This window comes from Eumetopias jubatus, unplaced genomic scaffold (assembly GCF_037043125.1).
Source record: "Eumetopias jubatus isolate StellerSeaLion01/CBP00866 unplaced genomic scaffold, mEumJub1_p1.0 scaffold_17, whole genome shotgun sequence".
Classification (NCBI taxonomy): Eukaryota; Metazoa; Chordata; class Mammalia; order Carnivora; family Otariidae; genus Eumetopias; species Eumetopias jubatus.
Window position 1 is genome coordinate 11,442,839 of NW_028274823.1, and position 144,179 is coordinate 11,587,017.

General features: G+C 45.3%; 1 protein-coding gene across 1 annotated transcript; it reads right to left on the minus strand.

The window, feature by feature from the left end:
* Nucleotides 1-8,515: 8,515 nt before the first annotated feature.
* PLPP4 (phospholipid phosphatase 4) lies at nt 8,516-118,771 on the minus strand. Its single transcript, XM_088019840.1, has 3 exons — nt 118,716-118,771; nt 74,853-74,961; nt 8,516-8,641 (listed from the first exon to the last, which is right to left on the minus strand). Exons 1-3 carry the CDS (start codon nt 118,769-118,771, stop codon nt 8,516-8,518), a joined length of 291 nt encoding a protein of 96 aa, XP_087875966.1.
* Nucleotides 118,772-144,179: the final 25,408 nt, after the last annotated feature.

Sequence of the window (144,179 nt, forward strand, 5' to 3'; positions counted from 1 at the left end):
GAGGGAAAAATAAAATAAGACAAGGCATAATTAACAGGATTAAATCGAGTTCCTTAAAAGGAGAAGCTCTTCACAGGGCCTGTGGCCAGCAGCCTATAAAAACGTGCCAGGACTCAAGGTCGACTCGAGGTCGGAGAGTTGCACTGTTGTTTTGTTCTCTAACCCCAGGGAACAGCCCCATGGGGCATGATTTTTTATTAAGAGTCTGAAATGATCCATGACATCTGCATTTGAGCCACTGACTTACTGAACAGACCAAAGAGCAAAACCTACAAATAATGTCCTTCGGCTGGCAATTTTCTGGGGTACGGCATCTCATCAGGTGCACCACTGACCACAGGACATCGAATTGTCCTGAGCAAATGTTCTCCAGGCTTACTGATGGGGCAGCATCCGAGGGCAAGGCAAGTCCTGCCCATGCTGTTTTCCATTGAACGGAAAGAGAGGAACGTGGTATCACAGGTCCACCAGCGTTCATCAGAAATAACAAGGGAAGTGCAAGGTCCAGGCAAGCCACCTTCTCAGCAAAGTCATGTGGGGCTTTGTTTATTACAAAGGTGGAGAACAAGATCCAAAAAATGACTTACTTTATGAGGGAGACAGTCATCAGGTGCCTCAAGTGGGTTATTGTTATTTTGATGAAATCCTACACACAGCCTGTCGGGCCTGTGCTGACAGAAGAGCAGGCAGGAGACAGGCGGGCCTTTATTAAGGGAAAAAAAGCTTGGGATTGACTTTACCCTAAATATGGCAGCATGGGACTGGAGGGTTCAAAAGGGGAATAAATGGATCTCTTGTCCCTGAAGCACAAGATACTGGAGTCTCCTTACTCAGCATCAATGCCATTCCATTCCACCCACGTCTGTGTTCCACACGCGTATCAGGTGCCCAGCGTGACGTCTGGCTCTAGGGCACAAGGCTGAACAAAACAGACCTCACAGTCCTCAGGGGCCAGAAGGACACTAACTAATGACAGCCTTATCAGTGAGCCACAGCCGTGATACTCGCCACGAAGGAGAAGCGTGGGCCTGAGAGACCACCCGGTGGAGTAGCATGGGCTAGTCCAGTCAGACCAGGCGAGTTTCACGGAGGACGTGCCCCCCAGGCCAGCCATGCAGGATAAGCAGGCGTGAGCCAGGGGAAGTGGGAAGTGGAGACGGGGGGACACCTGCAGTCTTCCAGGAAAGACTTCCTCTTCCAGAGGAAAGAAGGAAGGGGCTTGGCAAATTTGGGAAGCAGAAGGAAGGACCATCTTTTACCAGAGGGCTTGTGTCTTTATAATTCTATAGGACAGGAGCTGACCACCAGGTAGTCCAGGTACCCTCAAGCTCTGTGGAAGCCTCAGCATGGACCAGGGACCCTGCTGGCTTTCGGGGAGACTGTCTCTGTGCACTTCTTCGCCCATACCTACCACTCAGTGCTGATTTCCCCCTTAACAGCCTTCCTCATCTTCATTTTCTAGACCCCAGCAGTTATTACTCAGTAAATGTCTGGTGAATTGAGATGCACTAAAGCATCAACACCACCAACCACAAAAAGACCCATATTGTGTGATCCCATGTATACGCGGTGCCCAGAATAAGGAGATCCGTGGAGAAAGAAAGAAGGATTAGTGGTTGCCAGGGGCTGGGGTCGGAGTTTCTTTTTGGGGTGAAGAAAATTTCCTGGAATTAGTGATAATGGTTGGCACAACTCTGAATATACTAAAAGCCACTGAATTGTGCACCTTAAAAGGGATGAATTCTGAGTTACGAATTATACCTCAACAAAGTAGGGGGGGGGAAACAACACTAGATGGGCTCCAATGGTAGTAGAAAGAGGGACAGACTTTGAATCAGGCAACCTGAATTTGAATCTTATTTATAAAATGGGCAGGACCCCCACCCCCTTCTCAAAGGACAGGAGAGGATCTCACCGGGTCTGGAACACGGAAGTGCCGGTACCTACTGGCCATGCTCACCTGCTCTGGTACAAACAAGCACATCTTCTGGAGGTGTGCCGTCAAGTCCCCTGGGGGAATACATCCCTCTCTGTCACCATGGCAACATCCAATATCACTGAGCTGGCCTAACTTGGGAATCTGTATGCCTTGGGCTCTACGACCCAGGACACTATGGGCAAACTCAAAAATCCCACGATTGTTTCTGTTCCTTTCATTCTACTACTAGTGAAGCTTTCTGTTTTTGTAACTTTGAGTTTCTGTGAAAGAACTTCCACAGCACGGAGGATACACGACCTATCTGGTGTACTGGGAGCTGGAAGGGTGGCTGCCAAGTCTGTCTTCTCCAACACCACCCATCCAGGGGACAATATGCCTAGGGCACAGGCGTGAGAGAGACAATGACTGAATGAATGTTTAAAGTCTAATTTTTTTTGGTTCATTTTTAAAGGGAAAGAACTTGCAGAGGAAAGGTTAATTTTAATAACCCTCCCCCCAAAATTTTAATAAAACCAGTGTGAAGAAAAAGATGATACTAATAAGAAAGAAACATGATTTAGTAAGACTCATTCATTCATTCATTCACTCATTCAACACATTTACTGGGCACTGTTAGGAGTTGAATTGTGTCCCCCTCACCCTGCAAAAAAGATAAGTTGAAGTCCTAACCCCAGTACTTCAGAATGTGGCCTCCTTTGGATACAGAGTCTGTACGGGGGGTCATCAAGTCAAAATGAGGTCATGAGGGTGGGCTCTCATCTCATCTGACTAGAGACACACCCACAGAGGGACAACGATGTGAAGAAACACAAGGAAAACACTGGAGGCAGAGATTGGAATGATGGTGCCATAAGCCAAGGAACATCTGGGGCGACTAGAAGCTGGAAGAGGCCCAGGAGGATCTTTTCCTCACAGGTGTCAGAGGAAGTGTGGCCCTTCTCACACCTTGATTTCGGACTTCTAGCCTCCAGGACTGTGAGACAATTTCTATTGTTCTAAGCCACTGGGTCTGTGAAACTTTGTTACAGAGCCTGAGGGAACTAACACAAGTACCTACGATGTGCCCTGCCAACAAGAGATGAAAATCCCTGCCCGCACGGAGATCGGACTCTAGTGCAGAGCTCCCCAACTACGAACCACACGCACTATTTCGTTCCATATTGTCCACAGCTGTTTCCACATTACTACAGCCAAATCCGGGAGTCACAACAGAGACTGCCCAGCCCCCACAAAGCCTAAGATATTTACTGTCTGACCCTTTACAGAAAAAGTTTGCAGACTTCTGTTCTAGTGGATAAGGACAGACAGTAATCAATACACCATAAACCCCTCGGTCCGTTAGATGCTGATGCATGAGCAAGATGAGGGCGGTGGGGAGCGCGGAAGAAGGGCTGCACTTCCAAGAGTGGTCATCACAAGACCTCTGGGTCCTCACCCAGAAGGGAACACTTGAGCCAAAGTCAGGAGGGGGAAGGGAATGAGGCACACCTACAGAGGGAATCAGATTCTCGAAATATTTTGAACAGAGAGGGACGCTCTGTTAATATGCGCCATGTGCCACAGTAAAGTGTGGCATCCCCACAGGAGGGCTGGGGCTCCCCACAGGAGGGCAAGAGAAATCAGAGAAAATGAGAGAAGGATGGGAGTGAGGTGAAGCCAGGGGGTCATCAGTGAGCCTTGTGAGCAGCCAATACCCACCTTCCCTGGGAACTTAGCAACAGGGGAAGACCAGGGCTAACCTAGAGGCAGAGAGGGCAGAGGGCCTGACTCATGCGCTCTTTGGCCTGGCCCAAAGTGCCGCCCAGTGGGTTCTAAGGGAGGAGGCAGGTGACAGGGGTGCTGCAGGCAGCCCCAGCCCTCCTGGGGGGATGCCTAAGGTAGGAAGGCAGAGGTGGGTGGACTCATAAGTCATCGAGGCTGGGAGGCTCCCAGACCCTGAGCAACATTGGGCAGCTGATGATGAATGTGAATACAGACCCTGCCACAGAGGGCAGCCAACAGTGGAGGGAAAATGAGTTGAAATCAGTTCACTCCAGACCAAGAATATCCGTGGGAGAATATCAGTGTTTCTGTTTTACTCAAAGCTGGTGGGATTCGGGTAGGAACAGTAATATAGTTCCAAGGGCTCCTTTTCAACTCACTTTGCTCAGAAAATCTAGAGACTGCTTCTGACAGCCCAGGAAAAACCTGGTTAACAGAGTGTGTCCCTCAACTGTGTGTGTGTGAGTGTGTGTGTGAGTGTGTGTGTGTGTGTGTGTGTGTGTGTGTGTGTGTGTGTGTGTGTAGAGGGGCAGGGGGAGCAGCCTCTTCCTGGCTCTTTACTGTGGCACATGAACCATCAGCAAAGTGTCCCCCGCCGCCAACCACCTCATCTGCAGGGCTGATAATCTCCTGAAGTCTGGTAACTACATGAAAATTCATTTCAAATCACAAACCCTTTCACAGCCCAGTCAGGGAAACATGATGAAGGCAGTGGCAGCCCCCTTGAACACTTCAGCCCAGTCAAATATGGCATCTGTCACTGCCACGGATGCTTTCTAACCTTGAGCTGGGTGGGAATGAAGGACCGTTTCCTCCCTTGAGACCCATTTTTCTGTATTACATTCAAAGGGAGATGCTCTTTCTTAGAGAGAAAACCCACAAAAGCACCCAGAGCTGCTTAAAATGACATTATGATTATAGAAACCAGCATTGGTTGGAAGACTACCTCCAAAGGTAGAGTCACATGAGGAAAGCCTGGATCCACACACAGGAATTTGAGGGGCAGAACGACCTCACGATTATGTCCACTCATACAACAAACAATACATTCCGGCCACTCCCGTAATTCTTCACTGACTAGAAATCATAAACACTAAAGTCTATGAGTTGAGGGAGACGTGAATTCAGTAAGAACATTTTTCTCCACATACGCTTTTCTTAGATGGGAAATTCCACAAGTTTTAACTCTTGAAAACACATGGCTAATCACGAAGGGCAACCTCTTTGTGAGGTGCTGGGCTTGGCAGTTAGCATCACCCATGAAACTCTGTAGCTTTCACTTGACCTGAAAGCGGGCATGTCACAAAGACGTGGAGACTCTCAGCCACATACAGACTCAGGACCCATCTAGCTGGCTTTATTTCTGCAGAAGTCCTGCTAAATATTTCACATGCTCCCTCCTGCCATGGCCTGTGCCTTCCATTTTCTTCACTTAATAAAACAACAGGCTTGTCTGTTTGGAGTGGAGCTAGGAAGGCAGAAAAGACAAGAAGGGTTTGATAACAGAAAATAACCATGATAATGGAAAGAGGGAGGCATTTGGGATTATGGGCTATTTATTGGATAAAAATATACAATTGAGTAATTGGATGTACTTCTCTATTAGACACAGTTGTGTAAGTCAAAACTGAAATGGAGTCATAGAAATCTCATAATATTAATGTTGTTAACTAAAGTCTACAATGAGAGGGATTTGGGTTTTGCTGATGCCCATGGGGCTCTGCATGGATTCTCATCAGGACAGGTGGCGTCTGCCCATGGTCATTGGACAGCTCAGTCTGTGAAGAAAAACAACTTATTTATCTCTATCAGGCAATCTGCCTCAAACACTCACCCACACTGTCCATCCCTCCTCTAAGCTGGAAACCTTGGAGGCCTCCCTGACTACTCCCTTAATGAGTGAGTGTTCAATGAATAAAATTTCCCACTCATTGAACACTGCTCCTTCTTAACATGTAATAAGGGGGAAAAAAGATGGCGCTGAGGTACACCTCAGATCAGGTTTTCTAAGCCTCAGCAGTATCCATCCGGGGCTGGGTAGGTCTTTGTCGTGAGGGAGTCGCTGTCTTGTACACTGTAAGAGGTTTAGGAGCATCCCTGGCTTCTCCCCACCAGGTTCCAGGAGCAACCACCAATACCACCACCCCTCAGTTGTACAAACCAAAAAGATATGTGCAGATAGTGCCAAATGTCCCCTGGAGGTACAGTCACCCCCTGTTGAGACCACTGGTGTAGACAGTGACGGATGGTCTCATAAAAGGAAATTCGGGTAAAATGAGCCAGACTCCTTTCAGGGCCCATTAAAGAGTCCAAGGAGAAGGCGCACTCCTCTCCTGGCTGATTCTGGCGATATAAACGGAATAGATGACACAGGTGAACTGGTACTTGGCCATGTCAAAGACCTATAACACCCCATGTACACTCAGTTTTGCCTGTGAGAGTCGACCACATCTCAAGTCTGGCCCTAAACATCACTGAACATCAAGTCTCTTGCTTTGCTTTCCTATCACCCCACAGAGCATTCATATTCTCCCTCTACTGCTCCAAGTTCCTTTCTGTGCCCGCTGGATAAGACGGGGCTGTAGCCCCGCTGCCAGCAGGCCTTCAGTGCACCAGCTGCGTCATGCGTCTGCCACCTCCATAAAGCCTGAGACTGTGACTCTTCATCCTTTCGTGATGTACCAGCCACAGCAAGGTAATGAGTAAAAAACCCATCAGGGCCAAAAGTATTTAAGAGAGGCCAATCTCACGTCTGAGCGTTTCAGGACAAGATCACTACACAAAGGCTCCTCCTGCCTTCCAAGATAAAGCAACACTCTACTCAAATATGAAACCCTTCATCATTTCTCAAATCCCAAGTGACTGAATAAAAGTGCAAACCAGGGACTCACAGCTTACAAACAGACCACGGTCCAAAAACACGTCTGCCTCTAAATCAGTTGTTTGGGAAATACAACCCATCCTTCTCTAGAAACAATGCACAAAGCAACAACAATACTAGTTTGCATTTGTGTAATATATTTTCATTTACAAAGTACATTCAGATCCGTTATTTCATTCAGTCTATAAAACAGCGTATGAAATATTGGGGGATTATTGTTCCCAAGTTCAGAAGAAGAATCTACAGCTCACAAGGGATAAATGAAAAGCAGTTCATAAAACACCAGCCAGCTCGTAATATTCTTCATGGGGAAATGCCCTCATCATCTGGGCGATAATGATTCTGCTGGAAAATAGTCCCAGGTGCGGTGGGTATGCCTTGGTGCTGCTGGCTCAGCAACTCTGCCCCTGCTTCCCTCCCATGATGGAGCTTTGTGTTATCCAGAACTTCATCCAAGTCACTGATAAAAGTAGATCACAAGGGAGGGCACAGGGCTCAGCATTATGGCTTCTAGTGACTGCCCCCATTAGGAGGGCCTCAAGACCCTGATCAGCACTGACGTATCCACCTGGCCAGACCACGCATCAGTCTCTCTTTCCCCTGAACCTCTGGCTCTAAGCTCAAAGCTCCTGCTCGAAAGGAGCTCATAAAGCCCAGAGCATGAGCTCCAAGAGGCCAGGGTGGAGCTGAGGCCAGGGAAGGAGGAGGAGAAGCTGGAGAAGTACCAGGAGGAGCAGGAGGCCCCAGAAAAGACGGGGAGAATATGTCCCCAGCTAGGAGCACCCCTCACCTCTGGCCTCATCTGCTATGTCACTACCACTGGAATAAACAGCTGGGAAGAGGTGAGAAGTGTGCAGGATCATAAGGCAGCTGGCTGCAGGGACAGAAAAGTGGGGAGGAGGGGAACTGCATGGGGGCAGCAGGAAACAGGCAAGCAAGAGGAGGGGCAGGCCACGGGCTGATCGTGGAAAGCCATTCGGATCCCAGGAAACTGGATTTGGGCACATGTAATTCAGTCTGTTTGCTTAAAGGTGACACACTGGAGCTCTTCCCCAAAGCTGCTCAGACTTCATCAGAAATAACCAACTTACATGTTAATGCAGACTCCTGGCCACCACTCCAGACCCACCCCCGGAGCTGGCCTCCTATCTCAGGGTGGCCTGGTCAAGGTGATCTGAGGATCGCCCTGAGCAAAACATGGCCCTACATCCTGCGCTCCTGGCAGTCTCATGTCCCATGGGCATCACCCCTCTGCTCCCTGTTTGCTGGGGCAGGTGCTGTTTGACATTCAGGTAGGCCGTGACCGCAGCTTATCTGCCGGAGGACATGGCATGGTGTAGTGTTATTCCAGTCCCTCATTTGTTGTGTGCTGTTTTCACTTTTCTCAGATACTCCAGGAGTCATACATACAGGTAAGCCTCACAACAGCCTCCTAGCAGCTGCTCAGAAGAATGCTGCTGGCATTGATCCCTGGGCTGCCCCCGTCCTTTGGAAGCGCATCTGTGGTGATAAATATGTCTTTGTGTGACGGATGTGAGATGTGCAAGCAGCCAAACACCACTTGGCACCAAGTCTGAAGACTGAGGCAAATGATCTAGCAGGGAAATCGCAGTTGGGACTGAGGCCAAGGGTCTGCCTTCCTGCTGGGACCTGAGCACAGAGGAGGAGGAGGAGGGGCTTCGATTCTACCCCCAGTAAGGGCAGTATGGGGGTCAGAGCTCACACGAACAGGCTTGTTTTCTTTAAAATGGTATCTGCTGTTATTTCAGCCTACTCTGGTGTGAAGGTGGGCACCTGGTTCTCCCTGAATAGGCATCTTTCTATACCCATCCCTGCAGGAGAGTGTCAGACTACCGTGAGGACTAGGCAGGCCCTGGGCTGGGACTCACCTTGCCAGTGGTGCTTGTAGTCACACATACGGGACAGGGCAATCATCATGGCGCAGTACAGGGGCAAGATGGCGGCACAGAGCCGCCAACTCTTCCCCCGCCCGCTCTCGGTGAAGCAGTGCAGCTTGCCCGCCAAGTAGAACGTCGTGAAGCCGAGGCCAGAAAAGGCAACTGCCAAAGAGAAACAGCAGGTGTTACGCTAGCAGGTGGTAAGTGGCAGGGACACAGCACATCCTGGGCATCCTGTCTACCATCTTGCACACCCCAGGGCCAAGGCATATGGGCACCAGGTACCGTCTAGGCAAGAATGACCTTCCAGGCTGTGTGTGATCAAAATGTATTCTATTTCTTTCCTTCCTTCCTTCCTTCCTTCCTTCCTTCCTTCCTTCCCTCCTTCCTTCCTTCCCTCCTTCCCTCCTTCCCTCCTTCCCTCCCTTCCACAATGATTTAATGGGTATCTACTGTGTGCTACACAGGCACTATTCTAGGTGGGGAATAACAAAGTGCATCCGATGCAGTCTCTTTCTCAAGGGGCTCAAGGTCTGGTTGAAAGAGACATAGCCATGTGTAGAGAGGATTTTAATATAATGTGTTGGGTTCTATAAGAAAAAAAGTGTGTATAGAACATAAGACTGTGATGACTGCTGAGATGTGAAGAGTGAGGGAAAGGAAGAGATTCGGGGCTTGGGGGCGCGCAGTAAGATGGGTCCAGCACAACTATGGAGGAATGAGTTTGATGGAGAGGTTGGCAGTGACAGATGCCTTGTTTTCTCCTCCTAAAAATTGTGGTTATTGATCTTTAGAATTGCAGAGACAACTCATGACTATGCTAAATCCATTGTCAAAATTGTGGAGGTTGGGTATAGCATATGTAATTCCCAGACTTCTCACGCAGTCAAGTTTAAACACAGTTGGAGGGCGCCTGGGTGGCTCAGTTGGTTAAGCGACTGCCTTCGGCTCAGGTCATGATCCTGGAGTCCCGGGATCAAGTCCCGCATTGGGCTCCCTGCTCAGCAGGGAGTCTGCTTCTCCTTCTGACCCTCTTCCCTCTCGTGCTCTCTATCTCTCATTCTCTCTCTCTCAAATAAATAAATAAAATCTTTATAAATAAATAAATAAATAAATAAATGAAACACAGTTGGAACTCAGTGAGATTTAAAGCAGATCTTCTGCGGGTTTAGAATGGTCTGCAACCCTGGCTACCCATGGAGTAGGAAGGTTTTTCAAAACCTGAAAAACCTAGGAAGCTTTACAAAATCCTGGTAGCTAGGTCTCGCTGCCGTACATTCTGCTGGTGCTGGTCTACTGGTCTGGAGTGTGTGTGTGTGAGTGTGAGTGTGTGAGAGTGTATGCATGTGGGAGCGAGAGTGTTTGTGTGCATGTGTGTGTGTGAGTGTATGTATAAGTGTGAGTGTGCATATGTGAATGTGTATAACTATGTATATGTGTATATGTATGAGTGTGTGTGTATAGATCTGTGTGTGCATGTATGCATGAGCGTGTGCGTGTGAGTGTGTATGAGTATGTATATGTGTGTATATGTATGTGAGTGTGTATGTGTGTGTAGGTATGAGTGTGCATGTGTGCATGTACGTGAGTACATGTGTGCATGTATGCATGAGTGTGTGCGTGTGTATGTACGTGTGAGTGTGTGTATGAGTATGTATGTGTGTGTGCACATATGTATACATGAGTGTGTGAGTGTGCATGCGTATACTCCCCGAGTGATTCTAACACCAGCTGGGACTGAGCTTCCGTCACTCGTTGAAGCCACAGCCCCTGCCTTCTCTAGACACCAGCCTAACCAAAGCTTTCCTCTTGGTGAGAAAATACCCCTGAGGGGCAGACTCCTTGGTAACCCGCCCACACAGGGGCTTGGTAAAACCGGTCTTACAAATACTCCGGATGCCAATCCACCGGCGACTCCACTCGGAGTGACTGCCTGAGCCCACCCAGCAGCCTCAGCATCCCCGAGTTAGTTACAGATGCAGAAAGTCAGGCCTGCCCGGACCTGCTGAGTTAGATTCTGCATTTTGCAAGGTCCACGAGAGACCTGTGTGCACTCTCCAGTCTGAGGGCCTGGCCTAAAACACAATCATCCTCTTTGCAAGACTCTCTAAGAGTCTACCTTGGGAAATAATCCAAAAACATGGAGAGCTCTAGAAGATATTCTGGTTGAGTTATTTATAATCAAAGAACAATGCAAGATGATGAATGCAGAGGCACAGAGTAGCAAACTGTGATATTTCCATTCAGGGGACTATGACACACCCATCACAATCACAGTGCTCACACAGTGCTATGGACAATCCTCACAGTACCATGTTAAGGGAAAAAAGCAGAACCTCAAATTGTAGGTTCAAGATAATCATGGCTATAGCACATAAAAATGAATAAACTGCAGCTTTATCAAATTATCTGATAATGTGTCTTTTTTTTTTTTTTTTTTTTTTAGAGAGAGATACAGAGAGAGCAAGTAGGGGTGGGGAGGGACAAGGGGGAGGGAGAGAGAAATCTTAAGCAGGCTCCACGCCCAGAGTGGAGCTGGATGCCGGGTTGGATCCCACGACCCTGAGATCCTGACCGGAGCCTAAATCAAGAGTCAGATGCTTAACCGACAGAGCCACCCAGGTGCCCCAATAATGTGTCTTCTTAAAAGAGATCCCCCAGGTACAAACATAAGCTTTTGTCAAAGTAGAAAGCTTTCAACAACCAAGTTAAAGAAGGTAAGAGGGTGTTTGTTTGTTTTTTCCCTTTTTAACAGAAGACTAAATCAGGTTTATCTCAGGAATAAAAACGAAGCACTTAAACATTTTTGAATAATGATTAGCACCTAAATAAACAGCAAAGCAGTGCCAATACATATTAAATATTCTGTTTAAAATAAGAATATGTAAGGAGCTTCATTGTTCAGGGCTGTTCTACATTTTTGCTATGATGGAAGGTTTTTAAGTGATTTACGGGCATTTGAAAGTGGCCCCATTTGGCCACCATCGTAGCAAGCACAATGGGTTCTTAATTTCCTGTCCTGACCCACGTTGCTCGGCTTCTTCTCTTCATTTACATCCTCCCCTGAGGTAGCAGAATGGGAGGGGGAGGCTGGACAGTTGGCTCTGGTGGGTACTGGCCTCATCCTGAATTCTTATGGAGGAGTAACGGAATTCGTTCAAACCAGACAGCTTAGCAAGTCTATCTGGCTAATTATACTGAATGTGGGAGCATAAAAGAACTGTCCTGGGGCTGTGTAGGGTTATGGATGAAAGTCTCCAAGATTTCAATCAGAGAAGCAGCCCTAAGTGTTGCCAAACTGGCATCTCGGCGGGGGGGGGGGGGGGGGAAGAACAATAAAAACAAAAGGAAGTCAATGAGTACAGGGTGAACGAGGAGCAGGGATTTGTCTGTGCCCCCATAAAAAAAAATTGGTTCGGACACTTTAACACAGACAGGTCCCAGCTCAAGCAGCCAATGCCACCTGAGCCTCGAGGCACAAGACAGGCAAGGGAAGGGGCCGCTGAACACTCTCCAAGGTCAAGACCTGGGGTGGGTAGCTCAAGGCCAGACCCTCAGACTGCACTAGATCACCTCCTTGTCCCCCCTTGGAACTCGAATTTGCCCAGCTTTGGCAGCAGCAGGCTGACACTCATTCTTTGGAGAGCAGGTAAAATGTACTCTCTGTCATGCCCTGGGACCCACACTGCAGCCCTCCAAAGTGGGGGAATGTCTGTTTCTCTGAAGAGGAGCTGGGAATCAAAAAGGCATTTAAAGGCTGGGTTCACCAGTTTAGATCCTGCGGGCATCCAGCAGCAGCTGCTGTCCTGCATATTCTATTGGGCCTTTGGGCAATGTTTTTAAAGCCGCACTGTGCGCCTTTACTTTTCTAGGTGACATGACAGGCTCCAAATTCATGCTAACCCTTATGCTTGTCACTTTCTCAGTGACATTTATACAGCTGTTGAGCCAGCAGAACGTCCTCTGGCAAAGGGCTTCTGAGGCTCTGCCTTGTGGCCTGGACACCACGGGCACCTTGCATTCCTGCTTTCCCGAATACTGTCCGAAGTAGAACTAGGCTCTGCCAAACCGCACTGAATTTCTACGATCCTACATTTTGTTCTTCCACCTCCTCCCGTGAGGCTGGGCACTGGGGACCAGGATGTAACCTCCTGGGGGCCGTCCAGCTCTCAGATCCTGGGGCTCACCGAGGCTCAGATCCCATTCAACTGGGAGAAAAAGAAAGCAGGGAAGTTTTCTGTTGTTGTTTTTTTAAACTTTATTTTATTATGTTAGTCACCATACAATACATCACCAGTTTTTGATGCAGTGATCCATGATTCACTGTTTTCATACAACCCCCAGTGCTCCAAGCAGTACGTGCCTTCCTTAATACCCATCACCAGGCTAACCCAGCCCCCCGCCCCCCCACCCTCTGAAACCCTCAGTTTGTTTCTCAGAGTCCATAGTCTCTCATGGTTCATCTCTCCTTCCGATTCCCCCCCCCTTCACTTTTCCCTTCCTTCTCCTAATGTCCTCCATGCTCTTCCTTATGTTCCACAAATAAGTGAAACCATATGATAATTGACTTTCTCTGCTTGACTTTTTAAAAAATTTTTTTATAGTTATGTTAATCACCATACATTACAAAGAAAGGCTTTCCAAGGCTAGCCAAGCAACACCCTATTCTCTTCTCAAAGAAACATGCACTGGAGACCCTGCAGAGCTGAAAAACCTTTTATGCTCATGTGGAACAGGTGAGACCCTGTTCATTCTGTCTGCCTCTTCCCTTAGACACAGCCCCCGCTTCCAGCATGATTAAGAAATGGAACTGAGAGCAGAGCAGTCAAGACAGTGGACATTTCAGAAGATGGAGATCATAAAATAGGGGAAATGTGTTCATACTTTGCTAACATCATGAAAAACAGAAATATGATTAGAACACTCCCAAGCCAGTAGGCAAGAGGATGCCAAGATTCTACCTGTCCCTAGGGATCTGAACTCGTTTATTTGCTCTCCAGAGTTTGAAACACACACAAGCTCTCTCACAGTGATCTATGGGGAAGAGCATATGCCCCTTGCTTTCAGAGCCTGTATGTAGCAGGTTTTCTGAGCTAGAAACAGCTGATTGTAAATATTTATATGTTGATCTGGCTGTGAAGAGCAAAGATGTTCTTGGAGCCTGTAAACTAGGAAGCAGACGAAGGAGAATGATTTTCCCACCCTGTTTCTGGCACTTTCAATGCTCACTTCTGGCTCTGTCGTCAATGAGAGGGGATAAGCAAAGCATCCCAGTCCAAGCTGCTGGCCCAGGATGTGACACGAGGCACCTCCCCTGTGCAGGGCTCTCTGCCTGCTGGGGATTTTGAAAGGGAATCATTGGTTCTTCTCTCTTCATAGATGAATTGCCACAGGTTTACAACGCTCTCTTTGCAAAGGAAGTTCTAATTATGGAGCTAGCTTAGGTGAAATAATGTGGTTTGCTTCCCCCCCACCCCTCATTGACTTTTAAAGCAAGCAGAAGACCTTTGGACCCCAATGATTGCCAGAAATAAGAAAACTGGAATGCACACACACAAAGCTTTCAAAATAAAATGAGGTAAGAATCAGGGGGACAGATCCTGTTTTGCGTGTTGTGTTTTTCACTTTTGCTAATTTTAATGAATTTCTCCAGACAAAGTGATCATTCCTGGCACCAAAAATGGAATCGTACCCTGATGAGGTAATCTGTACAAATTTCCCATTTGATGATGCTCAAACAGCAGTATTTTCTTCTCCAAGAGCGAGAAGAGCAATACCAGATGACTGAATAAATCTTAATACCACAGGGGGTTTTAAGAATGTCAGTGTATCTCTACAAGACCATCCAAAACCAGGACGTGGGAACGAGCATGTGTGGTCAGTACAGGACACTCCTTACAAGGACAGTGCTCCCAGCAGTCAGAGATCCAGGTTCTCATCATGGCTCTGTCATTAACTGAATAACATGACCTTGGGCAAGTCACTTTCCCTCTCTGGGCCACAGTTTGTTCCGTAAAATGACAGACTGAACCATGGGGGCCACCAAGTCATGCCCACAGGGATCAGGCAGATAGGGAACAGGAGTAAAGTAACTGGATATTAAGAGACACCTTTTTGCAGCAGAAAACCCTCCTGGTCTATCTTCTATTGCTCCACTGTTGCTAGACACTCAGATAAACACTTCGCCTTCTGAAAAGAATCAATGGCTCACTTGTGATGGTAAATGACAACTAACACCTGGCTGCTTCACTATGGGGCGATAACTGGGAGTGGTGAGGACTGGGGAGCACCTGCCTGTTTAAAGATGCAGCCTTGCTGTGCACAACGCACCTGCTGTTTAAAGATGCAGCTGGTGTCTGCCCTATAGAAACGTGGGCTCTGTGTTCCCGGAAGTTTTGATCTTCTGGCAAAGGAGGGATATCCTGATGTGTGTGGTAAATGTCTCCATTTTAACATATTAACAACTCATCCAAAATTAATACAGTGCAGACCAAACGAACCTCACCTGTGGGCCAACAGGGCTGGATCTGCGAACTGCCAATGTGACAGGTCACCTGACCCCTGTCTTCCAGTGCTGACTGGTTAAATCACCCTCTATGCCTGAGCTGAAAAGTATACAAGTCAACTTGTCCCTGCTCTCCACACTAGAGCAAAGAAGAACTTGAGCTTGGGGTGATTTTGTTTAAACCAACCGCAACAGCAAATTAAGTGACGTAGGAGATTTGGGGACTAAGGAATCCATTCAACAGCAGGGACTACAGACGGTCCCTGACTTACAAGGGTGCTACTTACTTTTTTTTCTTTTTTTTACTTTATAATGGTGTGAAAGCAATGTGCATTCAGTAGAAACCGTACTTTGATTTCTGAATTTTGTCCTTTTCCCATGGATGTGACATGCGATATGATCCTCTCTCGTGATGCTCAGTGGCACCAGCCGCAGCATAGAGTCAGTCCTGCGATCCCCAGGGCAAACAACCGACACACTTATAGCCGTTCTGTTCTTCACTTTCAGTACAGTGTTCAATAAGTCACAAGAGAAGTCAACACTTGATTATAAAATAAGCTTTGTGGCTTTGTGTTAGATGATTTTGCCCAGCTGTAGACTAATGTCAGTGTTATGAGCAGTTCAAGGGGGGGCCAGGCTAAGCTATGGAGTGCAGTAGATTAGGTGTGTTAAATGCATTTTCAACTTATGATATTTTCAACTTACCATGGGTTTGTCAGGCTATAACCCCATCATAAGTTGAGGAAAATCTGTACTGTGTGCTGTTGGAGAGTGTGGGCTTTCGAGGCAAACCCGTGTGGTCTCAGCTCTGCCACTTAACTCCCGTATAAGCTTACCTCTTGGGGTCTCAGTTTCCTTATTTGTGCAATAGGGTTAGTAGCACTTGCCTTACAAAGTTATCTCACAAATCAGTTAATGAGGAATTGTAAAATGCTTAGTGTAGTGCTTGGAGCCAACTGACCACTTGTCTAACCCATAGCCTTGGTTCTGTAAAGTTCCATTCTGCAAGAAGGGCCTTCACAAAGTCTACTCTTGCAATCTGTGGCTCTTTAGTTATATAACTGCATGCTCGCTCTGAGAGAATTCTAGAGCTAGGTATCAGGCTGTTATAATTCCGTAGCCCCCAAGGCTCTCAGCAGATATAAAATGATCTTAGCCAGCAAAATGAACAAACTTCAAGACTCAGTGAGATAAGTCAGTGGATGTATCTTTCTGAACCTGCTTTGTAGGATGCCTGAAGCTCTCAGATGAGAGGGTCAGAGAGCCAGGAGGCCGTCCCGGTGCTAAGTGACCCATCACATAGCTTTTCTCCTACGACTCCCCAGAAACTAGCTTCATTGTGTCAGAACCTACTTTGATGTCTCTGTGGCCCTAAATGCCTTAATGTGACTAGTTTCTCCTTCATAGTTTCGATGTCATATTTCCTTAATTCACAGCTCAGCCTAGCCAAGATGCTCGCTCTGTTTTCTATGATAAGCTAGATTCATTAATATTCTAAGATATTGGTTAAGAGATTTTACTTTAAAAAAAGAAAAGGATGAGGGGCGCCTGGGTGGCTCAGTTGTTAAGCGTCTGCCTTCAGCTCAGGTCATGATCCCAGGGTCCTGGGATCGAGCCCCACATCGGGCTCCCTGCTCGAAGGGAAGCCTGCTTCTCCCTCTCCCACTCCCCCTGCTTGTGTTCCTGCTCTCACTATCTCTCTCTCTGTCAATAAAATCCTTAAAAAAAAAAAAAAAGATGAAAGTAGATCGCTACAAATCCTAGTGAGAATGTGGATCCACAGTGCATCCGTAGCCTAAAGCCATTCAACGGAATTTAAGGAATGACAGCTATTTATTCTGCACAAACTTATCAAGAGAAGATCATTAACATTTGATTTAACTACCCAATCAGTGTTACAATTTCAAGGGTCAGTTTTGATGAAAACTACAGAACAGACTCAGTATCCCCAGTGATTTTTAAAATAGCCTGCCTTCTCCCCAGTTTAGGAGCAATGAGATTGTTTTTGCTCAGATGTAGGAGGCAAAAAGTCTATCTTTGCTGGAAGAAAGAGAATTGTCAAAATCCTTGAAATCTTTTGAATCATATCAATGATTTTTCTAAAATTTCTTTTAAGTACAAGAGTTCATCACAATCAATATAATTCAACAACCCCAAAAGTATCAATTGATTCAACTAGATAATTTAGGGGACAGGATTTAGGTCCTGATTTATCTTGGTAAGCATCTATACATACTTCCCTTTCTTTGCTTGTCTAAGCAGGCAGACCTAGATCCCACTAGACTGTAACATCCATGAGGGCTGGACTTATGCTACCTCCTTCACACTTGGATCTATCTGTACAGTCCTACACTCTACTGGCCCCAGTAAATACGTGCTGAATGAAGAGAGGACTTAGCACAAAGGTACATTATTGTCATACATTCCTTCATTCACTCCCTCAACACCTATTTATCAATGGCCTCAAGGAACCATGGACTTTGCTGGACCATAGTGATGGGAAGATGCATAAGACCCAGTTCTTGCCCTGGAGGAGTTTTGTTTGGGAGAGAAAAACTGGGAAAAACAAGGGAAGCTCCATGGAGGAAATAAAATTGGAGCCTGGAGGACAGACAGAAGGAAGGGGCTGTAAAACCACCTCAGTTACCTGGGATCCAGGGGCTAAAGTCATTCAACCCTACTGTTGAACTGCCTCTGATTCTAGGCATGGTCACAGTGGCTATAAGCCTCAGGAAGAATGACTTACTCCAGTACCATCAGCCTTAAGATCTAATAAGAATTGGTGTGCTGGTGAGAAACTGAAAGCCATCTGTTACAAAGGAGATTAGGTAGATCCTAAGCAGCTTGGGGAAGGCAGGCTGAGCCTGGGACTGTTGAAGCCAGCACCACCTGACTATCTGCTCCAGAGGGATGGAGACAACCATCTTGACACACTACAGGAAGCCAGGTGGCCAGTTAGACCTGGTAGCTACAACTCCAGAGATGTGACATGAATTGAGAACCTACAGCTAGTCAGAGATGGAGTGAGGATTTAAGCACAGGTGAGAAGTGCTCTGTAGCACAGCTGGGTGGACCTAGGTATGCGTCCTGACCCCACCACCTGTTATCTATGTGACTTAGGGCAAGGTGCTTAACTTCTTAAAACCCAGGCTTGCCATCTGTAAAATGGACAAGCCAGCAGCTGTCCAACAGAGTGATTGGGAGAACCAATCACAGAGTATCCATGATATGCCGGACAAAGTAAGTGCCTGGCAGGCCTTAGGCTCTCAGTGATGGTCTGACCCCTCTTCCTTCTACTCATGCTCTTTCTCAAAATGATGCTGCCTCCCAAAGTGAATCTGCAAGTATGGAAGAGAAAACGAAGCAGATGCACGTACCAAGATAACAAGGATGTGAACTCTGTGGCACCAGGATGGCTCCATGACCAAGAAGGTGTCTGCATCCTCTGCCATTATATGCACCCCACCAAGAACAGTGCCACACAAGTCGTGGGTGCTCGATAAATACAAGTGAATGAACATATTAAAGAAAGGAAGGAATGGTAGGATAATATGGAAGCTAGACCGGGGGCTCTATGGGAGCACAGTGACGCGATCCCTCCTCTGCCTAGCTGACTCCTGCTCACACTTAGGTCTCAGTTTAAATGTCACCTCCTCAAGGCAGTGTAACGGGCTCTTACTATGCCTTCTACCTACCCGTCATAACACTTAACACCACTCTTTTTATTTATGTGATTGCCTAGCATCTACCTCCCTTCTACTGGATTCTAAAGGACGGGGGCAGAGGCTGTGTTCCCCATGCCCGCACACACTAGGTGCTCAATAAATGTGCATAGTAAATAAATGGCTGCAGATCTGACAAGCAGGGAAGGTTTCACAAAAGGAGGAGGCAGGGGGGTACCCAAAGATGGAGAAGGGGTGGAGTCAGACACTGGCTCAGAATAACATATGGGAGGGAGACAGGCTGGGACATTCATTCAATTCCTCCTTAGCACATCCCATCCTCCAGATATATAGTCAGTCAGTCTCTCTCTCTCTCTCTCCGTCTCTCTCTCTCTCACACACACACACCTCCTACAAGGTTCTTCCTATAAGGATGACCCCAGAATCCTTCTGGAGCTTTCCGAACAGAAGCCCCTCTGTTCCCCAGGGACTGACAGCCACCCCCCCCACCCCCCAATATCTGGGCTAGATTCCAGGGAACAACGAGAGACACTCGCAGCATTCTCAGAAGAGGTGAGCTATGGAAAGGGAGCAACACAAGATTCCAAGGGTCTGAAGGACAGACAAGTGGAGTGGAGTTTCATTAAAGTAGAAAGGAAGGAAAGAGGAGACGGAGCTGACTTGAGCAGATTCCAAGAATGTTCCGTCAGGACAGCAAGACCATCAGGCGTGGAGTGTCTCCACCCACCAGGCACTGTGCTAGAAGCTTTCATTACCTGGCCTTGCTTCATCCCTAGAACAACACAGTGACATAGCTATCGAGCCCATTTTATGGATGAGAAATGGAGGCCCAGAGAGGTCAAATTACTGACGGAAGGTTAACACAGACCTTAAAAATGGTGAATTATTTCTATTTTTTTTATTTTTATTTTTTATTTTTTTTTTTTAAGATTTTATTTATTTATTCATGAGAGACAGAGGGAGAGAGAGAGACAAGCAGAGGGAGAAGCAGGCTCCCAAGGAGCAGGGAGCCCGATGCGGGACTCAATCCCATGACCCTGGGATCATGACCTGAGCCGAAGGCAGATGCTTAACTGTCTGAGCCACCCAGGCGCCCTGGTGAATTATTTCTAAATGGAGCAAGAAATCACAATTTTCTTAGCATAACTGCAGTTATGGCCCTGCTAACTGCCTATCTGTTTTGATACCCCCAGGAGGCACGTGCCCTTCAGGGTCACCACTGAAGCCTGAGGACCCAGCACACTGCCTGGCAAGAAAAGTAACCAATATATGGTAACCAAATGAACATATAAATGGTAGAGACCATTTATTCATTTCACAAACACAACTGGACTCAATATTAAGTACTCTGGCAACAGGCCAAGGTCCTTGGGGACAGAAAAACATTATGACCGTAAAAGGTCATGTCCTTCATCTCCTATTTCTAGGCAGGGTGATACTTAAGCTTCCTGAGCCAGACGAGATCGCCATCTCATGATAGCAATGAGAGTATTGCCTTGTTTAAGGATGAGCAATGGGGAAAAGGAAAAGGAACCAAAAAACTCATAATTAGTCTGAAAGCAAACGTCAGAGGCAGGAAACACAAACAGTAGAGGCGGAGGACTGTAAGCTCCTTGTGTAACCCCGGTCCCACATCTTCAAATAGGATTCTGTTCTGAAAAAAAGAACCCACAACCAACTCAGGCACAATGCACAAAAAAGTGCAGGGGGAGTTCCAGTGGCCGGGAAGAAAGGGACTTGGCAGGAAGAAGGTGGCAGTCTTTTTGTCAGTCCTTGGAGGCACGATCCCGGGAAAAGGCGAAGCATCAGCGGAGGAGGATTAAGGATTTTTAAATGACAGAAGCCACTCTGGCTCCCCCTACATACCCCACACCGCTTGATGACAAAGTCTTGTTAGGAATCATAAATGGTACTCCACTCCTTACCCTGGAGAGAGCTATGAACAGTCACCAAGATGGGAAGTGGTTTTGGATACCAGAGCATCCTGATCTATAGAAGGTCTAAGTTGCCAAGACAACTTTTGCTTTTTTCCCTTGTGATTATACGCCATAATGATCTGAAACATAAAAATATGCCCTCAAAATGGAGAAATTACCTTCTTCCACAACATCATTAGGGAAGCTGACAGAAGCATGGGCCAGCTTCAGATCAAGATAACATTTTAATGAAAAATAATTTTATTTTGCCTCCAAAGGCCTTAGCGGAACATAAATTTGATGGTGAAATTTCAGTAGCAATGCACATGTTGGAGAAACAACTAAAAAGGCAGTAGCCATGAATATGCCCTGTGTGTTCATCCGATCAGCCTCTATGTGGGGTGTATGAACTTTAGGAGAAGCCTTTGAAGTCTTAACGATGGCTACTGCCCCGCTATCTGCCAATGACGTGACCTTTTGTGAGTTGTTATACTACCCGCGGTATGATTTGTTAGGGAAAAAACACCCTTCTAACCCGCCCCTAGCACTAGCCCTGATCGGGGATCTCAACTCACATAGGAGGAGAACATGTGAGATGACAGACAACCGTATATATTGGTCTTTGCCCCTGGTTCCTGGCACAGAGCTCCTAAAGCCCTTATAAATTCCCAAGTGATAAGCCCTAGGAGCATCTCTTATTCTAATGTGGTGACTCTGGGTGGGTTCCTGGATAGGGGCTGGTCACCAGAAAGACCAAGTCATGACTAGATGCTTGGGACTTTCAGCCCCACCTGCCATTCTCCAGCGAGGAAAGGGGGGCTGGAAAGAGAGTCAATAATCGATAAGGCCTATATGATGAAGCCTCCACACAAATCCCCAAACTACGGGGTTCAGAGAGCTTCCAGGCTGGTGAACATAGCAGGAGGATGACCCCAACTCCATGGAGACAGAAGCCTCTGTGCCTTATCTCTGATCTCAGAAGACCTTCCTTAAAACAACATCCAAGTCACAACTTCCTCTACACAACAAACTGAAATGCACCTGCTGGGCTCTTTTAAATCCTTTACTCCAAGACAGCACAAAATAGAACAAAAATAGAACTCTTCCAGGCATTACAGGATTTGGGTTCTGGGTCAGAGTGGTGTCCCCCACCAGCAGTCTTACCTAGTTGCCAAATGCGGACAAAGAACTGCCTCACCCGAGTCTCAAAAACACAATTTTTGTGAAAGTACTTGGTAAACAGAAATTCCACGTACAAATGAAAGGTGGTGTTAAAAATTCTGGGGAAACCGATGAGAAACATTGCAGCCAGCCTTGGACCCAGATCTGTCTGCTTCTCAGCCCGACATGAGTCTCCTTTCCCAGCACAGAAAGAGCTAACACTTCCCCAACCCAGGATTTCATTTCCCAGAGCATGGCTGCCTATAGATCCTGACTAAAATAACTAAATGTTGAGTAAGATACAAAAGCAAGCAAGCAATCTTTTCAGCTTATCACTGAGTTGACACAAAGAGACAAATTCATGAAAGCAAGGTTCCTCAAAATGAAAGGAAAGCACAGGTCTTAGATACAAGGCCACAGCAAAGTCAGACTGCGCCCTGAGTGTGTTCACAGAAACCCGCAGACCTAGAGCCCCTGCTTTGACGTCATCATGAGGCACAGTCTCAGGCTTATCCGAGGTGGAGCATCTAACAGGAGACCCCTGAATAACCCTTATTCGGAGTAAAGAGGGAGGAAACAATAAGGAGACTTGTCTGTCTCCATCTTTGTGCTGTGCGGAGAGACCTCACAACTGTACCACGCCTCTCACAGGTTTTTGCTGTCCAATTTGTGTTTCTCATATGGTCCCCACAAAACCCTACGTGGAGAACGAATTCTGGATGGCCCTGGAGCAGGTAGTACTCTCTGGAAGAATTTGTCTTCAACCCAGACATCAAAATATTCCCCAAAACAACATTCTAGGAAAAGATTAAAAGCCCAAGGGGCGCCTGGGCGCCTCAGTTGGTAGAGCGTCCGACCCTTGGTTTCAGCTCAGGTCCTGATCTCATGGTCTTGAGACTGAGCCCTGCATGGGGCTCCCCACTCAGTGGGAGTCTGCTTGAGATTCTCTCTCTCCCTTTCCCCAACCTGCCCCTGCTCTCTATTAAAAAAATAAAATCTTAAAAAAAAAAAAAAAGCCCAGAGTAAGAAAGCTCAAAACACAGAAGATTTCAGGGCATATATAGGAAAAACAGACTCATAACAACTTCAGATATTATAAGGCACAGAAGATAAAATAATTATTTGTAATGTGTTTAAGGAAATTATAGGGAAGCATGAAAATAAGGACAAAGAACATGCACTATAAAAAATAACAAAGCAGATTTTTTAAAGGACCAAACAGAATTCTAAAAATAAAAAAATAGAGTAATTGAACTTAGAAACTTGATAGATTAAATAAGCATGTGAGACAACACTGAATAGGGAATTAGGTTGGACGACAGATTCAAAATTTTTCCAGAATGCAGTTAGAAGGCAGGGGTGGAGAGGGGTGGGTGGGCAGAATATGCAGGAGAAGTTATGTGACGTGGATAATATGTTGAGAAAGTCTGACTGGAGTCCCAGAGTAGAGGAGAAGTTGATAGAGAATATGGAGGAGCAATGTTCAAACAGACAATGGCTGGAGCATCTGAGAATGCTGACAGATACAAACCTGAGAGCCCAGTGAATCTCACACAAGATATGTGAAAGGAAACCCACAACAAGACACATGATAATAAAACTCTGACACTCAAGAAAAGCAAGATGCTAAAAGCGCCCAGGTTGGAAACACACAGTATTAACAAAAGAGCAGCAGTAAGACTTACAACTGACTTCAAAAATGCCAAAAAAAATTGGAGCAAGAGATCAGCAAAATACTATCTTCCAAGTTCAGGGAGACAGTAACTGTCAAATGAGAACTCCATAGTTAGCAAAGCCATCTTCCATACTATCTTCCAAGTTCAGGGAGACAGTAACTGTCAAATTAGCACTCCATAGTTAGCAAAGCCATCTTCTAAGAATGAGGTCAAACAAAGGAAATTTAGAAAAATCAAAACAAACTGGGCATTTACCAAAAAAGAATATCAAAGAAGGAAATTTAAAGGCTCTATTTGAAGTAGAGGGTGGACGGGCTGAAGTGGAAAAGGGATGGTAAGCAGAGCTGTTAGGACGCACACGGGTTACACACACACAGGTTGTACATGGGTTACACACGCACGAGTTGTACGCGGGTTACACGTGTATGGGTTGTACACAGGTTACACACACAGGGTGTCGGTGGTTCTGTTGGAGGAGAGAGAAAGAATCAAGCTAGAATGAAAACACCAAAGATCTACCAGGTAAGTGAGAATGCATCTATCAGAGAGAAAGCATTCAGTGTCTTCATATTAAATGTTCAGAAGGGAAACACAAAGATATTAAATGACTCGAGACTTGGTTAACTATGTGTGTTAAACTAGAGGACTGATAGAACTTCTAAAAGAGAAGAGGCAAATAATGAAATTATAACATAAACATTGTACAGGAAGGAAAGAGAAAACACTATGTAATGAAAGATATAAATAAACCCTAACATATGAGTAATGACAACAACTGTAATTAAAATTAGCTCCCCAGCTAAAAGTTAAAGAAATACATACATAAAACACAGAGCACACAGAATAGAAAAAGATATAAGCAAATATTAACCAAGAGAAAGCTGATTTCGTTAGTAAAGTCAGATATTGTTTATTGTAAAAATGGTATTAGAAATAAAGACAGTCATGACTTAATTATAAAGGCAGTAGAAGGTATAACAGGAAGTATGACAATTCTAAACTATGTTTACACAGCACTTCAAAATATATGAACCAAAATGAACAAAATTACAAGACCACAGAACTATCACATCTACTATGAGGGTGGAACATTTTAATGCACATTTTTCTAATTGATGAATTAAGCATAAACAGAAAAATTTGACACATAAGATTTGGACAGCACAAAAAACTTGTCTAGTGGATATATGTACAGCTTTAGCTCCTGCAATTTTAAAATTCACATTATTTTTTAATCCCATATGAAATATTCATGAAAATAGACCATATGCTAAGCCACAAAGCTAGCCTCAAGGTCAAAGGATTGGTAATTTTTACATCCCATAATCTGATCACAATGCAATTAAACTATAAATCATTTAAAAAGTATAACAAGAAAGATATATGTTTAGGATTTTTTTTTAAAAAGCTCTTCTAACCGACTTACGAGTCACAGAAAAAAATGAAAATCAGAAAATCTTCAAAAGTAATTTTAAAGAAAACTATGTATTAAAACTTACAGAATGTAGCTCAAGCAACATTTATGGGAAAACTTACAGCCTAAATTGCTTTAGTTAGAAAAAGAAGAAAGAACAGCATTATTGAGCAATAAGTTAAAAATAAGAGAGCAGAATAAATTGAAAGTTCAAAGTGGGAAAATACTAAAGATAGCAGCAGGAATAATGAAGAGTAAAGCAAACACATAGCATAGAGGCTCATAGGAAAAGAGAGCATATCGAAAAGAGTAACAGATTTTTTTTCTTTAAATTTTTATTGTTATGTTAATCACCATACATTACATCATTAGTTTTTGATGTAGTGATCCATGATTCATTGTTTGTGCATAACACCCAGTGCTCCACGCAGAACGTGCCCTCTTTAATACCCATCACCAGGCTAACCCATCCCCCCACCCCCCTCCCCTCTAGAACCCTCAGTTTGTTTTTCAGATTAAACTCTGGCAAGATAAACAAGAAAAAAACTTCTGGATAGAGGGAGAAAGAAGGCGCATATAGCCAATATAAAAATGAGTAATGCAGGTATTAATTTGAGAACCAGTGGATATTATGAAATACTTTGTATCAATACAGTTGAAAGTTTATGTGAAAGGACTAAGCTCTAAAAATACATACAAATTACCAAAAATATCTCAAGAAAAAGCAACTAAAACACAAGAGCTTTATAACTTTAAACTGATTCAGTATTTTAAATTCTAGGACCAAATATTTTATGGGCATACCTGCCAGACATCCCAAAAGGAAATAAATCATCTTACACAGACTCTTTACAAAGAATTAAAAAATGAGGGAACACTCATTTTATGAAGCTTAACTGTGCTATTTAAATCTTATATATTTTCCCACTTATGTTTGATCTGTCAGTCACTGAAATAAATAATAAGGTTTCCAACCATTTTGGTGGATTTTGTAGGTCTTGTCTTTCTTTTTTATACTTCTGTTTGGTTTTGATAACAGTGATTACAAAACCAGACAATTGTGGTACCAGAAATTAGAATTATTGGCCAACATCACTCAAAACATATTTACAAATGTCTTCAACAGAATATTATCAACCAAATCTTGCATTAAGGAAAAAGGGGAACACAGCTAAACCAAACTGGTTTAATTACAGGAATCAACATTTGTTTCATATTTTAATAATTAATGACTATAAATCACCACATTAACACACTAAAGGGAAAAAACTCCAACTTGTAGATGCACGAAATTCAAAATTCATCCTTACAAATTATAAATAAAAGGAACCTGATAAAAAATGTCTACCAAAAAGTCATATTTAATGGTAAAATGTTTAAAACATCCCCTTTACATCAGTAATGGGACATGAATGCTTGCTATCCCCACTTCTAGAACACTGTAGGGAGGTCCTAGCTAGTGAATATGAGAGAATGAAATAAAAAAGTTTAAAAATTGGAAAGGAAAAAATAAAACAGTCATTATTTGTAGGTAAATAGATTTTCTTTGTAGAAAACCCAAAATAATTTACAGATAAATAGTCAGAATTAACTAGGGGAGTTTAGCAAAATTTCTGCATTAAAAAAAATCAATATACCAAAGTCAGTTATATTCCTGGATACCAGAAAACAACCAGACAGAAAACATAATTTAAAAAATAAAATTTACAGTAGCAATATGAATATAATTTATAGTATCTAAAATTAATGTGCTAAATAATGTGGAAATAAAACCACTAATAGACGTCAGGACCTAAAAAGACAATTATACCATGCATTTACATAGGGAGGTATCACATCTCCCCAAATTGAACCACAGATTCAATAAAATGTCAATCAAAATCTCAATTAGGATTTTCATGGAAACTGACCAGCTGATTCTAAAATGCATATGGAAGAGCAAAGGGCTGAGAAACACTACGGAAGATGAACAAGGTCCTCTGATTCTAATGAAGAATATGCACTAAGGTGTTAAAGCTGACGACTTCTGGGCAGTAGTGACTTTCTATAGTATGCATGTGCTACTTCTGTAATAACAAAACAATTATTAAAATGAATGAATAAATAAAAGAATGAATACACAAATTAAATGTGGGAGGCAAAACCAAACAAATAAACAGAAAGATAATAAAGAAGACAGGCACAGAGAGAAAGAAAAGGTTTGCTGCACAAATAACCAACAAAGAGCTAATATCCAGAATATTTTTTCAAAAACCCTGTAAGTCAGTGAAATAAAAGCAGGCAACGTAATTGAAAAATAGGCAAAAGATAGGAATAGTAATGTCCTATGAAGCGGAAATCTAAATTCCATTAAGCTTAGGAGAAGATGGTCCAGCACAGTAATTATCAGGAAGATACACATGGTAACCCCAGGGCTGCCATCAGACCCCCCCAGACAAGCAAAAACTACACTCTGATAGCGCCAAGCGCTCACAAGCCTGTGGGCAGGAGGAACTCTCATAACTTGCTGGTGAGACTGTAAGAACAGTTTGGCATTGTTTCTTAAAGTTGAAGATGAGCAAATGCCCCGAAATCTGCCAGGAATACATTTGAGAATTATTTTTGCAAGAAGTGCACCAGTAGTTCATAGCAACACCGTTCATAACTGCTACAACCTGGAGATGACCCGAGTGTCCATTAACAGAATGATTTTTTTCGAAAACTGGGATATTCATGTCCTGGAATATTACACAGCAATGAAAATGAGTTAACTTCTACCATATGCATTAATAAATAGAAGGATCTCAAAAACAATGGTAAGCAAAAGAAACAAATCAAAAAATATATTCTATATGACTCCATTTATGTAAAGTTCAAAAATAGGCAAAACTAAGCAATATTTTGTTTAGGAATGTGTGTGTGTATGTGTAAGACTACCTACAAAAACAAATAACTTATTTAAAAAAATTCAAGATAATGGCAAAAGTGGGAAGAGAACAGTAAGGCACCATGAAGGGTCATACCAGATTTCTAAGAGTATATTTAAATTCTATTTGTCTTAATCTAAGTAACGGGTACATGAGGGTCTGTTTTCTGTTACGATTTAAAATTTATTAATACTACTATTTAACTTATTATTATTACTGTTATAACTATTATTATTTAATTTAATATTATTATTATGTAAACCCTACAGATATATTTTATATGTGACTTTGTACATATTTGATTGTTAACTAACCGTCCCTATAAAACAATAGCAGGGTACTAAGAAAATGATCTAGTCTGGGAACAAGTGCAGATTAGATAGAGCCGGCCACCAAACTGTCTGTCCTGTATTGTGGACTATTCAGCCATTCATTTGGTCATCAAGCAAGTCAGGCCATTTAAAAAAGGGACACCAGGTTCAAGTCCCCCAGCCCTGGTCTCCTTTTACTTACTGTGAAGCTTACCTATGAAGGCTCCATCATCACAGGGCAGGCACTGTGCATTCCAGGGTCTGGGTGCCAGACTGAGCCACACACCAGTGAACCCAAAGTACTGGATTTGGTTTTAGGACATGCTAAGTATCATCATTATGGAGACTTTAAATTACAATTTTACGACGACCATGATTTGCTTAACCAGAAAACAAGCAATGCTCCTGAAGAAAAAGCAACAAAGGAAGTCTACCCAAATATCACCTCATTATTCAAGTGCAACGAACTCCAGCTAATACTTAATTACAAGAGGCGTTTGGAGGCTGCAAGTAGAGTAAGACAAGGCATTCTCCCGAGGCACCTGATTGATTTCTCAGATTATAAAATTCAAGCCACTGAGAATTCTGAAAACATCGATTTAGGAAGAGAGAGCCCAGGGAGCACTCAAGGCTTGTAATGAGAATAAATACAGAATAAATAAAACTGGCCAGGTTGCCTGTTACAGATTTTACACTAGGACGTTGTTCAAGCTTCATTGCTACTTTATTTTTCTAGTATAACTATTAGGGGTGCAAAGACAGACCTCATCCCTTTTTCTCTTGTACATTGCAACTCTGTGCCATTTGTTATGATGTTTTGCATGATCTACACAGGTTCAGAAATATGTTAAATCAGGGCTTGGATTGTTTATTTTCTTTAAAAATTATTAGCAATGAAGCATGCCTCACAAACATGAACATTAAATACTTTTCTTACAAAGTTTTCGAGGAAGAAAGCAGCTACTTTGTGCATACGTGACCAGTTGGAGATTTTCTCAACTAACATCTTAAAGTGAATTATAAGATACCTACATAATGCGAAGTAACACCTATGTGCCTGGGTTTGAATACTAGCTTTTATTTACTATTTATGGGACCTCGGACAAGATACTGAATCCTCTGGGTCTCACCTGCAAAACGGGATTTTAAGAATATCTACCATATCTACCATATAGGGTTTTCCTGAGGATTGAACAAGACAATGCATTTAGAACAATTTTGTGCATGCCCAGAATACAGTAAATTCTCAAGAAACATTAGCTGTACACAGTCAAGAGAAAGCCTCTATGTTTAGTTCAATATGCTCCACAGGAGACTGAACTTTCCCTATGTCCCTTCTATTGTAAACGGCAAACTTAAATTTTATACTCATGTCCATACCATTTGACATCCTACCCATGAAATCTGAACACAACCTGTACCCACAAACAGGTTCTTGGCCCCACTGCAATTTCCAAGATGAGAAAGAGAAAAATTACTCCCCAGGACACTGAAAGCCCTTCCCTATGAGATTGAAAATGACCTCCAGGAAACTTTTCAAAAACATGGAAAACAGGAAGGGTGCCAGAAGTCTGATGACAAGGAAACATCTTAATTTTTTTTAAAGATTTATTTATTTAAGGGGGGGGTAGGGAGCATGTGTGAACAAGGAGAGGGGCAGAGGGGGAGGGAGAGAGAATCTCAAGCAGACTCCACGCTGAGCGTGGAGCCTGATGCAGGGCTTGATCCTAGGACCCTGAGATCATGACCGGAGCCGAAACCAAGAGTCAGATGCTTAACTGACTTTACCACCCAGGTGCCCTGGAAATATCTTAATGTTTTAAAAAAAAGGCTTAAAGAGAAAATTGGAATTCTGGAAATGAAAGCCCAAAACATCTGTTATGGGTCTCTGACAATATTCACAGAAAAGAGTGTGACCTCCTGACAGAGCTCACCGTTTTCCTAAGGCAGGGAGGAGAGGGAGTTAGTTACACGAGCCACCAGTCTACAGAAAAAAAACAGATCAGGGTGATACCCAAGCCTACAGTTTGGTCTCAGAGTACACACAGCCAGGAGTCTCCTGGAAGAATCCTTCCTACACTGTCTTAACTTCTTTACTGGACTGAGTTCCTTGAGAGCAGATGCTGTCTTATTCACCTCTGCAGCTTCAACACATAATTTAGTGCCTAGAACTCAGGAAGCAATCAATAAACGTCAGTTGGGTGAATGAATGTCATTCTCCTCAAGGTCACCACTGAAAGTGATAGACAGAAGACCCAAATTACATTCATTCACTCATTCAAACAAACAGACATGAAGCTAGTCAGACCTCCCAAATCCCATGCTTTCTGCCTTGCACAATGACACTCTCAGTGAGTCTAAATTTTAATGAGGTATATTTGCCAAAACCTCACCTGAGAATTTTAACAGACTGAGCAAAAGGCTGGGGGTGGGGGGCGTTGTGAAGTGCTATTTTGGTAACTGACGAAAAAGCTAGGTTTTCCTTTTTCTCTCTAGAAGCAAAAATAAGGGCTTTGCTATTTGGGTCCTGCTTCTTTCAGTGTTTCAGGTTTATTTCTCCCTTACTGGTACTATTCTCCATTCCCTTCCACCCCTACTTCCCAAATTTGGCACTCAGTTTAACTAACAGCCTCTGGGAGATTATCAGCCCTCTCAAAACTTCCTAAAGGCAGGCAAGGAGTCCTATGCTGCCCAGAGTAGGTGGACAGAGTCAGCTGCCATGGATCCAGGGGTGAATAGGTGGGGACATGGAGGGGAATGGCTAAGTCTAGAGAGCAGCTCAAGTCATGGCACTGATCCTGTTAGATCTGTCCCTCTACCTCTATGTGATTCTGTAAGAGTTTCAGACCTCCACGGGCATGAGAAGCTCTGAACTCATTCTCAGGGATAGGCAATCTCGCTGACAGCAAAAAGTTACTTAAAGTGAATCTATGAGGTGCCTGGGTGGCTCAGTCTTTAAGCATCTGCCTTCAGCTCAGGCCATGATCCCAGGGTCATGGGATCGAGCCCCGCATCGGGCTCCCTGCTCAACAGGAAGCCTGCTTCTCCCTCTCCCACTCCCCCTGCTTGTGTTCCCTCTCTCACTGTCTCTCTCTCTGTCAAATAAATAAAAACTTAAAAAAAAAAATAAAGTGAATCTATTCACAACAGAAAGCAACCTTTCACATTAAATAGTGCAAAAGAGCTTTTATTGAGGTTCCAGCTCAAAAAAATTGAACTATAACTTATGAAAACCTTATTTTATCTTCTATTTAACATGATATGGTTACAATTGCAACTAAGCTAATTTCTAGAACAAAGAATAAATCAAGTTTTGGTTGTCTTTGACAAAATGTAGAAAATAAGAGTGTGCAGCAATACTATTCATTGTGCCCTCAAAATCACTAAGAGGATCTTTTTATTAACAGAAATATCAGTAGTATTCATTACTTTCCCTCAATTACATCTTATAATCCTTTGATGCTCAAATCTGTCTCTTCTGAAACAACTCTACTGGCCTCATCCTACTGGATTTCTTTTTAATTGCTAAACTGATCTCTTTGGCCCAGCAGCCTGGCAACATCACTTTCACTGACTTCATGAAATCTTGAATCTTTCTCAAGATGGGCAGTTTCCCTTGATCACCAACTTGTAATGTGCTGACACTGTACTGTCCTATTAAAACATCCAATAGCCACCGAGAACCGAGCAGGGGTGGCAGGTTCCCACCAAGAGCAGGAATAGATGTTTGAGAGCAGATTAATTTTAGAGGTGGTTGATTTATTACTATACATTTCCTTTCATGGCACATTGTATCTTCCCCATGAAATCTCTTAACTGCAAAGACTCAAACAACAATAATTTGGATGTTGAGAACCCCGATGTCCATGCTCCTCTCAAATGGAGTGGGCTCAGTCTATACGGTACCAATCACCACAGGACGAGAATTTGGGGGGCGGGGTCCAAGCTTCTTTTATTGCAGCTTTCAACGGCTTTTTCCTGCATCGATTCCAGCAGCTGACATCCTTATCACTCAGCTCCTTGAAAGAGGAGAAATCAGCATAGCTGAGATACCTTTCCAATCACTGATCTGAGCCTACAGCTTTGGGGAAATGAGGCCCAGAGGTGAAAGCTTGTTTGTTTTCTACAGTGCCAAAGTAGGTCATGGATTCAGTCTGTTCCGTTTAAAAAAGAAGAAGAAGAAGAAGAAGAAGAAGGCACCACTTGTCAATTCAGTCAAATGGTCCATCTGGTCCACCAGCCAGACTGTTTTCCTGGGAATGAGCATAAAGGTATGTGCATGTGGGATACAGGGAATGATAAAGTTCCTGAGTCTTCCCAAGACACTCTTTGATGGCCAGTGGTGCTAGAACAAGGACGCAAAATGTCAAAACCCTGCAATCCAATCAGATTGCGACTTTCTACCCAGAGGAGGGAGGATGACATGGTGCCCTGATTTTAGCTTCAGTGCTTTAGCCATTAGAGACTTTAGACATTAAAGATCTTCAATCAAAGGTCATTGAAGAGGAGGCAGCTGAATATCTGAATTTAGAGAAAAATGACTTTATTCCCTATGAGGACATAAGTTTTTGTTGATGAATAAGAATCCAGATTTAGAGAAATGTGTGGACTCCACATGACACACATTTACTAGAAGTAACAATCACCATCACCACCTGGGGTTATGAGGTTGAAAGTTTTATCATGAAGCTATTCAACAAATAGTTATTTAATTCCTGCTACATGCTTGATCAGGTGTCATGCTCAGCTCTGGGTAATAACGAGGCCGACTTGGTTCCTGGTCTTATGGAATCTAGAGATAAAAATAATTATGAACTTTGAATGTGTGAGGAAAGGAACAAATAGGCTTTTGATAGAGAGGATGACTGATGGGGTCAGGGGAGTCACCACTTTGTATAAATCTGGGAGATGAGACAGAGCTAGATATGCAAAGAGCATCAGAGAGTGTGTCCATGGTAGGGAACAGCAGTGGAGTCCTGAAAGGCAGAGAGCTTGATACAACCAGGAACTGTCAGATCGGTGTAGCTGGAGTAGATCATGGCTTGAGATAAGGCTAGAGGGTTAGGCAGGAGCTAGATTCGATTTTTTTTTTTTTTTACCCTGAGAGGGAGAGAGCTTGGCAGGGAGGAGCAGAAGGAGAAGGAGCGAAAGAATCCCAAGTAGCTGAGCATGGAGACCAATGCAGGGCTCAATCCCATCACCCTGAGATCAAGACCTGAGCTGAAATCAAGCCAACTGAGCCACCCAGGCCCCCAGGGGCTAGGTTTTTATAGGGTTTTGTGGCACATAGCTATTCTAAGACTTTTAAAGAAAAAGAGTAAGCACAAATCAATTGGTTGCTGTGTGACTGGCTGGGAGATGAGCAAACGTAGAAGGAGGACAGTAAGAGCCCACAGGTCTGAATCACTTTACCAGTGGACAACACTGACCTCAGGTTACCCGATTATTTCTAAATGTCATTTCAAATACCACTTAAATGTAACCACAATTGATAGCTTGCTGGATTTTTCAAGTTAAAATAAATGCTATGTGAAAGGTTTCATCAATGATCAAGCTGTTCCTAAGTATTCTTGAGATTCACTAATATGTGGATAGTACATCTTGCATATCTGAAAATTTTTGCTTTTGGTTTAGCTTTTTTTTTTATTGAGATAAAATTTACACACAGTGAACTGTATAGATCAATCCTGAAAAACACAGATACTCATATAAGGAAAATCCCCAAAAAGATATTACAACCATTTAGAGTCAGCTCTCCAGTCTATGATGCTCTACTCAGAACAAACCACTCTGATTTCTACTCCATAGACTAGTTTGAACTGTTCTTGAACTTCACATAAACAGAATACTACAATATGTACTTTTCTGTGTCCAGCTTCCTTATCTCAATGTAGAGTTTCTGAGATCCACCTATATTGCTATACCCATCAGTAGTTTGCTCCTTTTCAGATAACTTGCATTGTTTCTGGTTTGGGCTGATTAAGAATAAAACTGCTGCAACAATCTAAGTCCTTTCATGGGCATGTGTTTTTATTCCTCTTGGGTAAACACATTAGAATGGACCTGCTGAGTCACGCGGTAAGAATATGATTAATTTTATAAAAAACTGACTACCAATTTACAAAGTGGTTATACCAATTTCTACCAGCAATATATGAGAGTTCTACTTGCACCCTCAACATCAACATTTGGTGTTGCCGGTCCTTCTAAACTTAACCATTAGGTAATGGCTAAGAAGTGGTATCTCATTGTGGTTTCAATTTACATTTCCCTAATAAGTGATGATTGAGCACCTTTTCACATGCTTACTGACCATTTATTTATACGCCTTTCTTTATGCAGTCTCTGTTCCAGCCATTTGCCTGCGTTTTTATGAGGTTATCTTTTTATTATTGATCTATAGGAGCTCCTTATATATTCTGGATATGAGTGCACAAATCCTTTGTAGGATATATGAATGGCAAGTATATTCTTCCTTTTTTTTTTTTGAATTGCAAGTATTTTCTATCAGTCTGTCACTTTTTCTTTTCCTAATGATGTCTTCTGAAGACCACAACTTTTAAATTTTGGTGAAGTTCAATTTGTTATTCTTTTTCTTTTTATTTTTTTAAAGATTTTATCTATTTATTCGACAGAGAGAGAAAGAGTGAGTACAAGCAGGGGGCAGGAGAGGGAGAAGCAGGCTTCCCGCTGAGCAGGGAGCCCTATGTGGGGCTTGATCCCAAGACCCTGGGATCATGACCTGAGCTGAAGGCAGACACCTAACCAAGTGAGCCACCCAGGTGCCCCTGTCATTGTTTTTATTATTGGTGCTTTTGTGTTCCTTCTAAGAAATTTTTGACTATCCCAAAATAACAAAGATATTCTTCTACATTATCTTCTAGATGATTTATAGATTTAACTTATAGTATATGATTCACTTTAATTTTTACATATCGTATGAGCTAGGGGTCAAGGTTAATTTATTTCTCATATTTTATTCAAGCTTTCTAGTACCACTGATTTTAATCTTTCCTTTCACCACTAAATTACCTTGGCATCTTTGTCAAAAATAAACTGACCATATATGTGTAGATCTATTTCTTGGCTCTATATGCTCTATTAATCTATTTATCTATCCTTAAGCCATACTAGCTTAATTACTGCAGAGTTATATGAAATCCTGAAATCAAGTTCTATCAGTACTTCAAATTTTTTTCTTCTTTCTCAAAATTGTTTGGCTATTTTAGGTCCTTTGAATTTTTTGGTAAATTTTATAAACAGCTTTCAATTCCTACAAAACAAATTTAAATAGGATTGTTATGAACCCTATGGTTTAATTTAGGAAAAAACAACATAACAGATTTTTAACTTTTTGTTAAGTTTATTCTTAGGTTTTCATAAGTTGATGCTACTATAAATGGTACTTTTAAAATCTGCACTTTCTAATTGTTTCTTGCTATTATATAGAAATAAAGTTGATTTTTATATTGGCCTTGTACCTATGATCTTTAGAAATTGCTTATTAACTGTTTTATAGATTTCCTAAGATTTTCTAAATAAATAATCATGTCATCTGCAAATAAAAATAACTACTTCTTCCTTGCTTTTTATTTTTTTTCTTGTTTAAATGCACTGATTAGAACTCCCACCCAACTTTTAACAGATACAGTGATAATGGGCAATCTTTTATGATATTCACAATCCAAAGGGGAAAGTATTCAGTCTTTTCACCATTAGGTATAAAGTTAACAGTTGGTTTTTCATAGATGTCTTTTATCAAACTAAAGAAGTTCCATTTTCTTCCTAGTTCAATGCGAGCTTTTACCATGAAAGTGTTTCTTCTACATCTATTGACATGATCATATGGTTTTCTCCAATATTTTGTTAATTTGATGAATTGTTAACAATCGATTTTTAATTTTTAAATCAACTTTACATTCCTAGGATAAACTCCAATTCTTTTGTATGTATTTCTGGACTTAACTTGCTAATTTATTAAAGGCTGTGTGTCTATATTCATGAGAGATATTGGCCTATAATTTTCTTCTCTGTAATATCTCTGTCAAATGTTGTTATCAGGATTATTCTATAATCTTATTTGTATAGTCTCACAGAACTAGTTGGGAAGTGTTCTATCTTTTTGAAAGTTTTGTGTAAGATTGATATTACTTTTAAATGTTTGACTGCAGAAACCGGTGAAACCACCCGAGTCTAGAGATTTCTTTGTACAAAGACTTTTAATTACAAATTGTTTTTCTATTTCATCTCTGTCAGTTCTGGTGAGCTGTGGTTTGCAAGGAATTTGACCATTCCACATGCATTGTTGAATTGTTGGCATGAAACTGTTTACAAATGCCCTTATTGTCTTTTTAATGTATTCAGGTTATTTAAGAGGAGCTCTATTTTCTTTCCTGATATTGGTCATTTGTGTGTTCTGTTATCCCTTGATCAGTCTTGCTAGGAGTTTATCAATTCTATAAATCTTAATAAATAACAAGAAGGGCAAGTCTGGTGGAATTGAAAGTCCTTTACCTTGAGGTTTTGGTATTCCAAACAACTTTTCATCCCCATGAAAATCAATCCCCAAAATCTAACACCAAATCATCTTGGTCCGCAGGCAGTCATTATCCCTAAGAAATTCAACAGCATGTGACTAAACCACGTGAAAAAATTAGCACATTGTGAAAGGTGAATGATCTAATAATCCTCACCATAATATGAAATATTATTATATCTATTTCAAAGATGAGAAAACCAAAGCTTAGAGAACTTAGCAACTGCCTAAGTCACAAAAGCTATTTTGGATTCACACTCATGTCCTGCTGATTCTAACACCTGTGAACTTCCCACTTCAACCGTGAAATTGCCATGAGTGAATGATTCAGGATCATATTACCAGCACTTGAGCAGCCTGCCTTTGGAAAGGTATTGTCCCCATGGAACTGGGATAAATGTAGATGGAAAAAGGAACATAAGAAGAAAAGGTGTCCCTCAGTTTTTTCACATGGCCAAGAAGGGTCACATCATACTGAACAAAACGCTATTATTGGTGGAAATTACAGAAGGAACACTTTGGCCAAGTCTAAATGATTGTAGTCTAAATGATTTTTTTAAAGTATAATTTTCAACTTTTACTTCAAAAGTTACAATTGATGAAGAAGGGAAATGTCACTTGCAAGCTTGTGACGTGCTAGGTTTGATCAAAATAATGCCATTTCTGTTGTTTTAATAATAGGTCCTCATAGAGTTATGCTTTGCCTTCTCATTTGTAGACATTTCTTTGAAAGACATTTATTTTCTCTCAGTTAAAAAAGACTAGGGATTAACTAAACACTAATTTCAGTACTTGTTCTTACTGAGTGCCCGTTTTAGAAAATAGAGAAAAATAATTTTCCTTTCCATTATCTTTGCTCATCACTCCTAAAGATTGTTTTTAAAAAAAGCCATTATTTCAGGAACATCCATTTTAGGAAAAATCATACTGTCTAGCATCCCTGAACTCCAGCAGGAAACTGGATATACATGTTAGACCTATTCCTTGTAAACTTCTGCTATTCATTTCATCTGTTATTCAATGCACAGAACAATCAGAGAATGGCGCTTCTGAATTCTTCTTTACATCTGAATTTACAATGGGCAATGGTTTTCTAGTGAACTCTCTAGCATTATCCATACCACCACTCTGCAAGAGAAACAAGGTAGATGATAAGGAGAAGTGAATGAGGGACTTCATCATCACAGGTGGCTTGCAGGAAGAGTTGGGAAAATGAGTCCAGCCTTGAAAGATGGGTAGGTAGGGTGAACATTCACTTTCTCAACACTACTCTGTACCAGGCAGGGGGGGCTCTGGGGAAGAGCTAGGAGGGCATTTCCTGGAGGGGAAGACAGTGAGCCACAGGCTAGGGCAGTGACTGTGGGGGCTTGAGGCTGCTTGGTTGGCAGGGTGTGTGCTGGAGAGGAGAGGAACGTGCTCTCCCCAAAGTGGGTAGGAGAGCATGGCGGTTAATTTTGTGTGTCAGCTTGATTGAATCACAGGGTACCTAGATATTTGGCTAAACATGATTTGTGAGTATGTCTGTGAGAGTGCTTCTGAACTAGCCCTCCCCAGTGTGGGTGGGCATCACCCAATCTGAGGGCCAGAACCGAATAGAACAAAATAGAACAAATAGGTAGAGAAAAAGAACAGTAAGTGGAGGAAGAGGGGATTCACCCTCTCTCTGCCTGACAGCTTGAGTAAGGACGTCCGTTTTCTCCTTCCCTGGGACTAGGCTGCCCGTCGTCAGTACTCCTGGTTCGCAGGCCTTCCAACTCAGACTAGATTGTACGTGGCCAGCTTTCCTGCGTCTGCAGCGTGCAGACGGCAGATCATGGGACTCCTCAGACCCCATAATCACGTAAGCCAGTTCTCATTATATAGACACACTCTTGGTTCTGTCTCTCTGGAGAACCCTGAGTAATAGAGAGAGGAAACTGAAGTTGGTTCAAGCATGGTTTGGGAAAATCCCCAGATGAGAATTCCCCAAGGAATTCTTACAGAAACTGGTGAGTGACTGTGGGTGACAACAGGTCCCCATGTTCTCGAGGCGTTGCCACGAGGAGCATTTAGGGCTTCTGGTGCCAGCATGGGGGAGGGGAACAGAAGAGGAAGGAAGGCCAGGCTGTGCATTCAGGGGCTGGGGCAGGGGCAGCATCTGGGCTCATATTTCGTTCTTGGGCAGGAGTTAGAAATGAAACACTGGAGAACGGCCACGCCTTATCCAGCCGCCTTTATGCCACACTGCCACTTCCGGGGCAGAGGGAGGGGAAGAGACAACATCCGGGGACCCACTCCTGGGTCTCATGGGCCTCGCAAGCTCCGGCCCTTCCCACCACGGGAACTGCTAGGGGACCACAGGCCGACCTCACAGGCAGGGCACCCCGTGGCCGACAGCTGTGAGGGTGCCAGGGTCACCATCCTCGCAAGCTCCGCCTCAGCATCTACACGCAGAGACAGCGCTGCTTGAACAGGAAGGATCTGAAAGTTGATGGTGCTCCAGACATGGACTCCAGTCTGCTGGGTGTCCCTGGGGCCTCCGGGCTTCTGCGACTCTGTGGCATTCTCACTCCGCTTGTGGCAGGCATCCTTGGGGCTAGTGGGTCCCACTCACAACTGTCCCCAGCAAGGAGGCCCAGCCCTGCCGCTCACACCCACACTTGTCCAGTGTCCCGGAGATGCTGGAAGCTGTGGCAGGCACACGGTCCTCATCACCTCCTCTTCCGTTCATACGATCCCAGTGACAGAATTCCTGTAGCAGACTCGCTTAAGATAAAGTATGCAGACTGCCTCTAGGAGAAGAAAAACTCCATCCAAGTGGGATTGCACACGTGTGGGAGAATTTTTGACGACTTTGGAAAATGAGGTCATCATTTAGCGACAAGCAGGTGTCTGATTGTTCCAAATGACCGGGACAAGGAGGAAGCGGCATCAGAGGTCATGTGACAGAGGGTTTTGTGGTGGCTGTCACCACATGGAAAGCTTTTACCAGTCAACTTCTTGGCAGCAGCTGAAGAATGCATGGGCGTGCTGGATGCATGAAAGGAACTGAGCATACTTTCACAAAATCACTTTTTGCTGAGGTTCACACAGGTCCCCATGTTGGCCAAAGTCCTTCAGTGGCACCTTCTTTTCTGGGGCAGGCAGCCAGCTCCTTTGCCATGAACTCACGCCACCATGCCCATGCTGCTCCGAAGCCTGCCCCCCAAACAGACTGAGGGAAGCTCAGTGAACAGTGCTTTTCATGTGGCCTTTCAGTTCTGAGGACAACCAGCCTAGCTGTACCCAGAGGCTTCCTTTGCATCTCTAGCAATTACCTTGATAAATTATGTTATTCACTTAGCGAATGGACTGTTAATTCTATTAATGGGCTTTCGCCACATCTAGTGAGCAACACAGTGGAGGAAACAGTGAGCAATGACTGTCAACTCCACTGTCTAAGGTGAGGCTGTGACTCAGGCAGTTTGTGTCTGGGCCCATGCCGGCGGACACACAGACAGACTCACTCTGGGTATCCCCACCTCTGTGACCTTTCTAGGTGCGGGTACAACTGTTAACAGATGTTCTTTGAAATAAACCTCCAGCAGGCCTCCCCACCTCTAAGCCTGGCAGACAAGGGCACCACGCTATGCCACGTCCAGAAGCCCAGCTCAAGAGAGGCTCTCTGAAGCACACGCTGGTTTTCAAGAATAATCCAAAAATGGCACGCCACAATGCTTAAATGCAGACCATAACCAGGGAATCATTTTTTTTTTTTTTTGATGTTTTACTTTTCCTTTCAAAAGTTGTAAGACGCTGAGTTTTTGAAGCATTTAGATCTATACTTAGGATCAAGTTAATACTGTAGGTGTAAACTAAGAACGAACACAAAAGGAATTATGTTGACTGAATTTATCACACAGCTCTCACAGCAAAAACACACGCCATGAAAGAAATCAGTCCTGACGTAATAATCAAACAAGTACCTTTTGATGGGGAAATAAACTTGGGGGATGCCTTCGCAACCTGCTGTCATGCTGTCTTAGGAACAAACACATTCAAATGGACACCTGGTGTAGGGACAGGAGATTGTTTCTCTCTTGTTCTACCATCTGCCAAAGGGGACAGAGACCAGACTTCTCCGATCTTCCCCGGAATCAGAGCTCAAGGGGAAGTAGCAATAAATGATTTCATTTCATTCCCCCCACCAAACACACCTGAAAAGGTGGGAATTGGGACTCTGCTTACAGATAATCCAACTGAGATGCACAGTCATAAGTGATTTGTGTGAGACTGCATCACTGTGGTGATGGGAGCCAGGCCAAACTCCGGTCTGTCGGAGTTTGAAGATAATCCTTCTCTCTCTACCATAGTCGATATGGAAATGCTGGACACAAAAGTATTTATTTTTGTGGAGCAATCCAATGATTACAAAAACAAATATACCAGGCTAGATCTTAAAATGGCATTCTTTTGACATCCAACAATATGTAGCTATGGACATATGGAGAAAGAAGAAATAAACAAATACTCATGGTATTTAGAGCGGAAATCCAAAAGTCATAAAACGATCCACGCGCCCTGGCCCTCTCCTCCACACGCACCGTGACGAGGGATGGGGAGGTTCAGGGTCTTTCTGGTAAGAAATGTTCTCACCCTCTCTTCTCTGTTCTTGCCCCACCCTTCCCTTAGAGTTAACTGTCCCAGATGCCTCTGATCATGTAAGAGACACCACTTTAATTACCAGGTATTATATATGTTTCCTACTAGCATATATCAGGAGTGTAATTAAGTGGCTTTGTTTAACATCCAATGCTATCCATCGGGGCTACCAAGAAGGGCTGTTCAGGGTGCTCACAGTCCCAGAGCGCCCCGCCGACGAGGGCAGGCTCCTCTCTGCTCTCTATGCCCTGTACCTGCTGTTGCATCTGCTGGAAGAGACACCTTCTCCGAACCGGCACAAATACTCTGTGGGCTCACAGAGGCCCTGCCCTGTGAACTCTGCCACAACCGGGACTGGGTCTGTCTGACCCACCACCATCTCTTCCCACACCCCGCACAGGAGGTGTCCCATCAGTGTGTGAACTAAATGACTGACTCACTAAAGAAATGAGTGGGGCACCTGGGTGGCTCAGTTGGTTAAGTGACTGCCTTCGGCTCAGGTCATGATCCTGGAGTCCCAGGATCGAGTCCCACATCGGGCTCCCTGCTCGGCAGGGAGTCTGCTTCTCCCTCTGACCCTCTTCCCTCTCGTGCTCTCTATCTCTCATTCTCTCTCTCTCAAATAAATAAATAAAATCTTAAAAAAAAAAAAAAGAAATGAGTGAATACTTTTTAAAGCATTTAGAGAGTATTGGAAGTTTTACCTGAGATGTGGTGATGAAGTCCCAATCGTGAGTTAGATGGCAGCACCTCACTTGTTAATAGCAGCCATGAGAGCAGGCTCAACAGCAGGAGGAGACAACCCCCGGGGGCAAGGCACCAAGCCACGGGAAGAGCCGGGGAGAAACGGGCAGCTGCTTGTGAGGCTTCCCTGCTCTAGCCAGAGTCAGCAAATGCCCGTCACTTGTCTTTTCCAGAAGGAAATAAACAGAAGCTTGTTTGATTTGTGAGGTGTGGTAAATAATACCCAGGCAAAATATTCTACCATTTGAACAAAAGGCCGTATTAGTAAAGGACAAAAATATGATCCGTATTTTTTTACAAGGTTACTAATCACCAGGGGATGCGGAGAGGCTCAGGTGGGGGCTCTCAAGAATATTCTCTTTGGGGACACTTGGGGGGCTCAGTTGGTTAAGCATCTGCCTTTGGCTCAGATCACAATCTCAGGATCCTGGGCTCCCTGCTCAGCGGGGAGTCTGCTTCTCCCTCTCCCTCTACCTGCAGCTCCCCCTACTTGTGCGTGCTATTAAATAAATAAATGAAATCTTAAAAAAAGAACACTCCTTCCTTCTTTCCTTCCTTCCTTCCTTCTCTTCTTCCTTTCTTCTTGATGAAATATTGCAGAGCTCCTCATAACTCAAAAACTAAGGGAAATAATTCTAAGGAAAAGAACAAGCTGTAGCCTGAAACCAAGTCCATTTACTGGTGGAAATAAGCACAAAGAGGCTCCCAAAAACTTTTAATCTCTGAATGTCTGATTAAAAAAAAAAAATGACTCATGAGTGTCAAAGCTCTGGACTAAAGAAGCTAGCTTGTCTCCCCCCCTCAACACACACACAAGTCCCCAGGTCCCTCTCACGCTTCCAGACACAAGGGACCCTAACTCACCGTGTCACTGTGGTCTTTCCAGTCATTAGGAAGATTCCCAGCTCTGCTGGAGGAGGCGCAAAGGGGCCCAGCATTCACAAAGCACTGACTATGAGCCTGGCACTACGCAAGGTGTTTCCCACCTTTAGCCCTTTCAATTCTCACAAGAATTTCTCTGGCCGGGATCTTAAACCCTCTTATAAAGCTGATGACACCGAGGCAGAGCCACAGAGCTTTATAAGCCAAAGTAAGCTATGCCACCCTATCCCACCCATATTCCTTCATTGTTCCAAGAGTAAAGGGGAAAACTGAGCAATAAAGGGTTTGCTGCTAGACTTCCCTGCTAGGGAGCAGGACAGCTGAACACATTACCTTAACAACTCAGGTCTCTCTCACCCTAAACAAAAAAAGTGTGGGGTGTTCTGGGAACTCAGCCCTGATGGTGAATTTGGGGTCCTGCTCACACACTGATAGCATATTTGTAGCTTCAGTTAAAGCTTTATTCAGCTAAGACAACAAATCAATTAGTTCAATAAATATTTGGGGCGCCTATACTGAGCCATTCACTGTGCTGGGCCCTGGGAACACATCAGTGCTGGAGATGATCAAGATCCCTGCCCTCATGGAGCAGAAGCAGAGAAAAACAAGCAAACCACCAGGATGATTACAGATACAACTAAGTGCTACAGCAAAAAACAATGGCGGGAGCATCTGGGCTGTTCAGGATGGCCGCTTTCCTAAGGCCACACAGAGGCTGAAACTCAAGGAAGTCGTAGGAGTTAGCCAAGGTAATGTATTGGTTTGGGTTCCCTCAGGATGAGACCCTGAGATAGATTCAAGGGCAAACAGCCTATTAGGAACATGATTCAAAACAACACCAGTGGGGAAATAAGACACAGATAGGAAGGAAGCCAGTGAGACATGGTATCAAACACGTTATCACTCTGGGAGGCAAGAGCTCAACACCACTAGGGCTCTAGGAAACAGGGTAAAATACACCCTTCAGACCTGGTCTACCTACAGGGCAAGGGAGCCGGGATATCTATACGCCAGCCCATGAGTCAGTGGCTGAGGGCTGCTCGAGGGGATGGGCATGTGTTCCTTCCCTGCACACCCAGTCTGCTATAAGCACAGAGAAGCAGGGGCTGGTAGCTGGAAACTGGTGAGTGCTGGAGGAATGTGGGCAGGCTTCGGACAGCATTTGAGAAGTGAGAGCAGGGCAAGTGCAAATGCCAAGAATGGAAAGAATGTCTCATGTGGAGGGAGCTGTCAAAAGTTGGGCTCTGGGGGTGCCTGGGGGGCTCAGCTGGTTGAGTGTTTGACCTCTGATTTGGCTTGGGTCATAACCTCAGGGTCACGAGATCAAGCCCGGTGTCGGGGTCTGTGCTCAGTGGAGAGTGTGCTTGAGATGCTCTCTCTCCCCCTCTGCCCCTCCCCTCAATCACGTGCGCGCACTCTCTCTCAAATAAATAAATAAATATATATATATATTTCTTTTTTAAAAAGTTAGGCTCCGAAGTCAGACACTGTGGGTATAAATGCCAGCTCTGTGATTTGCTGGCTGTGTGCTGTGGAGGCCAATCATTATCCCCCTCAGCCTCAGTTTCCTCATCTGGACAAGTGGGCTAATAAGAGTGCTGCCCTCACAGGTATGTTGTGGGGATTCAATGGGATAAGTCCTTTAAAAAAGCCGTTAACGTAGACCCTGACACATTTTCCATGTTCAATAAACGACAGCTGCTCGCAGGGCCATCCAAAGGACAGAGTGGCCGGCACGCAGGAAGCAAGGTTGGGTGAGGGTGCAGGACAAGAGGTTGAAGAGGCAACCAGAGGGGCCAGAGTTTCATCTGGGACTGGATGAGCCTTCCAGTGCACAGGAAGCCCCGGAAGAGTTTTAAGCTCTGGGGTGTCCTGACATCCTCATTCTAGAATGTCATACTCTTCAAAGGCTTGAAATGCTTTTTCTGCTTCCAGATCCCCAGAGCTGAATCTACTCCTGGCATAGAAGGAAGGTGCTATTTAGCACTAATTAGCAGACTCCAGAGACTGACGGGAGCAAAGGAGCGCTGGTTTGAATCATCTGAAGATTGCACAGACTTGGCTGTAGAATGATCTGTTTCATTTTCCTTCGGCAGACTTAACTTCCTAATTAAGTTGGCTCCAGCTAACATTCAAATGACTTTGCATTTCCCAGGAATATGCCAACAGAGGTGGGAGAGGCAGCCTCCAGACCCACCAGGAGACATAGGAAGGAAGTCTGGAATGAAAAGTTTGTTCTGGAGACCCCCATGGGAATAACTTACGTACTTTTATAAGTTCTACCCAAAAGGGAAAAGGAAATACACTGGTGGTAAGGATAGGCATGCTAGATGTGAATCTGAGAGGACACAAAGAAAAAGCCTGGTGGTTCTGAGCCCAAAAGGTAATGTTTCTATGGTAGAGCCCCATCTGAGGAAGGGTATCCACTCAGAAATGGGGGGGGGGATTGTGGAACACTGTTGGCTCATGATCAATTGGTTGATAAATTTCTTTCCTATTTCTTTCCCTTTTTCTTTGTCTCTTCCCATCCATACATACATATCCCAAAAGATGTCTAGTACATGTGATCATTTGAATTTCTATTTTTGGAACACAGCTACCATCTTGAATGATCTCTGGACCCATATTTAGAAGACTGTGTTAAGAGTCAATGGTTTGATATAAAGATAAAAGGAGCCCACACAAAATGTGTCTATCGAACAATTCCTTTTTAATTCAAGTCTATTCCATCACCAAGGGCTAAGAACAAGACATCTATTATAAAATTCTTTTCCCAATTGATGGACCCAAGAGCCTTGTACCCACAAGAAGTCATTACATAATATGGGAAGAGGTAGGGTGAGGAACAGAGGACATTTCCTAATGATAAAAGAGTCAAAATACCAAGAATACACAACAATCATAAATGTGTATGTGCCTATAAACAGATCTCTAAAATATATGAAGCAAAACCCAGTAAAACTAAAAGGAGAAACAGATGACTCGACAGTCCTAGTTGAAGACCATCATACCCTACTCTTAGTAATTGACAGAACACGGAGACAAAGAGAATAAAAGCAAGGATCAAAAATTTTTGAATGACACCATGGTAACTTAATGGACACATATAGAATGACACAACCAACAAGTGCATAAATACATTTTCAGGTGTGCATGGAAAGTCCATTGAGATAAAATATTCAGTAGGGAATAAAACAAATCCCAATAAATTTCAAAATACTCGACATACTTGTTTTCTGTTCACAATAAAATGAAGTTAAAGATTCAAAACATTAAAATAGCTAGAAAAGCCATTTGGAAAGTGAAAAGCTCACTTCTAAATAAGAAGGTCTAAGACAGAGTCCAAGATCAAAGAAGAAATGACAAGGGTAGTTAGAAAATATTTTGAAGAGCAATAAAAAATACAATACACCAAATTTTGTGGGGTACTGCTAACACAGGGCTTAAGGGAAATCTATAGCCGTAAATGCTTAAGTTAGAAAGGAAAAGTCTTAAACAATGACAATTTAAATTTCCAACTTAGGAAACTAGAAAATTATGAGCAAATAAACACAAATTAAAAATAAGGAAATAATACAAATAAGAGCCAAAAATCAATGAGGCAAAAAAGAGACAAAAATAGAGAAAATAAACAAACACAAAAGTTGTTTTTTGGAAGGATTAGTAAAATTGATAAACCCCAAGTACAATTAATCAAGAAAAAAGTAGAGAAAATACAAATTACTAGAACAGAAATGGAAGAGGGCCGTCAGCACTGCTCCTACAGACATCAAAAAAGTCAAGGGCAGAATATTATAAACAACTTTATCCTAATACATCCGACAACCTAGATGAAAGGTACAAATTCCTTAAAAATATGATCAAAACTGACATAAGGTAATTCCACTTCTAGTATGGCAATGTGAGGAGCTATGTGGACCCACTCCTAAGCAAAACGGGAAAATTATTTAAAAAAAAATTTTTTTCTAAGTCTCTGGATGGTCCCAAGAACATACAAAAAATAAACATTTATTCAAGAAAATGCACTAAAACTCCGTAAGAATGATGAGAATCTGTGGCATTTGAACCCGACCCATTCCCTCCTTCCTCACTTGAAGCCTAGTATGATGGAAAACTCCGCTCCAGGAGGGAACAGCCCAGAACACAGGGCCCCCTCCTCCTCTTCCCTCAGCAATAAAAAGAAATTACTGATACTCATGACAACATGAAGAACTTCAAGATTATATAAAATTATATTGAGCAATATAAAATTATATTGAGCACAAGCTGCCAAACACGAAAAGGACATACTGTATGATTCCAATTATATGAAGTTTATTTTTTTTTTAAGACTTATTTATTTGTCAGAGAAAAAGAGAGAGACAGAGAGACAGAGCATAAGCAGGAGGAGCGGCAGGTAAAGGGAGAAGCAGGCTCAGGGAGCCCAAGGTGGGGCTTGATCCCGGGACCCTGGGATCGTGACCCGAGCCGAAGGCAGACGCTTAACCGACTGAGCCACCCAGGCGCCCCTGAAATTTAAAAACTACAACAAAAACACAAAACCTGAACCGTGGCTATCCCTGAGGGAATGAGGATTGACTGAAAAGGGACAAAAACAAACCTTCTGGGTTTATGGAAATATCCTATACTGAGACAGGAATAGGGGTTATGAGTCGAGTTTCTGAGGGAGAGTATTTTGAATTAATTGAACGGTGCCCATTTCTCAACATATCCTATTTAGTCAGACCGGGAATTTGGAGAGTGGACAAATTTAACATGTGACTGATCGACTACTACCACATATTTACCTAACTCACCAAGACAAGGCTTTCTCAGCCTGGACACCACTGACATTTGGGGCAAGCTAAGTCTGTGTCGTGGGGCCGTCCTGTGTGCGCAGGATGCTTAGAAGCGCTGGTGGTCTCTGTGTACTCGATGCTCTTGGTCCACCCCCTGACTTGTGACAAACCCGGCTTTCTTCAGACATCGCTAAATGTCCCCCGGTGGGCAAAACTGTCCAGCTGAGAACTACCACCCCAAACCATGCATCCTCAACCAGGACAGCACTGCTCCCCACCAAGCGGATGAAAACTGACTCTTGGGAAGATGAACAAGTCTTAGGGATTATCATTGCTGGTGGCCCTCAGAAAAGGGCGACGGTACCTACACAGATAGACAGTATATTGGTGGCATTAAACTTTCACAGTAGAATGGAGCAATTAGGGGAGGAAATGTCTAAAACAAGGAGGAAGAGTGATAATGGAAGAGAGATTAAGAAACACCCTCCTACGAAGAGGTCTAGGATTCTACTGACAGCAATCATTCCCTCCCTGCATTTGGCATCCCCAGAGAAAGGCTTTTCACTGCGCCAGGGAGTCTTCCTTTGCCTGAGAAAGATGTGGCAAACAAGCACAGTTGCTTCCCAAGAACCTTCGAAATTGCCTTCGGAGCCTGAGATGTAGGAGGGTACAAATGTAGGGGAAAAGCCATGAGGGGCTCTTGCCGGATCTGACGCTGTCCCTCGACATGCTGGTGAGACTGAAAACTTTCCTTTAAGTTCTAACAGAAACCACACAAGTTGAGCTGACCTCTGACAAATGACCACCGGTTGGTCCTGGCCAGACCAATGACCTCAGCACCCATGCCATTTTATAGCATTTTTAAAAGAAGAAGGTGGCATTTTTCAAGTTTCTCATCTACCAAAACCCACCCAGCAAAACCTCTGGATAGCAATTTCAATTAACTCAATAATGTAAAAGAAATGAATCTTACAATTTCCTGTTTTCCTTTTCCTGTTACTTTATGCAAAAGCTTGCCTAACACTAGAAGAACCAGCTGGTTTATAATATTGAATATTCACGCTTCACAGAGTCACACCTGGCCGTTAGCATACATGGTTATCCTGTGATCATTTCTCAATCCGCACTTAAAAAGCATTTAGATTTTTTCAGTAAAAGCAAACTCCCAGGCATTCAGCCTACAAACACACTTTAGTGGGCACACTCTGCTCTCAAGGACTCTGTCATCAGAGTAACGTTGAGGCGGATCGAGAACCTTCTGATGTGCGGCATCTCTGCAACTAAAGTATTAGAGCATTTCGGTGGTGTTTCTGATTTTAAAATGATAGAAGAAGGAAAAAAGTGTGACAGCTAATTTTACATGTCATCGTGGATAGGCCCTGGTGCCCAGCTGTTCTGTCAACATCAGTCTAGATATTGCTGGGAAGGTATTTTGAGAGGTGATGAACGTTTCCAATCAGTTGACTTTAAGGAGCTCACTCACCCTCCCCAGTGAGGCTGGGCCTCGCCCAATCAGTTGAAGGCTTTAAGAGCAAAGACAGAGGTTTCCCAAATAAAATTCTACCTCAAGACTGCAACATGGAAATCCTGCCTGACTTGCCAGCCTGCTGGCTGGCTCTGCCCATTTCAAATTCAAGACTACAGCACTGCCTGTTACCTGAGCTTCCAGCCTGTGGGCTGACCCTACACATCTCCAACTTGCCAGCCCCACAACCATGCAAACCAATTCCTTAAAATAACTGCTCCCTCTTCCTTCTTCCCTCTGCCCCCCCTACACTCTCTCTCTCTCTCTCTCTCTCTCTCTCTCTCTCTCTCTCTGCTGGTTCTGATTCTCTGGAGAACCATGACTGATGCAAACAGGAACATACATTCTATCTTAAATGGAGCTAGAAGCACCTCAAGTCCACACCACAACGTATGCCAACAAAAGCAGGTGGTAGAGAGGATACCTCCCACAGCCAGGAAAGGCGAGCCTATAGCCTGCAGATGGTGGTGCTGATGAGAAGTCCCTTATTCACCACCAAGGGCCTGCAAAGCTCTGGGTACTGCAGGAGGCAAGAGGAAGATGGGGGATGGAAACAAGGAACAGGTGGGGAGTCCTTATTATGAGCAGTTAAACTCTCCGCCCTATCCCACAAACCAGGAAAGGAACTGCCAACTCCCTGACTCCTGAAGAAGATAGAAGGTTTAACGATTTGAGGCTCTGCACTTAGGAAAAGCAGGCAAGTAGGGAACAGGGCTGAGCAACCAGACTGAGAACTGAGGGTGAAGGGTCAGTCTGCAAGGTGACCTGTAAGAACCCCAGCCCCTCAGCCTGGCTTCCGGAATGCCAGGCTCAGGTACACCTCGCAACAGCCTGGGGAGTCTCCTCTGGGGAAAGGAAGAGCCTCAAAGTAAAGGCCAGGTGCTAACACTCAGGGTCAACCAGTGAAAACCCAGCTCGCTCCCCATTCATCCTTCAGTGAAGCTTAATTAATGAGCTCTGCCCAATTACCTTCAGTGCTTCCAGCTAAATAAGAATCCCAGGAAGGCACAAAACTGTGAAACTTCAGATGGCCAGAGATGGAGAGAAGATTCTAAGAGGTTCCAGAGAGAGAAAGAAAAATAAAACCAAGGAAAGGAATGCTACAAGGCTTCTCTCAAACACACTATAAACGAGAATCCTGTACCGAAATGATTTTTCTACCTAGAATTCTGCATCCAGCTAAAGAATTGAAAACAGACACTTCAAACATTAAGTATCTCAAAACATTGTAGCTCATACACCCTCTCCTGGGAAATGACAGGAGAAAGTGCTTTTCCTCCCAAAGCTTTTCCTGTCCCCTGCTTGGAATTCCTAGTCCCCAGGTTCCAGACCACTGTGGTAATGCACCTGGTATTCACCCTTGCCCTAAAGAGGACTTGCCCACGTCTGACCATCCTGTACCCTCCCGGAGTACCAACCCCGTACCTACAAAACGGTAAGGCCTCAAGAAGAATCTGTTAGATCATCATCAGCCAGATACACCTTTTAAATCTTGTCTGCCATTTAAAGAGTGTATCCCACAAGTATTGATTATCCTATAAATGCCCCCTTTTTAAAATATAATGGAGTTGTTTAAAAATGAAACATCTGCGTGTACAATTAAAGTGCACTGGTCTTGCTTTAGTAATGCTTTTTTTTCAGACTTAAAATGCTTCAGAGCAGTTTGGTTCACAGCAAAATTTTTTTTTTTAAAGATTATTTATTTGACAAAGAGAGACACAGCGAGAGAGGGAACACAAGCAGGGGGAGTGGGAGAGGGAGAAGCAGGCTTCCCACGGAGCAGGGAGCCCGATGCGGGGCTCGATCCCAGGACCCCGGGATCATGCCCTGAGCCGAAGGCAGATGCTTAACAACTGAGCCACCCAGGCACCCCTGGTTCACAGCAAAATTAAGAAGGTACAAATATTGTTAAAATGTCTATGCTACCCAAAGCAATCTGCACGTCAGTGCAATCCCTTTCAAATACCATCAGTATTTTTCACAGGGCAGGAACAAACAATCCTAAAATTTGTATGGAACCAGAAAAGACCCTGAATAGCTAAAGGAATATTGAAAAAGGAAACCAAACCTGGAGGCATCACAATTCTGGACTTCAAGCTCTATTACCATACTGTCTATCATCAAGACAGTATGGTAAGGGCACAAAAACAGACACATAGATCAGTGGAACAGAACAGAGAACCCAGAAATGGCCCCTCAACTCTATGGTCAACTGATCTTCGACAAATCAGGAAAGAATATCCAATGGAAAAAAGACAGCCTCTTCAACAAATGGTGTTGGGAAAATTGGACAGCCACATGCAGAAGAATGAAACTGGACCATTCCTTTACACCATACACAAAAATAAACTCAAAATGGATGAAAGACCTAAATATGAGACAGGAATCCATCAAAATCCTAGAGGAGAACACAGGCAGCAACCTCTGTGACCTCAGCCACAGCATCTTCTTGCTAGACACGTCTCCAAAGGCAAGGAAAACAAAAGCAAAAATGAACTATTGGGACTTCATCAGGATAAAAGCTTTTGCACAGCAGATGAAACAGTCAACAAAACTAAAAGGCAACCTATGGAATGGGAGAAGATATTTGCAAATGTCTTACCAGATAAAGGGCTAGTATCCAAAATCTATAAAGAACTCATCAAACTCAACACCCAAAAAAAAACAAAAAATCCAGTCAAGAAATGGGCAGACGACATGAACAAACATTTCTCCAAAGAAGACACACAAATGGCCAACAGACACATGAAAAGATGCTCAACATCACTTGGCATCAGGGAAATACAAAGCAAAACCACAATGAGATACCACCTCACACCAGCCAGAATGGCTAAAATGAACAAGTCAGGAAACGACAGATGTTGGCGGGGATGTGGAGAAAGGGGAACCCTCCTACACTGTTGGTGGGAATGCAAGCTGGTGCAGCCACTCTGGAAAACAGTATGGAGGTTCCTCAAAAAGTTAAAAATAGAGCTACCCTACAATCCAGCAATTGCACTACTAGGTATTTATCCAAAGGATACAAAAATAGTGATTCGAAGGGGCACCTGCACCCCAATGTTTATAGCCGCAATGTCCACACTAGCCGAATTGTGGCAAGAGCCCAAATGTCCATCGACAGATGAATGGATAAAGAAGATGTGGTATATATACACAATGGAATATCACTCAGCCATCTGAAAGAATGAAATCTTGCCATGTGCAAGGACGTGGATGGAACTAGAGGGTATTAGGCTAAGTGAAATAAGTCAGTCAGAGAAAGACAAATACCATACGATTTCACTCATATGTGGAATTTAAGAAACAAAACAGATAAACATAGTGGAAGGGAAGGAAAAATAAAATAAGATAAAAAACAGAGAGGGAAGTAAACCATAAGAGACTCTCAACCATAGGAAACAAACTGAGGGTTGTTGGAGAGGCGGTGGGTGGGGGGATGGGGTAACTGGGCGATGGGCATTAGAAGGGCACTTAATATAATGAGTACTGGGTGTTATATGCAACTGATGAATCCATACATTCTACCCCTGAAACTAATAATATACTCTATGTTAACTAAATTGAATTTAAATAAAAAATAATAAAGAAAAAAAGAAAGAAGGTAGAGACTTCTCATACACCCCCACACATGTGCACAGCCTCCCTCATTATCAACAACCCCCATCATCTGCTGCGACTGATGAACCTACACTGACACATCATCATCTCCCAAAGCCCATAGTTTACTCTTACCGCTGTGTATTCTATGGCTTTCGACAAATATATAATGACATGTATCCACCATTCTGGTATCATACAGAGTAGTTTCACTGCCCTGAAAATCTTCTGTGCTCTGCATATTTATCCCGCCCCCAGCCCCAACCACCATGCTAATGCTTTTCAATACTATTTGTTTGAGCATAAGCAACATGTTTCCAGTTTTGTGGACCATGTCTCCCTTGCACTACACAATTCTGCCATTAGAATGTGAAAGCCTCCACAGACAATACATAAACAAATGGGCATCTCACTGTTCCAACGAAACTTTATTTACAAAAACAAGCAGGCACCGGATTTGGCCCATGGGTTGTTTGCTGATCCATGAACAACAATATCATTTTATGCATCCTCCCCATTTTCACAAGAAAGAAGTTTCTTAATAGCTTGACTTGGCATTAATAATTTGTTTTTTTCTGTTTTTCTCTCTGAAAGCTATCCTCTTTCTGGAATGTGAAACAATATCCAATCAAAAGCCAAGACTGCAATGAGAAACAATTCCCTTTTTGGAATATCCCTGCTTTAAAGCTCTACTGCCTTTCTCTGCTTTAAATCCCAAGTTTCTGGGGGCACCAGGCTCAGTGGGTTAGGCTGCCGACTCTTGGTTTCAGCTCAGATCATGATCTCAGCGTCATGGGATTGAGCCCAGCGTTGTGCTCCATACTCAGCAGGGAGTCTGCTTGTGGATTCTCTCCCTTTCCATCTGCACTTCTCCCCACTAGCATGCATGCATGTGCGCTCTCTCTCTCTCTCTCTAAAATAAATGGATAAATAAATATTTAAAATAAAAAAAAAAATAAATCCCAAATTTCCAAGAGGAAACCACTTGCTCTTTGAAAGTGTGACTCTGTTTTTTCCCACAGGAGAGGCTTGGGCTGCCTTACGGAGCCAGTCCCACAAGATGGCTACTGTGGGACATGCCTTTGGAGGGCTGGATGCCACGTGAGCACTTCAGCAGAGTGCTGTTTGACGGCTTATGGTCAACTAAGCACAAGACCTTTTGTCTCCAAAAGAAACCAATGTTTTTTCTTAGGTTCAAAGAAAATCAACTGTTCTGCAGGATGGTATGGTATGTGGACGTCAACTACCTTCCAGTCACCGATTATCTATAAACAGAGCTGAAGCAAAGCTGTGATTATCTAGCATGAGGAATTCGTCTTAGGAGATCCCGTGGCCCAGAATGCCTGTGTGCACTCCCTCCCGTGCAGCCTACAAAGGGAGAAGGAGTGTGTGTATCACACTGGGGGTCCACTAAGCTCATCCCTCCGAGGTCCAGCACCTCCTCCAAGAGTCATGCCAACCACTTCCTGTTAGCCACAATAAGGAATCCAAAGAACAGCACTGATGGTTTTTCTAAGTGGCTGTGGCAGCTCCTTGTAAGGCAGTCACTGACCTGTCACAACAAAGAAAGAGAACAGATAAAAATACTGTCATCAAAGCCTAGAGGCTGGGTAGGGTCCCGTGTCTGCCAAGTAGTAAAAATCTGTAACTTTTTTTTTTTTAAAGATTTTATTTATTTGAGAGAGAGAATGAGAGAGAGAGAGAGAGCGAGCACATGAGAGGGGGGAGGGGCAGAGGGAGAAGCAGACTCCCTGCTGAGCAGGGAGCCCGATGCGGGACTCAATCCCGGGACTCCAGGATCATGACCTGAGCTGAAGGCAGTCGCTTAACCAACTGAGCCACCCAGGCGCCCCCAAAATCTGTAACTTTTTAAGCAGTGTCTTTTTTTTTTCTTTTTTAAGTATTTTATTTATTTATTTGTCAGAGCGAGAGAGAGCACAAGCAGGGGAAGTGACAGGCAGAGGGAGAAGCAGGCTTCCCGCCAAGCAGGGAGCCTGATGCAGGACTTGATCCCAGGACCCTGGGATCATGACCTGAGCCAAAGGCAGCTGCTTAACTGGCTGAGCCACCCGGGTGCCCCATATTTTAAGCAGTGTCTTAAGCAAAAGATAGTCATAGCCTCTGTCAAAAAGCTGGTCTGGCACAGATGGGACATCAGCCATGCACTTGACAGGGCAGCTGGTGGGCAGCCCTGTCAGAAAATGCATCTGACAGGGAAGGTGTGCTTCTCAAAGAAACACTTCTGTGGGTCTTGGCCTCTACTCTCTAGGACCGGCAGTCTTCTGGGCTGAGTTACTCACACGACAGCTATTTCCTGTCCAATGTCAAATGCAACACTGGATATGAAATTGTGCTGGCAGGCCTCAGTCAACCACCCAAAAGCCAGGGGGCAGGGTTTCACTTCTTTCTGCTTTGAGCTTTGGAAGCCCCTTCAAGCTTGGCACTGAGTCTTTGGGAGGACAGAACATGCCCTAAACAAGAGAGAACTTGAGGGACCCTACAAGGACAGAGCTGGAGAGCAGATGGGAGCCAACCCCCGGTACATGCTATTTCGGGGACCTCTCAACAGTGTCAGCACAGGAATGCCAGACCATGAAACGGAGCTCAGGAGAGCAGGCATTCCTCCAGCAGGCACCTGCGACTCCTCCTTAAAATGAGACTTCAGAGAGCACAAACACACCCAGAGGGGAGGTGATTCCAAATGCATATCCTGCCTCGAGTGGCCTCGGAGAACCCTGGGCCCTCCACCTTCCTGCAGTGCCTGGCCCCTTGCCATGTGAACCTCAGTGGGCATTCTGACAAAGCACACTCAAGTAAGCATTTTCCCTCAACTCCCTCAAGCCTCTAAAGCCAAAGGCTTTCCGCTCGCTGGTAAGTGTTCGGTCTAAGCCTCTATATCCTTTTCCCAGGGCAGCTGTAACAAATGACCACCAGCCTGGTGAGAACAACGGCAATGTAGTCCCTCGCATTCAGGAACCCAGAAGACTGAAATCAACGTGTGGGCAGGGTCATGCGCCCTTTGAAGGCTCCAGGAGAGGATCCTTCCTTGCCCCTTCCAGCATGTGGTGGCCCCAGGTTCCTTGGCTTGTGGCTGCACCACTCCGATCTCCACCCCTTCTTCACGTGGTTTTCTCACCTGTTCTCTGCATCTCAAATAGTCCTATGTCTTTCTCTAACGGGGACATCTGTAATCCGAGATAATCTCATCTTGAGATCCTTAATTCAATTACATCTGCAAAGACGATTCTCCAAATAAGGTCACGTTCACAGGTTCCGTGGGCTAGGACTCGGACATATCTTTTGGGGGAACATTATTCAACCCCCTATAGTCTCCAACAAACCAGACAAGAATATGAGTTATTTATTTAAATGAACATGGGCTACTTCATTGTATTTCATCACGGTAAGCCCTGAGACGCTATCGAGTTAGAGGCTGGTATGAAGGTCAACTAAGTGTCCTTGAACAAGTTACGGAGTCTGTCTGAGCTTCACTGTCCTTACGTGTAAAATGGGGACAACCTGACCTGGCGAGGCCATCGTACAGATTAACAGTAATTCACATAGAGCACCTGGCACCCCAATATCTTATTGCGAGGGCTCCAGTCTCTAAGGGCTCTGAGCAAAATATTCAACAAACACTGCAGGAAAAGGCATCCAGAGACCTTGATCCAGCCGCTATCAGGGAATGTCTTACATACTTAGAAAAAACAGAAAAGATCAAAGTAACAGGCCTGCCAACGGCTGATAATGTCACACCTGTGAGAAATCAAGGACTTTGGGTCACAAGAATGGCCTCTCCCAAATGGCCGCCTGTGGTTACGGTTTTCCAATGATCCCAGTGTCACCAACCTAAATATACAGTGTCCCACTGCCTCCAGAGTCCCCAGGACACAAGCTGTGTCTTAGTTACCTCTGTGTTCCCAACACCTAGCACTGTGCCTGGCACCTCGGTCATTCAGTAAACATTGACAGAATGAACCGGAATACTCTGGAACCTCAGCTCTGGTTACAGACAATAATATGGACAAGTACTGTGGATTTAAAGCACCATATTAAGTACTTCACATATACATTGAGTGGATTAAATGAGATAATGCCCTACACATGCTGTCATGGCAGTTGTTCCAAATGTCAGCGACCATCATCACTTATTTTAACCCTCACCTCCAACCAGGAATGGAGGCAGCATCGTTCCCACTGTACAGAGCAGGTGCTGAGGCAAGAGCAGGTAAGTCACAGAGCTAAGACCTGGCAGAGCCAGGGTGTGTCACTACAAAGACCTGTGTTCTCTCCACTACACCACCCTGCACCTGATTCATATTATTTAGTCTTGGCTTTGAGGTTGGTCCCAGCCTGCATATCTATAACCAGACTATATACTGAGGCATGTGCGTATGTGTGTGTGTGTGTGTGTGTGTGTGTGTGTGTGTGTGTGTATGTACGTGCATATATATGCTCTGTACTGGTACACACACACGATACCATCACTGAAGGAATGAACTGGCGAGAACACAGAGCTGAAAAGCAAGGTCCCAGGGAACATGGTAAATTCCCTTGCACTGTTAAGCTCCTGAATCATACTGCCAAAGGGTAAAGTGTCACACGTCACGCTCCGCTGAGCTCAGAGAAGCAACATGTACAATGTCTTGTAAACTCTAGAGCCTCGTCTGCAGGTTTCTTACTTACTGCCGAATTCTTGTTTCTAAGCCTACGGGGAAGAAGAGTGAACTGTGCTCAACATTCATGTCCCAGTACCTTCCTCTCCACTGGAACTCCCAACAAAAGTGGTAAGGAAACATGACCGGGAATTAAAGAGAGTCCCAGCCACCGAACTTACAGGAGGAATGGATGCTGGGGAAGCTTTTGCGGCCCTCAGACACCAGATCTGGGTCCCCCGTGCAGTGCATTTCTGAGTTCATCACTCCATCTGGAAAGCAGCGGTAAAAGAAATCGGGGCGAGGTCTACAAAAGACACCATGGACATTTTCAATATAAAATGCTGCCATCACAGAGGAATCCCCAGCTGACCCCCACCGTTCCCTGCTGCCCCGAGCTCCTTCTCCTGCCATCAATACCGGTGCTGGGTACCACTGGGGACCTGGGGTCCCCAGGTCCTGGGGACCACTCCAGACATGGTGGTCTTGGGGAAAGCTCAGGTTTTGGGGTCAGAAAGCTCTGAGTTGGAATTCCCACTCTGCCATTTATTAATTTTCTAACCTTGGGAAGGTGACACAGCCTCCCCCAGCCTCAGCTTCCACATCTGTAAGAGGGGACATGAATACCCACCCAAAGGGGAGGTCGTGAGGGCTGGATGGGAGGACTGATAGGAGGCACCTAAGCACAGCGCAGGGAGAGTAGAAGTAGTTCCTGCCTCCATCGACAGCTCCCACTCAGAGGCTGCTTCCAGAACCCCAGACTCCAGGCTCCTCATGTCCCTACATCTTGAATTTGGATGGTCAATTGTCCCTCCTCGAATAGCAGGTCTCACCTAACCTCACTGAGAGAGAGGACCCAACAGCTCAGCTCCATGACGCAGAGCGCAGGGCCATCCAGGCTGGCCTCCCTGGCCTGGGTCTGGGGAGACAGACCTCACGGGACATGGGTGGAAGCTGGCCCCAGGCTGCGGGCCACACTGGCACTTATGGAGCCCTTACTGGGTACCTCACATAGTGCCAAGCGCTGCATGTGCATCGGATCATATGATTCTTATGCCAACCCCAGGATTTCCTTCATTTGACAGGTGCAAAAATGAAGGTTTAGAAAGATTACACTCCTGCCCAAGGTCACATCCCACCAATAAGTGGCAAAGGCAAGCCTAAACCCCAGTGATTGGATTCCTGCACCGACACACTTCACCCCGTGTTTTTCTGCCTCCCTCTGGTGAGGATTCTCACACAGAGGGGTGATGGACAATCCCTTCCCATTAATTCAACTAATATTTACTGAAGGCCAGCCATGCGCAAGGCTTTGCTAGTGCTATAAACACAGGGCCCCTTTTCTGCACATACTGGGTCACACTGGCACCCTGGTCTTTCCAGCTCTGGGATCTAGGCCCAATAATAATCTGTCAATATCTGTAAGAAATTAATAATCAGTATCAATAATTGATACTGATTGATACCAGAATACAATTGATACCAGAGTACACTTCTGGTGTACTCTCTCCCCTCTACTTGGCTCGTGTTTCTCCAAGTGTGGTTATTCACCTACTGAACCAGAACCTCAGAGCAGACAAGGCCTGGGAACCAGCATTTTATCGGGGCCCCACAGCAACTCTTAACGCAGAAAGCTGAGAGAACACCACCACGCCACATCATGTGCTGCCCAATTTGTATCCACCTTCTGCCCCCTGGGTGCCTGGCCAGCACGCTCCACCAGGTAGATAATCAGTAAATGCCGAGCTTCTGAGAGGGGAGCTAACCTGTCCAAGGGCAACAGCCAAAGTCAGGCCTCAAATCCAGGTCTTTTGACTGTTCATCTCTATATGGAAACTAGCTCACTTCTGGAGCAGTTGAGGGAGAAGGCAAGATAAATGGAGAACAGAAACTGTGTCCCCAGGGGGCAACAGAAATATGCCATAAGCCAAAGCTCAAATGCCAATCCACAGATGACCGTGAGAGTCTAAGTCACCATTTGTTTCTTTCTGGAACTTACCTTCCCACTATTAACTTAATAGTGTTTGTGCAGACGCCATTCAGAGCAAGAGCCAAGGACACCGCTACAAAACAAAACCAACAGACAGAAAAATAACCAGCGGGCTCCCAAACCACAGTCATCATTATCATCATCCTCGTCACTGTTACATCATCATACTATTCGATTATGACCATAGACATATGAGTCAATAGTTTAAAAGACAGAGGGAAGTCTGAGTGGCTAGAGTAAAATATAATTAAGGCAAGACTTTGCAGAGTGGCTCATAACATCCCAAGCTCCTATGACATGAAATTTTTCTCTCCTCCTTGACTAAAATTTTTAATATTGGAAAGGAACCCATCCATTATGTTTTGGCCTGATATGAACAGATTTAATATTATAGCATATAGAGACTCTTTTACCGGTAGCAAGAAACATAACTTTTTTGTTTCTGGCAACGTTCTCAAACGTAATTCTAATCCGAGCAGCTCGTGGAATCCTTCCTCAGAGTAGGACGTTCCCACTGGGTGATTATCTCTGTGTTGACCCATCACCTGCTGACAAACTCCATTTGTTATCAAACAAATCACTTTCTGAGAAGGTAAGCAGTCCCAACACCTCCCTGGGTTTTGAGAAGGTTTGCCTGGGGGTGTGCTTTTTGCCACCTGAGGCAGTAGGAACTTCTGGAATACATTATTTACAAATATACAGCATGGGGACTTTCTCTAAGCAGCTTGGAAGGACTTTAGTGGATAAAGTACAGATCATTCAAAGGGTACCTCACAGGTCTCTCCTATGTTTATCAAGACTGCACAAAAGCCGAGTCAATGTGATGGAAGGTCAAATGCCTTGCATAAGCAATAAAAACCTATTGATGCCCCGCTCCAACGTTTTGTTGACTGACAAAGCACGTGAGCTACCCTTTCCCTTTGGCAACCATTAACTGTTCAATAGTAGCTGAGATTTATGTAAGAAAATAGCGGTGGAGGGACATTTCCGGGAAGGAGCTGCCTAGAGCAATGCATGGTCATCAAGGGAGACAAATGTGTTCTCTGAGCAGAAAGTAGACCACAATGGCCAACACAGTCACCAAGGGCACTGGCCAGAGACTGATACAAAACCGATCTGCTTTTAACAAGTCATGGGAAGCAGACAGAATGGGAAGGACCAGTTCAAATGAATACCTTTGTCAAAGGGAAACTAATCACCTAAGCTGGAGATGGGCCACAGAGGGCCGTATCTGAGTGAGGCAAGAGGACGGATGGGCCCCGGGGGTGGACAGAGCGGAGCAGGAGTCGGAGCATTAACACACCAAGCAGCCAACTGGATGGATAAATTGTGTAGGAATTCAGAGAGATCTTAGGATTCTTCTGATTCCATTCTGCACGCACAGACCCTTCCTTCTAAAATGCTGGCTTCCCTTCTCTCTTGCCAGCTCAGAGCACCACTGAGAGGTCTCCTTTGTAGAGAAGAGGAGAAAATGCCCTGGGCTATCTTCACTGCTGTATTCTCCCCAGAGCCAAGACAATTAACAGGCTGTGAGATCAGCCTTCGGGACTGGGGTACTGCGGTCTTTTCCTGGGAACACAACTGTGTTTTCCCAGCTGGGCCAGCCTCCTTCTGATCCTGGTCCTAGCATGGCCTTAGCACAGAGGCAGTCTCTGCGAACAAGCATCACCAGCAGATCTCCAAATGCCCTTGGGGAACTTCACAGACCGCTACATCAATCCAGAACACCAGACACGACCCCAGCCTCAGCACCGGCTTGGCTTTATTGTAGCCAAGAGCAGGTCTTTGAAAAGTTTCAAGTAGCTGAGCTAGAAAATGTGTGGATGCGATGTAACTGCCAATAGCTGGCAACTTCACTCTCTGATCCAAAAGCCTGAAGGAGACAGAAAACAGTGGGGCTCTGGAGTGACGATATTTAGGGTGAAAGTAAACTGAACTGATTATTTTCCTCTGAATAGTATAGCCCCTAGGGACCACTGTGGGAGCCTCTCACCAACACCAGAGGGTAGGCTGCGCCCAGATCAGAGGCATGAAAGGCTGGCTGAGCAGGAAATGAATGGCCCCAATCAGGAATGCTTGTTGATTAACAATAACCCAGCGGGTCTGTTTCGTAAGAGCTGTGTTTACAACATCCCAGAGCACTGCGGCTTTCAGAGAATGGACAAAATGACAAACCAGACTGTGTCCAACAAAGAAATTCAAAGTAATGTGTCCTGTGAGTTAGCCCGCAAGTGGCCTCTACTGAGAACACTACTGCTCATCTGCATCCCAGAGGGGTAGAGGGCTTTTGTTGTTACTTTGGTTGTTGTTGAGAATTCAGCGCTGCGGTAGTTCCACAACAAGGGACTCTATTAGACCAACTGGCTGTTCTGCAGCCGAAACCCCTAAAAGCTAGATGCTGCATAGGGGCAAACCTCACCTGTCTTGTTCCACAGCAGATGTGCGAAGGTGGCCACTGTGGACACGCAGATAAGAGGAGGTCTTGGGGTTTCAGGTCTGCTAAAGAAGGGACCTGAGCACTAAACCCCTCTGAGAAAGTCCTGAACTCCAGATAACATTGGAAATGCTACACCTGGTTTTCTGTCCTTGGTTTTTAAAGATCAGTCCCCCACCCCCTACTTCCAAGGCTTCCTAAAAGAAGTGATTTAAAAAATAAACAAAAACAAAAAAGCTGTGTACAACAGGAGGCTTCCCCGGGCAGGCTCTCATCTATTTAGGCAAACAGAACATCCAATAACTCCACCTTCTCTGTTAACATATAGAAGGCAGGGTATGGTGTGCAATTTTGAAATGTCACTCCAAGGGAGATTTAGCAGAAAATGAAAAGGTCTAGAGAAGTAACTTGCTGCCACAACAACACACAACTCCAAAAGCTGGCAGTAAATTATAACCATAACCATGAGAGACAGCTCTTACCCACACTCATATCATCTAGGGACTCTGTGCCAGGGGAGCAACTAGAATAAAAAGAGAGGCAAAGGGATTTCCAGGTCAGCTGAGAGGGCTGCCAGCAGGACGTTTCAGGGACCACAGGGATATTTAGCCCAACACTGACCTGGCTGCTCAAGCTACATGGGGAGGGCACCTATGCTCTCCTTGGAAAACTGGACCTTTCTGCCACTTCAGCTAAGGGGACTGAGACCATGTGATCGCCAAATCCCCAAACCACAGATAAGTAGCCTGGGTACGTACCTGACCCAAGGCTGGGCACCTACAGGCTGACCAGAGACTCATGACTTTTGTGTCCAGGTGTGAAAATGAGTCGAGCCAGAGGGTTTGCCTGGGAAGTCTGGTCCACAAGATGCTGAGCAACTTGGAGGTGGGCACTGGAGCTGATGGCCCTACAGGTGTGGGACAGGAGCGCCTACCACTGCAAGCCCAAGCCTTATAGAAACCAAAGGTATGAGGCAGCAGAAATAACGGCCACACTGGAGGATTAGGCAGGATGTGTGAGGGGAAGAGGGAAGGCACATTACGGAGAGGAGTGTATCTCCACCCCCGATGGCCCGGTTCCCAATTCCAGCCCCCATGATGCTCCTCTGTCCTTTCTCCCCCTATTCTTGGATATTTGTGAGATTGCTGATACAGCCCTGTAACTAAACCCCTAATTTATATGAGCTAATTGGAGAGAGATTCTGTTCTGTTTAATTAGAGACCAACCAAAGCCTGGTTATATAAGAAATGTTCCCCGTCCCGCTTCAGAGCACAAAGCCCCCTTCGCTGCTCTGCATACCCCAGATGTTGACCTTACCCTCACTCCTGCACCAAGAGAAGAGAAGACCATATTTTGCTACATTTCATTTCCTCCAAGCCCAATAATTTACAAACATACCCTTGAAGGTGGGAAATCTCATCTTTCCAGATATGATAATCTAACTGAATGAATGGTAAGTCCATACAAAATACCAAAAGTGGTTTGTGTGAGGGTTTGGATGGTTTTTATTGAGGTGTCAAAAAATAAACATAATTCAGTTCTCCTAATGATCAAAAAGCTGAAAACCTGACTATTAGGTAGTTTATTTTGGTTATGAAGCAAGCCAATTAGCTTTGCTTTCTCTTAATACTGTCATTTACTCAGTTTTTTAACTAATATGAAGATCATAAAAATGGATTTAGTCTTAAAAATGTCAAACTCATGTCACATGCAGCTAATGGCTTAGCTTGGGGAGAATTTATAACAATGGTGCTATAATCAACGGCAAAGATTGTGGCATTCTTTATACAGTAACGGTTGCTTAACCGCCAAAATCCTCCCCCCCACCGCCCCCTCCGCCAGAGTGAGCTATGGAGTTTATTTCCATTTTCTATTATATTTTACATCTGCTTTTGATCTTTGTGCCTCTAGCCAATGGTGATTAGTCAAGAAGCCTATGGCGGATTTCTGAATTGCCCGTAATATTGGCTTACTAGCCACAGATGTGGGATTGGACAGTCAATGGTGACAGTTTCGGATTCTCTTTGCCTCATGGCTAAGAGCTACCCTGAAGCTGTACCTGAGCAGCACAGAGCTCAGACGTGTATTTGGACATTCATATTCAGCACAAAGGACAGCGACAAGGCTGCTGGCTGAAGGTGAGATGCTCACCATCTGTGTGTTGGCTCTTCTTAGGGTTGAAAGTTTACCTTTCCTTGTTTCTCCCAAGCTTAATTTGACCAAGAGAAAAATCAGTTGGGTGCAACAGAGGTTTTTAAAATCTACTGATCTAATTAAGTCCAGCCCCATCCCCTAGAGCAGGAACTGTGAATACTCTACCTAAGAAGGCTTCCTTAATTTCAGTCTTGTCTGTTCGCCGGATAATTTTCACCACACAAATAACAGCCAGGGGTGTGAGGAAAGAAATTGCCTGGAAAAAAAATAACAAATAATCCCTTATGAGGACAGCAGTTTGCTATCAGAGAACTGACTGATAATTAGTTCAAGTTAGTTTCATTTAGACTCACTAGTTGAATGATCTTACTGAACTCCTGACCTCAAAGAAAGAAAGAGGATTTATATCTATACTTAGAGACTCTGAAGACTTAAAAAAAAAAATTGGAGGTCTCAGTGTGGGTTATAATTGATTTGTAATTGCTGGAGGCTTTTTAAACAGAAAAGAATAACCTATAATCGTGATGACTCAGCTTTGCCAGCAACCCCCTCACATCCTCCCCTGCAGAAGGGTAAAAGAACACTTGGCCTCCCATCCCCAGCTCTCTGGCAACTGGGAGCACGTTGGACTTGCTTAGAGTCAATCGATCCATTCTCTTTGGTGTTCTTTTGCTGAATTTCATTTCCTCTGCAAAGCAGAGTTTAATCCTTTTGCTTGCCACCTCTCTTCTTTCCCTCCCTCCCCTCCCCTTCCCTGGCCCAAAGCACACAAAAGTGCAGTAAGTGTTTAACGAATCAAGCTGGTGGGATTCAGATGCAAGCAACGCTCATTATAGAACCCTCTATGAGGCAGGACCTATGTTTGGGTAGCAGCAGGTCCTGGCGTCTCTTAAATCCTCCTGATGACTCGGTGACTATCTTTGCCAGGCTTGGGGACTAAATGATCTGCCCAATGACATAAAGCTGGTGAGTAGCAAGGCCAGGCTTTAGAGACCAGGTTTTCTGCCTGCCATATCTAGCATTTATTCAGCATTCTACAATTAGTAAGTTGTTTTTGACATTCCAGCAACCAAGAAAAAAGTATTTCAGTTACTTCCTTATGATTATAACATCTCAGGATTACAATATCGGAAGGGACTAAATATCTTGCAGACACACAACTGGCCTAATAGACAGTGTTGGGAAGGGTGGGGTATGGTAACTATTGCTCACACTTTAGGAAACCTCCACGTGTACTCTAACACAACGCCATTTTGTGGAAAGGGGCTTTCTAATTGGGCTAAGGCATCGCTGGAAGACACTTTTCTGTTATAAAAACAGAAACCACCAAAATGAACACAGTCTTTCAAAATGACTGGAGATGTTCTACATTCTTGCTACAACCAGGCTGCCAGAGCTGAGCACATCTTGGGGTCTCCTCTTTGGGAATTGTCCTTAGAGGCAGTTCATGAGACATGAGAAAACCCCTCTCCTTACTGGCCAGTCTCTTTCCCACCACAATGGTAGTCACCAGCTTGGTGAACCTCCTTATCAGCTGTGGCCCTGAATCAATCAGCTGTTTAAACACCAAATGAGGGACGCCTGGATGGCTCAGTCGGTTAAGCGTCTGCCTTCGGCTCAGGTCATGGTCCCCGAGTCCTGGGATCAAGCCCCACATCGGGCTCCTTGCTCAGCGGGGAGCCTGCTTCTCCCTCTGCTTGTGCTCTCTCTCTCTCAAATAAATAAAATCTTTAAAAAAATAAATAAACACCAAATGAGCAAGTCCTATCACCATGGAGGGCATTCGCAAGAATACAACAAGTCTAAGGGCAGCTGTATGAGAGGAGATTCAGAACTGGAGCAGAGGATTTCCCCAGAGGCGACTGCAAAAGGCAAGACTCACTTGTGGAGTAAATAGTTACAGCAAATCTGTGGAAGTTCCCATGAGTGCCTGGGTGGCTCTCACCCTTGAATAACAGTCGGGCTTGTTACAACGCTGAGTCCCTCAAGTATACTCACAGGACGTGTCTTAGAATCTACATTTTGTAAACAAGTGTCTCAAATGATACTGATGCTGGTGACTGAGAAACACTCGGTCAGAGTTTTGACTCCCACATTCAGTGTTGAAAGAGTAATGACTGAAGCCCTTGCTTGTTGACATCCAAAGTTATGGTTAAGGTCATAAAAGCCCCCAGCTCCTCGTTTCCTCTCATTTCAGGCATGCAGAGCAGGCCACACACTCCCCAACAGGAGAAATCAGCTCACTGAGCAGTGAACAGCACCACAATAACCCCACTGACAGTCAAAGCTGAGAACAATGCAAAACTGAAGAAAACATTACAAGACAATCCCAGATGACGTACTCTAAGGTTGGATTGAATAAAACCCCAGAAAAGATATGATTTTCCCTACCTCAGAGACTGCCTACAGGAGATCCTGAGCAGGAGTGTACCAACCAAGAGGAGACAGAGATACCAGGGGACACTGACATCTCCAGGCCCATGAGGAGGGGCTGGAGAAAGCACTAGGGCTACCCAGAGGCTCCAGGCTCACAGCTTGATAGCCAAGGGGGTCTCCCTGAGCACTGCTCCCTGCCCCAGCTCCCCTGCTTCTAACAGATCCTCACTCTGACAGCCCAACCAGCATGCACTGCATTTCACCCATTCTAGGTTTTTCCTAGGTAGATGCACGTTGGTCTCTTTTCTAGAACCACTGACAAACTGCTTCCTGGGCCAATGCCAGGCACCCAGGAGGGCCAGGGCTCCCCAGTTCATGAGCTTTACATGAGGGAATGCATCAGATGAAGCACCCACTCAGAAGGCCACAGAAATGTCTGCACATGACTGTGTGGCCATCTTTCTCTCCTCCCCGCATCCTAGCGACATTTGGGCTCCACTCCCCTTTCTTCTTCCTGAAAACATATCTGCCATATCCTTGGACAGCACAGTCTTCAAATCAGCAGAGAGACATATTTACATTGATCACGTGCTCCCCTTTTTACAAATATTTTCCAACTAAGAAGATGGGAGTTAAGACATTAGCCTCAGAAGCCAACACATTAGGAAAACAACTTCCTTCTGGGCAAAAGCACCTCGGAACTGAGTAAAAGAGAAATGAATCCCCCTTTCACCTGGCAAACCAGACTGAATCACGCCTGGTGTACACCCCTCCCACAATTCCCACGCAAGCCTTTAGAGGCAGCTCTTCTGCCTCCCGAGGCCACGGGGGTCAAGATGGACACAGAGACACGAGAGGTCGGGGGACGGGGGGAGTGATTACTTCTACTTCCAAACAGATGTGGATCTGGAGGACAAAAAGGGGCAGGAAAATTTCCCCGGGACTGTTTTCCCTCAGGTTCATTTTTCCATGGCTTAAAAATTTTTTTGAAAATCCTGGGAACAAGCCCATTAGTGCTTATTAAATGGGACCTGAGACCAGAACAATGAGTCCCAGCCCATCACTGTTGTGGGATGCAGGGGACAGACTGAATTCTCTTCAGGTTTGAGCTTCACCCACTAGTTATGAGAACAGGGCTGCTCAGTATGCATACACAAATTAGATAAGCAGGGTTAACATGTTCTGAAAACTTACCAAGGGCCATGGTCTGTTCTAGGCACTTGAGGTAAATTAACACACTTAGACACCCTTACTCTATGGATGAGAAACTAAGGCACAGAGAGGTTAAACAACCTGCTGAAAGTCACCCAGCTAGTAAGTGGTAAAGTGAAGATTTGTACCCAGACTGTTTAAATCAAGCTCTATGCTTTTAATCATGGTGTTAGAGCAGTTCTCACCTTAGAAGTAAGAAGCATTAATAAAACATGGTAAAGGCCTTTCCTCTGGAGATGAAGGAGGAAGTAAGGGGGCTCATACCCAGGAGCATGAATAAGTCACAGAAATGTCAGTGGCAGCTGTCATGGATTAAGCACCTACTATGTGTGAAGGGCGTTCCTCACATTTGTCCAATCTTCTAACTACTCTGTTGGGGGAAACATTATCCTCCTTGCATAACTCACAAAACTAGAACTCAGAGCGATAAGTGAATTCCCAAAGGCATGCACCTGGTGGGCCCAGGACACCCCCCCACCACAACCTGGGCTGCCATGCTGCCTGGGCTGGAGTCTTGAATCACAGGGATCACCTAAGCCCAAATGCCTCATTTTCCAGATGGAGAAACTGAGGCTGAGGTCATTCTTGCATTAAAGAACATTTTGTAAGCTACTGATTAATTGTATTCCACACAATCCAAATATCAAGATAATATATAAATCATCAGGCAGGATCTGGTACATGGCTGGTTTTGCACAATGCTATGCTCCGTGCTCTGCAGAAGGGAAATGCAGGGAACAGACTCAGATTAAGGAAAACCGAGTTTAAGCTCCAGTTCTGACACTTATCAGCTCTGTGACCATGAGCAAGTCACTCCATCTCTTCCCCTTTGAGTCTCAGTTTCATCATCCATAAGATGGGGTATAATAACATCCATAACAAATATCATTGCTAAGATTCGAATTCACCAGCAGCTACTGAATGTCTCTTATGCTCCAAACACTAAGCAAAGCACTGTAAGTCTATCACCTCATTTGATGCTCTCAGCACCGTAGGAGGGAGAGGGAAATGTTATCAAAGCCCCTTTTTATAGATAAGGAGACTGAGGCAGGGAGAGGAGAGGTGATTCTGCCAAGCCACATTGCTAGAAAGTTGATCTCAGCCAGTCCGCTCTGGAACCTGCCCACCCAGAGAGTCCAATAGAGTTAGCATCCAGTGAATGCTGGCTGTTGGCTACAATGTCATTATTTCCCAGGAAAAATTGAACAAATGACCCACCCAGTAGAGAAGAACCAGGATCCTGAGACCAGACATTGGAAATAAAGTGTTTTAAGTTCCAGCCCACTATGCCCTTAGGTCTGAGCAGTCAGGGAGGAGGTCAGGGACAGGGAAAAGCCTCATTTGCCTGGGCTCCCTGCCATTCCCTACATGACTGACATCTCCACCAAGGACCTGCCTTGTGCATTGGCCAATGAAATCAACACGGGAAGTGCTGTCAGTCCCCAGCCGCTGCTGCACCCGGAAGGTGGGTCACCCAGGGTGCTGATGCAAGGCAGAGTGCTGCCAGGATGGTTCTGGAAAACGACAAAGTCGGACTAGGGTGTCTGAAGTGGGAGGGGCATAAGTATACCAGGAACTTTTAACAAGCAAAGGGGTCCAAGCCAGAGCGCCCTGATGTTAGGATGTTAGCTAGGGAAGAACTTGTCACTGGAGTTCATTCATATCAGACAAACAATGGGCGCAAAGTGCCTTCATTTCTGGCATTTGACAGAAAGGTATGCTGAAAAGTGCTTATAGAGACAACTCGGGATGAGCAGTGCAGACAGCTGAAAAGGCCCTGCTGTGGGTAAACAATGACAGCCCATTGCAGAGAAAAGAGCTGTCTAAGGCTTTACCAAAAAGTCTAAAAATTAAACTGTCTATCACGAGGCCAGCTTTGTCTCTTTTCCTTCCCTCCTCCCCACAAAATTGACTTTCTGTCTTCCTTAGAAGCATCCTCTACTAAAATAGGAAAACTTACTATTGAATCAACACAATATCAATAATATTCTACAGAAGTAAATCTTCTGGACTTGTTGTGGCCAGGACAAAGGAAGGGTCTTGGGTAGATTTGTTTTTTTTAAGCCAAGCAGAGCAATTGGGGAACACCGATCATTCCTTCAACTCATTACCTGAGTTCACCTGTTCAAGAGCTTGTCTGTGACCATCCAGTTCATGTTCATATCTGTGTCCCCCATGAGACAGGAAACCGTACCTTGTTCAGCTGTGCACTCCACCACCCAGCACCATGCTTGGTTCAGGCAGGTTCTTTGTAACTGTTGGTTGAGTTAAGTAACAACTAACTAACCTAGAGCTGTCCGCAGTCAGCTTCTATCCCTGCCTTCCTCTGCCCCCTTCAGACACAGATACTCTCAACACACTCCTGTTCACCGGGCCCACATGGCCCCTGCTCTCCTATGTCTGTGCGTTGACACACCAGCTCTTCCGTGTGTGATCTGCTACTCACCCCCTCTCCACATCCCCTGAGTCCCCACCGAGACATCACAGTCAGATGGGTCTGTGAGGGTCCACCCTCTTGGCAGCTGGCATTCAGATCCAGGTGCAGGATCTGGTGGTTGTATAACCTCGGACAAGTTGCTAAATCTCACTGCAGTTTCATTTTCTCCATTGAAATTATGGGATTACAAAAGTGCTGACCTCAACAGATGGTGAGAAGGATTATCTGAGATGCCACTGTGAAGTGGCGAGCACAATTCCTGTATTCAAGAGATGTTGGTTGTTGTTGTTACTGCCATGATGATGATGATGATGATGATGAGAGTGGTGATGGTGATGATGGTGGTGGTGATGATGGCGGCGATGGTGAGGATGACGGTGGTGATGATGTTGGTGGTGATGGTGAGGATGATGATGGTGGTGGTGATGATGGTGATGATAATGATGATGGTGGTGATGGTGATGATGATGGTGAGGATGATGATGGTGATGGTGATGGTGTTGGTGGTGATGGTGATGATAATGACGATGGTGGTGATAGTGATGAATGTGGTGGCGATGATAGGGGTGATGGTGACGGTGATGGTGATGATGATGGTGATGATGAACCTCCCTACAAGTTTACCCAAGCCTCTAGCCCTTCCTAGATGCTGTTTCTCTTTAGAGTACCATCTCCCCAAGGAGTCTATAGGACCCCTAAGGATATCCACCCCCCGCCAGGCCTGATTTGACTTCCCATCACCTGAAGCTCCTATGGCTTTCCTTACCCACAGCAGGCTCCTGGAAATGTTCTCTGAATATGGCTAAAATTAACAAGTCAGGAAACGACAGATGTTGGCGGGGATGTGGAGAAAGGGGAGCCCTCCTACACTGTTGGTGGGAATGCAAGCTGGTGCAACCACTCTGGAAAAGAGTATGGAGGTTCCTCAAAAAGTTGAAAATAGAGCTACCATACGATCCAGCAATTGCACTACTGGGTATTTACCCCAAAGATACAAACGTAGGGATCTGAAGGGGTATTTGCACCCCAATGTTTATAGCAGCAATGTCCACAATAGCCAAACTGTGGAAAGAGCCAAGATGTCCATCGACAGATGAATGGATAAGAAGATGTGGTATATATACACAATGGAATATTATGCAGCCATCAAAAGGAATGAGATCTTGCCATTTGCAAAGACGTGGATGGAACTGGAGGGCAGGTGTTATGCTGAGCGAAATAAGTCAATCAGAGAAAGACATGTATCATATGACTTCATTGATATGAGGAATTCTTAATCTCAGGAAACAAATTGAGGGTTGCTGGAGTAGGGGTGGGGTGGGAGGGATGGGGTGGCTGGGTGATAGACACTGGGGAGGGTATGTGCTATGGTGAGCGCTGTGAATTGTGCAAGACTGTTCAATCACAGATCTGTACCTCTTAAACAAATAATGCAATATATGTTAAGAAAAAAAAAGAAGAAGAAGATAGCAGGAGGGGAAGAATGAAGGGGGGTAAATCGGAGGGGGAGACGAACCATGAGAGACGATGGACTCTGAAAAACAAACTGAGGGTTCTAGAGGGGAGGGGGGTGGGGGGATGGGTTAGCCTGGTGATGGGTATTAAAGAGGGCACGTTCTGCGCGGAGCACTGGGTGTTATGCACAAACAATGAATCATGGAACACTATATCAAAAACTAATGATGTAATTAATGTATGGTGATTAACATAACAATAAAAAATTAAAAAAAAGAAATGTTCTCTGAATGTACAAAGACACAACTACTAAGACAGCAACAAAGAGTATACTAAAAAGCAAAAACCAACACAGTCTTCCTACACCAAAAAGTAGATTTTCAAAAATGCTATGATAAACCCCACACACTCAGGAAGGAACCATGACATCTTTTGAATAAGGGAGCAGCCTTCCATAAAGGCAGCTAATGGTCTGCGAACATCCAGGAGATGCTAATCCAAGACTCAGTATATGTGAAAAGACTTCTCAGCCTGTCTCTCTGCTCAACAGGAACCCAGAGTCATCAAGGGAAACAAACTTTCAGAATCAAAAAACCCAACTACATTCAACTTCCAGGTTGACAGACATAGTCATCTTCACTGAAAGTGCCAAAGGCAGAACAAATGAGGGGGGCTTCACAGTGATGTGATCACCATTCACTCTGTTTAACGCAATCCCCTACCATTCTGATCTGAACAAGTGGCTACTCTATAATGCACGCGTGCAGGGGTGCCTGGGTGGCTCAGTTGGTTAAACGGCTGCCTTCGGCTCAGGTCATGATCCCAGGGTCCTGGGATAGAGCCCCGCATCGGGCTCCTTGCTCAGCGGAGAGCCTGCTTCTCCCTCTCCCTCTGCCTGCCTCTCTGCCTACTTGTGCTCTCTGTCTGTCAAATAAATAAAATCTTTAAAAAATAAATAAAAAAATAAAATAAAATGCACACGTGCACACCCATACACACACACACACACACACACACACACACACACACACACACACACCTCCAGAGGCCTAATTTCCCAGTCAAAATACATCTGGGTTATTACCAGCTGCCTTTCAATAATGTTGTGAAAGTTGAAAAGGTTGCCCTTAGATTAAAACATTCCAACCAAAAGTAAAAGAGACCCGAGGATTTGGTTTATGTATTAAGTAGCAAAACTTGAGCTTTCTAAGGAAACCAACATAGTTTAAAAAAAATAAAAACATGTTTTATTACAGTCTTCCATAAACATCTGAAGGTTTTAAAGGATCAAAGCAAACAAATGATATTTTATATTAAACTCTTACTAAAATCCAGGAGGAAAAAAATCTAATTAATGTGGTGACAAAGTATTTTTCCTCTTTGTGTTACATGTATTATAAATGTATCTATTGCATTCCTTGTGTTATTATGGAACTGCATGAAATCTTGTGACCAAATGAATGAAATGCATCAACTGCTATTAACAAAACAAAAGGTTGAGCTTCTCTCATTAGGGGACTCACGGGTAGGAATCAGGATTTGAGGCTGAATACACTTCTATTCTCTGAGAATCACAGCACTGAATAACTCCTTTACTGCCTCGCATCCACCCCTGCCAACATGCAAATGCACCCCCTCCTATTTGTGTCTGCAGCCAGAATATTTGTGGCATTGGTATCCAGACTTCAAAACAATCCATTGTTCATAAATCTAGGACACAGCCACAAATTTCTCACAATATCCCACATGAACCTTAATCTCCAAATTGTGTTTTATAGCACATAAAATGTGAAACCTGTGAGGAAGGGGGATAAGTGGTAAGAGCTTCCCCCTTTCAAAACCATGGAGTAAACTAGTTAGACATATGCTAGTTCCTTTATTTCTAGGATTTATAGAAGATCTGAGTTACAGCAGAAATGGAAAAAGTCTCATTTTCATACTCAAGTGTTAGGTAATGCCTGAACTCTTCCATTCCCCTGAAATTTACAAAAATCCAGTTTAGTTTCCAGTGGAAAAGCAATTATTAAAGAGCAATTAAGGGCACCTGGGTGGCTCAGTTGGTTAAGCGGCTGCCTTCGGCTCAGGTCATGATTCCAGGGTCCTGGGATCGAGTCCCACATCGGGCTCCCTGCCCAGCGGGGAGCCTGCTTCTCCCTCTCCCTCTACCTGCCTCTCTGCCTACTTGTGCTCTCTCTCTCTATCTCTGTCAAATAAATAAATAAAATCTTTTAAAAAAAGCAATTAAAATAATATTTCAAAGCTCATGTAATGTGCTGGGCATTTCGGGATGTTTGCAGACACAAAGATCTTTCCAATCATCACTAATTAACAAGATTTCCTTCATAAAATCAGAGGGATTTCTTTCAAAACACAAAAATATTCCTCATGAGCTCGAAGAAATCTCTGACCCAATCACTTAAGTTCCCAGAAGCACAAGACTCAATGGCTAGTCAACAGGAATAAACTTCAAGCTGTAAGGCTGGCCAACCAAAAGTCACATCACTGTTCTGTAACATAGAGGAGCTTAAGTATTTCCTCTGCTACAGAAAGGCCTGATGGCAATTCCCCAGGAGGCGATCAGCATCCGCAAGGAGTCCTGGACACTGGGCTCCCACCCTACAGGGCAGCCTCATGGCTGAGACCAGGCTCCGAGCTGGCTGCTCGGATCTGAATCCTGGCTCTGCTGCTCACTAGCTGTGTGGATCTGGGCAAGTTCCCTCCTTTCTCTAGGATGAAATTCTGCACCTGCAAATGAGGACAAGACTGACAGCTTTCTCACTGGACTGCTGGGTGAGATCCAATGAGATAATCCTTCTTTCTCAAGCTCTCAGCAAAGGGCCCCGCACATCGGAAGTGAAATATAAAAGGCCTCGATTGCCATGGGGTCAGGGTGAAGAGGTAGAAGGAATGCCACTATAATCCACCAGCTATCTGGACGCTGGCCCATTTATTCGAGAGGCAGAAAGACACAGAACACTATCCAGGGATTGAGTCATACAAGGTGGTCTCATTCGTGATCACCTGACCAGCTAGAACCAGAAGAGCAGTTAACAGAGCTAGATCTATGGTGCCTGAGTTTGGCAAAATTGAGGTTTATCCTCGAAGGAGATGGAGTAGGGAAATCAGTCTCTAGTCATATTTTACTGCAAATATTTGTAAACCACTTGGCCCAGCTCAGGTAAGGAGGTCCCTTTTCTTTCCAGATTAGCAGGCTATTACTAGCTCTCGCATGACCCAGCGGCGACCGTCACAATCTGGAATTGAGTTCAGCATGATGGGCTGCTCACCTCCTCTTTCTTCCAGACTGCTCATGGTCTTCAGCAGGGGTTAGAAAAGCAGAAATGAAAACTCATTTGGTTCACACTTGGGAGACAGGTCAAATCAGCCCTGAAATCGTGGTACTTACAAACATGAGGCGGGTAGGTATGTTGTCTGATTGCACCAAAGGATTTTTATAGAGCCAGATCTCTTCTGGCTGGATGACTCTCTGGAATGGATCCAAAAACTCCGTAAAACTGAAACAAAACAAAGACAGACACGTGAGGGCTTGAGCGCTCATCTGTTGCCTGTAGTCCCGGAGAAGGCCACTCCCACACGCCCTCAGTGGAGAACCCAGCCTCTGGGGAAGGAGAAGGTAATAACAGGCTTCCCCGGGGGCGGGGGGAGGGGGATGGATTGAAAGAATTACTGAGATTCTGTAGAACCTTCTGGCAGCAGCAAAGCCCCATTCTGGGCATAAAAGAACAGCGGCAAAGCTGACCTACAAAGACCCTAGAAGTCAGGGCTCCAAAGTGAACTAGGAGCCAAAGGGCAGAATGGTGGGGTGGGGGCTCAGACTGGGGCAAGGCCAGCCAGCGGCACAGCTCTGGGAAGGAAATGGGCTCAACGTGGAGCAAAGGTGAATGAGCAGTTGACACCACCCGGGAAAGAACCTTGGGCTCTTCCCTTCCCTCCCTTACCCCGACAGCGCGCTGACACTTCTCCACCAGTAGGGGGCAGAGTGAGCAAGAAAAGCCTCCCGGAGAAGAGGAAGGTTGGGCAGGAGGAACACTGAAAGGGAGGGAGGGAAGGAAAAGGGGAATGAGGAGAATTCTGGGGCTGCTGCCAAGAAATCAGACAGCATTAAGCATCCATGTCCTCCTCTCGTCACCCTCCCAAGCCCTTCCACACCCTGGGAGCCCACAACACCCAGGCGGATGGAAAGCAAACACCACCAAGAGTAAAACGGGATGCAGGGGGGGCAGGGGGGAACAGAGCCTGCAGGGATATGGTTTGCTTTGTCCAACTGACCCACCAGCCCAGGTCTCCACCTAGCGAACTCAGTTCAGAATGGGGGTCCAACAGAGCCAGGCAGAGGCTGAATGTCTTTTCAAACCTAGTCTCGGAGGTCTTGTGGTGTCATCTGGTGACATGAGAGTCATTAGGTCAGCCCACATTCAAGACAGGAGTGGACCCCCTCTTGGCAGGGATATAGAGCAAGGTCCCATCAGAGAAAGGCTGCTTAAGATGACAGATGTGGCTTTAAAATAACAATATGCCAACCACCGGCTGTCATCATTGTATTGGGCCCACAGCCCCTCTCTCAGAGACCCCAGAACCTCGATCCCCATTCCTTCCCCACGCAGCCAGCCACACCGCTGAGCACGTCCCTCCTCACCTCGCTTGTCCCCCAGGTGTTACTCCCCTCATGGCTATTTTTTAAAGCCTTGTGCACCCAGCCTTTTGCACAATTCCACATCCCACCCCGAGAAGCTGCAGTCAGAATGCAACTATCAAGCAAATTATACCCTCTGGGAGCGGCGGAGTCAAAGATAGATGTCCCTTCTCCAGCCACACTCCAGCCACCAGTGGCTGCCTCTGAGAATCCAGACAGTGAGGCACCTGCACAGAGGACTTGGGTCTCAGAAAGCAAAGGGGGGCAGAGGTGGGCATGCAGGGTGCAAGGAAAGGTCTGGAGACCATACAGGGTGGTTACCAAAAAAGGACATCCCAGGCCTGGAAACCCCCTCCCACAAGCTCTCTGTAGGTGGTCTGGAAGCCAGGAAATGGAAACCCAGCTTCCACGGAGAAGGTCAGGCATGGCCTCCTAATGACCTGTTCACTGGGGCTCACTACGCCCACACAAGCACTCCCCAAACATGAATGTGCCCAGGATCCACTTGGGGGGCTTGTGCCTACAGAAACAGCCAGTCCCAGGAAGGGCCAGAGAGTTGGCTTCTCCAGCCAGGTGCCCCGCGGTGCCGACGCTGCTGACCTGTGGATCAAACCTTGATTTGCAAGGGGCCAGGGCATCAGCCTCACAGGGAGGAAGCTTATGAAAAATGCAGAATCTTGGGGCCTAGCCCAGATCTATTGAATCACAATCTTCACTTTTAACAGGACCCCCAGGGGATGAATGTGAGCACTATAGTCAGACATACACAGCTCTTGGGTGGGAAAGCTGGTGCTTCCCAGCTTCGGTCTTTTAAGAACCAAGTTGGCCAGTTTTGCTTTATCCCCCGCCCTCCTCCCGGACCGTGACTTTCCTCGAGCCTTTGTAAACTAAAAGCCTAGAAGAAACTTCACATCACTGCTTAATTATGAAATCAGCACTGCCTCCATAAACAGCGGGTAAATGTCAAAATAAATACAATGAAAACCAAAGACTGCTATTAAATTCTACTTTGGTGCTGCTGCCTTGGAACCTCGCCTGCCCTCTCCATGGAGGTCCTCCAGGGCTTCCCCCGAGAGGCAGGGAAGATGGAAGGACAAGTGAGAAGGCGCGAACGTGCCCTCCCCGTGCCTGTGGAGGTGGGGGCTCACACTGCGTGTCATCTCAACTCACCCCGCAAAGACCGTAGAATCATCTCCGGCACTGCTGCGGTCATGGAAGCAGGTCAAAATGTTTTGATGGGAAAAGGAAGGAGTTACTACTAAAGTAAACATACAATTTTCTTTTGTCAGAATTCTAACTTGACAAAAGTCAGGTACCTTACTGTTGGATTTGGATCCAAGTTAGGCTTCTTTCATGTCTTGACTGTTTGAGTTTGACAATTATCTTAATCTGCCTGTATATCAATTTCTTCTTGGCAAAGGAGGAACAGTGTTATTGTTTTCTCCTCAGTTTTCTGATGGTGCAGTTTGAAGAACTTGGAAAACAGACACTGTGAAAATTCAAAGATGTTATTCTAACTTTATGCTGGACATAAAATTCACGTGTAAATCCTCCTTAGGCTTGGTTCCTATCTCCTCTCTCTCTCTCTCTCTCCTGGTGGCCAGTACTGTTTTCACAGCCCAGCTGACTTTAAGCAGCCTACAATATCTGCTTATATAGGAAGGAATGCAGTAGGGCACAGACAGTGGACCATCATTTTTGCCTACTGTTTATTCACTCAACAAACACTTAATTGAGAGCCTTCGATGTGCCAGGTATTGCCCCATGAACCCTGGTGAGTAAAACACACATAGTCCCCACTTTTGCGGAGATTATAGTCAAGGGACCCTAAGTGCCAACTGATTGGGGAATGGGATGTTGAATCTTCAGTTACAGGTATCAGAGTGCTGTCTACACAGATTGTCAGTCCACTCTGCTTTGAGGAGATGTCAGGTTAGGAGTGTTCCAGTTGCTGGACCCATGAGATGGCCTCCAACCTAGAGCCGCTTATGAGGACCCTGACCCCCGGAAATGTTATGGGATGTGTATCTATCACTGTTCATGTGCTGAATGTGCCAACAGATGCAGCCCAGAGTTAGGAGCCCAGAAGAATGGCCCACCTTGACATCACACTAGCAGGGAATAATGATGTTTATGTCCCCCGTGCCTCTTTTAACTCAAAGTCAAGTTCTCAAAGCCCCAGAATCTCCCCATCATCTTCTAAAAGACTCCACAGATTTGTCAATGATCTTTAAGTCACAGACCTTGATAACATACCTTTTTCAAAATAAGGTTAACACTTCAGTCACATACTAGGCACAGATTTCTACCTCTTTGACTCCCAAACAAAAATAACACAAGATTGTACTGAAACATGAACTTAACCAGACCGTTCAACTTGGTGTAAATCCCTGCTTTGGCATTTGCCAGCTGGGTGGCTTGAGAAAAGTCACTTCACCTCTCTGATCCTCAAACCCCGCCGCCCCAGGATGGCCATACCTTCCAGGACAGTGATAATACTGCTATCATTAGCAGTAAGAAAGGTTGGGGTCTGGCACGGTGTCTGGGGCACTGAAGGCCTCAACCAAATTCTCTTCCTGCAGTGTGGGCATGAACAGTGCCAAGGACATGATGTGGGTCTGAGAAGGATGCCCCCTCCCACCCCCCGATCCCCAACCCAGGGGCAGTGAGGTTGCATGCCCAGGGAAAGAGGATCAGACAGGATGTCAACACCTGCCACTCATCACTTGGCCATTCTGTGAGCCAACAATGGCCCCGGCAGCCACTGCTGAAGCTTGCGGTGTGCAGGAGGGCAAAACAAGACTCGTGATGAAGTTTTCCAGGCAAGAGCAAAAAAGTAAAGCCTGTTTCTTACTTGAACTATTGACCTGTCCCCCCTAGTGGGCCTCTCCCATGCAGGAGGAAAAACACTGGCAAATGGGCTCTGGAAGTGGTCAGGGACAGGCAGCTGCTACATAGGGAGGAGGTGTATGGGATTTAGTCCTGGACAAGGGGTAATATGAGGCTACAGAGAGAACACGCTGATGAATTATCTCAGCAACCTGCCCCCACACAGCCTTCTCCTGAGTTTGGTCATTGGATGCCCCAAAGTCAAGAGTAACAGTTTTCATAAAAATAGCTAGTTATTACATTTGGAACCATCTTGTGCTGTGCCCTTGACTTGGTGCTTTCCAACGTTACTTGTTTACTCTTCATAAGAGCCCTATGAGATAGTAATTGCTGTTATCCCCATTTCAGAGATGGGGGCACTGAGGCCACAAAGCAAAGTGTCTCTTGCCTAAGTCATCACAGCTCTATGTGCTACGGAATGTCCACTATCCCACATCCTTCTGAGCACATACTCTGGAACTTTTAGGAAAGAACACGCAAATACACACACACACACACACACACACACACACGCACACACGCACACACTGCCCACCAGTGTAAAGGCATCTGCAATTATTTTAAATAAGAGATACCATTTTCCACAATTAGAAACACAGCCTTACTCTTGGGAAATGCAACATGGGGATCTCAGTTCTCAGTCAGTGTGAAGACTGAGATCAGATTCTTGCAGAGAGCAGTCTGACATTTGTTGTAAAGGAGGAAAGGGCAGAAATCATGAGAGAAGTGAAGCCCCCGAGACGTTGCTCCCGCCAGCCCCCTCCTCCCTGCCCCTCGGAGAAGCAGATGCCCCCGCAGCAAAGCCACCTGCAGCTCACCTGCCCTGGGGAGAATGGCATCCAGGAGACTAGCCCTGGACCAGATGAGGAATGGCTCCCAGAGCCCCCACCCCATCCTGGGGATGCTCTCTCTTCTCTGAAGCAGCTCACAAAGGATGACAAGGCAGGTTGAGTGAGGGTGACTGCCACCTGGGGCCAAGGCACAGGCAGAGCCTGGCTCCAATCCTCATGCCCTTCCAACCGTGAGGGCACAGACTCTGGAGAGGCAGCCTGGGTTGGATTTCCACTCTCCCTTACTGGCTGCCTGACCCTGGGCAAGACACGTCCCTTCCTGGGCCTTGGTCTCCTTACTCTGCCAAGTAATGCTGACAAGAACACCTACCTCAGAGGGCTGGTACAAATACTAAACACGGTAACGATGTGCAGTGCTTAGAAGGGCACGGGCATGTGTTCTCACCCTGGTGGGGGGAAAGCCTAAAATCACAGCCCAATATTGTGTCCTGCCCCAACCCCTGAAACCACACAGACTTCAAACAGCCTGAGCACAAGCTCCCTGCCCCGCTCCGCTCCCTCAGGTAAGGTCCCCCCACCAAACAATCCTCCTGATCAAGGGACCAGTTGCAATTTCTGCTTATCCTGGAGTATTGGGTTTCCATCCCCTCCCAGCCCATGAACAGACCAATCACGTCCTTCTGCAGGAAGCAGGGACACCCCACCCTCTTGGTGCTACACAGCCTGCCTCCCACAGGCCTTGCAGATTCGCTCTGCCCTATTTCTAGCCCTGCCCAGCAGGCAGTGTCCTGCTCCCCTGCTGTGAGTATATGTGACTGATAAACTGCTATCAATCGCTCTGTCCCCTCTTAAGTGTCATGTATGGCCATCCCCATGACCCCAGGGTAGGAATCCCTCCTTGCCAAGGGGGTGAAGATGGGGCATCAGAGCCTGTACCTCTTGGCTGGGCCCTCCTGAACATGATGGGATGGGACAGTGGTGGAAATATGTGGGCCAAGCCTGGAAGTGTCATCGACCTACCCAGCTCCAGGAAGGAAGAGAAAAGACCAAGAGGAGGCAGCATGAATAAAACCAAGCCGCTGACCCAACTACCTGTTCACACCAGCTCTCCTTCAGCTTTTAGAAACAGGGCCCTATCCTGCCTCCCCTACCTGTGGTCACCAGTACCGGGGCCACAGACACCTGTGTACCTCTGACACATGAAGTGCACGGCACCTCCAGGGAGCATTCTTCCCAAACATGTATACTCTGAACCTAATCAAGTCTTCGGATCCAACTTCCAGCTAATAGGAAACACAGGGACAGAGGAACTAGTCAAATGCCCTCAAGCAAAAAGACAAGTCCAGGAAGAAAGCTAGAGGGAATGTTCCAGATTACAAGAATCTGAAGAGACAAAACAAACAAATGTAACATACATTTGACTGGATCTTGAGTCAAAAAAATTTTAAAAAGCCATTAAAAAGAAACTCTGAGGATGACTAAGGCAATACAGGGACTGGAACAAACCAGGTATCAGGTGATCATAAGGAAATATTACTAATTTCCTTCAGTGCAGTAAGGACATGGATATGGAGAAGAAGGCCTTATTTTTAGGAGATGCATTTAGGGAGCTTAGGATAATGAATTGTCCGCAATTTCCTCTCAAATAGTTCAGAAAATTGTATATAAAACACATAACTACAGAGATAATGCAAATAGGGTAAAATGTTAATTGTTAAATCTAGGTGGAGCAGATGGGGGATTTTACTGTTTCAACTTTTCTGTATATTGGAAATTATCCAGGACGAGAGGCTGGCATAGAGGGGCCCGGGAGCAGGAACCCCCAAAGGGAGGGAAATAGCACAGAAGGCAATATGGCAAAGGGAATACAGTGTTAGCAGAGCTGTGGAGTGGAACAGCTTCTGTTCTACCTCTGCCATTTACAACCTGTGTGACCCTGGGCAAGTGACACCTGCTCTCTGAGCCCTGGGTGCCTCCTCTGGAAGTGGAAATAACCATAAACCCTGCTCCCCGCTGCCTTCAGGGCCGCACTGAGGAAGGATCGGTGAGGTCATGCACAATGGACTCAACACAGCGCTCAGTAGATGCCCCCTCCCTCAGAGCCGTCTCCTGCCACAAGAGCATATTCAAGCCCTGGCACAGAAAAAGCAGGACACACCCAAACCTGCCTGCCACGGGGCAGGGGCACACATGGAAGTATATGTTGCAGAAGCACGATGTTCAAAACTACGTGCATCACCCCAGAAGTCCAAATGTTTAATCCACCGATTTCTGAACATTTCTGCAGAGGGTGCCTTCCCTCTGGAAGAAACAGAAGATGGAAAACATTTTAGTTGTCTGAATTCAAACAGAAAATCCAGGTCTACACAAACGCAGCCTGCAAAAGCTAATATATTGGGTCCAACTAGGGCTTCATGCCCTGGGGAAGTGGCTGAGTCCCCCTCCCCATCTATAAAATGGGCAGAACACCCTGCTGAAATGTCGTGAGAATTTGGGATCATAGTTGGGGTCCATGAGAAGCACTCAACAACAGGTATTAACACTACTTATCACTGAAAAACCCCAGATTAAAAAAAAAATCCTAAAAACGTGCATACCTTATAAGAATGTATGGACCTTATCCGGATCCTGATTCAAAGAAATGTGTTCATTTGATCAAGGTTTACAAACAGTATTGTGCTCCTGGAGGCCTGGCTCAGTTTTTTGTTGTTGTTGTTTTGTTGGGTTTTTTTTTTTTTCTTTAAGTTCTCGTTGGTGAAAGTTTTTGAAGTATTGACATATGAAACGATGTCATGTCTGGGCTTTGCTTTAACAACCTCCACCAATAACGGGGGAGGGAGAACAGATGAAATCCAAGTGTTGGTAACTGGTGGAGGGTATCTGACAATTTCCGCACCAAAAAGTTTTTTAAAATGATTTTGCTCAATTGCCCGAAAGATACTTGCAAAACTAAGTGTTTTATCAGCCAAAGCAACTGATGCTCTTGGAAAGCATTATTTCAGTCAAGTGTAACAACTGAAAGAGTAGTAAATAAAAATCAGCAAGAAGAAAGGAGAAGAGACAAGGGAAGAGGTCAGGTCCTTCAAAAAACGAGTCTCCTTCCAAAACCTGCACACCTAGACCTATCTGAAAACCCTCAGGTTGCGGTGCCCCAGAGCCCGAGGCAATGAGGAGTCCTCTCCCTGGACATCGGAAAGCAGGTACTTAATAACGAGGGTGGTGACAGGCCGGTGACAGTGAGCTGTGGGTGACAGGAGACTATGGGCTGATCCAGGCCACTGGGAATCCACTTCCCACTGGCTGCTGGGCTTCCTGGAGCTCAAAGCCCAGCACTGCTGCTGCACCTCCCCCCTCCACCCCGGCAAAGCTCTCCTCTCTGGGAGGAACATCCTCTGGGCCAGACACATCTCCTAGCAGAAAATGTTTATGCAGGGGCTACCGCACTGTGTCTGAGCCACAGGCAAACAAAAGCCACTCAAAAAAAAAAAAAAAAAAAAAAAAAACTAGTAAAAGAAGAGGGAGGAAAGTATATATTTCTTTGCTAACAGACCTCCGTCTCCAGTTAAGCTCTGACTCTAGAATGCCCAGTGAAGCATTCACTCCTGGATTAAATAAGTCTTTAGGAATTGAGCCAGAGCTTAAAGCACTCTGGAGCATTCTCCATACCCACGCCTGGACCAAGCCACATAAAGATCCCAGGACACACTCAGCAGAGCTCTGATTGGAGCAGAACAGAATGCCACTCAACACTCAGGACAAAACGCTGTGCAGACAGAACTTAATCTGAAGGGGCTTCTGAGCTGTAATTTTCATTCAAACACATCAGCCAGAGAGCCCTTGTTCCAAACAGGGGCCCCCGAAGTGTCTTTGAGTTCTTCCTCCATTACAATCTCATCTGAACTCCCCCCGGCATCAGTCAGCAGGGGGGCAGGGCGGCAGCAGGCCTTCCTTACCCGAGTCCTTGGCAGAAAGCAGCAGAGCCCAGACCTGACCACGTTCTCCATGACCTGCTTATCCATGTTCTAGAATGATCTTCATCTGGGCTGGTAGGTGAGAAGAGGCACATGTGTGAGACAGAACAGCCAGGGTTGGGGCTAAGGGCTGGGGATAGCCAGTATCTGATGAGAGGCTAATGGCAGGGCCAGGTCAGGGTGGAGAGCATGTGGGGAGCATATGAGACAAGACGCTGGGGTACACCTGCCCTTAGCATGACAACCTGCTCCACAGCTGGGGTCTGGGGAAGGCAGACGTTTCCCCCCTACCCTGAGGCATGGCCAGGCCTGTGGTGTTTAAGCAGATAAAGAACCTTCGTGCTTGCCCCCAAAGCCTTTGGCTGTCTATAAGCATCACTAAGTGTTTTCCTGGCCACCTGCACTCAAACCCTCAAATCCTTAATGCAGAGTCAAATTGGCCCGTGGAACTGGGCTTGACCTTGCGCAGCAGCAGACATCCCCGTGCCGTTTTCTGTGGCCCCAACGATGGCCAGTTAGAGTCAAGGACCAAGCAATCGCTGCCTGTTGGCACAACTGGGCTCTACAGCGGGGATCCATCTGCTCACTCGAAATCGTCTTAAGAGGAGGATCGAGAATAGCTGGGTCATCATCACTGCTGCAAAGATACGGTGGCTTTGGGCTGAATGGAAGGGCCACAGCACAACGCCAGCTCCAAGAGGGCACTAATTCTTGTCCGCTTTTGATCGGAGCTGTAGAACAGTGCCTGGCATGCAGTAAGTGCTCAATAAATACCTGTTGCATCGAGACTAAACAAATCTATGGCAGCTATTTCAATAAAGACCCAATCTTCTGCCACATGGACTCTCCAGTCAGAGGCTGACAACTGGCTGCCCTTGGACCGAAAGCAACTTGCGGCTACATTTGGTTTGGGTAGCTCAGTGGGTTTTTTTTTTTTTTTTAAAGATTTTATTTATTTGACAGAGAGAGATACAGCGAGAGAGGGAACACAAGTAGGGGGAGTGGGAGAGGGAGAAGCAGGCTCCCCGCAGAGCAGGGAGCCCAATGCGGGGCTCGATCCCAGGACCCTGGGACCATGACCTGAGCCGAAGGCACACGCTTAATCACTGAGCCACCCAGGTGCCCTCAGTGGATTTTTTTTTAAATGTATAATTCATGGCCGATATTTGAAAACCAGGAGCTCTTACAGCAAAATCTGAATTTCTGGCTTCCGGTGAAGAATTTGGTCTGGCAACCTCCGGCCCACATCCCTCCAGGGCAACACACTGATGAAGGAGTTAAGAAGGAGCTGCCCACTCAGGAGGGCAAAGCCTGCCCAGGGTCCAGCCACCCCCGCTGCGTCTCCATGGCTGCTGTAGGCTGGCTGCTGGCTGGGCCCAGAGCGGGGGGCACTTCACAGTCTCCAGCATCCCCTAGTCTCCAGGAACCCCCCACTCTATGAGGCCAGTGCCCCCAGGGGACACATGCGTCTCTCTCTTCTCCGGGAGCCTGGCTTTGTGGGGCGCTCGTCTGCCAAGTGGTTTGTTAGGACTAAGTGGTCCACAGCAATCGAGTGTTGAGTTGTCGCCCCACCCCCACCAGCACCGGCAGCACTGCTCCCCTGCCGAAACACCAATTTGCAAACCTTGCTCTCTCCTCTGTCTCAAGCGATGGCACGACCCCAGCCCCCGGCACTGCTGAGAACTGGGTTTGATATGTCACAGACTGTCTGAATGGCTCCTTAGTAATAGTCAGTGAGATGTTGTCTTCAGAGACATCCAGAGGGAAAGAAGGGGAGAGAGGAAGCAGAGCAAGGGAGGATGGCTCAGGATTGCTCTCTGAGTGCTTCCTACCTGCCAGGAGCCTGCTAGGCAAGTGTTACACCTTCCCTCAATCACTCCTCACAACGGAAAAGTAGGCACTGCCGTACCTATCGTCCAGAGAGGGAAACAGGCTCAGAGAGGCTTCTTGACCTGCCCAAGTGCATTCAGCAGGACAAGCAACAAAACTGAAGCTCAAACTCAGGTCTTCTAACCATTACCCTGGGCTATTTCCACTGCCCCTGTTTCTGGAAGTGTGGGCTAGGGTACACTGAGGTGGAAGGAAAACCATGGGTGGGCTGCAGACAACTGCACTGAGTGCAGGGAAGTGGTGGGAGGACCCAGAGTCTGCCCAGGTGATACGGGGAATCAACCTGGCTTTGGTTAGCAGCACCCTGGACCAGGCATCAAAAGCGCTCATTAGCTTGTAATTGTAGGAGAGTCTCTCCCTCAGTGGCGTTACTTCTTTACGAGTAATGTGGAACTCTATTCCCTTATTCATCCATTCATTTCCAGTACAACAAGGCAGTTAAGTGAAAAGCAGATTCTGAAGTACGTGTCCATGGGTTTGACCTTGGCCAAATCACTCTACTTCTGTGTGCCTCAGTTTCTCATCTGTGAAAGGCTTATTATCAATGAGATGATTGGCACAGAGGAAGCAGGCCCAATAAATGCTAGGTTTTACTCCTCATCCATTCATTCATGCAGCCATGCATTCAACAAGCATCATCATCCTGCCTACTAAGTAGGTTCTGTGACCCTGCTCACAAGGGGCTAGTATTGACCCTGGGCTCCTGGGGCACCATCCTCCTGTTCTCTGAAACCTCTCCCTGCCCACTTTCTCTTTCTCAAGCGTCTCTCCCTCCCTCCAGGCCCTTCATGAATAATGTGGGCCCCAGGACTTGGGCTCTTCTGCAGTGGGGACGACATGTGGTTGCAGGGCCATGCCAGCCTAATTCTGGTCTTTCCAAATTGACATCTCCATCCCTAAGATCTACACTCCCATGTTCACTGCAGTGATATTCACAATAGCCAAGATATGGGAACAACCCTAAGTGTCCAACCATGGATAAAGAAGATGTGGTAGGTAGATAGATAGATAGATAGATAGACAGACAGACAGACAGACAGACAATGGAATACTACTCAGCCATAAGAAAGGACATCTGTCATTTGTGACAACATGGATGGACCTCGAGGGCATTATGCTAAGTGAAATAAGTCAGAGAAAGACAAATACTGTCTGATCTCACTTATATGTGGAATCTAAACAAGCCACGCTCACAGAAACAGAGACCAGAATGATGGTTACCAAGGGCTGGAGGTGGGGGGTGGGAGAAATGGGGGAATGGTGGTCAAGGGGTAGCAACTTCCAGCTATCAGATGAACAAGTTCTAAAGATCCAATATACACTATGGTGATTATAGTTAATAATACTGTATTATACACTTGAAATTTATTAAGATAGATCTTCAATGTTCTTACCACTAATTATATAACATGATGCAGATGCTAGCTAATTCTACAAGGATAATCATTTCTCGGTATACAAGTGTATCACATCAACATATTATACACCTTAAACTTACACACTGTTATATGTCAATTATAGCTCAGTAAAGCTAGAAAAAAATGAGTATAAAGACCAAGGAATACCGGAAAAGGAGGCCAACAGCGTGCTGCTAAAGAAATCAACAGTTGCTTCTCTGCCTTAAATGATTTCCCAAGTGTTATCATGCATCTTCACATGAATCAGTACCCAGTGCAATTGGGCAATACTGACAATCAGACTGAGGGTTGCTGGAGGGGAGGGGGGTGGGGAGATGGGGTGACTGGGTGATGGGCATTAAGGAGGACACTTGATGGAATGAGCACTGGCTAATATATGCACCTGATGAATCCCTAAAATCTACCTCTGAAACTAATAATACCCTATATGTTATGTAAACTGAAATTTAATAAAAAATTTAAAACAAAGAAATGCAGAACACAGAAAAAAAAAAGATCCCCTTGTAAAATACCAAAGGTGCATCTAAACTGCTCTATACACAAATAGCCAAAGAGAAGGTACCTTCTCACCAGTACATGTAATTGCTTTGCTTAAAAGCATAACAATAAAACTCCCTGGCTGTCTCTAAAATATAACAAAGCAGAAGGGTGATTCTTGCCATTCTCAACCTGTTGGGCAGCCAGCTGGACGTTATCAGAGAGGCTTCCCCAGATTCTGCAGTCATTACTGGAAGGTCTTAATTGGCTTTCGAGATTTTGCATAGCACTGCATATTTGGGTAATCGAGTTTGAGGAAAAGTGTAATCAAGCTGATTTATCCACAATTATCTCCCTCTATTATCCTCTTTGTTACCCCATTCTGCAATTACTTGCATGGAAAATTTTTATGTAATAGAGACATGCAGATGAAGGCAGCAGATCCCCTGAATCCTACAGTGAGCAAGGGGCTCGGCTCTTCCCAGGGAGCCTGGGCTCCTAGAGGAGCCACCTCCCCCCCCCGCCGCCGCAGGCTAACCTCAAGACAGGTAGTGTAAATGAAGCACAAATGCCCAATGAGCCTCTACTCCAAAGCCAGTGCTCCTCGAACCCTACACTCACTTGGAAACTCACAATTATCCCCCTCCGGGAGAGGACTCACTCCCTGTCAGGTCAACGAGGGCACACTGCTGACCACCACCAAGTGCATTCCAAAGCAAGCTAAAAAGCAACAGTGAAAAGCTCAGCCACGGATGGTTGTTATCGGCACTGACACTTGAATGTCTATTCCCCCTCCCTACATCAATAGTAATTAAAACAGTATCATAACATCTGGTATTCTTGAGCCACACGTTGTTCTGGACACTTTCCAGGCACCACGTGTCTCTTCAACCTCACAAACCCTATGGAGTATGACTAACATTCCCTCCATTTTACAGATGGTCAAACTGAGGGTCTCAGAGGCCATGCAGTATCCATGCAGCCAGATCTCAGAGCCACGTCTGCTTGGCTTCAGAGCCTGTCTCATACTCACTCAGTGCTCCTGCCTCATCAAGGGGAAGGGAGAGACAGAGGGGTCTGTTCCCATCAAAGGATAAGCTGATCTTTTAAAGGAGGATTTGGGAAGAAGCGAGAAAACTTTAAAGAAATGGAAAGAAAGCCACTCGCAGAAGGAAGCCGGTGGTGCCATCTTGGTTGGAGGCTGTTGGCAATGCCTATGGGAAGACTGCAGATGGAGGCCCTGCTCTCAACGGGGCCACCAGAATGCCTCTTGACCTTTCAGAGGGCACCTGGGTCTCTAACCCTCAGTTTCTCCATGTGTAAAATGCTTGGGCGGCCTCTAAGCGATACCATATAATGATTTTTTAGGGTTTGAAGAGCTTCCGATGTGAGAACAGAGCAGGGCAAGAAGGTCCTGGGGAGCTCGCCTCAACCCCCAGCTGCACATCACACTCACTCGAGAAACTTGTAAAAATATCACTGCCCTGGCCCTGCCCCAGACCAAATTCAAATCTCTGGGGAACCAGGGTGGGGTCCCCTGCTCTGGAGCCACTCTGTAAGTAAGAGACAGTCAGGAGACATGTAGAGGTCAACAGGACACTTCTCCTTTCACTTCTGTTCCGTTCTATGTGGCTTTTCCCTTTGATGTTGTCTTTACCTCTCAATCAATAATGGTCCTTCTTAAAATGTCACAAGGAATCCATAGTCTCTGGCACCAAAAAACATGTGTGCTTGTTTTGTGTTGCACCCGCGAATCCTTCTATTTTGCAGGGAGACCCCTCTGAAGACCTCATTAGTCGTGAGCTAAGCCAGCACGACACTCCCTGTGTCTGAGCGGCCTTGTCCGGAGGCTGAGATTGGCCTGGGCCGGCAGCAGGTCTCTAAGCCTTGGCCGCCACTCCGATGGGCTGCACCAAGAAGGGTTTGGATTTGGAAAGAGAGACGGAGGGACACCACTCCAGCCCTGAACTCAGAGGCACAACTCGCAAGCATGGCGAAGAGTTTAATAAATGTCTGTTGAGCCTGAAGCGGTGCCAGGCACAGGGACCCAGAGTGAACGAGGCAGAGCGTACGTCCTCAGGGAGCCCAGTGGGGAGGGGAGGGGAGGCACAGGCCTAAAAGCCAGCCGTATTAGTTTCCTATTGCTGTTGTAACAGACTGTCACAAACTTAGTGGCTTTAACAACACCAGTTCTAGAGGTCAAAAGTCTGATGCATGGGGCGCCTGGGTGGCTCAGTTGGTTAAGCCTCCGACTCTTGGTTTCGGCTCAGGTCATGATCTCAGGGTTGTGAGATCGAGCCCCGGGTCCAGCTCTGGGCTCAGTGCGGAGTCTGCTTCAGATTCTTTCTCACCCTCTGCCCGCCACCCACCCCCCAGCTTGTGAGTGCTCTCTCTCTTTAAAATACTTAAATAAAATCTTAAAAAAAAAAAAAGGTCCGATGCACATCTCACTGGGCTCAGGTCAAAGTGCTAGCAGGGCTGCATTCCTTTCTGGAAGCTCGAGGGGAGAATCACTTCCTTGCCTTTTCCAGCTTCTAGAGATCTCCCTCATTCTTTGACTCATGACCCCCTTCAACTTCACAGCCAGCAACAGTAGGTCTGAAACTGTGCGCCCCCCATCTCTCTGGCCCCCTCTTCTGCCTCTTCTTCCTCCATTCTCAAAGACCCATGTGATTAGACGGATCCCACCTGATAATCCAAGATAAGCCCCCGACCCCCAGGTGAGCCGATGAGGGACCTTAGTTACTTGTGGGACCTTAAATCCCTTTGCCACGTAAGGTAACACGTCCACAGATTCCAAAGATGAGGATGTGGACATCCCTGCAGGACATCACTCCGCCACAGGCTGGCCACTTACGGGTGACTGGCTGTGATGACGTACTGTGAGGTGAAGGGAAAATCCTGGGCCCCCCTAGTTTGTCGTTGTTGACATTACACGCAAACACGCATAAGAAAAGAAGAGAGACGCAAAGAAAACCCCCAAAATGGTAACACTGGTTGCCTCTGCTCAGTCACTATGACATCACACGTGTCCACTGCCCCGTGCAACACTGACTACCACACAGGTACCTGCTGACCGCTGGGGGGCCCGCCAGGCTGGAAGCTGCGTGAGCACAGAGCCCACGTCTGTCTATCTCCCTCCACCCCAGGCCCAAGTGCTGACCACAGTAGACACTGGAGAGGCCTCACACTGCCCCAGCACCCCCTGAGTGCTTCCCACACGCGAACTCACTCAGTCCTCACAGGGCCCCATAGAGCTTGGCATTATTTTTAAGCTCCACTGTTTGCACCTGAGCAAACTACTCCAGCCCACCTCGCTCAAATCCATCCCAGGGCCCTGGAAGGGTCGCTGGCCCTCTCACCCACCTCTGCTGATGGAGGCCAGCACGGACTCCACGTCCTGAACTCAAACAATAATGTCTAATTTATCCCAATTCCGACCTAAGTGAAGAGGAGGTGAAGCCCTGGCAGGGGGCACCCGCCCAGGGAAGGGGGGAGTGGGGTCTGTTCCCAGTTAGCACCCGTGTACCCCTCTGCAGGCCAGAGTCCCCCGGGCTTGGGGCTGGGGCACAGGGAACCAGGACAGTGAGGATGGGGATGGGAACAGGGACAACGATGGGGGAAGATCTGTACCAGCCCAGCCCAGTGGGAGTGGAGAGGACTTGGGAGCCAGGTGGATCTGCAGTAGACCCTTAACCTGCAACTTGAAGCTGTGATCCTGGCGGTGCCACTGGCCCAGCAGTGAGGACTAGAAGAAGTGAGGATGGTAGCTGCCCACCCCCCACGGCCCGGAATCCATATCACGCCCGGACTTGTGATTCTCTCCCTGATTCCAGCCATACCGTCTTCCCTGGGGGGCCCTGAGCTTGCCAAGCATGCCCCTACATCGGGATTTTGTCCTTGGCATTTCCTCCACCTGGAATATTCCTCCCAGACACCTGCAAGGCTCGCTCTTCACTTGCTTCAGGTCTCTGCTCAAATAGCATCTTGTCAGCCAGGCATTCTTGGCCATTTCCACATGAAACATCAACACCCCACTGCAAACCAGCCCTCCCTCTCCTCTTCAGCTGCATTTTTTTCAACTGTTCATCCCCATCCAACAGACTATATTTTTATTTGTGTGCTTATTTATAGCCTTTCTCACCAGACGGGCATACAAGCTCGACGGGGGGAAAGACTTTATCCATCTGGTCGCTACTATGTCTCCAGGGTCCACAGTTCTGCCTGAAGTCTAACAGAGGTTCAAAAGAATTTGTTGAGGAATGGACGTTTTCTTTCCATGATTTCAGAGGGGAAAAAAACCCACACACATACATTTACTGATATCCCCTCCAACAAATACAGACCACAACAAATGGTCTGTAATCATATTTCTTGCTACAAGAGAAAGATGTGGAAAATGAGTTAGGCGACACACACACACACACACACACACACACACACAACAACTGGGAGGGCCATGCATAGCCAGGCCATGATGACAAAGGGCAGAGAGGCCTGGATACAGACGCAACCTGGGCTTCATGAGGCCGGGAGAGTTTGACGATTGACTCCGTCTCTGACCTCTACGAGGCAGAAAAGCTCCCCAAGCTCCACACATGTGGAAATTTGAAGTCAGTTGGTTTTCATGGACAGGCTCAGCTCATCTAGAGAACAGCTTTCTAACAACCTCGACCATGGGCAATGCAGCTGAGAACCTGAAAGCAGATGGGAACATTAGCCATCTTTTGTCAAGTGGGCCCCGGGCTCAAGAGCTCTATAGAACTGGAGACTAATTCCACATTTCACAGCTGAGGTTCAGAGAGCTTAAGTGATTGGACAGCGGTCCTGCAGCCAGTTAAGTGGCAGCAGGGACTCAAACCCAGGGCTGTCCAGCTTCCAGCCTGGGAGATCTGCCCATGACCCCACACCCCCTGAAGGCCTGCAGAGGATGAGCGTCGGCATGTTAATGCAGATAAACTGGGCCACTTGCTGAACTGGGAGAAGAGGGGACTCCAGCACCCGCGTCCGAGGGTCTTCCACTGAGGCACTGGCAGGTCAGCTCCTGCCCTGAAAACAGACAAAGGAGGCAGAAGGGGCCTCTACACGGCAGGCACAAAGTCCTGGCCACTGAATTCCTCTACTTAGAGACACTGGAGGAGCTATTGCTAAACCCCAAGGCAGCAGAATCATAGCATCAGTGGCCCTTGGAGTAGGAGCAGACTTTAGTTATAAGCTGCTTACTCGCTAACTTGGAGGAAGGTCTCAGTGTCCTCATCTGTCCCACACAGAGAGCAGGAGCACCTAACCCCACCCGGAGGCCGAGGGACTGTGACACAAAGTGCCCGGCAGCCAGGGAGAGCCCTGGCAGGATGTGCTGTTGATGCTGTGACTGTTATAATCACTAGCTTTCAACTCCTCCCCCTCCAGCATTCAGCTTGCACGGTTAATTGGTGACGCCCACCAAGCAAGCAGCCGGATGTGGTTGGAGAGTGCCACTTGTGTTAAAGCTCTTTCATTCAGGGAACTGCATTGTCCCTTCTTCCTGACATCCCCTGTGCAGCCCTGGAACCCCCAGGATGGTCTACACCCTCCTTCCTTGGTGGTCCACACCTGCACATGGTCTAGCTAAGCATCCACAATTTCATCCCCTCGTCCCCACAGCACAGGGTCTGCAAACCTGTCACTGCCTGGTGGTGAGAGGGGTACAAGATCCAATAGTGTGGGGTCCAGAACCCTGCCCCGTACTCTTGAGAGTGGTCATACCGCCAATCAGGGTATCCACTGGGCATCTATTGTGAGCCAGTCACTGAGTCACTGCTCAGGGAGGAGCGTCTAATAAGGCAGACACAAGCTCTATGTGTCCTTGGTCCAAAGCAGAAGATGGACAATCAGACAGACAACAGCCACATGGTTTGGTGAGCACTGTAATGGGGGAGAAGGGGTGCTGTCCATCTTGCAGGCTCTGAGAAAGCTGCCCAGAGAAAGAAACACCTCAGTTGGGGGCTGGAAACCAGTACAGTTTGAGAGAGGGGGTGGGAGAGGGGCACTGGAAGAAATGCTCCAGGAAAGAAGGGCTATGAGGTAATTTACCATCCTCTAGATCTCGAGGTCCTACTGCTATCAATAGCATACAAGGCATAATTAATTTTAAAAAGAATATAAGGCATAATTAATTTTAAAAATTAGCATCTTGGAAGCCCGCAGGCCTTACTTGGTCTTCTGTACACAAACTGCCTTTGAGCCAGGCCTCTCTTGTCGCTGGCAGCTGCTGCTGGCTCTGCTAAAGTGAGCTGCAAGACTTCACATGTAATCCTGTTAGGGTTTACCTTGTTAGTTTCAGACCCATCATTCCTGCCAAGATTTTTATGAATCTTGATTCTATTATCCTACATATTAGACTTCCATCCCAGTTTTGTGTCATTCACAAATTTGATTAGCCTGCTGTCTATGTCTTTATCCAAGTTGCTGATAAAACCTTGGACAGAGGAGGTCAGATTCGGAGTCCTGAGGCATGGGCCTTGACAGCATCCCCCAGCTGTGCCCCAGATGCACAGCCATTGCCAGTACTCTCTGGATGAACCACTTGTTCAACCTCTAACAGGAGCCAGATGATATAGTCTCCTGCTGTACTTAAGGGGAACACAAACTCACTAACAAGAATTGTAATATCTCACTTATGCAGAATTCAACTATCAACAGTATTCCTCTATAAGAACCAGTGAGCAATTTAAAAAGCCCCTAGGCACGCCCCATACTCAAGCACTTAAACACAGGAGAGCTATTTAGACCCTCAAGCTAAACCTATTCACCCTTATTTTACACACAGTTCTAATGAGATGACTATCTCCTTTCAAGACCCCTTGAAGATTAGCAGCTACAAACTGTAGTAGAAACATAACTTGACTTAAGTAAACATACTGTCTATAGCCTTTCACATAGAGAGAAAAACATTTAAACTATAAGAAACAAACCACATTAATTAAAACCCCAGTTAGTGCATGGGAAATGTGCCTTACATTACCTCAGTACACCAAAAGGAATCACAGGACCACCTGAGGGCCACTGGTCACCAGCAATAAATTAAGTTTGTCATCCTTTGTTTTCAAATAAAGGTAACAACTTTTTTTAAAAATGCATAATACATTTATTCATTCAGCAAATTTGTCCTGCACACCAAGATGCGCAGGAAGGGTGGAAATGGAGGAGGGATGGAAAGGCCTTCCCCAACAGCAGCGAACCCAACAGGCAAGGTTCCTGTACTTACAGAGCTTACGACCTGTTGAATGGGGATAGACAATAAACAAGGATGCCAATAAATAATGGACAGCATCATTTCTGATTAAAATAAGTAAATTCAAAAACTAAAACGGAATATGATAATGCAATAGGGTGGGGAAAGGGACATTGAACAAAACGAGTAAAGGTTTCTCCAGCAAGGGACATTTGAGCAGGAAGGATGAGAAGAACCAGCCAGATCAGGCACTGCAAGGAGGAATGTCAACTGGTGCAACCTTTCTGCCCTTTGGCAGAAGTAGAGGGAAAAAAACACTTTGTCCCAGAAATTCCTCAACCAGGAATTAAGTCTAAGAATATAATCAGAGATTTGCACAACAACACGTGAGCCAGAAGTTTCAACACAGTGTGGTTCACACCAACCTGAACCCAGAGACAGCCTACTGATGTCCACCACCAGCAAGCTGACCGTATCAAATTATTTGCCTTAATTTAATGGACTGTGTTGAAGCTATAGGGGAGGTACCCTTCTGAGTTCTTGGCTGGGATCCCTATGATAAAAGACAGAGTAACAAGAGAAAGACAGATTATTAACATGTATCCTACATGTTTACATGGGAGATAACCAAAGAAAAATGGGTAACTCAAAGCTGTGGCTTAGAACTCCAGCTTGTACAGCATCCCCAGTAAAGAACAGTAAATTTGTGGAGAAATAAAAGGACAAAGGCAAAAAGTTTTAGCACTTCCAAGGGCAGCAAACTGTGGGAAGGTCAATATATGAGAGAAAACTAATGGTACATAAAAGCTAGTCAGTGAAGTTTGTTATCCTCCAGTGCCATCTCTGGACCGATAGGGTCCAAAGTTGCCTCCAATGACCAATTTCTGTCCTTCCTGGTACAGAGGGGAGGGGGACACTCTTGAAAATTTATGCCCCACTTTTAGGCAAAGAGAGGGAAGGCAGGGAGCCTTCCTCATCTACCTCCTCTCAACTGCTTTCACCTTAAAATAATCTTTATGCCAAAGTGGCATATTTTGGAGTGGTGTATCCTGCCAACCTTCACAGCTTTTACAAAAGCAAGTTGGGGATGAATATTTATTGGCATAGGAAGATATTGAGGGCATAATGCCAAATGGAAAAGGCAGGCTACAAAACTATATTTTAGACAAGGCAGACCTTTTGTGCAGAAAAGTATTATGTGTTATGGCAGAGGAGAAAAAAAACTAAAAGAATACAAACCAAAATGCTAACTGTGGTTTTCTCTGCCTAGTAGGATCATAAATAATTTCACTTTCTTCCCATTTTTCTCTCTGTATTGTAGAAGTTTCCTGCACTGAGCTTACATTTATTTTATAATCTTAAAATACTGCTTATTTAAAATAAAAGGAAAAAATTCTAGCAAAGGTAACATTCTTAGAAGCTGTGGTTCTGGAAGAGGTAAACTTTGGCTCAGACGTAACACAGCCACACAAAACAGCCCATGCCCTAGGAAGAGGTGGGAAGTAACTGAGCATGGGGTCTATGCCTGAGGAAATGGGCCTGACCCCACTGAGGACCCCTCACAAGAAGGTTGTGGACAGTTAGCTCTGGGCATGGACCTTATCAAGGATGGAGACCTGGCAGACCACGGTGTGTGTCCAGACATTTAATCAAACACAACACGTAGCCACACTAACACACTGTCACCTTTGCCACCTCCCTGCTTGGTGCTAGCCTGCACAGCCTCTAATTGACAGAACCCAAGGGGAGAAGGTCAGGAGTCCCCTTTCCTGGGGACTTGACAGAGCCACGAACCCACAGGGTATCTCAATGCAGCACCTGGACTTTTCCTCATTGCATTTCTCCCTGGGGAGGAAAAGTTGTCCAACTTGAGTGACCCATGGCCTCCCTCGACTTCTCCTTTGAGCTTCTCTGTACATCTTAAGGCCAAGCCTTGACCTCTGTCTTCCTGTATGTAGGCCCAGGAGATCCCAACTGGAAGAGTTCCTTCCTCTAGTAGATACAAGTGTCAGCTGTAGTGAGGTGATTTCAGCAAAAGTTCAATATTTCCTGAGCAACTACGATGTGCCAGACACATATCAGGGCTGGGAGGGACAGTCGTGAACACATGAGTCAAAGCCCTTTTCTCAAGAAGCTTGCAGTAGAACAGGACAAATGCTTCCATAACCAAATCCACACAGAGAAATTATACCTGGACTCATTTATATCTGACATTGATTTGTACTTAGGACTTGACTCCGTTCAGTGTGAAATCGAACCTGGCTCACTCCATAATGAGACCTGCTTTCTGATTTCCCACCATAGGCAGGGGCTCATGATTTCCAACACAGCCAGCAGAAAAAACCCAGGGGAGTGGTTTTTAAAACACCTCAGAAACAAAAAATTAACAATGGGAACACTTCTTTCTGGAGTACAACCTTCACAAAGTTCTGTTCTCTTTTTTTTTTTTCAAACTTGAAATAATTAAATTTAATCCAGAAAGTATTCAGCCTACCTTTAGATTCTCTGAAGAGGAAAAAGAAAGCCCTCAGGAGGTAATTCTAAATGCTGACAAAGCAGTAGGGAAATTTTTTAAAACACTCTTCTCCTGGATTAATTCAAAGCAGGCGGCTTACGTTCTTGAGAGGAAAATGAAAACCATGATTCACATTTTAGGCATAAAGTACACAGATAATTAATCAAGCTTCATCCAAATCTCTTGATGCTTTTTATGTTGGCTATTCTAAGGCAGCACTGTTTTCCAACATTGCCTGCTGACATCCAGAGAGAAGTTCTACTTGTTCAAGAAAGAAACAACTATGGTAAACTAAAACAGGTTTACCTTATAAACACATGGCTCTCACAGGCAATAAGAGGTCAAGGTGACCAGAGAACCATTGGGAGAAACGTGCCAAAAAAGACATTTTGCTCTGAAGATGGGACCAGAAGAAGGGTGGAGAAATTTCTAGATGAACACCAACCACCATGATGATGGTGCTCCCTGCCTGCCAGGCACCACCCTGCCAGAATTTATTCCTTGACAGTTTCCAATAGGTACTATTTTTATCCCCACTTTGCAGATTCATTAACTTAGAAAGGAGAGGTTGAAGTAATCCAAGCAGAGGTGGAGACAGTATCTGATGCTCAGTCTGGCTCCAGATCCTGGGATCCCTGGCACGAGGCTCCCCTGCCTCTGACCATGGGTCTGTTATGACCAAGATCCATGGCAGGCGCAGTGCGCAGGAGGCCAGTGTGTGAGTGGCTGCGGACAAAGCTATCACCCCACCCAACCCCAGCAAGACAGCAATGGAAACAAAGAGCCACTCGAGCCAGGAAGGCCTGGACTACCATTCTACCTCTGCCACCTACTGGCAAATGACCACAGACAGATCACTGACCCCGCCCTGCCCTTCTCCACCTGCACAGGGAGAGAGTTAATAGCATTCACTTCATGCTGGTGTTGTAAGGACTAGATGAGCTAATTGCACACAAAACATAAGAACCTTACCCCATTGCAGGGTGCAAATGTAGGATTGTTATCACTTATTTCTGAAAGTCATAAAGCTGCCTTTCTTTTAAATATCCTATATTCGGGCTATTTGCTAATCTCCATAGAGAACTCACCAGGTCATCCAAAACAGTGATGTGGAACAATAATCGGTAGACTATATTTTGCAAAACGGACTTGACAATGAAAAATGTAGTCACTGAAATTATTAGGCTGTGCTGTTCTCAAGCTACCCTGATGAATTTTTTTGTGAAAGTAAAGATACTTTCTGATGTTGAATAATATATTTCTTAATATATTCATTAAGGAGGTCATTCTGATTTTAGGCATGATTTTTCACTTTTTAGATTTTCTTGAAATGAATTAAATGTGCTTATGCTAAAAAAGACCCTCACCTGGCACAGTGTAAGCATACAAAAAGAAAGAAGCTATTACTCCTAGAGAAGCATTTTTAAGTTAGGGTTGCCCCCGAGGCTGGAGAGCCAGCAGCGAGGTCTGCACAGAGGAGGGCCCAGCTGGCCCCAGGCCACGCTGCTCCCAGATGTCTTCACTCCATTTTGTGTCCCATCTCTGAGCACTGTCATTCTTCCCACCCAAACCCCAACTCCACTGTACCCCCCTACCTCCTGGCTGGTCCTTCTGCACTGCCCATTCCCCATGCCAGAAAGACTGGCCCTGCTGCCTCCCGACCTCCAAGGGCCCTGATGCCCACCAGTGACATGGCCTGGGCTAGTGAGTCAGGCCTGTGCCACTTCTCATCTCATGATGTTCTCGGGCCTGGCTCAGTATGGGACACAATCAATGGGACACAATCAATGCACATCTGAAGCTACAGGAGTGAAGGAATGGAGGTGATTTCTACACCATCTGAAATGAGGGCACTGGAGTTTCTGCCCCCATGTCATCCACTTCTGCTCCCAGGACAAGGGAACAGGATCAAGGAAAGTGCTGTGTCACCATGCACAGATACTCTGTCCAAAGTGTAGGTATTCTCAGTGTGACAAGTAGTATCCTCCAGCTTTTAAAGCTGGACTTTATTAAAAACAAACAAACAAACAAAAACACCCACAGAAACAACTACCCCTGAACTTTAAGTTCATCTCACGTCAGACAGACCACGAGGAGAGGACAGACTTGAAGGCATGACTCACTTGTCACCACACACCTCTAGGTCTGTGGACACATCCCTCCCACATGTGCCACAGAAGTGTGATAAACTCACAGAGAGGAACTGTCAGGACTTCCCATTTTCCAGCTTTACTGAGATCTAACTGACACTGTGTATGTTTCAGGTGTACAACGTGTTGGTCTGATACACTTATACACTGCAAGATGATCATTGCTGTAGTGTTAATGAACACCTCCATCATGGCACTGAACCATCATTTCTTTTTTGTGATGAGAAGACTTAAGGTTTACTCTCTTAGCTACTTTCAAATACATAATACAGTATTGTTAGTTACAACCACATTGGGTTTCTAGAACTTACTCATCTGATACCTGGACAGTGGTACGGAAAACCAATGTTGGCCAAAGGACCTCCTTTTGAGCAAGAGTTTGTTTTGATAAAAAGCATCTCTCCTCACCAGCTGCCCTCCAGAGGCTGTTTAGAAACACAACTGCAGGGACGCCTGGGTGGCTCAGTCGCTTAAGAGTCTGCCTTCAGCTCAGGTCATGATCCCAGTGTCCTGGGGTCGAGTCCTGCTTCGGGCTCCTTGCTCAGCGGGGAGCCAGTTTCCCCCTCTGCCTGCCGCTCCCCCATGCTTGTGCTCTCTCTCCCTCTCTCTCTCTCTGACAAATAAGTAAGATCTTTAAAAAAGAAACAAACAAACAAACACAGCTGCAATCAACTGGTCCAAACAGGATGGGGAACAGACAAGCCCGAATGTGCAGAGCTCACGTCTCAGGAGGAGCAACAGAAGTCAGCTGCCCCAGCAGCCTACGGGGCCAGGAGTCAAGAGACTGAGGTTCTAGGCTCAGTTCTGCCCCGGAACAATAAGGATGATCTGAGTGAGGCCCTCTGTCAAAGAAGATGGATGAGACAATGCCTAGAGCCAGGTCAGGTCAGACACTGGGTATAATATAATCCACTCAGTGGTGCCTTCTGGTAAAATGTCAACGTTCCATTTGCTCCGTGTGTGTCAATCCCCTTCATGTCCATGATTTCACAAGGGTTGTCAGGGTCATCTCATTATCAGAAAGCCACACTACCAATCCCTTCACTTCCCCTCTGCACCCAAATCCGCTGTGAATTGTTCTAACTCATAAAATACTCAATTTAAATTTTTCACAGAAAGCACTTTCATCTGATTAGCCGTGTGACACTGGGCATGTTCGTTAACCTCTCTAAGCCTTGGTTTTCTCATCCAAAAATATGAAGAATTATAAATTTCTATCTCACAGGGCTATGTGAAGCCTTAAGGAGTCTAAAGTGCTACAGCACACTGCCCGGCATATAGTAAGTGCTCAATAAATATCAGTTGTTATCATCATCATCCTCCTCCTCCTCCTCCTCCCCAGAGCCAAACCACCCCAGTTTGCTACTTTCAGAAAACAGTATGAGGATCTTTTGTGTAAGGAAAAAAATCAAAGCAAGCCATCTATGTTTCATGTTATTTTTCATAAGTGTTCCTATTTTTAAAGTCCAGTTTAATATGTTCTCATTACATGACTGAAAATCTTTTCATTGGTCCATAGAACTGAATTAAAGCACAACACATTCAGGGACCAAGTATTTCCATCATTAAATAAAAAGATAGATGTGGGTCTTCTATATAACTCTGTCATCAGTATTATATATATTCATTCAGGGCTGGTATGTTCAGACAAGATAACACAGCAAAGCAAATTCTGAGCCAAGCCTGGGAAAATAAAGGTAGGATTTTAGATAGGCAAAGAAGAGGCCAGTTGAATGATGACTCAGAAAAACCACAAAAATATTCATGGGTAAAAGTAAGAATCAATGGATTTTTAAAAAATATAATTTTATATATTAAAAAACATGAACATTGTATCCAAGAAAAATTTGCAAAATCTTTTTAAAGAGACACCCAGTTCAAGATGGTTGACTGAACCCATTCATTTTGTCTCTCTTCCCTCACAAAAAACATCACTGAAAAGAAAGAAAACATAAAGAAATCCATAGCCGGTCTGAAGAGCCTTAAGGGGTACCAATCAGCAAAGCAGAAGAGGGGGGAAAAGAACTATGAAAAAGAGAAAACAGATAGAAATAAAATACTGGATAAAATAACAAATGTGAAACTTCCCTCAAAAGGAGTTTAGCCAGAGAAGGGAAACCTAAAATTCTGCGTACAAATTCCCCTCAAATTATTGGCTAACTCAGACACTGCAACATTTAAGACAAGACTCCAAGGACCACATCGGAAAGTAAGAGCCACAGTCTAAAAGTGAAGCAGAAATTTCAGCAGCTAGCCAGTGCCAGGAGATAGAGTTTGGACTTGAAGTTTTTCCAAGTTAGACTTTCTACTGAAACCTCAGAAGAGCCAAACTACAGTAATTTTTTAAAAAGCACATCCCAGAACTAAAGGATCCTAGGATCAGAGGCAAAACCAAGACAGACTTATACAAACACAGTCTAGAACCAAGGTTCTAAGGATGAAGGTGACCCAACAGTAAATTAACTTCCTGCAAGAACAAAATTCAACAGTCTTCAGCAGACAATAATGATCTAGCGTCTCTATAATGTATGATCCATACTGTCTAATATGCAATAAAAAATTACTACACATACAAAGGAAGCAGTAAAATATGACCCACAATCAACAGAAGAAAACATCAGAACCATAGATCACCCTGATGTTGGCATTAGCAGAAAAGGGCTTTCCTTTTTTTTTTTAATTTTTTTGTTATATTAATCATCATACATTACATCATTAGTTTTTGATGTAGTGTTCCATGATTCATTGTTTCTGCATAACATCCAGTGCTCCACGCAGAATGTGCCCTCTTTAATACCCATCACCAGGCTAACCCATCCCCCTACCCTCCTCCCCTCTAGAACCCTCAGTTTGTTTTTCAGAGTCCATCGTCTCTCATGGTTCATCTCCCCCTCCGACTTACTCCCCTTCATTCTTCCCCTCCTGCTATCTTCTTCTTTTTCTTTTTTCTTAACATATGTTGCATTATTTGTTTCAGAAGTACAGATCTGTGATTCAACAGTTTTGCACAATTCACAGTGCTCACCATAGCACATACCCTCCCCAATGTCTATCACCCAGCCACCCCATCCCTCCCACCCCCCACCACTCCAGCAACACTTAGTTTGTTTCCTGAGATTAAGAATTCCTCATATCAGTGAGGTCATAGGATACATGTCTTTCTCTGATTGACTTATTTCACTCAGCATAACACCCTCCAGTTCCATCCACGTCGTTGCAAATGGCAAGATCTCATTCAGAAAAGGGCTTTCTATTATAAATACATTAAAAGATTATAAGGGAAAGATGAAGAGAATGGATGCATAAGTAGAAAACATCAACAACAACAACAAAAGTAACACTCTAAAAAAGAACCAAATGGAAATTCTGGAACTGAAAAATATGAATATCTGAAATAAAACATTTATTGCATGGGTTTGGCAGCAGAAAAGACATAGTAGAAAATAAAGAATAGGTGAATTTGAGATAAGTCAGTAGAAATTATCTTAAACCGAGCCACAGGGAAGAAAGAGATAACAACAACAACAAAAAATAGAACACAGCATCCAAGACTTGTGGAATAATATAAAGCGGTCTAACATCTACGTAATTGAAAAACCAAAAGGAAAGGAGAGAGAGAACGGGGCAGAAGAAATACATGAAAAAATAATGTCTTATAAATATTTAACTGATGAAAGACATCAAACCATTGCTCTGAGAAACTCATGAACCCAAGCGGGAAATATACAATGAGACCAACCTAGACACATCATAGTCTAATTGCTAAAAACCAAAGGGGAAGAGAAACTCTTAAAAGCAGCCAACGAGAAAAACACATAACATTCAGGAAAGCAACAATGACCATGACAGGTGACTTCTCATCAGAAATAATGGAATCTACAAGAAAATTCCAAAGCCATCTCTAAATTGCTGAAAGAAAACTGTCAACCTAGAATTCTACATCCAACAAAAATATCTTTCAAAATAAAGGCAATTTTAACAGAACAAAAGCCAAGAGAATTAATTTCTAGCAAATATGCCCTACAAGAAAAGCTAGAAGGAAGTTCTTCAGGCTGAAGGGATATAATGCTAAGGAAAAACCAAATCTGAAAGAAGTAATAAAGAGCACTGGAAATGATAAGTATGTGGGTATTTTTGTATAATTTCTATAAAGGTATATTGATTAAGACAAAAATAAATGTTTTATGTGACTTATACATAGAAGTGAATTCTATGACAATGTATCAAAGGCATAAGGAAAGAAATGAAAGTCTTCTGTCATAAGATTTTTACATTGTATTTGAAATGGTGTAATATTGACAATGGTGATAGGTAAAAAACGTATATTGTAATCTCTAGAGAAACTGCTAACATTTTTGAAGAGGTGTAGCTAAAAATACAACAAAGGCGTTAAATGGAATATTAACAAATATTAACCTAAGAGAAAAGAGAAAAAAGGGGACAAAAAACAGATAGTGCAAATAAAAAACAAAGAACAAGGTGGTAAACTTAAACTCAACCATATCAATAATTGCATTAAATGTAAGTGGCTTAACCACTCCAATTAAATGGCAAAGATTGGCTATATTGGATAAAATGAAAAGGTATAACTAAATGCTGCTTATAAGAGGCATACATTAAACATAAAAATACAGATAGGTTAGAAGTAAAAGGATAAGAAATATATTCTGTGCAGACATTAATCTAAAGAAACATAATGTAGCTATGTATTATATTAGATAAAGTATACTTCAAGATAAGGAATATTAACACAAAGATGAACGCTTCCTAATATTAAAAGGTTCATCAGAAGGAGATAAAATTTAAGAACACTAACCTGAAGTATAGACATAGGAATTCTGATGTCCAAATCACTAAAGGAAAAAAAGGAGGGCAGCAAAGAAAACCTGAACTATTCAGCCAGAAGCAAGAAATTAGGGGGAAAAAAACAAAAGCAGCACAAAAAGAAAACACAGAATAAGCTAGCAGCAATATGACAAAATATTAGTTATTTCCACAAAAAATGCAAATGCTGTAATTACCCTAGTTTGAGAGGCAGCATATCTTCACATTAAAAAGACCAAATTAGGGGCACCTGGTTGGCCACTCTTGATCTCAGGGTCATGAGTTTGAGCTCCATGTTGGGTGTAGAGATTACTTTAACAAAGACAAGACCAAATTAAGAAGAACGAATTTTTAAAAGTGAGACTATAGAGGATCTGAATAGTACAGTTAACTTGCTTTAATACATTTAGAGCTCTGTACCCCCCAAACACAATTATGTTCAAGCTATATAAATTTACAAAAACTTGACCATGTATATGGCCACACAGGAAGTCAGAACAAATTATAAAACACAGAAATCACACAATCCACTCTCTCTGATCTCAATACAATGAAATTATTGTGTCATTATCCCCATATTGAAGACCAGGGAACTGAAGCACAGAGATAAAATAACTTCCAAGTTCACAGAGACAGTAAACAGAAGATTAGTGCTTTGAACCCAGGCATCCTGGCTCTGGAGCTTGCAGTCTTAACCTCTGTACTACATTGTTCCCAGAAATAAGGGGCCATATACCTTAGAATTGAACTTGTAAGAGAATTCACTTGCAATTCCATGGACAGAAGGAAATTTGCATCTGATAATAGTATCACTGAAAAGCAATGTCCTTTTCACAATTGAAAAACCATATACAAGCAAAAATTTAAATCCTCTACCTCACTCCATAAATAAAAATAAATTTCCAATATATTAAAGAATTAAAATTTAAGAACAAAGTATAAAATACTAGACAATACAGAAGAATGTTCCTATTTTAGATGAAAAAGGACTTTCTAAATAGGACAGAAACTCTGAAACCATAAAGGGAAAAACTGATAGATTTAACTACATAAAAATTAAAATGCACACAATAATAGAAATAGCAGGGGCGCCTGGGTAGCTCAGTGGGTTAAGTGTCCAACTCTTGATTTCAGCTTAGGAAATGACCTCAGGGTTGTGAGACTGAGCCCCACTCCATGCCCAGCATGGTGCCTGCTTGGGATTCTTTCTCTCCCTCTCCTTCTGTCCCTCCCCATGCGAGCACACACGCTCTCTCTCTCTCGCTCTCAAAAAAAAATTAAATAATAGAAATTGCAAGGAAATTTAAAAGTCAACATAGGGGCACCTAGGTGTCTCAGTCGGTTAAGCATCTGACTCTTGAACTTGGCTCTCAGGTCTCGGTCTCGGGGTCGTGAGTTCAAGTGCTGAATTGGGCTCCTTGCTGGTCGTGGAGAGTACTTAATAAGATAGATAGACAGAGAGATGATAGATAGATAGATAGATAGATAGATAGATAGATAGATAGATAGATAGACAGATAGATAATATATAGATAAAATAAAATAAAAGTCAACCACAGACACAGAGAAATATTTGCAACACATGAAAGAAGAGATTCATATCTTTAAGGCATAAAGTACTCCTACACATCAGTAAGATAAATTTAAAGATCTTATAAAAGCATGGATTAAGGGAAATGATATTTCACCAAAGAAATACAAATTGACCAACAGACACATGAAAAGATGCTCAATATCACTCATCGTCAGGGAAATGCAACTCAAAACCACAATGAGACAGCACCTCACACCTGTCAGAATGGCTAAAATCAACAAGAAGAAAGTGTTGCCGAGGATATGGAGAAAAGGGAACCCTTGTGCACTACTGGTGGGAATGCAAACTGGGGTGGCCATTGTGGAAAAGAGTATGGAGGCTCCTCAAAAAGTTAAAAACAGATCCAGTAACTGCACAGAATATAAAAACACTAATTTAAAGGGATACATGCACCCCTATGTTTATAGCAACATCATATACAATAGCCAAATTACAGAAGCATCCTCGGTGTTCATCAATAGATGAATGGATAAAGCAGATGTAGTATATATATGATGGAATATTATTTCAATAATAAAAAGAATGAAATCTTGCCATTTGCAACGATGTGGGTAGAACTAGAGGATATTATGCTAATTGAAATAAGTCAGAGAAAGACAAATACCATATTATTTCACTCATATGTGCAATTTAACAAAACAAATGAGCAAAGGAAAAAGAGAGAGAGAGAGAGAAACAAACCAAGAAACAGATTTTTAACTATAGAGAACAAACTGATGGGTCACCAAAAGGAAGATGAGTGGGGGATGGGTGAAACAGGTGATGGGGATTAAGGAGTGCACTTGTTGTGATGAGCACCAGGTGATGAATGGAATTGTTGAATCACTATGTTGTACACCTGAAACTAATATAACACTGTATGCTAACTATACTGGAATTAATATTAAAACTTAATAAAAAAAGAAATAAAAATTGCCAATGCAAGAATGAAAAGATGCAAATGTTATACTCTGTCCTGTGGTATAAATATAAAACTTTCCCAACATCCAGCATTGGCAAGGATGTCAAAAACAGAATGTAGGCATGTATATATCCCTTTGGATGGACAATTTGACAGTGTCCATCAGAATTTAAAATACACATGGCCTTTGACCAAGAAATTTCATTTGCAAAAGTCTATCACAGCAATATTTTAACAGGTGCGCTACAGAGTGTAAGCACAATTGCAACATTGTTTGCTGTAGGAAAAAATGAAAACACCTGAAAATTCCATGAATAGGTTAATATGATGAAACACTGCACAGCCAGTAAGAAGACTCAAGTAGATCTAAACTAAGTAAAAAAAATTTCAACTATAGATAAAATGTGTTCTCAGTTTTTATTAAATTTTTATTTTATTTTATATTTACTTATATTTTTATATGTATATATTATATAAAATATGTAATATATACATATATATATGAACTACAGCTAAGCACAACATGGATGAATCTCAGAAATGTGCCAAGCAAAATACTCACACAAAAGAGTACATAATGTTTAAAAGTTTGACGTTAAAAAGTGAAAGGAGGGGCACCTGGCTGGCTCAGTTGGTAGAGCATACAACTCTTGATCTCAGGGTCATGAGTTTGAGCCCCATGTTGGGCAGGGAGCCTACTTAAAAAAAAAATTGTAAAAAAATAAAATAAATTTTAAAAAAAATGAAGGGAAGGAAATGGCACAGAGGTGAAGCAGTTCCTTACACTTTTTGTACTGTTTTAATTTTCACAACTATTTTATAATTTAAAGATAACGTTTAGGTGAGGAGAAACATTCATTCCCACCACACACATGCACTTTTGTGTAATCCTTTCTAATATTTGCACAAATCAAACATATTTCCCATAGATTTGATTCTGAGATCGATTCTTGTATAGTACTTTTCCCCCTCAACTGTTACACCATAAAATGTTACTATGTTTCTTCCTGATTCTCAAAATGATTATTTTAAATAGATATATAGTATTCTCTTGTGTTCATAATTTATCAAACTATTCTTCAAGGGTTGACCATTTGAGTTTTATTTTATTTTTATTTGACAAATATATTTGCTTTGTATGGAATACAGCAATGAGTATCTTCTTACATGAGGATTTTTACATTTCTACATCAGTGCCTCAACATATTTTTCTAAGAGTTGTAAGTCAAAGGGCAAGAATAATTTCACGGCTGTCTATGCACTGTAATACCACTCTTCAAAGGGGTTATGTCCATTTACAATTCCACCTGCGGCCTCGGATCACAGCTGTTGTTAATCTTTACTTTCTGGTTTTCCTTTCAATATTTTAGTTGCTATTAAATATAGAAAGGTGGAGGGGCGCCTGGGTGGCTCAGCTGATTAAGTGTCCAACTCTTGGTTTCAGCTCAGGTTGTATCTCAGGGTTGTGGGATCGAGCCCCATGTCCGGCTCCATGCTCAGCACGGAGTCTGCTTGAGATTCGGTCTGTCCCTCTCCCTCTGCCCCTCCCCCACCATTCTCATGCTCGTGCTCTTTCTCTCAAATAAATAAATCTTTTAAAAAATATATAGAAAAGAGGCACCTGGGTGGCTCAGTCAGTTAAGCGTCTGCCTTCGGCTCAGTTCATGATCCCAGGGTCCTGGGATCGAGCCCCGCATTGGGCTCCCTGCTCAGCGGGGAGCCTGCTTCTCCCTCTCTCTTTATCCCCTACTTCTGCTTGCTCTCGCTCTCTAGTGCTCTCTCTCTCTCTCAAATAAATAAGTAAAATCTTTAAGAAAATATATATATATATATATATATATATATAGAAAGGGTGATTTTCGACACATTCCCACTTCAGATATTTCTAAAGCAATCACAAAAGGATCACCCCGTGCCCTATCTAAGGATAGTTCACTAGCTTCTTTCTCCCCCCACAACAGGAAACTTCTTTATTGATTTTTCTGATTATGTATGAAAGTAATAAATGTTTCCTGTAAAATAATGTGGACAATAAACAGTATGAAGAAAAAAACAAATGTTATACAATCCCATCAGCCCAAAATAACCACCATTAAGATTTTGTTGTATATCTTTATAGCTCTTTTTCTTACAGATATAAACACGAATTGATTCTATTACACTACCACATTAAAGTAGCATTATGCACACTTCTGTAACCTACTTGTTATCACTTAACAACAGTTTATGGCTATCTTCCCATGTCAACAAATAGTTGTCTACAACACTAATTTCAATGGCTGCGCATTTTGTCCTGGCACAATAAAAAGCATGTGCTTATATGCAATGTTATTTTATTGTTTTCAGATGCATATTTTGCATTTCTATGGAAGGCACAGTTTTAAAGGTGTATTAGTTATTTGTATACATGTTAGTTCCCTGTGAGTTCTGTTGCTCATTTTTCTTTTAAAGAGCTCCTCTCTTTTCTTATTGATTGGTAAGAGCTTTCTGTATAGGAGGAGCATTGATTCTTAACTCTGTAAATTAGGACAATAATATCGCCTTCTGGGAGGTTGCAAAGATTAAGTCATCTAAGGTGTGACAAGTGCCTAGAACAAAGTGGATATACAGTAAGTATTAAAGCTTGTCTTCTCTTCTCCCTCCACAACCAAAGTGAAGATATAGGTCAATTAAAAGATACATACGTGTGTGTGTGTGTGTGTGTGTGTGTGTGTGTGTGTGTGTATGCCATTTCTTTTTCTCAGTGATTTCTTGGAAGATTATTCAGAATACTCCCCCAAAACATCCTAAATCCTAGTTCAAGGCTCAGCTCTCCTGTGGTGCTGCTGACAGCTGCATTCTTATTATTATTCCATTGTGATATTTTTTTCATTGACCGCCAACTCCACCTCCCCACAGGAAGGAAGATGAAGCAAGGGACGGAGACTGGTTTTAATGCTTCCTAGATGCCAGTTTCGTAGCAGGCATCTGTCACACATTACATTACTTCAACTTTACAGCCTCCTGGCAGGTGATACTCTTGTACCCACTTTACAGATGAGAAAGCTAGGGCACATCTTTATAGGCAGCAGTCAGGAAATGATTCCAAAGCCCTCACGTTGACTAGGGTGCCACGCGGCCCGCCCGCCTGCTGAGTGGGGACCCAGCTCTTGGCTTCCTCATGGCATTCACGAGGCCCACCACGGACTCTGCCAAAATAGCTGCTCAACAGATGGGAGATTAAAGCTGAATACAGACTACATCTCTATTTCAGAAGTAGAGCTAGACAAAGAAAGGCCAAATCCTTCTTTAAAAACCTCAAATGAATAACCTAGCATTTCCACACCTAGGTATCCACCCAACAGAAATTACAAATTATCTTCACCCTAAAAACAATAGCAGCATTACGCTTACTAGCCCAAACCAACCAATAACCCAAATGTCCACAAACAGTAAAACAAGTAAAGAAAGAGGTACAGTCATGCCATGAAATGCTCTACAGCGATAAGAATTAACAAACTACAGCTAAGTGCAACATGGATAAATCTCCAAAACATGCTAAGCACCAACAGTCACACAAAAGAGGTCACACTGTATGATTCTATTTACACGGAGTTCAAAAATGATGTTCGAAGTCAGGGTGGTGGAGCCCCGGGGGGGGTGGGGGGGGCTTGATGGGTAGACTGCATTCTGAAGCCGTGCGATTATAAATCATGCATTTTTTCCTTGTGTATATTATTTTTAGGTTGAGCTAAATGCAATTCTTCTTTTTGTAGGTCAAAACAGTCAAATATCAGCAATTGCATATGGTTCGAACTAATACTTTAGTAAAAATGTGTTTAAAACCCTCTGGCAAAGGAGAAAAGAACTATCTAGCATTGACTGGCAGACTGCTACCTTTCTGAAAACCAACCTAGATGCTCCTGCAGCTTCTGATCCTGTTTTCATTCCTTCATCTTTGGCGGAGACAGAAAAACAACTCATCCCTCACCTCTGTAGGACAGTTTTTCACGGTCACACACTGAAAGACGGTGATGCGGCCATCCCTGGGCTCAGAGCCCCAGATTCTCTCTGCCTCCTGCTTGCCCATCCCGGACATTTCCAAGGTCCTCAATACCTCTGTGCCTTTAGTGGACTGATGAGAACACACTGGCAGGTGTGGTTCTGTGTGAATCCACCGCTTCGCTGTGAACCAGGGCTTCTAATTCATCCACGGAACACCAAGATTGTATTTTTTAAGGAAATAACTATGACTAAGATGATTTTCATATTTAAAAACACTATCATAGAAAAATAGAGATAGGGAGCTTTTATGATCCTTGCGTGGGTCATAAAAAGGCATAATCCCTATAACTAATTGAGATAACTTTACCTACAAGTTATGAAACTAGTGATCTCCTTTTTGCCATGTTATAAGCATTTATCTCCCTGTGGCAAAACATCATCAATTCTCAGAATTCTGGGTTCAGCAGACTCACTTTACAGTGGCAAATAATATTTCAAACAGAAGGCTGCTTCATTTATCAGATGACAAGGCAGAAGCCTCCCTGGAGAGAGGAGAGGCGCTCGGCACACTCAGCCCAGCACCAGCTGGGAGTGGACAGGGTGTCTGATGGAAAACTCCCTGCGCCGGACTTCTCACGGAGCCCTGGGTGATGAACACAGACTCGGAGGTAAATGACGGGAATGCAGCATTTTCCTTCCACATGGCCCAAGGCAATTTTGCTAATACCCCTTCTGATTCAATGTCCTACAATCACTGCTGTAAACGGTCAGTTGATTTAAGTGACCGATGAGAAAATACAATGCTGAGACAACCCCTTCATTAGACAGTGAGCCAGCCACACTGCTCTACGGGGGTACAACCCACTGAATGAGCTCATGGCAAGTTACATACGTCACTGACGGGGGCTAAAGGGAATCCTTTGAAATATGTCTAAACAAGTTTATTATTTTAAAGAAATCCTGTGGTAAATCATTTGGAATCAGAGTATCTTAACTACCTATAGTGTCTCTCTTTAGTGTACATTATGGATTCATCTTAATAAAAGGACAGTGGTCATAACATTACCATTTGCTGAGCACCCATGATGAGCTGAATACACTCTCATTTAACACTCTCATTCATGGGTACTGCTAATATTCCTGTCGAACAGATGGGGAAACAAGGATCTAAGCTGGTTAAATCCTTTCCTGAAAGGCTCACACAAACCAGGATTCAAGCCTTGGAAACCGGTGCCAAAGGCCACAGTCATGACCACGGTGCTACAAGGCCATTGAGACACTACCTATAAGTAAGAGATTCAGAGGAGTGGGGAGAAGGCATCTAATTTTTGTTCTGTGTGCTGCAGGCACTTAAAGCATCTTATCTACTAACATCCAGTGAAGTTCAGTATTGTTCCCATTTCCCACATGAAGAAATTTGAGATTCAGAGATTTTAGGCAACTTGCTAATTAGTGGGCACAGCAAAAATCCAAACATAGACCTGCCTAGCTCCAAAGTCCATGGGCTTTCATTGTCCCACTTTGCCTCAGATGACTCTTTGTTTCTAGAGAGCAAGCAAAACTATTCCAGGCGTATTAGCCAGATGGAACAGACTTGTTTTCCCGTAGCTAATCAGTCCGCCACATTGTCGTTAACACAGAAAGTTTCCTTCTGTCCCACAAAGCCCACTGCCAAAGGCATGACTCTCCAGGACAGCTATCCCACTACTCACATGCTGCAGCTCTGTCATCGCAACACGCAGCCCCATGCTCGCCACCGACAGAGAAAGACAATGACATCAGTGTGCCACATGTCTCCTGCTAATGGCAGGGGTTTGGGAAGGGTAGTCCCCTGTGCGGCCAGGAAGGAGAAAAGAACGACGAGACCCTCCTACCACAAGAGGGTGTAGACTGCATGCTAGGAGTTCCCCAATGTGGGGGGCAGAAGGAGCCCCTGTTAAAAATGCCGATTCCCAGGGTGCCATCCCAAATGTTGATTCAGTTAAGTGTGAACTGAGCCCCAGGCAATTCCGATGCAGGTGGTCAGCACACCACCCTTGAGGAAGCCTTGTCCTGCCCTGCGGCCGATCTCTCTGAGGCCTCTATGACCACCAGAAATTGAGTGCAATCTGGGGAGCACTAGTGAAGCAGCGACCACGTTCATGCCAAGGAAGGCTGGCTGGGAATATAAAGCAAGCATCGAAGATAATGATACAGCCCCAGCCCCCACCGTCCAACAGTTAGCAGTCTGGAACCAGACGTGGAGACAGCTGACCACAACCCAAGGCAGAATAAAACACAGGCCCCCTGAGGGGAAATCGGAGAGGGAGATGAACCATGAGAGATGATAGACTCTGAAAAACAAACACAGGGTTCTGGGGGCAGGGGAGGATGGGTTAGCCTGGTAATGGGTTTTAAAGAGGGCACGTTCTGCATGGAGCATATAACTGGGTGTTATACGCAAACAATGAATCATGGAACACTACATCAAAAACTAATGATGTAATGTATGGTGATTAACATAACATAATAAAACACACACACACACACACACACACACACAGTCCCTCTGAGAGCAGAGTAGGGCACAGCGATGGTGGAAGAGCTGGGGACTGTCACTGACAAAAGCAAATGGGGCCTCTGTACCGAAGGGAGCTATCGCTTTCCACCCCTGGGCAAGTGTCTGAGCATGATGCTTTTTTGTTTCAAACATCCCTGGGCTTCCCAGTTACTGCTTCTAAGGGAATGTCCACGCTTCCTGGCAGGGCCCTGAGACCATCCACATTCTTGTCCCAGACTCCTCTCCTGCCCCTCCTACCAGCCACCTCCAAACCCACGCCCTGTGCTGAGGCCACACCTGGCGACCTGATCCCCACCCGAAATATGCCTCGAGACCTCCTGGCCTTGGCTCCAGGACACTCTGTCCGCAGGAATGTTCTCGGGCCAGGCCCTGCACACCTGCCCCTCGATGCTCAAGACTCAGGTGAGCTGCCAGTTCTGGGCAGCCTTCCCTGGCCCCTGTCTCCTCCTTCTCCCCCCTCCCAGGACTCTTTACTCCCTCCCTTTCAATAAACGGAGCACTTTGTGCCAACTACCATAACTGTCCCTGGCCTACAGCCCTAGACAGGACTCTGAGGGGTAATAATGAAAGATATGTTCCTTTCTGTCAATACTCCAAAAACCTACCTGACAGCCAGTGCCCTCAAGCAAATCACCTGGACTGGCGAAAGTGTCAAGTTTCCCTGGGTCTGTTTGGAATCATACCAACCAAAGTGTACCCATGAAGGCGAAGGAAAATAGCCAGCACAGGTGCCTGCAACCCAGAAGAGGCCAAAGAAGCATCTATCTGTCAACTGGATGAATGATAAAAATGTTTGAAGGCAAAACTTTCAAAGCCAGTGATTATACTGGGGAAAATAACAGCGGTCTACCGTGTGCTCACTCGGCCAACCTGTGAGCTCTCAGAAGCCCGCTCCCCCTCTCAAGCCTTCCTTCTTCAAACATCCCCAACACCCAGCACAGGCCCCCAGCACAGGAAGTGCTCCAAGAAGGATGCAGGACTGTTCTGAGTTGAGGCAAACACCAATCATTACCTGAGCAACCCAGTGTCCCGAGCAGCCCCACAGCTCCTAGAGGGACATCCCAGACACGGGGCCCCCCGGAACCCCAGAGGGGACAGAGAAGGAGGGAGGGAGGGACTGAGGACCCCAGGGAACCCAGGTTCACGGGTGAAAGAGGGAGATCACCTTCCCCCTCCGTCAGCATTTCTGATGGTCGTCGTATCTCCGGAGCCCTTTCTGCAGTGCTAGAAATAAAGGGTTTTCCAGACAAACTGATGTCCTGGAGGCAAGGGCCAACAGGTGCACGAGCGTATCGGCCACCGGTTCTTTAATACTACCACTTAGGTTCTGACCTGCAATTTTCTCTCCACATCTCACCCTCTGGGCTCCAGAGACCTAAGGAAGACCCTTCAAAATCTGTAACGTCCTAAATTCCATCTCTTAGAGAATGAGAATCTCAACCACCACCCCTCCCCCTTTGAAATGTCACCCTAAGAGCCCGATATCAGAACCGGAGTGACAGCCCTTCCCACACATCATTCCAGGCCGTTCACTTGCTTCTCCAGAGACAATGGGTCACGTAAGGGGATGACTTCTAGGATGCGGTCACTTTTGCTCTAGTTTCTGGAAGCCTGGGGCTAGACACATTCTATCTCAGCAGCTGGCAGCCTGGAGACGTGGGGTCAACCACCTGTCCGGATCCGGACTATACCTCCTGCTAACTGAGTATCTTCAGGCCAGCTACTTACCCTTTCTAAACCTTGGTTTCTTTGTAAAGTGGGGAGAACATCTCAAGTGAGACGAGACAAGAGAAATCCCATGGAATGCCTTTTGCAGAGTAAACCCTTGAGTGCCCCCACGCCGGCTGTTATTTTTTTCTGAAGCACTATAGTGAGGTGGCGGAGAGTCCAGATGATGCAGAAGGAGCATCTAGATTTAGATCTCAGAGCTGCCCTTCTTAGCTCTGTGACTTGGGCGGTTCCTTAATCTGTCTGTGCTTCAGCCTCTTCAGCATGAGCGCCACTGCCAATATACCCCTCCATCAGGTGTGTATAAGGCTTAACTGGTATGCGTGATCGTCTTCATGATTGCCTGGCACATAATAAACCTTCAATACATGGCACTTACATACCGGCAATGGTCGTACAAGGGGAGGTAATATACTACTAGTTGTATGAAAGAGCTCATAAATGTTTCGGGGGATATGTGAAGGGAAATCTGAAAACAATATAAATATTTGCATACCCCTGGGTCCTTTTTTTTAATCTGATGATTCCCAGCAGCAATCAAACCAGGCAGCCTACAAGCCTACCTCACTTTATTTCAGCATTACTCACACACACATTCACCAGATATACTACCTGCCTTCAGGGCTGTTGACTGACCACCTTGTGTCCACGCTGTGCTTGCTCATCAAGGTCCAGTGCTGGCTTCGCCTGTCCACAAACGCTCACAGGATCTGTGCCGGCGTCTTGGGTGGCAATAGGACAGAGACAATTCACTGGCGCTCCTTCTCTCTGCTCTGCCCAAGGTCCACAAGTAAGAGCACTGTGGGGCCTCCAGGCCACAGCTTCCGAGCACGAAATGCAGCCTCAAGGCTACACATTATATTTTGATTTTTCCTAAACACTGGGGTCCTCTAACCAATTTATTTCCTGTTAGGTTAAGCTTTCCGTGCCAGCCCTGATTTGCATTACCCGTTACTAATTTTCTTCCAGGTGGTCTGAATTTCTTAAGCAGGGCTGTCCAAAAGGCATTGGATGATCTTACGAGGGTTTCCTGGAGAGTATTCTCTTGGGATCCTGAATCACCAAACCTCAGCACTAAACCTGGTCTAGAGACAGAGAACTGGTTCCCTAAGGAGAAAGGAAAAGCATATAACCATATAACATATAACCTACGACCTAAGGGTCCAAAGCTGCATTTCATTAGTGCTAACTTCAAACTCCCAGGAGCAGGTGGGCATCAGGCGGTGGGATCCTGCTCTCACACAGAGCAAATATAATCCAAGAACAAGCGCGTGCACAGGTGATATTCCCCCAGAGGCACAAGTTGGCAAAAGAAGCAAGGTACCTTCCCCGAAAAAAGATTATTCTCTTGTCCTGAGAAATAGGGTACATACACCAAGGAGCAGCAGATGATGGATTTCACAGCAGCCACGAAAGTGGATTCAGCTTGCCCAGAGGGAATTTCTCCACCTACTCAGGTGAGGCCCTGCTACTGAGACCACCATCTTCAGGAGCAGAGAGGGTACGAACCACTGAATCTTGCCATCAGACAAGCACCGGCAAAGGGAAGAATAAAACTTCCCCCAAAAGTCAGCCTCTGTCATCTCACATCTTTTCTTATCTAAGAAAACAAAGGGTCATCTGTATCTGTGAGCGCCCAGCCTGTTCTTCCAGAAGTGGTTATCTGCTTGATGATAACTGCATCTGAACATCCAAGATTCACACCTAGGGGGTCTCCCAGCGATACCAAAGCTGGTCTTTGCGGGTCAAAGAGCCACACGTTGGACACACTGTTAATATGTCCAATTGATAGGAAATCAGGGAATCATCCAAAAACACCATCAGTGCCCAAATGTTTCCCTTTGGGTGAGAGCAGATCCCCCTAATTAATAAAAGGGGAAGTTTGGAAAAAAGAATATACACCGCTTGTCTGATTTTTACATAACATTCTTTGAGGAAGCAAAAAGCACGTAAAACAATAATTATCACATTTTCAAATCCACCGCACAGACCATCATATATTCGTAAACAGCTCATAAATGTTTTGGGAGATATGTGAAGGGAAATCTGAAAACAATATAAGTATTTGCTTACCCTTGGCCCCTTTTTTTTAATCTGATAATTGCCAGCAGCAATCAAACCAGGCAGCCTACAAGCCTACCTCACTTTATTTCAGCATTACTCACACACACATTCACCAAACAAATGTTAAAATGCTACCGTGCACTGAACACTATTTTATCATTTCTATCACATAATAATTTAATGGGATTTAGCCTATCTGCCAACTGGAAACTGTCCCCATCTGACCACACGGCTATACTAGTTTTAATGTATATTCCAAAGGTAGAAAAATCGAGTAAGAAAAGGGAAAATTGTTTCTTTTGTTTTCCCAAATGCATCAAAACCCAACTGAAGTTCTCATTCCTCCTTCCCACTGAATAACAGCAGTGTTTAGTCAGAAGCTGGGAGAGGGGGCTTGCCTGCATCTGGGGGAACTCACCGCCCTTTATGATAGTGTGAATAAATACTCTGGATGAATTTAATCCCTAGGAAAGAAAAACATGCAAGAAAGGGTCTTTCTTTCCATGTGTCTACCCTCGGCTGCTGGAACAGAAGTCAACTCACAGCCTCCCACCTGCCATCAGTGACTCCAGATTGGGGTAGGCATCCAGCGAGGGCCTCCTGTTTGGAATGGCTGCATGGGCTTTTCCAAAGAACCCAGCAAGTCCAGAAAGTTCATGCAACCTCAATATTTAAAACGTGTCAGAGAACAGCCATGGGCAGAGGGGGAAAGAACTCATGTAGGGTCAAGTGCAGGTGTGGCGCCTTTGTGACAAGAGATCAAAGGGACGGTGGAGTGGATCTGAGCCGCGGTGTGTTCAGGGTTTGCATCTGAAAGGCAGAGAGGCAGGACAGCTCCCTGCCGCTTGGGGCCGGGAGGCCGGTGGGTAGCGGGTCCCCCGGGCGCCCTGGGGTTCAGGCATCTCTGAAAGAGCCTGCACTGGAGCCCCCTCCTCTTTCCAAGATCGTTATTTCCAGGTACCAGCCCCTTGGGGTCACCAGGGGCATTTCGCTGCTGTCCCCAAGAGCCCCCGCCCGCACTGAGCTCCGGGCGTATGGAGCCCGTACCTCGGGCTGCGGCCCCGGACTTCCCGAGCCTCCGCAGCAACAGTTTTCCAGCCGGAGAACTACCGCCAACGTCTCCTTAGAAAACGCTCCCCTGAACCCTGGGGCACCAAAGCCAGGGACACGGAAGGAGATGGAGCCTGGCCCCGGGCACGGCGAGGGGCCATGGGAGAAGGGCCAGGAGGAAGGACTGCAAACGTCGGGCTCAGAAGATCTCACCCAACGAGAAACTTCCCGAAGGCGCGAGCGAGACTGCGCGCCCGCTTCCAGGGGAGCAGCCCCGATTCCCCCGGCAGCTGGTGCGCAGCCGGCGACCGGCGCAGGCGAGGGGACCCGAGCGGCGGCCGGTCCCGCTCCCTGGCGCGATGGGGGTGGCGGGGGGCGAGCCTTAGACCGGCTTACGCGGGTCCCTCCGCACCCAGGGTCCCAGAAAGAGGACCAGGAGGGTCCCGTAGGACACACCCCGGGCACTGGGCGGGGAGGACACCTCGAATCCAGGCCCCGAAGGGACGCGGTGGCGCAAACAAAGTTGGGGCGCAGAGACGCTCGGTCCGTGGGTCCCCGCGTCCGCGCGCCCCCAGCCGCGGCGCGCCACTACTTACACGAAGACCCCGAAGAGCAGGGCTCGGACCCCGATCTCGATGGCTAGCTCCCGCATGGTGCGGCCGGAGCAGCTCCCAGGGCGGCGGCGGCTGGTGCTCTCGGCGGCTCTCGCAGCTCGACCGGCGCCGGCTCGCCAGACGCGGAGCGGCGAGGGAGGCGCGCTCCAGGCCGCGGGCGGGGGCGGGAGGCGGGCGCCGGGCGGGGGCGGGCGGGCGCTGGGGAGGGCTCAGCCCAAACCACCCGCCGCGGGCCAGGGGGCTCGCGGACGCCGCGTCCCTCGCGCCGGCCGCTTCCCGCCCCGCAGCCCCGCGCCGAGCTGGGGGCGCCCCGGGGACTCCCCGCGCCCTGGCGCCGAGCGCCGCCTCCGCGCCCTGGTCCGCGCCGTGCGCCCGCAGTCCCGGGAGGGGAGGGGAAGCCCGGGGAAGCCCCGCGGCCGCCGCCGCCTCCCCTGCGCGCTCCCCGGCTCCCTCGCCAATGGGCGGCCCCTGCGCTCGGCTCCCGGGGCAGCGCGCTCGCTGGGTCCCCGCCTGCGGCTGCTCTGCGACTCCAGGCTCCGCTTCCTTCTCACGCTGTCCAGCCTCGGGCTCCCGGCTCACGCCCGCACGTGGACAGGCGGCCGAGGCGCGCTGGGGGACTCTCGGGCCCAGGAAGCCCCCCGGCACCCTTTGCGCCTGCTGAACGGAGCTCCCTCCCTCCCGCTTTTTGCTCTCCCTACCCCTTTCCGACCTGAAATTCTTCCTTTTTTTTCCTAAGAAGTTCCCCTGAGAACACTCTCAGGCTTCGTTTTGCCCTCAGGAACTGCCAGCCAGGCTCCAGCGCCCTGGCACACAGACTAAGGGCAAAGGTGACCCTGGCTCCTCGCCAAGCCACCAGCGCCAGGCAGCCCCCGGGATGGGGTTCCTCCGACTCCCACTCTCAGCATCTTCGGGCTGCTGCGCTGTGAAAATCAAAAAAGAGACTGGCACAATTCCCTGCCCGCGACAGGCCATCCGGGTCGCTCATCGCTGATACAGCATTCAGTCCAGAGCACCTGAGGCAGCTGGGGCTGCACGTTAGACCAGGAGCGTCATCCTTGGGCTTCATAGTCAAAGGCCAGACCATCATCCCTGGCTGGTGGCCTGAGGGTCATGACCTCAAGGCAGAGCCCAGAGGGAATTTGGCTTTGTTTTCTCATCACCTGTCACGAGTAGGTATATTTCCTTTAGCTTTAGTAATTTAAACCAGATGGACGCTCAAGATGCAAAGTTCACATTAACCATTAATTTGTCCCAGATCTCATAAGTTTTAGGAGAGACCCAGCCAGGACTCTGTGAGCTGGAGAAATGGATTAGAAGGTAGTCCCTGGGAATGAGGAGCCATATCTCAGTCTTGGACAAAAGGGGGAGTAGGTAGGAAGAAGAGCTTCGGAGAAGGGTTCTCCCATTAGCAAAGGACAGACAGACTCTACTTCCAAGTGGACACATAACAGACCGAAGCAAGATGCCTATGCCCAGACATCTCAGAGTCTAGGGACAGAGAAGCAGGCAGAGGAAGAACAATCCTAGTTCTGTGTGGAAGGAACTTCATATAAAGACCCCAGGCAGGAACTGCATCTGATTTGCCCATCGCTGTGCTCCCAATGCTTGGCACACTGTGCTTGTTGAGTCTTTGGTGAATGAATAAATGAATGGACCGTATGCCTCATCTGGCATGTGAGGTGTCAGGTGTTGGGGGAGTAGGAAGAACTTGGAGGGAGGAGGTGTGATTCTGTCTTGGGCCCGGCAACATCCTGGACACAACTGGACTCCCATAGGTTGGCAAAGTGGTGCAGGAGATCCCCTAGTCAACCCAGTAAACTCTAATGACCCAGATCTGAGACTGGCAGATGGCCATATTCCAGGAAGAGATACTAACAAGAGCCCACGTTATTAAACATCACTTACCGATAAGCATCAACCAACCAAGTGCAGCCCGTGCAATGCTGTGTGCTAGGTGCTAGGATTCATAATCCATATCTTCCCACAAGAAGATAGGCAGCCAGAGAGTCATGAAGAAATGCCAAGGAACTATGCAAAGCAGTATTAATAAGTCCAAAGAGGGGTTTCAGAAAACTGAATCACTCAGAGATCAAAGGTTAAGAGTCCTTCCTTTGGTCTGGGATGGCCAGGGACCTAGCCTTGTAGAGGACAGTTGGTTCTTGTAAGCAGAGCAGGAAAACACACAGGGAGGAGATCCTGGGTGAGGGCAAGAGTATAGGTGAAGAAGGTTAGGAAGGGGTTTGGAGGGTACAGTCGGTCCCTCTCCCTGGCAGAGCAGAGGGGCAAACCAAGGGTAGGCTCATGGTGGAGAGCTAGTTGCAGTATCCTGCCCACCAGAATCTGTCACCAAGATCACAGAATTAGAATCTTTGTGCCATGTTATGTTTCTCATTTGTGCTTGTATTAGAGATGCCTAGAGAAGGAGTTTGAAAGGGCAGGTGATCTCATTGCTGTAGTCATTAAGAAGCGACTTTGAAACATGTACCTCTAAAGAGCTGCCCAGTTCAACCTCCCATCTGATGCCTGAATCTTTTCTATTGGTTCTTCTCAGCTCTCTGCTCCATCTGCACTGTATTGGCTTCTGTCTCAGATTCCTGGTAGTTGCAAGCTGGCTGCAAGAATCCCAGCTTTGCATGCTCTCAGGATCAAATCTGGTGGGAACGACCTTGACCTTGATCCCAGCGCTCCCAGCCAAAGTGTCACTGAATGTCATTGGCACCGCCCCACATGAACCAATTACTGTAGCCAGGGAGTCGTGATGGATGGATTGTCTCAAGCCTGGATAACAGGCTTGATCCCTAAGCGGGGAGTGGAACCTTCACCCTAAGCCCCTGAGCTGAGAATGGAGAAAAGGTGGACCCACAAACGGGGACTGATACTTTGGAGTAAGGAAATTGTTTGGTGTGGAACAAATGAACAAAGGCCAGCACATCCCCTTGCATGCCAGACACAGGCAGATTGAAGACAGCTCACATGCCCCATGAGTTCCTGTCTAACCCAGAGTCTTTCACCAATGAATGAGTTATCCTGGGTGTGCTGGCCTTTGTCAATACAGATTTGCAGGACTGCCTTTAACCAAAGCCGTGATGTCCCCCAAGGCTTGCCCTCTGTGGCCTGGTCTCTTCCTCCCCTCCTTCACTCCTGTCGCCAACTCTGTCATCTGCCCCAAGGATCTCCTTTTTCATTTACCAAAGTTGGCTCTAGCCTTCTTCATTATATCAGTCTGGATCAGGATATATTGTGGGCTCTCCCTCGCAGAAGAATTTATAATTTAAGGGAGGTCATTCTTGAAGGGCAGACAGGTTCTCTCCCCAGTGAAAGGGGACTGAAGATGACATTCTTGGTATCCCAAATCCCAGAGAGCAGGCTGCCACTTCCATGGGTTTGGAGGTGGTTGGCTCCAGCAGCTGTACAGCTGTGGACATGTGCCAAATACTAGAGCTCTCCAGAAGTGCCATATTGCTACCCCAGCAGACAAATGAATTGACAAGGGAGCGAAGAAATGAAAGCAGGTTAGATAAAGCAATCCAGTCAAAGCACCCGGGTGCCCAGCTTAGCAGCTCCTGCTGGGTCTTCATAAGACTTCCATGGAATGTGATGTGTTCTCCAGGGAAGGAAACATGGATCAGAGCTTCTAGCAGTTTCAGAGACTTGAGCAGTCTTTAGAGTCTCACTCAATCATAAGAAATAACATAAACATGTCCATCCCTTGCCTAGACATAGTGAGCACCATAGCTGTCATGCGTGAGACTGATCTTTGAAAAATCACATCAGGATGTAAACACTCAAATGACCACAGCTTCCCCCATCCCCAGTGCTTTGTGGCCACACGCATCTTCAAAGTGCCACTCTGGGGAAATCTCTCTTATTTTGTATTGAGCTTATGAGCATGTCAAGAAAGTCCCCTTCATCCCTCCATAATCCTGCTTCTGCTCTTGGATCTTTTTTTAATCCTCAAGCAGTATTGTGCAGTACGATGATCCCATATTGACCAGACTTTTAGCTATTTCCAAAAACCAAAGCCACCTTTGGAGAACACAACTTTGCAACAATTTCTTATAACCTCATTTCCCACAGTTACGCTTTGTATGTCAATGGCAGCCACCTAACTGCTCTAAGATTGGGACATGGCAACAGATAGCCAGCACGGTGCCCTCAACTTCAGAGACCCACACATCCAGGCTTTCCACTGTGGTTGCCTGGTACAAACTTGCGGATGTGCCTAAAACACCAAGGATCCAAGAGGAAATTCAGGAGAGGTCATCAAGTTCAACCTGGTCCATGAATGTCTTCCCTAATAGTTAATAAATATCTGTCTTCTTGAACACCTCCAGGGATGTGGAACTCACTCACCTCTCATTCCATTTCTGGAGAGATCTGGTGGTGGTGGTGCTGTTTGAGAAGAAGTAGCCTATATCCATGGGTCCAAACCGTGCTTTATAGACCACATGGGGGTGAATTTAATGCCTATTCCTCTACGTTACAACAGCCCTTTAATTACTCTACAACTAGAAAGAGAGAGACATGGAGATGGGGTGGGGTGAGGAAGGGAAGGAGAGACAGAGAGAGGCAGAGAGACAGAAAAAGAGAGAAGCGCTCTTTTCCAAACTAAATATTCTCAGTTCTTTCACCTTTTCAAGTTGTAATATTTATAAGACCTTTGAGGATACAGCACTATAGATTCAACACTGAAGTGCATTAAGCTAAATTCTACCTAATAAAAGAAAACGTTCCTGCTTCCAGGAAAGATATAAGGCACACTGAAAATGATTTAACCCCTTCCTGTCTTTAGACTACTTGTTATTCCGTCTAAGGAGAAAAATGTGTGAATTAATGACATTTTCAGGGGAAAAAATATTCCTTTGCTTCTTAGAAGGCTTTAAGTTAGGAACTTTCTTCCCTAGCAGGACTTCATCTCTTATTTTCAAATTCATCACGTGAAAAGTCAGAATATCACTGCCTTTACTTCATCCAAAGAGAAACCTCTGTGTGGGAGCCACCCGCATGATTCTCACTGACATAGATAATGTGGCACAAATCGGGATCCTGGGATATTAGTGCAGGGAAACAAATTGAAGATATAGAAGCCGATGTACTCAGGGCACCAGCTGGTTCTGCTCCCTTGCTTAGACCCCGGAGTCAGGGACAGGGCCAGGGGCAGGACCAGAACTCCAGTCCGTCCTTCATAGTCCTGTGCCCTTTTGATGACATCCAGCCACATCTTGGTTGAAATCCTATTGTGGTTTTGATTTGTGTTTCTTTGATGGCGAGTGATGTTGAGCATCCCTTCATCCATGTTTGCACCATTCTGCCATCTTCTTTTGGGAAGGACCTATGCATGTCTTTTGCCTATTTTTAAAATTGGGTTTCACTTTTGGTTATTGATTTGAAGTAATTTTTAATATATTCCGAATACTAGTCCCCTGTTAGTTATGCCTGTTACAAATATATTCTCTCCATCTGCGCCTTAACTTTGCATTTTCTTAACAGTACCTTCAGCATAGCACATACTAGTAATCTTGATGGAGCCAAATTTATCAATTTCTTCTTTTATGGTTGTTCCTTTTGTGTCCTAAGAAATCTCTGCCTACTCCACATCTGTGAAGATTTTCTCCTATGTTCTCTTCTAGAAGCTTTGTAATATTAGCTTTTATATTTAGGTCTATATTCTATCTCAAATCAATTTTTGCGCGTGCCATGAAGTCGGGGCTGAGGTTCTTTTATCCCCTTAGGATGTCCGGTTCTCTTTTCCAAACTCCCGCCTCGTTTGTAAAGAACACAACAAATCTTTGCACAATGAATTGCCTTGGCAGCTTTGTCAAGAGCTGAGGATTTGCGTGGGCTCCCCTTGATTCTTTTCATTTCCTCCCCCCAACTCTTCGGGGTCCTGCTCTGCGCTAGTCAAGCCCAAGGGATGTGTACAAATGTTCATAGCAGATTGATTCATTATAACCAAACACTGAGAAAAACCCACATGTTCATTAGCAGGAGAATGGATAAATCATGGTGTGTTCATGAAATGGAATACTCACCATTCAATAATAAAAACGAAGGAGCTACTGATACATGCAAATACAGGAATAAGTCTCAAAGGCATAATTTTGAGCAAAAGAAACCAGACATAAAAGAGAGCATGCCATATGATTCCATTTATAGGAGCTTCTAGAACAGGCAAAACTGGACTCTGGCGATAGAAGCAAACTGGTGGTTACCTCTAGGTGGAGACAAGAAAGTGGCACAAGGGAACTTTTGAAGGTATTATACTTAACTGAGATGCTAGATACATGGGGGCATACATTCGTCAGCATCCATCCAACTGTACACTTTAAATCTGTCTATGTATTTAATTGTGTGCATGTTACAGCTCAGTTTTTTTTTTTTTAAGAGGAAGAATAAAAGAAAACCAATAGTTCAGAGGATATGGAGGAAATTCTCAGTGGGATCCCTCAAGTAAACCGTGCCAACTCCTTAATTCATCCCAGTATTCTGCCTGCCACCGGGTCAGATGCACTCAGCAAAACTCGCCATGGTTCTCTCGAAGACCCAAACTGAACTGTTGCTTCTAGGAAATATTTGGAAGTGCTCCAATGCTCCTTGCAAGTTGGCGCTCAGATCATAGTAAAAGTTGTGGCCCCCACTGCTGATCGGATAGGACCGGTGAGCTCAGCACTTCCTGGCCATTCTTTTGGGGAAAACTCTTCATTTTTTTTCAGGCTCTTAGCCCCCATAGCCAGAAATCTTCCTCCGGTATCTTGATGTGCTGACCACCTTTCTACCTTCACAGGAAGGCATGGACAGCTCCGCCCAGTGTCACCTACATCTTGTGTCAAGGGAAACCAGCCTATTCACCCTGTCAGTCCTTTTCCCTCAACACCACCTCTGCCTTGTGAGTGCTACAAAAATATGCATGCATGGAAAGAAAAATGTTCTCCTTTATAAACCAGGTGCTCCAGGTCATAACTGCTCTCCTGGGAATGGAGTCCGCTGCGGGGCCTGTTCAGCAAGGGCCAGGGGAGCAGGTGTCTGTAGAGGATACCCGGGGAGGTAGGTAGGCAGGGCCTCTGACCCTTATCCACCCTTGCTGAAGGCTGTCATTTCACGTCCCAAGCTTCATTCATGTAGCAATGAAGGTTTTCCTCTTCAAAGATCCCCTTTTGGGGACGCCTGGATGGTTCAGTTTGTTAAGCGACTGCCTTCGGCTCAGGTCATGAGCTCAGGGTCCTGGGATCAAGTCCATGTTGGGCTTCCTGCTCAGCGGGGACCCTGCTTCTCCCTCTCTCTCCACCCCTTCCCCCTGCTTGTGCCCTCTCTCTCTCTTTCTCTCTCTCTCATGCTCTCTCTCTCTCTCAAATAAATAAATAAAATCTTAAAAAAAAAAAAACAAAGATCCTGTTTTGAGGAGCAAATTCTCCCAAGTGAACTCACACCTCAGGCTGTTTGTGAACAAAGATGTCTTCTTTTCCGTATCAGTCGGCTATTTGGAGAACGCTGGCCCTCGCATTGACTCCTTTGATCCTCAGCATGAGCTCATGTGGAAGAGAATGTTTGGTTTCGTTGTTGTTTTTGTTATAGCCACCTTTTTTTTTGTGGAAGATGAAACTCAGGCAGTTGCATGACCCACCCAGACCACTAAGATGGTGAGGCACAGAGTAAAAGCGAAGGGCAAGCCTTCCCATAAGAGGTCAGTGCCCTTCCTGGCACGACATGCCCCTGGCCCACACTCTCCCGTGGGGATTGACTGACTGCTAGGAGAGTGGACCTGAAACCCAGGACCAGTGCCTGGGGAAGGGAGGGAGGGTGTGTGGGATGGGGGCTTGGGGCATGAGTAGCAGGGATTAATGACAGGAAGGAAGGGGCGACCAAGTCCACGTTCACCTGCCCCACAGGTTGGCATATCTGTTCTCCAAGAACCTTGTGTATGCCAGGTCCTCAGAACGTCCTTGTAGCTGAAGCTACTTCAAGTCTTCCAGGCCAGCAGGTGAATCAATTATGATTTCTCTAGTAGTGACTGACAGAAAACCCCACTCAAGTTGACCCAGACGATAGTATCCAGAGGGAAACTCTGGGATCAGGCTCCGCTTGATCAGGAACTCAAACAATGTATGAAGCCTCGGTGTCTTTGGCACTATCACTCACTGCTACTTTTCTATTCTCTCCATCCTCAGATTCTTCTTTCCCTCTGTGGCAAGTTGACTCTGGTAGCTCCAGCTTACAGCCTCTCAGCTTCAAGTTCAGCAGAGATAAAAGAGAAAGTGCGTGTGTGTTTGTGTATGTGTGTGTCTCAATAGCTTCTGCAGAAATCCTGACATTTGCTCTGATGAGCCCAGTGTGGGTCACATGACCATTGTGGCTGAAAATGTGGGGTGTAATTATGCTGATTGGGATAACGCTGGGTCATAGACCCGTCTCTCAAACCAAAGGATGGAGAGAGGAAAAGGAGTAAAGCCTTCAGCTAAAGTCCATTACTCTGGGTGATCAGATATTGAAAAGGCAAATTTCAAATGCCCACCACACAAGATGCCCACCACATAGATCTCACTGGAAGATAATCATTAGCACAGGACTGCTTTTCCATTTCCTGTGATGTCCCCTTGAAAAATACCTGGCACAGAGTAGCTACTCCATAAATATTAGTATTTGTCATATGGAGTGACATAAAAGTGAATGAAGCTTCAAGCATTGGGGGAATCTGTTAATTATGGTATTACATGATATTGTCTTGCTCATCTCTTCCTTCAGCCAACCCAGATCTTAGGGAAGAGTTGGGTCCACAGCTACATCCAACAGCCACACCTGTCTCACCTGTCTGAACGTCCATTTGCCCCTTGAGCTTAAAGGAGACAGCACGGTATTTTCTGTCACAGTACAGGTGACATTGATGAGTTTCATAAGGATATATATATATATATATATGAAGACTGCATTTTGGAACCCAGCTTCTAAAAAAGTCTTTCCACTCTTTATTCTCCTTCAAAGAAACTAAGGAGTCTACTGTAGGGGGACAATGTGTTTAGAACAGCAATGGATGGACAGACATATACCTTGCCACGGTGGTCCCAAACAGCACAGGGATTTCCAGAGCTATGGCCCTGTATCTGTACAGTCTTTTCATACATAGAACATAAAACTACCTCCTTCCTGAGAATAAAGTCTGCCTTATCTGACTTTCTGCCAACTTCTCCAGCTGTGACTCCCAAAGCTAGAAAGTTCCCTAATCATGATATATGTGTAATGCTGGGATTATAGTGAGTACACGAAACTCCCATAAATTATTTGTAAACTTTGGGGTATGTGTTTCTTTTTCTATGAGGTTATATCATTTTTAGCCGACTCTCAGAAAGCTGGCCTCTTGCCATCACAGGGGATCCCGAGAATGAAGCTAACATGGAGGAAAGCAGAGGTAAGATTTGGGGACCACTGCCATCATATGAGGCCTCGAGACAAGCTCTGACTAACACTGTTAACAACACTTGGGCTTCCCAGTTATATGAGCCATCACCTTCCTGGTTTTGTTTATGACAGCTTTATTAGGATTTTTTTTTTCTGTCATTGAGACCTGATTGAATCTTTCTATCTATTACATTAATCACAGAGCGTTTGCCAAATATCTGCCATGTGCCAAGGACCATGGAAGGATATGTGGGGGACACAGACGTTACAGAGGCCACAAGGGTTCCATTAGGAAAGCAAGATCAACATCCACAAAGCAAGAGGCTAATGACTGAGTGCTACAGTAAATGGTACATGTTGGGAAAATAGTTAAAAGTGGCTATTCTAGGGGCGCCTGGGTGGCTCAGTTGTTTAAGCGGCTGCCTTCGGCTCAGGTCATGATCCCGAGGTCCTGGGATCGAGCCCCGCGTCGGGCTCCCTGCTCCGCGGGGAGCCTTCTTCTCCCTCTCCCACTCCCCCTGCTTGTGTTCCCTCTCTTGCTGTCTCTCTCTCTGTCAAATAAATAAATAAAATATTTTTTAAAAAGTGGCTATTCTGTCCATCCATGAGTCATAGAATAAAATCCCACTCCAGAGTGACTCCGTCCCTCCTTGGCCTCTAGTGGTCACGTGCGTGACCAGGAATGGTCAGTGCAGGAAAGTAGGAAAGAGTGGTGTCATCAGCCCAAAGCTGGTCTCTTGCCATTTTACCTGAACTTCATCTCCGTATTCAATTCACAGGTCTGTTTTGTAACTTTCCAGGACACAAGATGTTCTGACACTTGAGTAATAAGTGATATTCACAAGATGTTTTCCCCTTCTCCATGCAAAGGATGCTAATGAAAATGGGTGCCATATCTCCCCTCTTCCCAACCTTTGTCCAAGTAGGAAGGTGACAGCCCTCCCTCCCCGGCAAGTTCCTCGTCATTAGATCTAAACACTGACAACATCTTTAATCTACACAGGAAAAAGCAATGTGGAGAGGCCCACAGCCCAGAAAACTTTCTTTGGTTTTGTCCTGGTAAAGCGGAAACAGGTCTATGATAGGCCAAGGTCCCAGCTGTCTCACCAGGTAGGGCAGCCAGGTATCTCTGTAATCACTAAGAGTCATCTCCAAAGCAGGGACCTTGGGGACGGGGTGGCCACAGGGGTTTGGCCTGCACCAGCAAGAGCTGCACTGGTGTTTTTAATGCAAGCATTCACAGTTCCAAAGAATTATTGGCAATAGATAAAAATTGGGAGACATTGGACCTCTGTGGGAGACAGATGCTGTAGATTCTACACATCGAACGGCTTGTTTAAAAAAAAAAAAAAAACGGAAACATGATTGTACATGATTCTTCACCAGTTTTTACCAAGCCCTACCGGCATGATGTAGACAAAAAGACATGCTGTTCCCGGGGGGAGAAAGTCCCTCATTTCCAGCCTTTTCTCATTTGCGCCATTAGGAGCAGTTGATAAATTCATGGAGGGAAGGAGGAAGAGCACACGCCTTGCAATTAGGCCCGTCAGAGGTGTGGTTTTGATGAAGCCTTGGAATGGGACAGACCTGGGTTTGAACCTCAGCTCTGTCCCTCCTTCACTGTGTGACCCTGGGCAAGTGACCTAACCTCTCTGTGCTTCGGTCTTTATAAAACGGTGGTGGTTATTAGAGCCGCCTCGCGGAGACTTGGGGGCGCTGGGCGAGACGAAGCACGGAGGCGCTGAGTGCCGCGCGTGGCTCGTGGCCAGTGCTGGGAAAACGGAGCGGCAGGTTTTGCAGATGGAAGGAGGGAGGGGCTGCCATTTCTGCGGGCTGCGTGCCAGAATGTGGTGCTTTCAAACCTGGCTCTGCTGCAGGGCTGTAGTCAAATGGGTGTTGTTTTAAAATATGTTTTAACCACTTCAGAAGCTGTAATAAAAAAGAACATACACCTGCCTGGATGGCATGCTACATCTTAACACATCCGGGGAGCTTGGGTGGCTCAGTGGGTTAAGCCGTCTGCCTTTGGCTAGGGTCGTGATCTCGGGGTCCTGGGTTTGAGCCCCGTGCCGCCGGGCTCCCTGCTCAGTGGGGAGCCTGCTTCTCCCTCTCCCTCTGCCCCCCACCCTGCTTGTGCTCTCTCTCATGCACATTCTCTGTCTCCCTCTCAAACAAAGAAATAAAATCTTTAAAAAATAATAAAATAAATCTTAACACATCCAAGAAAGCCAGCGCGAGAACTGGTGCAGCCACATAAGCTCATTTTCGTGCAAACTTTGGAGAAAACCCTGTCTTCCTTCTGACTTTCGGGGGAAGGTGGCATGATTAGGAGTACTGCACTCTGCACTGGTCGTTTGACACTTTCTGGGCTCTGCCCATTCCATTGCACCAGATGCACAAATGCAGACACCACTGTCTGCCCAGTGCATGCCCTTGTCACTTTGCAGCAGTCAGCTGGGCAGCAACAGGTGAATGCACAGGCATTCACACCATGCAAACTGGACAAACGTCCCATCGAGGTAACCCCGGATGCCGGAGCTAAGTTTCTCATTTTCCAGAAGGTTCCGCTGCTTCTTGCTTAACTAAGACTCCTGGAATGCAAGTGGTGCTTGTTCCAGACCTCGGGAGCTTCCCCGCTGAAACTGGTCCCCCTCCTTGGAGGGCAGGGAGAGCAGGAAGGAAGAGGCAGGCCACTCCAGGTGGAGAGGCGGCACATTTCAGAAGCAAAGGAACTTATATACGAGGCGTGTCTCAGAAGCTGGGAGATGAGTAGACTTCCGGACCTGCCTGCCAGAATCTTAAAAGTTTATATAGAGGCGCTAACTAGGCTCAGTCACATGTGCTGTTTCTCTCTGGGCTGTGCTCTTGACAATGGATCCCACTGCAAGGACAGCAGGCAGAATGTGCATTCCAATGACAGAAGAGGGGGTGAGAAGCCTTCTCGATGTCCTGCTCTCGGGTGAACCGAAGGTCACATTCTCTCAATGACCTACCCCAGCAAGTGGTTGTCAGATCTTGTTAATGACTCAGTTCTGAAAAGAAGTTACTACCCATCTCTCATGCTTCTGGAAGTTTAACTGAAGAATATATACTGTGATTGCACAGTGCTATCTTAAGGATTTTACTTATTTGAGAAAGAGAGAGAGCGTGAGTGGTGGTGGGGGGCGGTGGAAGGAGCAGAGGGAGAGGGAGAAGCAGACTCTGCACTGAGCAGGGAGCCCAATTCGGGGCTCGATCCCAGGACCCTGAGAGCAAGACCTGAGCCTAAATCAAAAGTTAGATGCTTTACCTACTGAGCCCCCCAGGTGCCCTGTGCAGTGAGATCTTAAAAATCCCTTGTTAGCATCTGTAACTACGTACCTGAGTGAAAAGAGAATTTTGTCTGTCTGTGCAATCCAAACAACACGCGGTGTGAGTGGGATGCTGAGGGGAAAACAAGTGGCTGATCTCCCGGCCCTCACAATAGTTAGTTTGGGTTCCCCTAGAAGCCCACCCTGAGACAAGGGTGTGAGTGCTTGTAGCTTATTTAGGAGGTGATCTCAGGAATTCCCATGGGAAAGTGAGTACATGAGTCAGAATAGGGAGGGCGGCCAATGCAAGGTCGTCATCAGGCAGGTAACACTGTGGGCGGTCCCACTGGAGAACTGGAGTAAAGCGTGTCTCCGAGTCGCCCCTGATCCTCGACCCGGGAGCCAGGGTTCTACCATCTATCAGTAGGTGTCACCCCTGGGACACCAAGAGGGTACTTCTGGGCACTTCTGGCCTTTTCTGAGCTCTAGCCAAGCAGGCGACAATGACCAGAGAGACGTCAGCACCCAGTTGCCGGTGTTTGCAGCTGGAAACCGGGAGACCGTTATATAAGAGACGGTGAGTACGGGCGTGGGAGGGGGGCGCTGGGACAGTACCCGCTACTCTCCCCCTCCACAAATTTTAATAATGGTTCCAGGTGCCAGACACCTTGCCCACAACACCTCACACGATCCTCATGCCAACCCCATCCCTGTTTCACAGATGAGAAGACTGAGGTGTAGAAATTGAATGACTAGCCCTTTGAGGCCATCCAATACACTGTAGACCCAGCCCTCGGACCCAGAGCTGTCACTTCAAAATCTCTGTCTTTATCACTCTGCCAGATGTCAGTCTTATTCATTCTCATGTATGATGTTAACTAGCTGGTTACTCTGTTTTCTATCCCATGGCAGATGAGACACAGAAAAAGCCACAGAGATGTGGCAGCCACGTGTCAGCGCTCAGAGATGGCAGGTGCAGCCTTGCTGTGGCCCCGCTTGGCCTCCTGACAGAGGCCCCACTAAAGTAATCACATCAAGCTTTAAAAGCTCCTCTTTTCGAAGGAACATAGGCATGTAATGTGGTTTCTGAAAGACTTCCAACAAGCATCCTGAGCAATGTCCAAGTTCGTGCTCTGGAAGAGTCTATTTCCATGATCTGGATTATCCAGGCCCTGGCAGAGCTGGGGAAATGAGGTGTTACAGTTGCTCATAATGGAAGCTCTAAACCAGCTGGATGAGCTCAGAACCCAAGAAGAGAAATGGCTGAAGGGCCGAGGGGATCGTTTGGGGGGAAGGCTGTTTGGCCTCTCGGATTAACAAACCCTCAGGCCAGCCAGAGGGCAGCAGGGACAGGCCTGCAGCATCTGCGCTGCAGGGGCTGAGGCCAGTTTTAGGGAGAGGCTATGAGACCAAGATTGAATCAAGAGGGGAGCGGCATAAAGAGAAGACACCTCCTTTTATCTTCAAAGCCATTTTCAAAACCTGAATTCGAAAACAGCCCAGTCTCTTGGGAAGTGCTGCCCAGGGGGGGCTTCTGTTGGCCAGTTTAAAGGGGGGAATGAGGCCAAGGCACCCTGAAGGGGCCAAAACCAGAAGGAAAATCATCCTTTAAAGCAGGTGCTCTGGTCTGACCACCCACCACTGCTCTGGAGAGTTCTACAACTTTGAAAACCTTCCCTTCAAACAGAATAGGTTGATGACCATTCCCTTCCATCACAGCCTTGGAAACGGGAGGCATAGAACACTATGATTCTCATCTGATTTCTTGCTCCTACAGATTCATTAGCAGGTGGGAGGGGAAAATCCCTGCAAGTTGCTCATAAACAAGCCCCGCCCTGTGATGCAGGTCACTGCTACCTGGTGACTCTCATATCTATGACAGAATAAGTCTGACAGACAGTTAGGCAAGCAGAATCAGCCTCCCACTTGCACGTCAAATAAAATTCACCAGAAATTCCCTTCCACCCCGCCACGGTTTAGCAGACTGCGATTACACACTGTGAACAAAGTAAAGGCAACACACACACAGGAAGTGACATACAATGCAAAAGACTGAAGCTGACAAGAATATTGTTGTCTCTGTCCCCATTATTACTATTTTCTGTGGCTTCAAATCATGTGATGGAATTTTTTTTTCATATGATGGAATTTTTAGATCTCATTCAATTGGGAAAAAAAACACCACTGACAGGATTTGCTAAATGCCTCCTTGTGGGGGAAAAGGTGAGAACTTCTAGCCTGAAGGGTTTCATAAGAAAAGTTGGCCCCAAGAGAAATTATGAAGTGCTTGGCCCATGAAGAGTTTAGCCACATGCTCAGCCCATCTCCTGATGAGTGTCTCTCGAGCAACGGACAGTCCCTTGCTAGCTCTGGAATATCAGACCAGACTCAGCAGAGGAAGATGGGAGGGGGTCATTGTTTTTTATTAAAATCCCCTGCTGGATGGGAATAGCCCTGTGCTTAACTCACTGAAACTACACTGTGTGTAATCATTGTTTCAAGTAACATCTTCTTTCATTAAGATATAAGTGTCTATAAACTTAAGTGTCGAAGCATATGGAAATTGCTGTATGCTCAACTCATTGAAACGACACTGGGTATGATCCACCTTTCAAGTAAAATATTCTTTCATTAAAATATATGTGTTTGTAAACATATATGTTGAAGGATAAGGGATAGCCCTGTACTTAACTCATTAAAACTACAGTATAAAAAATAAAAAGTATAAAAAATAAAAATTAAAAAATAAAATCCACTGCTGGAGGACTGGTAGACCCACGTTCGGAGCAGTGGTATTCACAATAGCCAAAATGTGAAAGGAACCAAGTGTCCACCCAGGGATGAATGGGTAGGCAAAATGGGGTGTATTCCACACTATGGGATATTATTCAGCCTTAAAAAGAAGGAAATATACACACCATGGCATGGATGAAGCTGGAGGACATGAAGCTGACTGAAATAAGCCAACACAAAAGGACACGGATTATGTGACCACTCAGATGAGGTCCCTACACTAGTCCAATTGGTGGCGTCAGAAAGTAGAATGGTGGCTGCCGGGGACTGGGGAGGGGAGAAAGGGAAGTTAGTGTTTAATGGGTGTAGAGTTTCAATTTGGGGAGATGAAAAGGTTCTGGAGGGGATGCTGTGATGATTGGACAACAGTGTGAATGTACTTAATGCCACAAAACTGTGCACTTAAAAAGAATCTAAGTAGTAAATTTTGTGTTATTTATACTTACCACAACAAAAAAATCTCCTGTGGGAACAATTTAATGTCTTTACATCAACCCAAGAACCAAGCACAGCAATGATTCCCAGCATCCCCCAAAACTCATCTTGTTTACCACTCTAATTCTCATTTGCATACATTTGCATTCTCATTTGCATGCTCACCTCCTCTTTCCTGTGGCTGACAGGTGGTCTTCCTTGGCAACTGACTTTTTCTAAGTTGGAAGCACCAACGGAGCAGACTTTCCACTGGATGTAAGAAGTTAGGGGGAAAAATTAAAACAAAAATGGTTATAATATTGGAACACTCTCAGCTTCTTATTTTAAAAATTTGGCATAAAAACTCATATTGGGTTGAACTTTTTATTATAGAATAATAAAAGCTCTGATTTTTTTTTAGTTAAAGATTTTAGGCACGCGCAACTTTCTGTTAATAACCAAAGAGCAATTTATGTTATTTCTCATACACAAGAAATTGAAAAGGTCAGAGAAAGGGACAATGTTTCGAAGTTCTCTACATGTTATAAATTCATTCTTTGTCTTAATGCCATCACCCATATCTATCTGTGGCATTTTTTCACTTTCCTCCTTTCAAAAGGGATTTCTGTGCCAGCAAAAAATTACACAGAAGATCCTAAAAAAATAAAAGCAAAGGAGTATCTCCCTTTAAAAAGAAACAGAAGCAAGATTTTCGAAAGTGTGCTCCATGAAGTATCTATATCAGAATCACTAACGTGCTTATTAAAAATGCAAATGCCCTACTGAATCAGAATTTCTGGAAATGCTGGCCCTGGATCTGCTTTTTATTAAATAAGCCCCCTGGGTAGCTAAGTGAAGGCCTGACTGAGGCAAGATGATGGATAAGAGAAAGTTTGGTTTTGGTCCCTAAGTTCTCATGTCAAAAGACTGTCTAAGTGAGGAGCAAACATGCCCCAACTCCCCACTTCCAGTGCTCTGACAGGCTCCCATTGGTTGGCTTTGAGGGGGACAGCAGATCACTGCTCCCTCAGGACCTTTAGTTAATGAGGACAAAAAAAAAAAAAAATAATGGCCAACCTAGCACTAGAGTTTCAGTTTGGGGAGAGGAAAAGGTTCTGGAGTGGATGCTGCGGCCAACTGTCCTCCTTCAGCATCTCTGACCTCGCTTCTCTGGGGGTTGCCCTGACCAAAGCTGCAGCCAGTTCACACCCTGTTCAACCAGCGTCCCCATTCCAGGTCCACTGGCATGTCTGGACTAGGGTGGGCAAATGGATCTTCATCTTGAAGATGAAGCATGAAACATATCAAGCACTGTTTGTGGATACCTTGAAGGCTGTGGCCAGGGGAACGTGGAGTCAGGGACCAGCCTCCATGGATTTGCAATGTCTGACACAGGCTGAGAGGCACAGGACAGCTTCGGGTTTCCAGTACCCCATCTCTGCTGTTGAATTGCTTTAAGACAATGCTTTTCATGCCTCTGTGAATTATTTGCTGATTTATGTAATTCCAAGTACTTATATAGCACTTCTGTGGTCAAGATAATCTTCTAAGTGCTTTATAAATATTAACTCATTTCATCCTTATAACAACACCAAAGCTAAGACTGTTTTTAATCCTCATTTAAAACTGAAGCGACTGAAGCACAGAGAGGTTCAGAACTTTGCCCACAGTCACACAGCTGATAAATGGCAGCTCCAATTCAAGCCAAGGCAGTCTCTCCTCATAATTGGCACCAAGCTATTTAAATAGGGTATAGATGAGTTAATGGCAAAACAAAGTACATCAATAGAAACAGTGTATTAAATTCTGGTTACTGTTGCATGTCCTCAGGCTCACTCTCTCTTTGTTGCAGGAGGAGATTAAGGAGCAGTTTTGGGGAGTGTTAAAAAAAATAGTACAGAACCGAAGCTTCCTCACTGATATCACCAGAACTGAAAGAGATTTGTAAAATGAGTAGCTTTCTTACTTCGTGGATCAATGTTATTTAATGCCACAAAAGGAGCAATTAGGGCTCCCTTTAGGAAAACAACCTAATGACAAATTTTTGCTTTGTGCTTAGCACACATAGGCAAGAGTAGTAAAGGGGGCAGGTTTGTTTCTTTTGTTTTGTTTTTCTCACGGTTTAAACTTCTTCTTGATAATCACGTGTGCTATTAATTCACTGAAAAGATCTAACTTTTTTTTGTGCAAAAAGACATCTCAGCTCTAGTCACATGATTGAGAAATCTCTACAAGTTGGGTCCAAACTCAGAAAGTGCTTATAGTTGAATATTTCCAGTCAACACACAATCATGGGTTGATATTGCTCTAGGACGATGGTTCTTAACATGTGGTCTCCGGGCTAACAGGCGCAGCATCACCTGAGGACATGTGAGAAATGCACATTTTCTGGCCCACCCCAGATCTACTGAATCTAAAACTGTGGACTAAAGCCCAGCGTTCTGTGTTTTATTTTTTTTTTAAGATTTTATTTATTTATTTGACAGAGAGATACAGCAAGAGAGGGAACACAAGCAGGGGGAGTGGGAGAGGGAGAAGCAGGCTTCCCACGGAGCAGGGAGCCTGATGAGGGGCTCGATCCCAGGACCCTGGGATCATGACCTGAGCTGAAGGCAGACGCTTAACCAACTGAGCCACCCAGGCGCCCCGTGTTCTGTGTTTTAACAAGGACTACAAATTTGAGAAAACCGGACTAGAAAAGAATAGCCAAATACAGTGCACACCACAGTAAAAACTGTTAAGTCCACTCCTTGCCATCAGTTAGACTTCCAAGAGCCCACCTGGGATCAAATCCTGGCTCTGCAATTTACTGCCTATGGGGACTTGGGCAAGTCATTGAACCTCTTGAAATCTCAGTTTCCACATCTGCAAAATGGGAATACTAAGACTAATCTCTAGGGTGTTACCTAGACTAAATGGGGAGAGTACACTGAGAACAATGACATGCATAGACCAGGACAAACGTTCAAGATATGTCTATGCTGGTGTTATTACTGCCATTGTCTTTATGGGTATAGTAACATTTGATAAGCAATATTTTAAAAGGATTGTGTCCTGGGTAGGAATTCTGAGACAAAAAGAGGTATTCCAACTCTGCAAGTCAGAGGGTATCCAGGCAAAGGTTGTAGACCAAGCCCATCTTGTTCAAAATATGTGACTGGCTGCCCAAACCCATCCACTCATGGCCTCACTATTATCCTAGAGCACCCACGCCCCTGGCTTTGAAGATCCCTAGAATGTAGAGATGACCCTTTCAATAGACACTTCCAGCCAGATCCTTCTCCAACCAAGGAAATCTTTGAAGAGAGTGAACGGGGGAGCCCATGAGGGTAGCAGGAAGAACAGTTTGGACAGGGACAGGGATGAGGAAGGAGGATGGGACCATTCCCAGAGAGATCGCAGCTCTCCCTCCACCCCCCCCGCTCCCCAAACTCCTCACCTTTGCCCTTCCAGAGCCACCTTGATCTGGCCTTTAAAATGTGCTACTCTCCTGTACCTGGCCACATACCTTTCCCTTATATCCTCCTACGCAGGCTGGAATTTTCCAACCAAAACTGTATGAAAACCAAAGGAGAGAGAAGGTGGGAGAAAAAGCAAAATAAGCGTGATCGAATCAGAGAAAAACTACAAACCCCAGAAAACCAGCTCAAGAAGCTCAACAAGTCCCTGCTGATTGGTTTCTTTCCATTAAAATGGAATCACAGGGATGCCGAAAGACAGATGTCATTGACTGAAGGGAGCCAAGCTGATGGGCAGGGTCTTTTTCTATGTCATCTGAATTTCTGACCCAAACCACCACCTCTTCGTTTTTCTTTCACTGGCTGCTTTGGGCAAGCCAACCAGTGGCAAGTAAAGTCGCCACACTTTGCATAGAGGTGACTTGAACCACATCTGAAGGATGAGAAAGATACATCAGATAAAGGACAATCATAATTAACCACAGCTGAGTACTTTGTGCCAGGAACTATGCTGAACACATTACACCCATCACCTCCCTTAATCCTCACAACAAACTGACAAGGCAATGTTAGTAATAACAGTTATTGTTACCGAGCACTCCCCATTTGCTAAGCACTGTCCTAGGCCCTTTACAGGTCTTCATGAGTTTAATTCTTGTTATAACGGAGGAGCTACTCAGTATTATGCCCATATTTCAGATGAGGAATTTGAGACACAGAGAAATTAAGCATTGGGCCCAATATCACACAGAAGTAAATGCAGAGGATGGAGTTGAATCCTGGGTCTCCGACTTGAAAATCTACCCTCCCAAGCACTATGTTTCCAGGAAGAGGGAGCATGTAGGCTTGAAGATGAACCGCTATCCAGGGAGAGCCAGAGAACAGGTGTTGGCTGGAAGTTTCATTAAGTGCTAGGAAAGTGTTGTGGTTTTTGGGCCAGGAAATGATTTGCATGAGACAAAAAAGGGCTAGAACCTGAGGCCTGAAGCAGGTGCTGAAAAAGAAATCTCTGTCTCAGATGAGAAAAAAGAACTGAGAAGTGAAGAAGATGAGCTGCCCTATCCACAGCTACATCAAGAGTCCTGGTTGCAAAGAACAGAAACCAAAGTTAGCTAACCTAATAATCAATTCTTTGGATGGATTTTATCACATTGACAGAGAAGATAAAGAACCAGACTCAAAAAAAAAAAAAAAAAACAAGAACCAGTGAGACCCAAGCAACAGAAAATATACTGTCACATCCAAAGGATGGTCTGGCTAATCACTGTCCTTGGACCCTCAACTGCATCCTGTCCCTGACTCAGCTACCTTTGACTGAGAGTTGCCTCAAAGTGTCCCTTCATCCGTGTGTCACAACTTCAGGTGAGGGCATCAGATTGGCTGAGTCTAGACCAGGGACAAGCCCTCTTTCAACTTCTAGTATCTCCGGCAGAATCTTTTCTGCCCCCAAGATTCACACAATGTTCTCCCTTCCCCTCTCAATTCCACAACATCCACAACAGCTGCTGAACCCACTTGAACAAGTATGCCACTGTACCAGGTCAACAGAAGTCCTGAAGACCAGCTAGCCTGGATGCTGAAGAATAAAAACAGCTAGAAAGGTATACAAGGGAGAGGGGAATCAACAAGCCTCTTTCATGAGATAGTTTAGCTTTAAAGACATCTACTCTTGAATCATCAGGGAAATTCGAATCAAAACCACATGAGCAATCACCTGACACCTGTCAGAATGACTATTATCAAAAAGACAAGAAATAACACATGTTGGCAAGGATGTGAAGAAAAGGGAACCCTCATGCACTGTTGACGGGGATGCAAATTGGTGCAACCAATGGAGGTTCCTCAAAATATTAAAACTGGAAATATCATACAATCCAGTAATTCTACTCCTGGGTATTTACCCAAAGAAAACAAAAGCATTAGTTGAAAAAGATATATTCACCCCTATGTCCATTGCAGCATTATTTACAATAGCCAAGATATGGAAGCAACCTAAGTGCCTATCGATAGATGAATGGATAAAGAAGAGGTGGTATATATGCAAGGGAATATATCTCAGCCATAAAAAGGAATGAGATCTTACCATTTGCAACAACATGGATGGACCTAGAGGGTATCATGCTAAGTGAAATAAGTCAGACAGAGAAAGACAAACACTGCATGATTTCACTTATATGTGGAATCTAAACAAGAAGCCAACAAACCAACAAAAAACAGAAACAGACCTATAAATATAGAGAACAAACCGGTAGTTGCCGGCGAGGAGGGGGGTGGGAGGATGGGCCAAATGGGCGAAGGTGGATGGGAGGCACAGATTTCCAGTTATGGAACAAATAAGTCACGAGACAAAAGGTACAACTGAATATTGTCACTGTATTGCTGCATCCGATGGTAACGGATGGGAGCTAAGCTTGTGGTGAGCACTGCATAATGTACAGAGTTGTCCAATCACTATGTTGTACACCTGATACTAATGTCAATGGTACTTAAAAAAAAAAAAAAGACATCTATTCTCGAAGTCTTTTCCCTTGGGGTCAGTGTCACCAGCCTTGTGTAAAGGCCCCCTCAACTCAGGAGGATTCTGAGAACTTGAGGTCCCAATCCAATCCAGATACATAAGTGATGGATGTCCTATGGCTGAGAATGATGATTGAATGCTCCTGGAGTCAGTGGGCTGGAAACTTCTCCACCTGGTGACTGTCTTTGAGCACACCCCTCTTAGTGTGACCAATCCTCAGGGGAACTACAAAAGGAAAGTGTGCTCAAGAGAGGGAAGTTCATGACTGTCTGCTGACCTATCAACAGAAGGCATCACCATGAACATGGGATGTTTTTTCCATCTGAGCAAAGGCTGGACACAAATGTCCCTGCCTGTGCTTGTGTCAGCCTGGCAATCTCACTGTGAACTCTCTTGTGAGATGCACATTGCTAAACTCCGAAAGTTCCTACAACTGCAGATTCCTGTTCGTGCATATTTCCAGCTTGACACTGGAGGATCACACAGTGAGTCATTAAGCAGGGCTCTATGCACATGCAGGTGCCTAAGAAATCCAACTGCTGAAAAGTCACAACCATGCACATGGTTGGGAGAGAACAATTACCACCGTAAACGTGAACCAACAACTGATGGGAGGGTACAACAAAAGGAAACTTTTAATGGGGAAATTTAATTTCAAAGGAAAAACCTCCAGAAAATTATAAATGCAATCATTTGATTTAAGCCTCTGCATTTGAATAGCTCTGCATGAGAAACACATTTAAACATTTATAAAATTAAGATGCTAAAATTAATGTTTAGCTATTACAGAAATGCTTATAATTGTCTGGCAATCGTGCGTAATTAAACAGCAATTTCAAATGTTCCTGGATTCGGCCCCATTCGGTGAAACTGTGTCAAAAGAGAACATTGCAAGATTTACTGGAGGAAATGTTTGTGGGCCGTAAGCCCTCTTGTGGCCACAAAGCACAGTACAGCCAAGGACTTCACCCCTTCACCCCCACCCCACCCCCCAGTCCTAGAGGAGCTGGGCTTCAGGGTCTTAGGGGGAAGCCTGACTCCTTCACCAGGCCAGGACCTCTGATTCTAAGGACAATGCTGGGCAGTAAGCAAACGCCCTTCTCTCTTTTTAGTGCCATCAAAGACATTACGACAGAGCCCAAACACTCTGCCCCACACAGCCACTGTTACCTGGTAACAGCACATCACACTTGTAGAGATTAAAGTTGCACTGATGGAAGGTATATTTGATCCGAAAGAAAGCACCATCATTCTCAGCAAGATGCTGAACCCAAGGCTCCAGGAGACAAGGACTTGCCCAGGGTCTTTCATTCTTCCAACCTGATTTTAAATGTCTTCCCTGACTGCCTTACATAAAGTCACACCACCACCCACCCACCCATACCAGCTACTGTCAAACACTCCGACCTCTTGACCTCCACTTCTCAAAATGGGGGCAAATTATCCTGTCCACATCCTGGTCACGAGTCTGTTCTATGTCCCCCATGCTGGAACGGAAAGTCTCGGGGGTCCAGATCTGTCTGATTCACCTGTGGGCCCCTGGGCTTGGTGCTCGGTTGGTATCTGCGGGACCATGGGCGATGTGATAGGTGAAGCACGTGGCTGAGACATAAGCACAGAGCAGCCGACTCCAGACTGGTTGGAGAAGCACATTCTCCGTTGGGGCTTGTTGGCTTGACCAAGCTCCTGGGCCTCCCGCTTGGGTCAGCCTGCAGACCCTCACACTCTGTGTTGAAGGGTTAAAGTCTACATTTTGTCCAACAAACACCTTCCTCCGCCATTATTCAACGATTGGGATTGGAGGCGCCACTCTCCAGCCTGTTGTACAAGCAAAACCTCAGGATGCCAGCTTGAGCCCTCTGCACCGGAACAGCTCCTCACCCCAGCTGCATCCTACCGACACCAAGTCCTGTGACTTCCCCCTCCCAGGGCACCCACCTGAACACTCCCACTGCTCTCCAGCCCGGGCTACACCACCCCTGTCCCGGTCACTTAGAACCCTCTGGGGGCTCCCTGTTGCTTTTTGGAAAAAGTGCAAAATGGCTAATATGACCCCATTGGCGGTCTGCATGATCTGGCCCCTGCTACTTCTCCGTCCTCCTCTCCCACACCTGCTCTAGCCTTACAGATGCTCTTCCAGAGAGCTCGTCCCCACCAGCCACTACACTAGACCCTTCCAGGGAGATCATCTTATTAAATTCTCTCAACACCTCTGCAAGGGAGATATTACTATCCCCCCCCCTTTTTTTTTTTACAATGAAGCAGGCTCAAAGAAGCAAATGTGACTTGTCTGGGGTCCCAGGGCCTCCGGGTCTGAAAGTCATCGCTCCTTCTATCTCAGCCTGCTGCTCCCCACCCTCATTAGTGTCATTGGCAATGTTTGTTAAGGGCCTACTTGTACAGGACACTGTGCAAGATAGACTCCAGGGCCCTCTCTCTCCACTGAGCAAGTCACAAAGCACCCTTGTTCACAAATGGTTAGCAAAGTGCTAACTGGAGCCTCCAGAACCTTGAATCCCCAGCATCTAGTAAACAGCAGGTGCTCAAGAGACATTTGTTAAGTGAGTGATTGTCCATGCTTTTGTCCCTACTCCATGCCACCTATCAGCAAGTATAGTTGGTCATGTTGCTAGAGCCATCCATCTTGTAAAAGATAAAGCATAAGAAAAATTGAGCTTTACTCATCTTTTTTTCCAGTTCTTCAGGCTCCTATGGGTCTAGAAAAGATTTTTTTTCATCTCTCCAAATAGAACACTAATCCTGCCATCATGCAAGTCCCCTGCCTTGTTGGCAACTTCTATCACGATGCCAATAAAAGCTGTGGATGAAAATGCCAGATATAAGTCACTCACAGATTTTGTCCCAAGGTTGCAAATGACAGGGGCTTTGGGTGTGACCTTTGTTGGGGTTGGAATATAGACCTAAGATCTTGCAAAGCCCCAATAAGGCAATGGCTGCAGGGATGGGGGAGCAGAGGCAGCCCCCCAGTGGGAGGAATGTTCATCCAGGCAGCTGTTCATCCAGTTACAGGAGTTGTCCATTTCCACTAGTTGCCATGGCAACCTGGCCCTTCAAATTTGGAAAGTTTCATGAACAAGATCACCCTTTTCATGAAAAACAACAGCAACAACAACAACAACAACAGGCCAACTCAGCCCCTGGGGGAGTGTACTTTCTTTGGAGGACTTCTCTTGTAAAGCCAGCCACAAGATAAAAAGACTCTGAAGACCAGTAAATGTGAATAGGAAAACAGTGAAAACCACTTTCATCTGCAGTAATTCAGAATTTATGAAACTCAAAAACCTTTGCCCTGGGAAGCAGTTGGTTCAAAAAAATATATTTTGAATATATGAATGAAGAAGGAATATTTTTTTATAAAACTAACTTCCCTTATAAATAAATATACTATAGATATAGATGTGTTTAAGTATACCATAAAAATGCCTAGAAAAAGATAAAGTGGCTCTGAAGGTTGGATTTTCCAGTGTACTGTAATTTATGATTAGAACATCAACACTGACTAGTGGGAAAAGCTTGGGATTTCAGCCTAGGATCATATGCCATTTGTAAGCTTTTTTTTTTT

Excerpts from the sequence above, each read along its gene's own strand:
- PLPP4 (XM_088019840.1), bottom strand. The coding sequence starts at position 118,771 with ATGCGGGAGCTAGCCATCGAGATCGGGGTCCGAGCCCTGCTCTTCGGG. Across the intron at positions 74,962-118,715 it reads CTGCTCTTCGGGGTCTTCGT|TTTTACGGAGTTTTTGGATC; the intron begins GTAAGTAGTGGC and ends GTTTTGTTTCAG. Across the intron at positions 8,642-74,852 it reads TACCTACCCGCCTCATGTTT|TTGCCTTTTCTGGCCTCGGC; the intron begins GTAAGTACCACG and ends TCTCTTTGGCAG.